Source organism: Strongylocentrotus purpuratus, unplaced genomic scaffold (assembly GCF_000002235.5).
Source record: "Strongylocentrotus purpuratus isolate Spur 01 unplaced genomic scaffold, Spur_5.0 spur5_contig_846, whole genome shotgun sequence".
Taxonomy (NCBI): domain Eukaryota; kingdom Metazoa; phylum Echinodermata; class Echinoidea; order Camarodonta; family Strongylocentrotidae; genus Strongylocentrotus; species Strongylocentrotus purpuratus.
This window is the reverse complement of record NW_022145553.1, coordinates 874,447-1,018,625: the sequence shown is the minus strand read 5'-3', so window position 1 is coordinate 1,018,625 and position 144,179 is coordinate 874,447. Positions and strand designations below refer to the sequence as shown.

The following is a 144,179-nucleotide window of genomic DNA, read 5'->3' as shown; positions in this document are numbered from 1 at the left end:
TTGGATAAAAAACTAACGAAAACGCCTCAAAAAAGCGCCTATATACACTTTTTTGCAGTTCTTAACATGGTTTCGCCATTTTTACACCCCCCTAGAATCGGAAACATTAAGCAAAAAAAATAACGTGTAAATCCCCCCTACAAAATAATGGTATAGTCCTCTTTCTGTTATAACGGACGGACGATACCATTATTGTTTTAGGGGTGTTTTGCCATTTGGATAAAAACTAACGAAAACGCCTCAAAAAAGCGCCTATATACACTTTTTGCAGTTTCTTAACATGGTTTCGCCATTTTACACCCCCCTAGAATCGGAAACATTAAGCAAAAAAAATAACGTGTAAATCCCCCCTACAAAATAATGGTATAGTCCTCTTTCTGTTATAACGGACGATACCATTATTGTTTTAGGGGTGTTTTGCCATTTGGATAAAAACTAACGAAAACGCCTCAAAAAAGCGCCTATATACACTTTTTTGCAGTTCTTAACATGGTTTCGCCATTTTACACCCCCCTAGAATCGGAAACATTAAGCAAAAAAATAACGTGTAAATCCCCCCTACAAAATAATGGTATAGTCCTCTTTCTGTTATAACGGACGATACCATTATTGTTTTAGGGGTGTTTTGCCATTTGGATAAAAACTAACGAAAACGCCTCAAAAAAGCGCCTATATACACTTTTTTGCAGTTCTTAACATGGTTTCGCCATTTTTACACCCCCCTAGAATCGGAAACATTAAGCAAAAAAAATAACGTGTAAATCCCCCCTACAAAATAATGGTATAGTCCTCTTTCTGTTATAACGGACGATACCATTATTGTTTTAGGGGTGTTTTGCCATTTGGATAAAAACTAACGAAAACGCCTCAAAAAAGCGCCTATATACACTTTTTTGCAGTTCTTAACATGGTTTCGCCATTTTTACACCCCCCTAGAATCGGAAACATTAAGCAAAAAAAATAACGTGTAAATCCCCCCTACAAAATAATGGTATAGTCCTCTTTCTGTTATAACGGACGATACCATTATTGTTTTAGGGGTGTTTTGCCATTTGGATAAAAACTAACGAAAACGCCTCAAAAAAGCGCCTATATACACTTTTTTGCAGTTCTTAACATGGTTTCGCCATTTTTACACCCCCTAGAATCGGAAACATTAAGCAAAAAAAATAACGTGTAAATCCCCCCTACAAAATAATGGTATAGTCCTCTTTCTGTTATAACGGACGATACCATTATTGTTTTAGGGGTGTTTTGCCATTTGGATAAAAAACTAACGAAAACGCCTCAAAAAAGCGCCTATATACACTTTTTTGCAGTTCTTAACATGGTTTCGCCATTTTACACCCCCCTAGAATCGGAAACATTAAGCAAAAAAAATAACGTGTAAATCCCCCCTACAAAATAATGGTATAGTCCTCTTTCTGTTATAACGGACGATACCATTATTGTTTTAGGGTGTGTTTGCCATTTGGATAAAAACTAACGAAAACGCCTCAAAAAAGCGCCTATATACACTTTTTTGCAGTTCTTAACATGGTTTCGCCATTTTACACCCCCTAGAATCGGAAACATTAAGCAAAAAAAAATAACGTGTAAATCCCCCCTACAAAATAATGGTATAGTCCTCTTTCTGTTATAACGGACGATACCATTATTGTTTTAGGGGTGTTTTGCCATTTGGATAAAAACTAACGAAAACGCCTCAAAAAAGCGCCTATATACACTTTTTTGCAGTTCTTAACATGGTTTCGCCATTTTTACACCCCCTAGAATCGGAAACATTAAGCAAAAAAAATAACGTGTAAATCCCCCCTACAAAATAATGGTATAGTCCTCTTTCTGTTATAACGGACGATACCATTATTGTTTAGGGGTGTTTTGCCATTTGGATAAAAACTAACGAAAACGCCTCAAAAAAGCGCCTATATACACTTTTTTGCAGTTCTTAACATGGTTTCGCCATTTTTACACCCCCCTAGAATCGGAAACATTAAGCAAAAAAAATAACGTGTAAATCCCCCCTACAAAATAATGGTATAGTCCTCTTTCTGTTATAACGGACGATACCATTATTGTTTTAGGGGTGTTTTGCCATTTGGATAAAAACTAACGAAAACGCCTCAAAAAAGCGCCTATATACACTTTTTTGCAGTTCTTAACATGGTTTCGCCATTTTACACCCCCCTAGAATCGGAAACATTAAGCAAAAAAAATAACGTGTAAATCCCCCTACAAAATAATGGTATAGTCCTCTTTCTGTTATAACGGACGATACCATTATTGTTTTAGGGGTGTTTGCCATTTGGATAAAAACTAACGAAAACGCCTCAAAAAAGCGCCCTATATACACTTTTTTGCAGTTCTTAACATGGTTTCGCCATTTTTACACCCCCCTAGAATCGGAAACATTAAGCAAAAAAAATAACGTGTAAATCCCCCCTACAAAATAATGGTATAGTCCTCTTTCTGTTATAACGGACGATACCATTATTGTTTTAGGGGTGTTTTGCCATTTGGATAAAAACTAACGAAAACGCCTCAAAAAAGCGCCTATATACACTTTTTTGCAGTCTTAACATGGTTTCGCCATTTTTACCCCCCCTAGAATCGGAAACATTAAGCAAAAAAAATAACGTGTAAATCCCCCCTACAAAATAATGGTATAGTCCTCTTTCTGTTATAACGGACGATACCATTATTGTTTTAGGGGTGTTTTGCCATTTGGATAAAAACTAACGAAAACGCCTCAAAAAAGCGCCTATATACACTTTTTTGCAGTTCTTAACATGGTTTCGCCATTTTACACCCCCCTAGAATCGGAAACATTAAGCAAAAAAAATAACGTGTAAATCCCCCTACAAAATAATGGTATAGTCCTCTTTCTGTTATAACGGACGATACCATTATTGTTTTAGGGGTGTTTTGCCATTTGGATAAAAACTAACGAAAACGCCTCAAAAAAGCGCCTATATACACTTTTTTGCAGTTCTTAACATGGTTTCGCCATTTTTACACCCCCTAGAATCGGAAACATTAAGCAAAAAAAATAACGTGTAAATCCCCCCTACAAAATAATGGTATAGTCCTCTTTCTGTTATAACGGACGATACCATTATTGTTTTAGGGGTGTTTTGCCATTTGGATAAAAACTAACGAAAACGCCTCAAAAAAGCGCCTATATACACTTTTTTGCAGTTCTTAACATGGTTTCGCCATTTTACACCCCCCTAGAATCGGAAACATTAAGCAAAAAAAATAACGTGTAAATCCCCCCTACAAAATAATGGTATAGTCCTCTTTCTGTTATAACGGACGATACCATTATTGTTTTAGGGGTGTTTTGCCATTTGGATAAAAACTAACGAAAACGCCTCAAAAAAGCGCCTATATACACTTTTTGCAGTTCTTAACATGGTTTCGCCATTTTTACACCCCCTAGAATCGGAAACATTAAGCAAAAAAAAATAACGTGTAAATCCCCCCTACAAAATAATGGTATAGTCCTCTTTGTTTTAGGGGTGTTTTGCCATTTGGATAAAAACTAACGAAAACGCCTCAAAAAAGCGCCTATATACACTTTTTTTGCAGTTCTTAACATGGTTTCGCCATTTTCACCCCCCTAGAATCGGAAACATTAAGCAAAAAAAATAACGTTAAATCCCCCCTACAAAATAATGGTATAGTCCTCTTTCTGTTATAACGGACGATACCATTATTGTTTTAGGGGTGTTTTGCCATTTGGATAAAAACTAACGAAAACGCCTCAAAAAAGCGCCTATATACACTTTTTTGCAGTTCTTAACATGGTTTCGCCATTTTTACACCCCCCTAGAATCGGAAACATTAAGCAAAAAAAATAACGTGTAAATCCCCCCTACAAAATAATGGTATAGTCCTCTTTCTGTTATAACGGACGATACCATTATTGTTTTAGGGGTGTTTTGCCATTTGGATAAAAACTAACGAAAACGCCTCAAAAAAGCGCCTATATACACTTTTTTGCAGTTCTTAACATGGTTTCGCCATTTTTACACCCCCCTAGAATCGGAAACATTAAGCAAAAAAAATAACGTGTAAATCCCCCCTACAAAATAATGGTATAGTCCTCTTTCTGTTATAACGGACGATACCATTATTGTTTTAGGGGTGTTTTGCCATTTGGATAAAAACTAACGAAAACGCCTCAAAAAAGCGCCTATATACACTTTTTTGCAGTTCTTAACATGGTTTCGCCATTTTTACACCCCCCTAGAATCGGAAACATTAAGCAAAAAAAATAACGTGTAAATCCCCCCTACAAAATAATGGTATAGTCCTCTTTCTGTTATAACGGACGATACCATTATTGTTTTAGGGGTGTTTTGCCATTTGGATAAAAACTAACGAAAACGCCTCAAAAAAGCGCCTATATACACTTTTTTGCAGTTCTTAACATGGTTTCGCCATTTTTACACCCCCCTAGAATCGGAAACATTAAGCAAAAAAAATAACGTGTAAATCCCCCCTACAAAATAATGGTATAGTCCTCTTTCTGTTATAACGGACGATACCATTATTGTTTTAGGGGTGTTTTGCCATTTGGATAAAAACTAACGAAAACGCCTCAAAAAAGCGCCTATATACACTTTTTTGCAGTTCTTAACATGGTTTCGCCATTTTTACACCCCCCTAGAATCGGAAACATTAAGCAAAAAAAATAACGTGTAAATCCCCCCTACAAAATAATGGTATAGTCCTCTTTCTGTTATAACGGACGATACCATTATTGTTTTAGGGGTGTTTTGCCATTTGGATAAAAACTAACGAAAACGCCTCAAAAAAGCGCCTATATACACTTTTTTGCAGTTCTTAACATGGTTTCGCCATTTTTACACCCCCCTAGAATCGGAAACATTAAGCAAAAAAAATAACGTGTAAATCCCCCCTACAAAATAATGGTATAGTCCTCTTTCTGTTATAACGGACGATACCATTATTGTTTTAGGGGTGTTTTGCCATTTGGATAAAAACTAACGAAAACGCCTCAAAAAAGCGCCTATATACACTTTTTTGCAGTTCTTAACATGGTTTCGCCATTTTTACACCCCCCTAGAATCGGAAACATTAAGCAAAAAAAAATAACGTGTAAATCCCCCCTACAAAATAATGGTATAGTCCTCTTTCTGTTATAACGGACGATACCATTATTGTTTTAGGGGTGTTTTGCCATTTGGATAAAAACTAACGAAAACGCCTCAAAAAAGCGCCTATATACACTTTTTTGCAGTTCTTAACATGGTTTCGCCATTTTTACACCCCCCTAGAATCGGAAACATTAAGCAAAAAAAATAACGTGTAAATCCCCCCTACAAAATAATGGTATAGTCCTCTTTCTGTTATAACGGACGATACCATTATTGTTTTAGGGGTGTTTTGCCATTTGGATAAAAACTAACGAAAACGCCTCAAAAAAGCGCCTATATACACTTTTTTGCAGTTCTTAACATGGTTTCGCCATTTTTACACCCCCCTAGAATCGGAAACATTAAGCAAAAAAAATAACGTGTAAATCCCCCCTACAAAATAATGGTATAGTCCTCTTTCTGTTATAACGGACGATACCATTATTGTTTTAGGGGTGTTTTGCCATTTGGATAAAAACTAACGAAAACGCCTCAAAAAAGCGCCTATATACACTTTTTTGCAGTTCTTAACATGGTTTCGCCATTTTTACACCCCCCTAGAATCGGAAACATTAAGCAAAAAAAATAACGTGTAAATCCCCCCTACAAAATAATGGTATAGTCCTCTTTCTGTTATAACGGACGATACCATTATTGTTTTAGGGGTGTTTTGCCATTTGGATAAAAACTAACGAAAACGCCTCAAAAAAGCGCCTATATACACTTTTTTGCAGTTCTTAACATGGTTTCGCCATTTTTACACCCCCCTAGAATCGGAAACATTAAGCAAAAAAAATAACGTGTAAATCCCCCCTACAAAATAATGGTATAGTCCTCTTTCTGTTATAACGGACGATACCATTATTGTTTTAGGGGTGTTTTGCCATTTGGATAAAAACTAACGAAAACGCCTCAAAAAAGCGCCTATATACACTTTTTTGCAGTTCTTAACATGGTTTCGCCATTTTTACACCCCCCTAGAATCGGAAACATTAAGCAAAAAAAATAACGTGTAAATCCCCCCTACAAAATAATGGTATAGTCCTCTTTCTGTTATAACGGACGATACCATTATTGTTTTAGGGGTGTTTTGCCATTTGGATAAAAACTAACGAAAACGCCTCAAAAAAGCGCCTATATACACTTTTTTGCAGTTCTTAACATGGTTTCGCCATTTTTACACCCCCCTAGAATCGGAAACATTAAGCAAAAAAAATAACGTGTAAATCCCCCCTACAAAATAATGGTATAGTCCTCTTTCTGTTATAACGGACGATACCATTATTGTTTTAGGGGTGTTTTGCCATTTGGATAAAAACTAACGAAAACGCCTCAAAAAAGCGCCTATATACACTTTTTTGCAGTTCTTAACATGGTTTCGCCATTTTTACACCCCCCTAGAATCGGAAACATTAAGCAAAAAAAATAACGTGTAAATCCCCCCTACAAAATAATGGTATAGTCCTCTTTCTGTTATAACGGACGATACCATTATTGTTTTAGGGGTGTTTTGCCATTTGGATAAAAACTAACGAAAACGCCTCAAAAAAGCGCCTATATACACTTTTTTGCAGTTCTTAACATGGTTTCGCCATTTTTACACCCCCCTAGAATCGGAAACATTAAGCAAAAAAAATAACGTGTAAATCCCCCCTACAAAATAATGGTATAGTCCTCTTTCTGTTATAACGGACGATACCATTATTGTTTTAGGGGTGTTTTGCCATTTGGATAAAAACTAACGAAAACGCCTCAAAAAAGCGCCTATATACACTTTTTTGCAGTTCTTAACATGGTTTCGCCATTTTTACACCCCCCTAGAATCGGAAACATTAAGCAAAAAAAATAACGTGTAAATCCCCCCTACAAAATAATGGTATAGTCCTCTTTTGTTTTAGGGGTGTTTTGCCATTTGGATAAAAACTAACGAAAACGCCTCAAAAAAGCGCCTATATACACTTTTTTGCAGTTCTTAACATGGTTTCGCCATTTTTACACCCCCCTAGAATCGGAAACATTAAGCAAAAAAAATAACGTGTAAATCCCCCCTACAAAATAATGGTATAGTCCTCTTTCTGTTATAACGGACGATACCATTATTGTTTTAGGGGTGTTTTGCCATTTGGATAAAAACTAACGAAAACGCCTCAAAAAAGCGCCTATATACACTTTTTTGCAGTTCTTAACATGGTTTCGCCATTTTTACACCCCCCTAGAATCGGAAACATTAAGCAAAAAAAAATAACGTGTAAATCCCCCCTACAAAATAATGGTATAGTCCTCTTTCTGTTATAACGGACGATACCATTATTGTTTTAGGGGTGTTTTGCCATTTGGATAAAAACTAACGAAAACGCCTCAAAAAAGCGCCTATATACACTTTTTTGCAGTTCTTAACATGGTTTCGCCATTTTTACACCCCCCTAGAATCGGAAACATTAAGCAAAAAAAATAACGTGTAAATCCCCCCTACAAAATAATGGTATAGTCCTCTTTCTGTTATAACGGACGATACCATTATTGTTTTAGGGGTGTTTTGCCATTTGGATAAAAACTAACGAAAACGCCTCAAAAAAGCGCCTATATACACTTTTTTGCAGTTCTTAACATGGTTTCGCCATTTTTACACCCCCCTAGAATCGGAAACATTAAGCAAAAAAAATAACGTGTAAATCCCCCCTACAAAATAATGGTATAGTCCTCTTTCTGTTATAACGGACGATACCATTATTGTTTTAGGGTGTTTTGCCATTTGGATAAAAACTAACGAAAACGCCTCAAAAAAGCGCCTATATACACTTTTTTGCAGTTCTTAACATGGTTTCGCCATTTTTACACCCCCCTAGAATCGGAAACATTAAGCAAAAAAAATAACGTGTAAATCCCCCCTACAAAATAATGGTATAGTCCTCTTTCTGTTATAACGGACGATACCATTATTGTTTTAGGGGTGTTTTGCCATTTGGATAAAAACTAACGAAAACGCCTCAAAAAAGCGCCTATATACACTTTTTTGCAGTTCTTAACATGGTTTCGCCATTTTTACACCCCCCTAGAATCGGAAACATTAAGCAAAAAAAATAACGTGTAAATCCCCCCTACAAAATAATGGTATAGTCCTCTTTCTGTTATAACGGACGATACCATTATTGTTTTAGGGGTGTTTTGCCATTTGGATAAAAACTAACGAAAACGCCTCAAAAAAGCGCCTATATACACTTTTTTGCAGTTCTTAACATGGTTTCGCCATTTTTACACCCCCCTAGAATCGGAAACATTAAGCAAAAAAAATAACGTGTAAATCCCCCCTACAAAATAATGGTATAGTCCTCTTTCTGTTATAACGGACGATACCATTATTGTTTTAGGGGTGTTTTGCCATTTGGATAAAAACTAACGAAAACGCCTCAAAAAAGCGCCTATATACACTTTTTTGCAGTTCTTAACATGGTTTCGCCATTTTTACACCCCCCTAGAATCGGAAACATTAAGCAAAAAAAAATAACGTGTAAATCCCCCCTACAAAATAATGGTATAGTCCTCTTTCTGTTATAACGGACGATACCATTATTGTTTTAGGGGTGTTTTGCCATTTGGATAAAAACTAACGAAAACGCCTCAAAAAAGCGCCTATATACACTTTTTTGCAGTTCTTAACATGGTTTCGCCATTTTTACACCCCCCTAGAATCGGAAACATTAAGCAAAAAAAATAACGTGTAAATCCCCCCTACAAAATAATGGTATAGTCCTCTTTCTGTTATAACGGACGATACCATTATTGTTTTAGGGGTGTTTTGCCATTTGGATAAAAACTAACGAAAACGCCTCAAAAAAGCGCCTATATACACTTTTTTGCAGTTCTTAACATGGTTTCGCCATTTTTACACCCCCCTAGAATCGGAAACATTAAGCAAAAAAAATAACGTGTAAATCCCCCCTACAAAATAATGGTATAGTCCTCTTTCTGTTATAACGGACGATACCATTATTGTTTTAGGGGTGTTTTGCCATTTGGATAAAAACTAACGAAAACGCCTCAAAAAAGCGCCTATATACACTTTTTTGCAGTTCTTAACATGGTTTCGCCATTTTTACACCCCCCTAGAATCGGAAACATTAAGCAAAAAAAAATAACGTGTAAATCCCCCCTACAAAATAATGGTATAGTCCTCTTTCTGTTATAACGGACGATACCATTATTGTTTTAGGGGTGTTTTGCCATTTGGATAAAAACTAACGAAAACGCCTCAAAAAAGCGCCTATATACACTTTTTTGCAGTTCTTAACATGGTTTCGCCATTTTTACACCCCCCTAGAATCGGAAACATTAAGCAAAAAAAATAACGTGTAAATCCCCCCTACAAAATAATGGTATAGTCCTCTTTCTGTTATAACGGACGATACCATTATTGTTTTAGGGGTGTTTTGCCATTTGGATAAAAACTAACGAAAACGCCTCAAAAAAGCGCCTATATACACTTTTTTGCAGTTCTTAACATGGTTTCGCCATTTTTACACCCCCCTAGAATCGGAAACATTAAGCAAAAAAAATAACGTGTAAATCCCCCCTACAAAATAATGGTATAGTCCTCTTTCTGTTATAACGGACGATACCATTATTGTTTTAGGGGTGTTTTGCCATTTGGATAAAAACTAACGAAAACGCCTCAAAAAAGCGCCTATATACACTTTTTTGCAGTTCTTAACATGGTTTCGCCATTTTTACACCCCCCTAGAATCGGAAACATTAAGCAAAAAAAATAACGTGTAAATCCCCCCTACAAAATAATGGTATAGTCCTCTTTCTGTTATAACGGACGATACCATTATTGTTTTAGGGGTGTTTTGCCATTTGGATAAAAACTAACGAAAACGCCTCAAAAAAGCGCCTATATACACTTTTTTGCAGTTCTTAACATGGTTTCGCCATTTTTACACCCCCCTAGAATCGGAAACATTAAGCAAAAAAAATAACGTGTAAATCCCCCCTACAAAATAATGGTATAGTCCTCTTTCTGTTATAACGGACGATACCATTATTGTTTTAGGGGTGTTTTGCCATTTGGATAAAAACTAACGAAAACGCCTCAAAAAAGCGCCTATATACACTTTTTTGCAGTTCTTAACATGGTTTCGCCATTTTTACACCCCCCTAGAATCGGAAACATTAAGCAAAAAAAATAACGTGTAAATCCCCCCTACAAAATAATGGTATAGTCCTCTTTCTGTTATAACGGACGATACCATTATTGTTTTAGGGGTGTTTTGCCATTTGGATAAAAACTAACGAAAACGCCTCAAAAAAGCGCCTATATACACTTTTTTGCAGTTCTTAACATGGTTTCGCCATTTTTACACCCCCCTAGAATCGGAAACATTAAGCAAAAAAAATAACGTGTAAATCCCCCCTACAAAATAATGGTATAGTCCTCTTTCTGTTATAACGGACGATACCATTATTGTTTTAGGGGTGTTTTGCCATTTGGATAAAAACTAACGAAAACGCCTCAAAAAAGCGCCTATATACACTTTTTTGCAGTTCTTAACATGGTTTCGCCATTTTTACACCCCCCTAGAATCGGAAACATTAAGCAAAAAAAATAACGTGTAAATCCCCCCTACAAAATAATGGTATAGTCCTCTTTCTGTTATAACGGACGATACCATTATTGTTTTAGGGGTGTTTTGCCATTTGGATAAAAACTAACGAAAACGCCTCAAAAAAGCGCCTATATACACTTTTTTGCAGTTCTTAACATGGTTTCGCCATTTTTACACCCCCCTAGAATCGGAAACATTAAGCAAAAAAAATAACGTGTAAATCCCCCCTACAAAATAATGGTATAGTCCTCTTTCTGTTATAACGGACGATACCATTATTGTTTTAGGGGTGTTTTGCCATTTGGATAAAAACTAACGAAAACGCCTCAAAAAAGCGCCTATATACACTTTTTTGCAGTTCTTAACATGGTTTCGCCATTTTTACACCCCCCTAGAATCGGAAACATTAAGCAAAAAAAATAACGTGTAAATCCCCCCTACAAAATAATGGTATAGTCCTCTTTCTGTTATAACGGACGATACCATTATTGTTTTAGGGGTGTTTTGCCATTTGGATAAAAACTAACGAAAACGCCTCAAAAAAGCGCCTATATACACTTTTTTGCAGTTCTTAACATGGTTTCGCCATTTTTACACCCCCCTAGAATCGGAAACATTAAGCAAAAAAAATAACGTGTAAATCCCCCCTACAAAATAATGGTATAGTCCTCTTTCTGTTATAACGGACGATACCATTATTGTTTTAGGGGTGTTTTGCCATTTGGATAAAAACTAACGAAAACGCCTCAAAAAAGCGCCTATATACACTTTTTTGCAGTTCTTAACATGGTTTCGCCATTTTTACACCCCCCTAGAATCGGAAACATTAAGCAAAAAAAATAACGTGTAAATCCCCCCTACAAAATAATGGTATAGTCCTCTTTCTGTTATAACGGACGATACCATTATTGTTTTAGGGGTGTTTTGCCATTTGGATAAAAACTAACGAAAACGCCTCAAAAAAGCGCCTATATACACTTTTTTGCAGTTCTTAACATGGTTTCGCCATTTTTACACCCCCCTAGAATCGGAAACATTAAGCAAAAAAAATAACGTGTAAATCCCCCCTACAAAATAATGGTATAGTCCTCTTTGTTTTAGGGGTGTGTTTTGCCATTTGGATAAAAACTAACGAAAACGCCTCAAAAAAGCGCCTATATACACTTTTTTGCAGTTCTTAACATGGTTTCGCCATTTTTACACCCCCCTAGAATCGGAAACATTAAGCAAAAAAAATAACGTGTAAATCCCCCCTACAAAATAATGGTATAGTCCTCTTTCTGTTATAACGGACGATACCATTATTGTTTTAGGGGTGTTTTGCCATTTGGATAAAAACTAACGAAAACGCCTCAAAAAAGCGCCTATATACACTTTTTTGCAGTTCTTAACATGGTTTCGCCATTTTTACACCCCCCTAGAATCGGAAACATTAAGCAAAAAAAATAACGTGTAAATCCCCCCTACAAAATAATGGTATAGTCCTCTTTCTGTTATAACGGACGATACCATTATTGTTTTAGGGGTGTTTTGCCATTTGGATAAAAACTAACGAAAACGCCTCAAAAAAGCGCCTATATACACTTTTTTGCAGTTCTTAACATGGTTTCGCCATTTTCACACCCCCCTAGAATCGGAAACATTAAGCAAAAAAAATAACGTGTAAATCCCCCCTACAAAATAATGGTATAGTCCTCTTTCTGTTATAACGGACGATACCATTATTGTTTTAGGGGTGTTTTGCCATTTGGATAAAAACTAACGAAAACGCCTCAAAAAAGCGCCTATATACACTTTTTTGCAGTTCTTAACATGGTTTCGCCATTTTTACACCCCCCTAGAATCGGAAACATTAAGCAAAAAAAATAACGTGTAAATCCCCCCTACAAAATAATGGTATAGTCCTCTTTCTGTTATAACGGACGATACCATTATTGTTTTAGGGGTGTTTTGCCATTTGGATAAAAACTAACGAAAACGCCTCAAAAAAGCGCCTATATACACTTTTTTGCAGTTCTTAACATGGTTTCGCCATTTTTACACCCCCCTAGAATCGGAAACATTAAGCAAAAAAAATAACGTGTAAATCCCCCCTACAAAATAATGGTATAGTCCTCTTTCTGTTATAACGGACGATACCATTATTGTTTTAGGGGTGTTTTGCCATTTGGATAAAAACTAACGAAAACGCCTCAAAAAAGCGCCTATATACACTTTTTTGCAGTTCTTAACATGGTTTCGCCATTTTTACACCCCCCTAGAATCGGAAACATTAAGCAAAAAAAATAACGTGTAAATCCCCCCTACAAAATAATGGTATAGTCCTCTTTCTGTTATAACGGACGATACCATTATTGTTTTAGGGGTGTTTTGCCATTTGGATAAAAACTAACGAAAACGCCTCAAAAAAGCGCCTATATACACTTTTTTGCAGTTCTTAACATGGTTTCGCCATTTTTACACCCCCCTAGAATCGGAAACATTAAGCAAAAAAAATAACGTGTAAATCCCCCCTACAAAATAATGGTATAGTCCTCTTTCTGTTATAACGGACGATACCATTATTGTTTTAGGGGTGTTTTGCCATTTGGATAAAAACTAACGAAAACGCCTCAAAAAAGCGCCTATATACACTTTTTTGCAGTTCTTAACATGGTTTCGCCATTTTTACACCCCCCTAGAATCGGAAACATTAAGCAAAAAAAATAACGTGTAAATCCCCCCTACAAAATAATGGTATAGTCCTCTTTCTGTTATAACGGACGATACCATTATTGTTTTAGGGGTGTTTTGCCATTTGGATAAAAACTAACGAAAACGCCTCAAAAAAGCGCCTATATACACTTTTTTGCAGTTCTTAACATGGTTTCGCCATTTTTACACCCCCCTAGAATCGGAAACATTAAGCAAAAAAAATAACGTGTAAATCCCCCCTACAAAATAATGGTATAGTCCTCTTTCTGTTATAACGGACGATACCATTATTGTTTTAGGGGTGTTTTGCCATTTGGATAAAAACTAACGAAAACGCCTCAAAAAAGCGCCTATATACACTTTTTTGCAGTTCTTAACATGGTTTCGCCATTTTTACACCCCCCTAGAATCGGAAACATTAAGCAAAAAAAATAACGTGTAAATCCCCCCTACAAAATAATGGTATAGTCCTCTTTCTGTTATAACGGACGATACCATTATTGTTTTAGGGGTGTTTTGCCATTTGGATAAAAACTAACGAAAACGCCTCAAAAAAGCGCCTATATACACTTTTTTGCAGTTCTTAACATGGTTTCGCCATTTTTACACCCCCCTAGAATCGGAAACATTAAGCAAAAAAAATAACGTGTAAATCCCCCCTACAAAATAATGGTATAGTCCTCTTTCTGTTATAACGGACGATACCATTATTGTTTTAGGGGTGTTTTGCCATTTGGATAAAAACTAACGAAAACGCCTCAAAAAAGCGCCTATATACACTTTTTTGCAGTTCTTAACATGGTTTCGCCATTTTTACACCCCCCTAGAATCGGAAACATTAAGCAAAAAAAATAACGTGTAAATCCCCCCTACAAAATAATGGTATAGTCCTCTTTCTGTTATAACGGACGATACCATTATTGTTTTAGGGGTGTTTTGCCATTTGGATAAAAACTAACGAAAACGCCTCAAAAAAGCGCCTATATACACTTTTTTGCAGTTCTTAACATGGTTTCGCCATTTTTACACCCCCCTAGAATCGGAAACATTAAGCAAAAAAAATAACGTGTAAATCCCCCCTACAAAATAATGGTATAGTCCTCTTTCTGTTATAACGGACGATACCATTATTGTTTTAGGGGTGTTTTGCCATTTGGATAAAAACTAACGAAAACGCCTCAAAAAAGCGCCTATATACACTTTTTTGCAGTTCTTAACATGGTTTCGCCATTTTTACACCCCCCTAGAATCGGAAACATTAAGCAAAAAAAATAACGTGTAAATCCCCCCTACAAAATAATGGTATAGTCCTCTTTCTGTTATAACGGACGATACCATTATTGTTTTAGGGGTGTTTTGCCATTTGGATAAAAACTAACGAAAACGCCTCAAAAAAGCGCCTATATACACTTTTTTGCAGTTCTTAACATGGTTTCGCCATTTTTACACCCCCCTAGAATCGGAAACATTAAGCAAAAAAAATAACGTGTAAATCCCCCCTACAAAATAATGGTATAGTCCTCTTTCTGTTATAACGGACGATACCATTATTGTTTTAGGGGTGTTTTGCCATTTGGATAAAAACTAACGAAAACGCCTCAAAAAAGCGCCTATATACACTTTTTTGCAGTTCTTAACATGGTTTCGCCATTTTTACACCCCCCTAGAATCGGAAACATTAAGCAAAAAAAATAACGTGTAAATCCCCCCTACAAAATAATGGTATAGTCCTCTTTCTGTTATAACGGACGATACCATTATTGTTTTAGGGGTGTTTTGCCATTTGGATAAAAACTAACGAAAACGCCTCAAAAAAGCGCCTATATACACTTTTTTGCAGTTCTTAACATGGTTTCGCCATTTTTACACCCCCCTAGAATCGGAAACATTAAGCAAAAAAAATAACGTGTAAATCCCCCCTACAAAATAATGGTATAGTCCTCTTTCTGTTATAACGGACGATACCATTATTGTTTTAGGGGTGTTTTGCCATTTGGATAAAAACTAACGAAAACGCCTCAAAAAAGCGCCTATATACACTTTTTTGCAGTTCTTAACATGGTTTCGCCATTTTTACACCCCCCTAGAATCGGAAACATTAAGCAAAAAAAATAACGTGTAAATCCCCCCTACAAAATAATGGTATAGTCCTCTTTCTGTTATAACGGACGATACCATTATTGTTTTAGGGGTGTTTTGCCATTTGGATAAAAACTAACGAAAACGCCTCAAAAAAGCGCCTATATACACTTTTTTGCAGTTCTTAACATGGTTTCGCCATTTTTACACCCCCCTAGAATCGGAAACATTAAGCAAAAAAAATAACGTGTAAATCCCCCCTACAAAATAATGGTATAGTCCTCTTTCTGTTATAACGGACGATACCATTATTGTTTTAGGGGTGTTTTGCCATTTGGATAAAAACTAACGAAAACGCCTCAAAAAAGCGCCTATATACACTTTTTTGCAGTTCTTAACATGGTTTCGCCATTTTTACACCCCCCTAGAATCGGAAACATTAAGCAAAAAAAATAACGTGTAAATCCCCCCTACAAAATAATGGTATAGTCCTCTTTGTTTTAGGGGTGTTTTGCCATTTGGATAAAAACTAACGAAAACGCCTCAAAAAAGCGCCTATATACACTTTTTTGCAGTTCTTAACATGGTTTCGCCATTTTACACCCCCCTAGAATCGGAAACATTAAGCAAAAAAAATAACGTGTAAATCCCCCCTACAAAATAATGGTATAGTCCTCTTTCTGTTATAACGGACGATACCATTATTGTTTTAGGGGTGTTTTGCCATTTGGATAAAAACTAACGAAAACGCCTCAAAAAAGCGCCTATATACACTTTTTTGCAGTTCTTAACATGGTTTCGCCATTTTTACACCCCCCTAGAATCGGAAACATTAAGCAAAAAAAATAACGTGTAAATCCCCCCTACAAAATAATGGTATAGTCCTCTTTCTGTTATAACGGACGATACCATTATTGTTTTAGGGGTGTTTTGCCATTTGGATAAAAACTAACGAAAACGCCTCAAAAAAGCGCCTATATACACTTTTTTGCAGTTCTTAACATGGTTTCGCCATTTTCACACCCCCCTAGAATCGGAAACATTAAGCAAAAAAAAATAACGTGTAAATCCCCCCTACAAAATAATGGTATAGTCCTCTTTCTGTTATAACGGACGATACCATTATTGTTTTAGGGGTGTTTTGCCATTTGGATAAAAACTAACGAAAACGCCTCAAAAAAGCGCCTATATACACTTTTTTGCAGTTCTTAACATGGTTTCGCCATTTTTACACCCCCCTAGAATCGGAAACATTAAGCAAAAAAAATAACGTGTAAATCCCCCCTACAAAATAATGGTATAGTCCTCTTTCTGTTATAACGGACGATACCATTATTGTTTTAGGGGTGTTTTGCCATTTGGATAAAAACTAACGAAAACGCCTCAAAAAAGCGCCTATATACACTTTTTTGCAGTTCTTAACATGGTTTCGCCATTTTTACACCCCCCTAGAATCGGAAACATTAAGCAAAAAAAATAACGTGTAAATCCCCCCTACAAAATAATGGTATAGTCCTCTTTCTGTTATAACGGACGATACCATTATTGTTTTAGGGGTGTTTTGCCATTTGGATAAAAACTAACGAAAACGCCTCAAAAAAGCGCCTATATACACTTTTTTGCAGTTCTTAACATGGTTTCGCCATTTTCACACCCCCCTAGAATCGGAAACATTAAGCAAAAAAAATAACGTGTAAATCCCCCCTACAAAATAATGGTATAGTCCTCTTTCTGTTATAACGGACGATACCATTATTGTTTTAGGGGTGTTTTGCCATTTGGATAAAAACTAACGAAAACGCCTCAAAAAAGCGCCTATATACACTTTTTTGCAGTTCTTAACATGGTTTCGCCATTTTTACACCCCCCTAGAATCGGAAACATTAAGCAAAAAAAATAACGTGTAAATCCCCCCTACAAAATAATGGTATAGTCCTCTTTCTGTTATAACGGACGATACCATTATTGTTTTAGGGGTGTTTTGCCATTTGGATAAAAACTAACGAAAACGCCTCAAAAAAGCGCCTATATACACTTTTTTGCAGTTCTTAACATGGTTTCGCCATTTTTACACCCCCCTAGAATCGGAAACATTAAGCAAAAAAAATAACGTGTAAATCCCCCCTACAAAATAATGGTATAGTCCTCTTTCTGTTATAACGGACGATACCATTATTGTTTTAGGGGTGTTTTGCCATTTGGATAAAAACTAACGAAAACGCCTCAAAAAAGCGCCTATATACACTTTTTTGCAGTTCTTAACATGGTTTCGCCATTTTTACACCCCCCTAGAATCGGAAACATTAAGCAAAAAAAATAACGTGTAAATCCCCCCTACAAAATAATGGTATAGTCCTCTTTCTGTTATAACGGACGATACCATTATTGTTTTAGGGGTGTTTTGCCATTTGGATAAAAACTAACGAAAACGCCTCAAAAAAGCGCCTATATACACTTTTTTGCAGTTCTTAACATGGTTTCGCCATTTTTACACCCCCCTAGAATCGGAAACATTAAGCAAAAAAAATAACGTGTAAATCCCCCCTACAAAATAATGGTATAGTCCTCTTTCTGTTATAACGGACGATACCATTATTGTTTTAGGGGTGTTTTGCCATTTGGATAAAAACTAACGAAAACGCCTCAAAAAAGCGCCTATATACACTTTTTTGCAGTTCTTAACATGGTTTCGCCATTTTTACACCCCCCTAGAATCGGAAACATTAAGCAAAAAAAATAACGTGTAAATCCCCCCTACAAAATAATGGTATAGTCCTCTTTCTGTTATAACGGACGATACCATTATTGTTTTAGGGGTGTTTTGCCATTTGGATAAAAACTAACGAAAACGCCTCAAAAAAGCGCCTATATACACTTTTTTGCAGTTCTTAACATGGTTTCGCCATTTTTACACCCCCCTAGAATCGGAAACATTAAGCAAAAAAAATAACGTGTAAATCCCCCCTACAAAATAATGGTATAGTCCTCTTTCTGTTATAACGGACGATACCATTATTGTTTTAGGGGTGTTTTGCCATTTGGATAAAAACTAACGAAAACGCCTCAAAAAAGCGCCTATATACACTTTTTTGCAGTTCTTAACATGGTTTCGCCATTTTTACACCCCCCTAGAATCGGAAACATTAAGCAAAAAAAATAACGTGTAAATCCCCCCTACAAAATAATGGTATAGTCCTCTTTCTGTTATAACGGACGATACCATTATTGTTTTAGGGGTGTTTTGCCATTTGGATAAAAACTAACGAAAACGCCTCAAAAAAGCGCCTATATACACTTTTTTGCAGTTCTTAACATGGTTTCGCCATTTTTACACCCCCCTAGAATCGGAAACATTAAGCAAAAAAAATAACGTGTAAATCCCCCCTACAAAATAATGGTATAGTCCTCTTTCTGTTATAACGGACGATACCATTATTGTTTTAGGGGTGTTTTGCCATTTGGATAAAAACTAACGAAAACGCCTCAAAAAAGCGCCTATATACACTTTTTTGCAGTTCTTAACATGGTTTCGCCATTTTTACACCCCCCTAGAATCGGAAACATTAAGCAAAAAAAATAACGTGTAAATCCCCCCTACAAAATAATGGTATAGTCCTCTTTCTGTTATAACGGACGATACCATTATTGTTTTAGGGGTGTTTTGCCATTTGGATAAAAACTAACGAAAACGCCTCAAAAAAGCGCCTATATACACTTTTTTGCAGTTCTTAACATGGTTTCGCCATTTTCACACCCCCCTAGAATCGGAAACATTAAGCAAAAAAAATAACGTGTAAATCCCCCCTACAAAATAATGGTATAGTCCTCTTTCTGTTATAACGGACGATACCATTATTGTTTTAGGGGTGTTTTGCCATTTGGATAAAAACTAACGAAAACGCCTCAAAAAAGCGCCTATATACACTTTTTTGCAGTTCTTAACATGGTTTCGCCATTTTTACACCCCCCTAGAATCGGAAACATTAAGCAAAAAAAATAACGTGTAAATCCCCCCTACAAAATAATGGTATAGTCCTCTTTCTGTTATAACGGACGATACCATTATTGTTTTAGGGGTGTTTTGCCATTTGGATAAAAACTAACGAAAACGCCTCAAAAAAGCGCCTATATACACTTTTTTGCAGTTCTTAACATGGTTTCGCCATTTTCACACCCCCCTAGAATCGGAAACATTAAGCAAAAAAAATAACGTGTAAATCCCCCCTACAAAATAATGGTATAGTCCTCTTTCTGTTATAACGGACGATACCATTATTGTTTTAGGGGTGTTTTGCCATTTGGATAAAAACTAACGAAAACGCCTCAAAAAAGCGCCTATATACACTTTTTTGCAGTTCTTAACATGGTTTCGCCATTTTTACACCCCCCTAGAATCGGAAACATTAAGCAAAAAAAATAACGTGTAAATCCCCCCTACAAAATAATGGTATAGTCCTCTTTCTGTTATAACGGACGATACCATTATTGTTTTAGGGGTGTTTTGCCATTTGGATAAAAACTAACGAAAACGCCTCAAAAAAGCGCCTATATACACTTTTTTGCAGTTCTTAACATGGTTTCGCCATTTTTACACCCCCCTAGAATCGGAAACATTAAGCAAAAAAAATAACGTGTAAATCCCCCCTACAAAATAATGGTATAGTCCTCTTTCTGTTATAACGGACGATACCATTATTGTTTTAGGGGTGTTTTGCCATTTGGATAAAAACTAACGAAAACGCCTCAAAAAAGCGCCTATATACACTTTTTTGCAGTTCTTAACATGGTTTCGCCATTTTTACACCCCCCTAGAATCGGAAACATTAAGCAAAAAAAATAACGTGTAAATCCCCCCTACAAAATAATGGTATAGTCCTCTTTCTGTTATAACGGACGATACCATTATTGTTTTAGGGGTGTTTTGCCATTTGGATAAAAACTAACGAAAACGCCTCAAAAAAGCGCCTATATACACTTTTTTGCAGTTCTTAACATGGTTTCGCCATTTTTACACCCCCCTAGAATCGGAAACATTAAGCAAAAAAAATAACGTGTAAATCCCCCCTACAAAATAATGGTATAGTCCTCTTTCTGTTATAACGGACGATACCATTATTGTTTTAGGGGTGTTTTGCCATTTGGATAAAAACTAACGAAAACGCCTCAAAAAAGCGCCTATATACACTTTTTTGCAGTTCTTAACATGGTTTCGCCATTTTTACACCCCCCTAGAATCGGAAACATTAAGCAAAAAAAATAACGTGTAAATCCCCCCTACAAAATAATGGTATAGTCCTCTTTCTGTTATAACGGACGATACCATTATTGTTTTAGGGGTGTTTTGCCATTTGGATAAAAACTAACGAAAACGCCTCAAAAAAGCGCCTATATACACTTTTTTGCAGTTCTTAACATGGTTTCGCCATTTTACACCCCCCTAGAATCGGAAACATTAAGCAAAAAAAATAACGTGTAAATCCCCCCTACAAAATAATGGTATAGTCCTCTTTCTGTTATAACGGACGATACCATTATTGTTTTAGGGGTGTTTTGCCATTTGGATAAAAACTAACGAAAACGCCTCAAAAAAGCGCCTATATACACTTTTTTGCAGTTCTTAACATGGTTTCGCCATTTTTACACCCCCCTAGAATCGGAAACATTAAGCAAAAAAAATAACGTGTAAATCCCCCCTACAAAATAATGGTATAGTCCTCTTTCTGTTATAACGGACGATACCATTATTGTTTTAGGGGTGTTTTGCCATTTGGATAAAAACTAACAAAAACGCCTCAAAAAAGCGCCTATATACACTTTTTTGCAGTTCTTAACATGGTTTCGCCATTTTTACACCCCCCTAGAATCGGAAACATTAAGCAAAAAAAATAACGTGTAAATCCCCCCTACAAAATAATGGTATAGTCCTCTTTCTGTTATAACGGACGATACCATTATTGTTTTAGGGGTGTTTTGCCATTTGGATAAAAACTAACGAAAACGCCTCAAAAAAGCGCCTATATACACTTTTTTGCAGTTCTTAACATGGTTTCGCCATTTTTACACCCCCCTAGAATCGGAAACATTAAGCAAAAAAAATAACGTGTAAATCCCCCCTACAAAATAATGGTATAGTCCTCTTTCTGTTATAACGGACGATACCATTATTGTTTTAGGGGTGTTTTGCCATTTGGATAAAAACTAACGAAAACGCCTCAAAAAAGCGCCTATATACACTTTTTTGCAGTTCTTAACATGGTTTCGCCATTTTTACACCCCCCTAGAATCGGAAACATTAAGCAAAAAAAATAACGTGTAAATCCCCCCTACAAAATAATGGTATAGTCCTCTTTCTGTTATAACGGACGATACCATTATTGTTTTAGGGGTGTTTTGCCATTTGGATAAAAACTAACGAAAACGCCTCAAAAAAGCGCCTATATACACTTTTTTGCAGTTCTTAACATGGTTTCGCCATTTTTACACCCCCCTAGAATCGGAAACATTAAGCAAAAAAAATAACGTGTAAATCCCCCCTACAAAATAATGGTATAGTCCTCTTTCTGTTATAACGGACGATACCATTATTGTTTTAGGGGTGTTTTGCCATTTGGATAAAAACTAACGAAAACGCCTCAAAAAAGCGCCTATATACACTTTTTTGCAGTTCTTAACATGGTTTCGCCATTTTTACACCCCCCTAGAATCGGAAACATTAAGCAAAAAAAATAACGTGTAAATCCCCCCTACAAAATAATGGTATAGTCCTCTTTCTGTTATAACGGACGATACCATTATTGTTTTAGGGGTGTTTTGCCATTTGGATAAAAACTAACGAAAACGCCTCAAAAAAGCGCCTATATACACTTTTTTGCAGTTCTTAACATGGTTTCGCCATTTTTACACCCCCCTAGAATCGGAAACATTAAGCAAAAAAAATAACGTGTAAATCCCCCCTACAAAATAATGGTATAGTCCTCTTTCTGTTATAACGGACGATACCATTATTGTTTTAGGGGTGTTTTGCCATTTGGATAAAAACTAACAAAAACGCCTCAAAAAAGCGCCTATATACACTTTTTTGCAGTTCTTAACATGGTTTCGCCATTTTTACACCCCCCTAGAATCGGAAACATTAAGCAAAAAAAATAACGTGTAAATCCCCCCTACAAAATAATGGTATAGTCCTCTTTCTGTTATAACGGACGATACCATTATTGTTTTAGGGGTGTTTTGCCATTTGGATAAAAACTAACGAAAACGCCTCAAAAAAGCGCCTATATACACTTTTTTGCAGTTCTTAACATGGTTTCGCCATTTTTCACACCCCCCTAGAATCGGAAACATTAAGCAAAAAAAATAACGTGTAAATCCCCCCTACAAAATAATGGTATAGTCCTCTTTCTGTTATAACGGACGATACCATTATTGTTTTAGGGGTGTTTTGCCATTTGGATAAAAACTAACGAAAACGCCTCAAAAAAGCGCCTATATACACTTTTTTGCAGTTCTTAACATGGTTTCGCCATTTTTACACCCCCCTAGAATCGGAAACATTAAGCAAAAAAAATAACGTGTAAATCCCCCCTACAAAATAATGGTATAGTCCTCTTTCTGTTATAACGGACGATACCATTATTGTTTTAGGGGTGTTTTGCCATTTGGATAAAAACTAACGAAAACGCCTCAAAAAAGCGCCTATATACACTTTTTTGCAGTTCTTAACATGGTTTCGCCATTTTTACACCCCCCTAGAATCGGAAACATTAAGCAAAAAAAATAACGTGTAAATCCCCCCTACAAAATAATGGTATAGTCCTCTTTCTGTTATAACGGACGATACCATTATTGTTTTAGGGGTGTTTTGCCATTTGGATAAAAACTAACGAAAACGCCTCAAAAAAGCGCCTATATACACTTTTTTGCAGTTCTTAACATGGTTTCGCCATTTTTACACCCCCCTAGAATCGGAAACATTAAGCAAAAAAAATAACGTGTAAATCCCCCCTACAAAATAATGGTATAGTCCTCTTTCTGTTATAACGGACGATACCATTATTGTTTTAGGGGTGTTTTGCCATTTGGATAAAAACTAACGAAAACGCCTCAAAAAAGCGCCTATATACACTTTTTTGCAGTTCTTAACATGGTTTCGCCATTTTTACACCCCCCTAGAATCGGAAACATTAAGCAAAAAAAATAACGTGTAAATCCCCCCTACAAAATAATGGTATAGTCCTCTTTCTGTTATAACGGACGATACCATTATTGTTTTAGGGGTGTTTTGCCATTTGGATAAAAACTAACGAAAACGCCTCAAAAAAGCGCCTATATACACTTTTTTGCAGTTCTTAACATGGTTTCGCCATTTTTACACCCCCCTAGAATCGGAAACATTAAGCAAAAAAAATAACGTGTAAATCCCCCCTACAAAATAATGGTATAGTCCTCTTTCTGTTATAACGGACGATACCATTATTGTTTTAGGGGTGTTTTGCCATTTGGATAAAAACTAACGAAAACGCCTCAAAAAAGCGCCTATATACACTTTTTTGCAGTTCTTAACATGGTTTCGCCATTTTACACCCCCCTAGAATCGGAAACATTAAGCAAAAAAAATAACGTGTAAATCCCCCCTACAAAATAATGGTATAGTCCTCTTTCTGTTATAACGGACGATACCATTATTGTTTTAGGGGTGTTTTGCCATTTGGATAAAAACTAACGAAAACGCCTCAAAAAAGCGCCTATATACACTTTTTTGCAGTTCTTAACATGGTTTCGCCATTTTTACACCCCCCTAGAATCGGAAACATTAAGCAAAAAAAATAACGTGTAAATCCCCCCTACAAAATAATGGTATAGTCCTCTTTCTGTTATAACGGACGATACCATTATTGTTTTAGGGGTGTTTTGCCATTTGGATAAAAACTAACGAAAACGCCTCAAAAAAGCGCCTATATACACTTTTTTGCAGTTCTTAACATGGTTTCGCCATTTTTACACCCCCCTAGAATCGGAAACATTAAGCAAAAAAAATAACGTGTAAATCCCCCCTACAAAATAATGGTATAGTCCTCTTTCTGTTATAACGGACGATACCATTATTGTTTTAGGGGTGTTTTGCCATTTGGATAAAAACTAACGAAAACGCCTCAAAAAAGCGCCTATATACACTTTTTTGCAGTTCTTAACATGGTTTCGCCATTTTTACACCCCCCTAGAATCGGAAACATTAAGCAAAAAAAATAACGTGTAAATCCCCCCTACAAAATAATGGTATAGTCCTCTTTCTGTTATAACGGACGATACCATTATTGTTTTAGGGGTGTTTTGCCATTTGGATAAAAACTAACGAAAACGCCTCAAAAAAGCGCCTATATACACTTTTTTGCAGTTCTTAACATGGTTTCGCCATTTTTACACCCCCCTAGAATCGGAAACATTAAGCAAAAAAAATAACGTGTAAATCCCCCCTACAAAATAATGGTATAGTCCTCTTTCTGTTATAACGGACGATACCATTATTGTTTTAGGGGTGTTTTGCCATTTGGATAAAAACTAACGAAAACGCCTCAAAAAAGCGCCTATATACACTTTTTTGCAGTTCTTAACATGGTTTCGCCATTTTCACACCCCCCTAGAATCGGAAACATTAAGCAAAAAAAATAACGTGTAAATCCCCCCTACAAAATAATGGTATAGTCCTCTTTCTGTTATAACGGACGATACCATTATTGTTTTAGGGGTGTTTTGCCATTTGGATAAAAACTAACGAAAACGCCTCAAAAAAGCGCCTATATACACTTTTTTGCAGTTCTTAACATGGTTTCGCCATTTTTACACCCCCCTAGAATCGGAAACATTAAGCAAAAAAAATAACGTGTAAATCCCCCCTACAAAATAATGGTATAGTCCTCTTTCTGTTATAACGGACGATACCATTATTGTTTTAGGGGTGTTTTGCCATTTGGATAAAAACTAACGAAAACGCCTCAAAAAAGCGCCTATATACACTTTTTTGCAGTTCTTAACATGGTTTCGCCATTTTTACACCCCCCTAGAATCGGAAACATTAAGCAAAAAAAATAACGTGTAAATCCCCCCTACAAAATAATGGTATAGTCCTCTTTCTGTTATAACGGACGATACCATTATTGTTTTAGGGGTGTTTTGCCATTTGGATAAAAACTAACGAAAACGCCTCAAAAAAGCGCCTATATACACTTTTTTGCAGTTCTTAACATGGTTTCGCCATTTTTACACCCCCCTAGAATCGGAAACATTAAGCAAAAAAAATAACGTGTAAATCCCCCCTACAAAATAATGGTATAGTCCTCTTTCTGTTATAACGGACGATACCATTATTGTTTTAGGGGTGTTTTGCCATTTGGATAAAAACTAACGAAAACGCCTCAAAAAAGCGCCTATATACACTTTTTTGCAGTTCTTAACATGGTTTCGCCATTTTTACACCCCCCTAGAATCGGAAACATTAAGCAAAAAAAATAACGTGTAAATCCCCCCTACAAAATAATGGTATAGTCCTCTTTCTGTTATAACGGACGATACCATTATTGTTTTAGGGGTGTTTTGCCATTTGGATAAAAACTAACGAAAACGCCTCAAAAAAGCGCCTATATACACTTTTTTGCAGTTCTTAACATGGTTTCGCCATTTTTACACCCCCCTAGAATCGGAAACATTAAGCAAAAAAAATAACGTGTAAATCCCCCCTACAAAATAATGGTATAGTCCTCTTTCTGTTATAACGGACGATACCATTATTGTTTTAGGGGTGTTTTGCCATTTGGATAAAAACTAACGAAAACGCCTCAAAAAAGCGCCTATATACACTTTTTTGCAGTTCTTAACATGGTTTCGCCATTTTGACACCCCCCTAGAATCGGAAACATTAAGCAAAAAAAATAACGTGTAAATCCCCCCTACAAAATAATGGTATAGTCCTCTTTCTGTTATAACGGACGATACCATTATTGTTTTAGGGGTGTTTTGCCATTTGGATAAAAACTAACGAAAACGCCTCAAAAAAGCGCCTATATACACTTTTTTGCAGTTCTTAACATGGTTTCGCCATTTTTACACCCCCCTAGAATCGGAAACATTAAGCAAAAAAAATAACGTGTAAATCCCCCCTACAAAATAATGGTATAGTCCTCTTTCTGTTATAACGGACGATACCATTATTGTTTTAGGGGTGTTTTGCCATTTGGATAAAAACTAACGAAAACGCCTCAAAAAAGCGCCTATATACACTTTTTTGCAGTTCTTAACATGGTTTCGCCATTTTTACACCCCCCTAGAATCGGAAACATTAAGCAAAAAAAATAACGTGTAAATCCCCCCTACAAAATAATGGTATAGTCCTCTTTCTGTTATAACGGACGATACCATTATTGTTTTAGGGGTGTTTTGCCATTTGGATAAAAACTAACAAAAACGCCTCAAAAAAGCGCCTATATACACTTTTTTGCAGTTCTTAACATGGTTTCGCCATTTTTACACCCCCCTAGAATCGGAAACATTAAGCAAAAAAAATAACGTGTAAATCCTCCCTACAAAATATTAAGAAAGATATTTGCAAATGTAAAACATGCTTCAAATGGCTCTTTTATAGCGCAAAATGAAAGTATATACGCGATTAAATCGTTTTCTTTTGATTGCGCAAGAAATAAAGATGAGAGAGATAAACCGATGTCAAGAACAGATAGAGAAGCTCAAGCGCAACATAATGATACCTCTTAGAAGTCCATGGCTTTCTTTTTAAGAAAGATATTTGCAAATGAAAAACATGCTTTAAATGGCTCTTTTATAGCTCAAAATGAAAGTATATACGCGATTAAATCGTTTTCATTTGATTGCGCAAGAAATAAAGATGAGAGAGATAAACCGATGTCAAGAACAGATAGAGAAGCTCAAGCGCAACATAATGATACCTCTTAGAAGTCCGTGTCTTTCTTTTTAAGAAAGATATTTGCAAATGTAAAACATGCTTCAAATGGCTCTTTTATAGCGCAAAATGAAAGTATATACGCGATTAAATCGTTTTCTTTTGATTGCGCAAGAAATAAAGATGAGAGAGATAAACCGATGTCAAGAACAGATAGAGAAGCTCAAGCGCAACATAATAAAACTCTTAGAAGTCCATGGCTTTCTTTTTAAGAAAGATATTTGCAAATGTAAAACATGCTTCAAATGGCTCTTTTATAGCGCTAAATGAAAGTATATACGCGAATAAATCGTTTTCTTTTGATTGCGCAAGAAATAAAGATGAGAGAGATAAACCGATGTCAAGAACAGATAGAGGAGCTCAAGCGCAACATAATGATACCTCTAAGAAGTCCATGGCTTTCTTTTTAAGAAAGATATTTGCAAATGTAAAACATGCTTCAAATGGCGCTTTTATAGCGCAAAATGAAAGTATATACGCGATTAAATCGTTTTCTTTTGATTGCGCAAGAAATAAATATGAGATAAACCGATGTCAAGAACAGATAGAGGAGCTCAAGCGCAACATAATGATACCTCTTAGAAGTCCATGGCTTTCTTTTTAAGAAAGATATTTGCAAATGTAAAACATGCTTCAAATGGCGCTTTTATAGCGCAAAATGAAAGTATATACGCGATTAAATCGTTTTCTTTTGATTGCGCAAGAAATAAAGATGAGAGAGATAAACCGATGTCAAGAACAGATAGAGAAGCTCAAGCGCAACATAATGATACCTCTTAGAAGTCCATGGCTTTCTTTTTAAGAAAGATATTTGCAAATGTAAAACATGCTTCAAATGGCTCTTTTATAGCGCAAACTGAAAGTATATACGCGATTAAATCGTTTTCTTTTGATTGCGCAAGAAATAAAGATGAGAGAGATAAACCGATGTCAAGAACAGATAGACAAGCTCAAGCGCAACATAATGATACCTTTTAGAAGTCCATGGCTTTCTTTTTAAGAAAGATATTTGCAAATGAAAAACATGCTTCAAATGGCTCTTTTATAGCGCAAAATGAAAGTATATACGCGATTAAATCGTTTTCTTTTGATTGCGCAAGAAATAAAGATGAGAGAGATAAACCGATGTCAAGAACAGATAAGAGAAGCTCAAGCGCAACATAATGATACCTCTTACAAGTCCGTGTCTTTCTTTTTAAGAAAGATATTTGCAAATGTAAAACATGCTTCAAATGGCTCTTTTATAGCGCAAAATGAAAGTATATACGCGATTAAATCGTTTTCTTTTGATTGCGCAAGAAATAAAGATGAGAGAGATAAACCGATGTCAAGAACAGATAGAGAAGCTCAAGCGCAACATAATGATACCTCTTAGAAGTCCGTGTCTTTCTTTTTAAGAAAGATATTTGCAAATGTAAAACATGCTTCAAATGGCTCTTTTATAGCGCAAAATGAAAGTATATACGCGATTAAATCGTTTTCTTTTGATTGCGCAAGAAATAAAGATGAGAGATATAAACCGATGTCAAGAACAGATAGAGAAGCTCAAGCGCAACATAATGATACCTCTTAGAAGTCCATGGCTTTCTTTTTAAGAAAGATATTTGCAAATGTAAAACATGCTTCAAATGGCTCTTTTATAGCGCAAAATGAAAGTATATACGCGATTAAATCGTTTTCTTTTGATCGCGCAAGAAATAAAGATGAGAGAGATAAACCGATGTCAAGAACAGATAGAGGAGCTCAAGCGCAACATAATGATACCTCTTAGAAGTCCATGGCTTTCTTTTTAAGAAAGATATTTGCAAATGTAAAACATGCTTCAAATGGCTCTTTTATAGCGCAAAATGAAAGTATATACGCGATTAAATCGTTTTCTTTTGATTGCGCAAGAAATAAAGATGAGAGAGATAAACCGATGTCAAGAACAGATAGAGAAGCTCAAGCGCAACATAATGATACCTCTTAGAAGTCCGAGTCTTTCTTTTTAAGAAAGATATTTGCAAATGTAAAACATGCTTCAAATGGCTCTTTTATAGCGCAAAATGAAAGTATATACGCGATTAAATCGTTTTCTTTTGATTGCGCAAGAAATAAAGATGAGAGAGATAAACCGATGTCAAGAACAGATAGAGAAGCTCAAGCGCAACATAATGATACCTCTTAGAAGTCCATGGCTTTCTTTTTAAGAAAGATATTTGCAAATGTAAAACATGCTTCAAATGGCTCTTTTATAGCGCAAAATGAAAGTATATACGCGATTAAATCGTTTTCTTTTGATTGCGCAAGAAATAGAAATGAGAGAGATAAACCGATGTCAAGAACAGATAGAGAAGCTCAAGCGCAACATAATGATACCTCTTAGAAGTCCGTGTCTTTCTTTTTAAGAAAGATATTTGCAAATGTAAAACATGCTTCAAATGGCTCTTTTATAGCGCAAAATGAAAGTATATACGTGATTAAATCGTTTTCTTTTGATTGCGCAAGAAATAAAGATGAGAGAGATAAACCGATGTCAAGAACAGATAGAGAAGCTCAAGCGCAACATAATGATACCTCTTAGAAGTCCGTGTCTTTCTTTTTAAGAAAGATATTTGCAAATGTAAAACATGCTTCAAATGGCTCTTTTATAGCGCAAAATGAAAGTATATACGCGATTAAATCGTTTTCTTTTGATCGCGCAAGAAATAAAGATGAGAGAGATAAACCGATGTCAAGAACAGATAGAGAAGCTCAAGCGCAACATAATGATACCTCTTAGAAGTCCATGGCTTTCTTTTTAAGAAAGATATTTGCAAATGTAAAACATGCTTCAAATGGCTCTTTTATAGCGCAAAATGAAAGTATATACGCGATTAAATCGTTTTCTTTTGATCGCGCAAGAAATAAAGATGAGAGAGATAAACCGATGTCAAGAACAGATAGAGAAGCTCAAGCGCAACATAATGATACCTCTTAGAAGTCCATGGCTTTCTTTTTAAGAAAGATATTTGCAAATGTAAAACATGCTTCAAATGGCTCTTTTATAGCGCAAAATGAAAGTATATACGCGATTAAATCGTTTTCTTTTGATTGCGCAAGAAATAAAAATGAGATAAACCGATGTCAAGAACAGATAGAGGAGCTCAAGCGCAACATAATGATACCTCTTAGAAGTCCGAGTCTTTCTTTTTAAGAAAGATATTTGCAAATGTAAAACATGCTTCAAATGGCTCTTTTATAGCGCAAAATGAAAGTATATACGCGATTAAATCGTTTTCTTTTGATTGCGCAAGAAATAAAGATGAGAGAGATAAACCGATGTCAAGAACAGATAGAGAAGCTCAAGCGCAACATAATGATACCTCTTAGAAGTCCATGGCTTTCTTTTTAAGAAAGATATTTGCAAATGTAAAACATGCTTCAAATGGCTCTTTTATAGCGCAAACTGAAAGTATATACGCGATTAAATCGTTTTCTTTTGATTGCGCAAGAAATAAAGATGAGAGAGATAAACCGATGTCAAGAACAGATAGACAAGCTCAAGCGCAACATAATGATACCTTTTAGAAGTCCATGGCTTTCTTTTTAAGAAAGATATTTGCAAATGAAAAACATGCTTCAAATGGCTCTTTTATAGCGCAAAATGAAAGTATATACGCGATTAAATCGTTTTCTTTTGATTGCGCAAGAAATAAAGATGAGAGAGATAAACCGATGTCAAGAACAGATAAGAGAAGCTCAAGCGCAACATAATGATACCTCTTACAAGTCCGTGTCTTTCTTTTTAAGAAAGATATTTGCAAATGTAAAACATGCTTCAAATGGCTCTTTTATAGCGCAAAATGAAAGTATATACGCGATTAAATCGTTTTCTTTTGATTGCGCAAGAAATAAAGATGAGAGAGATAAACCGATGTCAAGAACAGATAGAGAAGCTCAAGCGCAACATAATGATACCTCTTAGAAGTCCGTGTCTTTCTTTTTAAGAAAGATATTTGCAAATGTAAAACATGCTTCAAATGGCTCTTTTATAGCGCAAAATGAAAGTATATACGCGATTAAATCGTTTTCTTTTGATTGCGCAAGAAATAAAGATGAGAGATATAAACCGATGTCAAGAACAGATAGAGAAGCTCAAGCGCAACATAATGATACCTCTTAGAAGTCCATGGCTTTCTTTTTAAGAAAGATATTTGCAAATGTAAAACATGCTTCAAATGGCTCTTTTATAGCGCAAAATGAAAGTATATACGCGATTAAATCGTTTTCTTTTGATCGCGCAAGAAATAAAGATGAGAGAGATAAACCGATGTCAAGAACAGATAGAGGAGCTCAAGCGCAACATAATGATACCTCTTAGAAGTCCATGGCTTTCTTTTTAAGAAAGATATTTGCAAATGTAAAACATGCTTCAAATGGCTCTTTTATAGCGCAAAATGAAAGTATATACGCGATTAAATCGTTTTCTTTTGATTGCGCAAGAAATAAAGATGAGAGAGATAAACCGATGTCAAGAACAGATAGAGAAGCTCAAGCGCAACATAATGATACCTCTTAGAAGTCCGAGTCTTTCTTTTTAAGAAAGATATTTGCAAATGTAAAACATGCTTCAAATGGCTCTTTTATAGCGCAAAATGAAAGTATATACGCGATTAAATCGTTTTCTTTTGATTGCGCAAGAAATAAAGATGAGAGAGATAAACCGATGTCAAGAACAGATAGAGAAGCTCAAGCGCAACATAATGATACCTCTTAGAAGTCCATGGCTTTCTTTTTAAGAAAGATATTTGCAAATGTAAAACATGCTTCAAATGGCTCTTTTATAGCGCAAAATGAAAGTATATACGCGATTAAATCGTTTTCTTTTGATTGCGCAAGAAATAGAAATGAGAGAGATAAACCGATGTCAAGAACAGATAGAGAAGCTCAAGCGCAACATAATGATACCTCTTAGAAGTCCGTGTCTTTCTTTTTAAGAAAGATATTTGCAAATGTAAAACATGCTTCAAATGGCTCTTTTATAGCGCAAAATGAAAGTATATACGTGATTAAATCGTTTTCTTTTGATTGCGCAAGAAATAAAGATGAGAGAGATAAACCGATGTCAAGAACAGATAGAGAAGCTCAAGCGCAACATAATGATACCTCTTAGAAGTCCGTGTCTTTCTTTTTAAGAAAGATATTTGCAAATGTAAAACATGCTTCAAATGGCTCTTTTATAGCGCAAAATGAAAGTATATACGCGATTAAATCGTTTTCTTTTGATCGCGCAAGAAATAAAGATGAGAGAGATAAACCGATGTCAAGAACAGATAGAGAAGCTCAAGCGCAACATAATGATACCTCTTAGAAGTCCATGGCTTTCTTTTTAAGAAAGATATTTGCAAATGTAAAACATGCTTCAAATGGCTCTTTTATAGCGCAAAATGAAAGTATATACGCGATTAAATCGTTTTCTTTTGATCGCGCAAGAAATAAAGATGAGAGAGATAAACCGATGTCAAGAACAGATAGAGAAGCTCAAGCGCAACATAATGATACCTCTTAGAAGTCCATGGCTTTCTTTTTAAGAAAGATATTTGCAAATGTAAAACATGCTTCAAATGGCTCTTTTATAGCGCAAAATGAAAGTATATACGCGATTAAATCGTTTTCTTTTGATTGCGCAAGAAATAAAAATGAGATAAACCGATGTCAAGAACAGATAGAGGAGCTCAAGCGCAACATAATGATACCTCTTAGAAGTCCATGGCTTTCTTTTTAAGAAAGATATTTGCAAATGTAAAACATGCTTCAAATGGCGCTTTTATAGCTCAAAATGAAAGTATATACGCGATTAAATCGTTTTCTTTTGATTGCGCAAGAAATAAAGATGAGAGAGATAAACCGATGTCAAGAACAGATAGAGGAGCTCAAGCGCAACATAATGATACCTCTTAGAAGTCCATGGCTTTCTTTTTAAGAAAGATATTTGCAAATGTAAAACATGCTTCAAATGGCGCTTTTATAGCGCAAAATGAAAGTATATACGCGATTAAATCGTTTTCTTTTGATTGCGCAAGAAATAAAGATGAGAGAGATAAACCGATGTCAAGAACAGATAGAGAAGCTCAAGCGCAACATAATGATACCTCTTAGAAGTCCATGGCTTTCTTTTTAAGAAAGATATTTGCAAATGTAAAACATGCTTCAAATGGCGCTTTTATAGCGCAAAATGAAAGTATATACGCGATTAAATCGTTTTCTTTTGATTGCGCAAGAAATAAAGATGAGAGATATAAACCGATGTCAAGAACAGATAGAGAAGCTCAAGCGCAACATAATGATACCTCTTAGAAGTCCATGGCTTTCTTTTTAAGAAAGATATTTGCAAATGTAAAACATGCTTCAAATGGCTCTTTTATAGCGCAAAATGAAAGTATATACGCGATTAAATCGTTTTCTTTTGATCGCGCAAGAAATAAAGATGAGAGAGATAAACCGATGTCAAGAACAGATAGAGGAGCTCAAGCGCAACATAATGATACCTCTTAGAAGTCCATGGCTTTCTTTTTAAGAAAGATATTTGCAAATGTAAAACATGCTTCAAATGGCTCTTTTATAGCGCAAAATGAAAGTATATACGCGATTAAATCGTTTTCTTTTGATTGCGCAAGAAATAAAGATGAGAGAGATAAACCGATGTCAAGAACAGATAGAGAAGCTCAAGCGCAACATAATGATACCTCTTAGAAGTCCGAGTCTTTCTTTTTAAGAAAGATATTTGCAAATGTAAAACATGCTTCAAATGGCTCTTTTATAGCGCAAAATGAAAGTATATACGCGATTAAATCGTTTTCTTTTGATTGCGCAAGAAATAAAGATGAGAGAGATAAACCGATGTCAAGAACAGATAGAGAAGCTCAAGCGCAACATAATGATACCTCTTAGAAGTCCATGGCTTTCTTTTTAAGAAAGATATTTGCAAATGTAAAACATGCTTCAAATGGCTCTTTTATATCGCAAAATGAAAGTATATACGCGATTAAATCGTTTTCTTTTGATTGCGCAAGAAATAGAAATGAGAGAGATAAACCGATGTCAAGAACAGATAGAGAAGCTCAAGCGCAACATAATGATACCTCTTAGAAGTCCGTGTCTTTCTTTTTAAGAAAGATATTTGCAAATGTAAAACATGCTTCAAATGGCTCTTTTATAGCGCAAAATGAAAGTATATACGTGATTAAATCGTTTTCTTTTGATTGCGCAAGAAATAAAGATGAGAGAGATAAACCGATGTCAAGAACAGATAGAGAAGCTCAAGCGCAACATAATGATACCTCTTAGAAGTCCGTGTCTTTCTTTTTAAGAAAGATATTTGCAAATGTAAAACATGCTTCAAATGGCTCTTTTATAGCGCAAAATGAAAGTATATACGCGATTAAATCGTTTTCTTTTGATCGCGCAAGAAATAAAGATGAGAGAGATAAACCGATGTCAAGAACAGATAGAGAAGCTCAAGCGCAACATAATGATACCTCTTAGAAGTCCATGGCTTTCTTTTTAAGAAAGATATTTGCAAATGTAAAACATGCTTCAAATGGCTCTTTTATAGCGCAAAATGAAAGTATATACGCGATTAAATCGTTTTCTTTTGATCGCGCAAGAAATAAAGATGAGAGAGATAAACCGATGTCAAGAACAGATAGAGAAGCTCAAGCGCAACATAATGATACCTCTTAGAAGTCCATGGCTTTCTTTTTAAGAAAGATATTTGCAAATGTAAAACATGCTTCAAATGGCTCTTTTATAGCGCAAAATGAAAGTATATACGCGATTAAATCGTTTTCTTTTGATTGCGCAAGAAATAAAAATGAGATAAACCGATGTCAAGAACAGATAGAGGAGCTCAAGCGCAACATAATGATACCTCTTAGAAGTCCATGGCTTTCTTTTTAAGAAAGATATTTGCAAATGTAAAACATGCTTCAAATGGCGCTTTTATAGCTCAAAATGAAAGTATATACGCGATTAAATCGTTTTCTTTTGATTGCGCAAGAAATAAAGATGAGAGAGATAAACCGATGTCAAGAACAGATAGAGAAGCTCAAGCGCAACATAATGATACCTCTTAGAAGTCCATGGCTTTCTTTTTAAGAAAGATATTTGCAAATGTAAAACATGCTTCAAATGGCTCTTTTATAGCGCAAAATGAAAGTATATACGCGATTAAATCGTTTTCTTTTGATCGCGCAAGAAATAAAGATGAGAGAGATAAACCGATGTCAAGAACAGATAGAGAAGCTCAAGCGCAACATAATGATACCTCTTAGAAGTCCATGGCTTTCTTTTTAAGAAAGATATTTGCAAATGTAAAACATGCTTCAAATGGCTCTTTTATAGCGCAAAATGAAAGTATATACGCGATTAAATCGTTTTCTTTTGATTGCGCAAGAAATAAAAATGAGATAAACCGATGTCAAGAACAGATAGAGGAGCTCAAGCGCAACATAATGATACCTCTTAGAAGTCCATGGCTTTCTTTTTAAGAAAGATATTTGCAAATGTAAAACATGCTTCAAATGGCGCTTTTATAGCTCAAAATGAAAGTATATACGCGATTAAATCGTTTTCTTTTGATTGCGCAAGAAATAAAGATGAGAGAGATAAACCGATGTCAAGAACAGATAGAGGAGCTCAAGCGCAACATAATGATACCTCTTAGAAGTCCATGGCTTTCTTTTTAAGAAAGATATTTGCAAATGTAAAACATGCTTCAAATGGCGCTTTTATAGCGCAAAATGAAAGTATATACGCGATTAAATCGTTTTCTTTTGATTGCGCAAGAAATAAAGATGAGAGAGATAAACCGATGTCAAGAACAGATAGAGAAGCTCAAGCGCAACATAATGATACCTCTTAGAAGTCCATGGCTTTCTTTTTAAGAAAGATATTTGCAAATGTAAAACATGCTTCAAATGGCGCTTTTATAGCGCAAAATGAAAGTATATACGCGATTAAATCGTTTTCTTTTGATTGCGCAAGAAATAAAGATGAGAGAGATAAACCGATGTCAAGAACAGATAGAGAAGCTCAAGCGCAACATAATGATACCTCTTAGAAGTCCATGGCTTTCTTTTTAAGAAAGATATTTGCAAATGTAAAACATGCTTCAAATGGCTCTTTTATAGCGCAAAATGAAAGTATATACGCGATTAAATCGTTTTCTTTTGATTGCGCAAAAAATAAAGATGAGAGAGATAAACCGATGTCAAGAACAGATAGAGAAGCTCAAGCGCAACATAATGATACCTCTTAGAAGTCCGAGTCTTTCTTTTTAAGAAAGATATTTGCAAATGTAAAACATGCTTCAAATGGCTCTTTTATAGCCCAAAATGAAAGTATATACGCGATTAAATCGTTTTCTTTTGATTGCGCAAGAAATAAAGATGAGAGAGATAAACCGATGTCAAGAACAGATAGAGAAGCTCAAGCGCAACATAATGATACCTCTTAGAAGTCCGTGTCTTTCTTTTTAAGAAAGATATTTGCAAATGAAAAACATGCTTCAAATGGCTCTTTTATAGCGCAAAATGAAAGTATATACGCGATTAAATCGTTTTCTTTTGATTGCGCAAGAAATAAAGATGAGAGAGATAAACCGATGTCAAGAACAGATAGAGAAGCTCAAGCGCAACATAATGATACCTCTTAGAAGTCCATGGCTTTCTTTTTAAGAAAGATATTTGCAAATGTAAAACATGCTTCAAATGGCTCTTTTATAGCGCAAAATGAAAGTATATACGCGATTAAATCGTTTTCTTTTGATTGCGCAAGAAATAAAAATGAGATAAACCGATGTCAAGAACAGATAGAGGAGCTCAAGCGCAACATAATGATACCTCTTAGAAGTCCGAGTCTTTCTTTTTAAGAAAGATATTTGCAAATGTAAAACATGCTTCAAATGGCTCTTTTATAGCGCAAAATGAAAGTATATACGCGATTAAATCGTTTTCTTTTGATTGCGCAAGAAATAAAGATGAGAGAGATAAACCGATGTCAAGAACAGATAGAGAAGCTCAAGCGCAACATAATGATACCTCTTAGAAGTCCATGGCTTTCTTTTTAAGAAAGATATTTGCAAATGTAAAACATGCTTCAAATGGCTCTTTTATAGCGCAAAATGAAAGTATATACGCGATTAAATCGTTTTCTTTTGATTGCGCAAGAAATAAAGATGAGAGAGATAAACCGATGTCAAGAACAGATAGAGAAGCTCAAGCGCAACATAATGATACCTCTTAGAAGTCCGTGTCTTTCTTTTTAAGAAAGATATTTGCAAATGTAAAACATGCTTCAAATGGCTCTTTTATAGCGCAAAATGAAAGTATATACGCGATTAAATCGTTTTCTTTTGATCGCGCAAGAAATAAAGATGAGAGAGATAAACCGATGTCAAGAACAGATAGAGAAGCTCAAGCGCAACATAATGATACCTCTTAGAAGTCCATGGCTTTCTTTTTAAGAAAGATATTTGCAAATGTAAAACATGCTTCAAATGGCTCTTTTATAGCGCAAAATGAAAGTATATACGCGATTAAATCGTTTTCTTTTGATCGCGCAAGAAATAAAGATGAGAGAGATAAACCGATGTCAAGAACAGATAGAGAAGCTCAAGCGCAACATAATGATACCTCTTAGAAGTCCATGGCTTTCTTTTTAAGAAAGATATTTGCAAATGTAAAACATGCTTCAAATGGCTCTTTTATAGCGCAAAATGAAAGTATATACGCGATTAAATCGTTTTCTTTTGATTGCGCAAGAAATAAAAATGAGATAAACCGATGTCAAGAACAGATAGAGGAGCTCAAGCGCAACATAATGATACCTCTTAGAAGTCCATGGCTTTCTTTTTAAGAAAGATATTTGCAAATGTAAAACATGCTTCAAATGGCGCTTTTATAGCTCAAAATGAAAGTATATACGCGATTAAATCGTTTTCTTTTGATTGCGCAAGAAATAAAGATGAGAGAGATAAACCGATGTCAAGAACAGATAGAGGAGCTCAAGCGCAACATAATGATACCTCTTAGAAGTCCATGGCTTTCTTTTTAAGAAAGATATTTGCAAATGTAAAACATGCTTCAAATGGCGCTTTTATAGCTCAAAATGAAAGTATATACGCGATTAAATCGTTTTCTTTTGATTGCGCAAGAAATAAAGATGAGAGAGATAAACCGATGTCAAGAACAGATAGAGGAGCTCAAGCGCAACATAATGATACCTCTTAGAAGTCCATGGCTTTCTTTTTAAGAAAGATATTTGCAAATGTATAAAACATGCTTCAAATGGCTCTTTTATAGCGCTAAATGAAAGTATATACGCGAATAAATCGTTTTCTTTTGATTGCGCAAGAAATAAAGATGAGAGAGATAAACCGATGTCAAGAACAGATAGAGGAGCTCAAGCGCAACATAATGATACCTCTTAGAAGTCCATGGCTTTCTTTTTAAGAAAGATATTTGCAAATGTAAAACATGCTTCAAATGGCGCTTTTATAGCTCAAAATGAAAGTATATACGCGATTAAATCGTTTTCTTTTGATTGCGCAAGAAATAAAGATGAGAGAGATAAACCGATGTCAAGAACAGATAGAGGAGCTCAAGCGCAACATAATGATACCTCTTAGAAGTCCATGGCTTTCTTTTTAAGAAAGATATTTGCAAATGTAAAACATGCTTCAAATGGCGCTTTTATAGCGCAAAATGAAAGTATATACGCGATTAAATCGTTTTCTTTTGATTGCGCAAGAAATAAAGATGAGAGAGATAAACCGATGTCAAGAACAGATAGAGAAGCTCAAGCGCAACATAATGATACCTCTTAGAAGTCCATGGCTTTCTTTTTAAGAAAGATATTTGCAAATGTAAAACATGCTTCAAATGGCTCTTTTATAGCGCAAAATGAAAGTATATACGCGATTAAATCGTTTTCTTTTGATTGCGCAAGAAATAAAGATGAGAGAGATAAACCGATGTCAAGAACAGATAGAGAAGCTCAAGCGCAACATAATAAAACTCTTAGAAGTCCATGGCTTTCTTTTTAAGAAAGATATTTGCAAATGTATAAAACATGCTTCAAATGGCTCTTTTATAGCGCTAAATGAAAGTATATACGCGAATAAATCGTTTTCTTTTGATTGCGCAAGAAATAAAGATGAGAGAGATAAACCGATGTCAAGAACAGATAGAGGAGCTCAAGCGCAACATAATGATACCTCTTAGAAGTCCATGGCTTTCTTTTTAAGAAAGATATTTGGAAATGTAAAACATGCTTCAAATGGCTCTTTTATAGCGCAAAATGAAAGTATATACGCGATTAAATCGTTTTCTTTTGATTGCGCAAGAAATAAAGATGAGAGAGATAAACCGATGTCAAGAACAGATAGAGAAGCTCAAGCGCAACATAATGATACCTCTTAGAAGTCCATGGCTTTCTTTTTAAGAAAGATATTTGCAAATGTAAAACATGCTTCAAATGGCTCTTTTATAGCGCAAAATGAAAGTATATACGCGATTAAATCGTTTTCTTTTGATTGCGCAAGAAATAAAGATGAGAGAGATAAACCGATGTCAAGAACAGATAGAGAAGCTCAAGCGCAACATAATGATACCTCTTAGAAGTCCACGGCTTTCTTTTTAAGAAAGATATTTGCAAATGAAAAACATTCTTCAAATGGCTCTTTTATAGCGCAAAATGAAAGTATATACGCGATTAAATCGTTTTCTTTTGATTGCGCAAGAAATAAAGATGAGAGAGATAAACCGATGTCAAGAACAGATAGAGAAGCTCAAGCGCAACATAATGATAGCTCTTAGAAGTCCGTCTCTTTCTTTTTAAGAAAGATATTTGCAAATGTAAAACATGCTTTAAATGGCTCTTTTATAGCGCAACATAATGATACCTCTTAGAAGTCCGAGTCTTTCTTTTTAAGAAAGATATTTGCAAATGTAAAACATGCTTCAAATGGCTCTTTTATAGCCCAAAATGAAAGTATATACGCGATTAAATCGTTTTCTTTTGATTGCGCAAGAAATAAAGATGAGAGAGATAAACCGATGTCAAGAACAGATAGAGAAGCTCAAGCGCAACATAATGATACCTCTTAGAAGTCCGTGTCTTTCTTTTTAAGAAAGATATTTGCAAATGAAAAACATGCTTCAAATGGCTCTTTTATAGCGCAAAATGAAAGTATATACGCGATTAAATCGTTTTCTTTTGATTGCGCAAGAAATAAAGATGAGAGAGATAAACCGATGTCAAGAACAGATAGAGAAGCTCAAGCGCAACATAATAAAACTCTTAGAAGTCCATGGCTTTCTTTTTAAGAAAGATATTTGCAAATGTAAAACATGCTTCAAATGGCTCTTTTATAGCGCTAAATGAAAGTATATACGCGAATAAATCGTTTTCTTTTGATTGCGCAAGAAATAAAGATGAGAGAGATAAACCGATGTCAAGAACAGATAGAGGAGCTCAAGCGCAACATAATGATACCTCTTAGAAGTCCATGGCTTTCTTTTTAAGAAAGATATTTGCAAATGTAAAACATGCTTCAAATGGCGTTTTTATAGCGCAAAATGAAAGTATATACGCGATTAAATCGTTTTCTTTTGATTGCGCAAGAAATAAAGATGAGAGAGATAAACCGATGTCAAGAACAGATAGAGAAGCTCAAGCGCAACATAATGATACCTCTTAGAAGTCCATGGCTTTCTTTTTAAGAAAGATATTTGCAAATGTAAAACATGCTTCAAATGGCTCTTTTATAGCGCAAAATGAAAGTATATACGCGATTAAATCGTTTTCTTTTGATTGCGCAAGAAATAAAGATGAGAGAGATAAACCGATGTCAAGAACAGATAGAGAAGCTCAAGCGCAACATAATGATACCTCTTAGAAGTCCGAGTCTTTCTTTTTAAGAAAGATATTTGCAAATGTAAAACATGCTTCAAATGGCTCTTTTATAGCCCAAAATGAAAGTATATACGCGATTAAATCGTTTTCTTTTGATTGCGCAAGAAATAAAGATGAGAGAGATAAACCGATGTCAAGAACAGATAGAGAAGCTCAAGCGCAACATAATGATACCTCTTAGAAGTCCGTGTCTTTCTTTTTAAGAAAGATATTTGCAAATGAAAAACATGCTTCAAATGGCTCTTTTATAGCGCAAAATGAAAGTATATACGCGATTAAATCGTTTTCTTTTGATTGCGCAAGAAATAAAGATGAGAGAGATAAACCGATGTCAAGAACAGATAGAGAAGCTCAAGCGCAACATAATAAAACTCTTAGAAGTCCATGGCTTTCTTTTTAAGAAAGATATTTGCAAATGTAAAACATGCTTCAAATGGCTCTTTTATAGCGCTAAATGAAAGTATATACGCGAATAAATCGTTTTCTTTTGATTGCGCAAGAAATAAAGATGAGAGAGATAAACCGATGTCAAGAACAGATAGAGGAGCTCAAGCGCAACATAATGATACCTCTTAGAAGTCCATGGCTTTCTTTTTAAGAAAGATATTTGCAAATGTAAAACATGCTTCAAATGGCGCTTTTATAGCTCAAAATGAAAGTATATACGCGATTAAATCGTTTTCTTTTGATTGCGCAAGAAATAAAGATGAGAGAGATAAACCGATGTCAAGAACAGATAGAGGAGCTCAAGCGCAACATAATGATACCTCTTAGAAGTCCATGGCTTTCTTTTTAAGAAAGATATTTGCAAATGTAAAACATGCTTCAAATGGCGCTTTTATAGCGCAAAATGAAAGTATATACGCGATTAAATCGTTTTCTTTTGATTGCGCAAGAAATAAAGATGAGAGAGATAAACCGATGTCAAGAACAGATAGAGAAGCTCAAGCGCAACATAATGATACCTCTTAGAAGTCCATGGCTTTCTTTTTAAGAAAGATATTTGCAAATGTAAAACATGCTTCAAATGGCGCTTTTATAGCGCAAAATGAAAGTATATACGCGATTAAATCGTTTTCTTTTGATTGCGCAAGAAATAAAGATGAGAGAGATAAACCGATGTCAAGAACAGATAGAGAAGCTCAAGCGCAACATAATGATACCTCTTAGAAGTCCGAGTCTTTCTTTTTAAGAAAGATATTTGCAAATGTAAAACATGCTTCAAATGGCTCTTTTATAGCCCAAAATGAAAGTACATACGCGATTAAATCGTTTTCTTTTGATTGCGCAAGAAATAAAGATGAGAGAGATAAACCGATGTCAAGAACAGATAGAGAAGCTCAAGCGCAACATAATGATACCTCTTACAAGTCCGTGTCTTTCTTTTTAAGAAAGATATTTGCAAATGAAAAACATGCTTCAAATGGCTCTTTTATAGCGCAAAATGAAAGTATATACGCGATTAAATCGTTTTCTTTTGATTGCGCAAGAAATAAAGATGAGAGAGATAAACCGATGTCAAGAACAGATAGAGAAGCTCAAGCGCAACATAATAAAACTCTTAGAAGTCCATGGCTTTCTTTTTAAGAAAGATATTTGCAAATGTATAAAACATGCTTCAAATGGCTCTTTTATAGCGCTAAATGAAAGTATATACGCGAATAAATCGTTTTCTTTTGATTGCGCAAGAAATAAAGATGAGAGAGATAAACCGATGTCAAGAACAGATAGAGGAGCTCAAGCGCAACATAATGATACCTCTTAGAAGTCCATGGCTTTCTTTTTAAGAAAGATATTTGCAAATGTAAAACATGCTTCAAATGGCGCTTTTATAGCGCAAAATGAAAGTATATACGCGATTAAATCGTTTTCTTTTGATTGCGCAAGAAATAAAGATGAGAGAGATAAACCGATGTCAAGAACAGATAGAGAAGCTCATGCGCAACATAATGATACCTCTTAGAAGTCCGAGTCTTTCTTTTTAAGAAAGATATTTGCAAATGTAAAACATGCTTCAAATGGCTCTTTTATAGCCCAAAATGAAAGTATATACGCGATTAAATCGTTTTCTTTTGATTGCGCAAGAAATAAAGATGAGAGAGATAAACCGATGTCAAGAACAGATAGAGAAGCTCAAGCGCAACATAATGATACCTCTTAGAAGTCCGTGTCTTTCTTTTTAAGAAAGATATTTGCAAATGAAAAACATGCTTCAAATGGCTCTTTTATAGCGCAAAATGAAAGTATATACGCGATTAAATCGTTTTCTTTTGATTGCGCAAGAAATAAAGATGAGAGAGATAAACCGATGTCAAGAACAGATAGAGAAGCTCAAGCGCAACATAATAAAACTCTTAGAAGTCCATGGCTTTCTTTTTAAGAAAGATATTTGCAAATGTATAAAACATGCTTCAAATGGCTCTTTTATAGCGCTAAATGAAAGTATATACGCGAATAAATCGTTTTCTTTTGATTGCGCAAGAAATAAAGATGAGAGAGATAAACCGATGTCAAGAACAGATAGAGAAGCTCAAGCGCAACATAATAAAACTCTTAGAAGTCCATGGCTTTCTTTTTAAGAAAGATATTTGCAAATGTATAAAACATGCTTCAAATGGCTCTTTTATAGCGCTAAATGAAAGTATATACGCGAATAAATCGTTTTCTTTTGATTGCGCAAGAAATAAAGATGAGAGAGATAAACCGATGTCAAGAACAGATAGAGGAGCTCAAGCGCAACATAATGATACCTCTTAGAAGTCCATGGCTTTCTTTTTAAGAAAGATATTTGCAAATGTAAAACATGCTTCAAATGGCGCTTTTATAGCTCAAAATGAAAGTATATACGCGATTAAATCGTTTTCTTTTGATTGCGCAAGAAATAAAGATGAGAGAGATAAACCGATGTCAAGAACAGATAGAGGAGCTCAAGCGCAACATAATGATACCTCTTAGAAGTCCATGGCTTTCTTTTTAAGAAAGATATTTGCAAATGTAAAACATGCTTCAAATGGCGCTTTTATAGCGCAAAATGAAAGTATATACGCGATTAAATCGTTTTCTTTTGATTGCGCAAGAAATAAAGATGAGAGAGATAAACCGATGTCAAGAACAGATAGAGAAGCTCAAGCGCAACATAATGATACCTCTTAGAAGTCCATGGCTTTCTTTTTAAGAAAGATATTTGCAAATGTAAAACATGCTTCAAATGGCGCTTTTATAGCGCAAAATGAAAGTATATACGCGATTAAATCGTTTTCTTTTGATTGCGCAAGAAATAAAGATGAGAGAGATAAACCGATGTCAAGAACAGATAGAGAAGCTCAAGCGCAACATAATGATACCTCTTAGAAGTCCGAGTCTTTCTTTTTAAGAAAGATATTTGCAAATGTAAAACATGCTTCAAATGGCTCTTTTATAGCCCAAAATGAAAGTATATACGCGATTAAATCGTTTTCTTTTGATTGCGCAAGAAATAAAGATGAGAGAGATAAACCGATGTCAAGAACAGATAGAGAAGCTCAAGCGCAACATAATGATACCTCTTAGAAGTCCGTGTCTTTCTTTTTAAGAAAGATATTTGCAAATGAAAAACATGCTTCAAATGGCTCTTTTATAGCGCAAAATGAAAGTATATACGCGATTAAATCGTTTTCTTTTGATTGCGCAAGAAATAAAGATGAGAGAGATAAACCGATGTCAAGAACAGATAGAGAAGCTCAAGCGCAACATAATAAAACTCTTAGAAGTCCATGGCTTTCTTTTTAAGAAAGATATTTGCAAATGTATAAAACATGCTTCAAATGGCTCTTTTATAGCGCTAAATGAAAGTATATACGCGAATAAATCGTTTTCTTTTGATTGCGCAAGAAATAAAGATGAGAGAGATAAACCGATGTCAAGAACAGATAGAGGAGCTCAAGCGCAACATAATGATACCTCTTAGAAGTCCATGGCTTTCTTTTTAAGAAAGATATTTGCAAATGTAAAACATGCTTCAAATGGCGCTTTTATAGCTCAAAATGAAAGTATATACGCGATTAAATCGTTTTCTTTTGATTGCGCAAGAAATAAAGATGAGAGAGATAAACCGATGTCAAGAACAGATAGAGGAGCTCAAGCGCAACATAATGATACCTCTTAGAAGTCCATGGCTTTCTTTTTAAGAAAGATATTTGCAAATGTAAAACATGCTTCAAATGGCGCTTTTATAGCGCAAAATGAAAGTATATACGCGATTAAATCGTTTTCTTTTGATTGCGCAAGAAATAAAGATGAGAGAGATAAACCGATGTCAAGAACAGATAGAGAAGCTCAAGCGCAACATAATGATACCTCTTAGAAGTCCATGGCTTTCTTTTTAAGAAAGATATTTGCAAATGTAAAACATGCTTCAAATGGCTCTTTTATAGCGCAAAATGAAAGTATATACGCGATTAAATCGTTTTCTTTTGATTGCGCAAGAAATAAAAATGAGAGAGATAAACCGATGTCAAGAACAGATAGAGGAGCTCAAGCGCAACATAATGATACCTCTTAGAAGTCCATGGCTTTCTTTTTAAGAAAGATATTTGGAAATGTAAAACATGCTTCAAATGGCTCTTTTATAGCGCAAAATGAAAGTATATACGCGATTAAATCGTTTTCTTTTGATTGCGCAAGAAATAAAGATGAGAGAGATAAACCGATGTCAAGAACAGATAGAGAAGCTCAAGCGCAACATAATGATACCTCTTAGAAGTCCATGGCTTTCTTTTTAAGAAAGATATTTGCAAATGTAAAACATGCTTCAAATGGCTCTTTTATAGCGCAAAATGAAAGTATATACGCGATTAAATCGTTTTCTTTTGATTGCGCAAGAAATAAAGATGAGAGAGATAAACCGATGTCAAGAACAGATAGAGAAGCTCAAGCGCAACATAATGATACCTCTTAGAAGTCCATGGCTTTCTTTTTAAGAAAGATATTTGCAAATGAAAAACATTCTTCAAATGGCTCTTTTATAGCGCAAAATGAAAGTATATACGCGATTAAATCGTTTTCTTTTGATTGCGCAAGAAATAAAGATGAGAGAGATAAACCGATGTCAAGAACAGATAGAGAAGCTCAAGCGCAACATAATGATAGCTCTTAGAAGTCCGTCTCTTTCTTTTTAAGAAAGATATTTGCAAATGTAAAACATGCTTTAAATGGCTCTTTTATAGCGCAACATAATGATACCTCTTAGAAGTCCGAGTCTTTCTTTTTAAGAAAGATATTTGCAAATGTAAAACATGCTTCAAATGGCTCTTTTATAGCCCAAAATGAAAGTATATACGCGATTAAATCGTTTTCTTTTGATTGCGCAAGAAATAAAGATGAGAGAGATAAACCGATGTCAAGAACAGATAGAGAAGCTCAAGCGCAACATAATGATACCTCTTAGAAGTCCGTGTCTTTCTTTTTAAGAAAGATATTTGCAAATGAAAAACATGCTTCAAATGGCTCTTTTATAGCGCAAAATGAAAGTATATACGCGATTAAATCGTTTTCTTTTGATTGCGCAAGAAATAAAGATGAGAGAGATAAACCGATGTCAAGAACAGATAGAGAAGCTCAAGCGCAACATAATAAAACTCTTAGAAGTCCATGGCTTTCTTTTTAAGAAAGATATTTGCAAATGTAAAACATGCTTCAAATGGCTCTTTTATAGCGCTAAATGAAAGTATATACGCGAATAAATCGTTTTCTTTTGATTGCGCAAGAAATAAAGATGAGAGAGATAAACCGATGTCAAGAACAGATAGAGGAGCTCAAGCGCAACATAATGATACCTCTTAGAAGTCCATGGCTTTCTTTTTAAGAAAGATATTTGCAAATGTAAAACATGCTTCAAATGGCGTTTTTATAGCGCAAAATGAAAGTATATACGCGATTAAATCGTTTTCTTTTGATTGCGCAAGAAATAAAGATGAGAGAGATAAACCGATGTCAAGAACAGATAGAGAAGCTCAAGCGCAACATAATGATACCTCTTAGAAGTCCATGGCTTTCTTTTTAAGAAAGATATTTGCAAATGTAAAACATGCTTCAAATGGCTCTTTTATAGCGCAAAATGAAAGTATATACGCGATTAAATCGTTTTCTTTTGATTGCGCAAGAAATAAAGATGAGAGAGATAAACCGATGTCAAGAACAGATAGAGAAGCTCAAGCGCAACATAATGATACCTCTTAGAAGTCCGAGTCTTTCTTTTTAAGAAAGATATTTGCAAATGTAAAACATGCTTCAAATGGCTCTTTTATAGCCCAAAATGAAAGTATATACGCGATTAAATCGTTTTCTTTTGATTGCGCAAGAAATAAAGATGAGAGAGATAAACCGATGTCAAGAACAGATAGAGAAGCTCAAGCGCAACATAATGATACCTCTTAGAAGTCCGTGTCTTTCTTTTTAAGAAAGATATTTGCAAATGAAAAACATGCTTCAAATGGCTCTTTTATAGCGCAAAATGAAAGTATATACGCGATTAAATCGTTTTCTTTTGATTGCGCAAGAAATAAAGATGAGAGAGATAAACCGATGTCAAGAACAGATAGAGAAGCTCAAGCGCAACATAATAAAACTCTTAGAAGTCCATGGCTTTCTTTTTAAGAAAGATATTTGCAAATGTAAAACATGCTTCAAATGGCTCTTTTATAGCGCTAAATGAAAGTATATACGCGAATAAATCGTTTTCTTTTGATTGCGCAAGAAATAAAGATGAGAGAGATAAACCGATGTCAAGAACAGATAGAGGAGCTCAAGCGCAACATAATGATACCTCTTAGAAGTCCATGGCTTTCTTTTTAAGAAAGATATTTGCAAATGTAAAACATGCTTCAAATGGCGCTTTTATAGCTCAAAATGAAAGTATATACGCGATTAAATCGTTTTCTTTTGATTGCGCAAGAAATAAAGATGAGAGAGATAAACCGATGTCAAGAACAGATAGAGGAGCTCAAGCGCAACATAATGATACCTCTTAGAAGTCCATGGCTTTCTTTTTAAGAAAGATATTTGCAAATGTAAAACATGCTTCAAATGGCGCTTTTATAGCGCAAAATGAAAGTATATACGCGATTAAATCGTTTTCTTTTGATTGCGCAAGAAATAAAGATGAGAGAGATAAACCGATGTCAAGAACAGATAGAGAAGCTCAAGCGCAACATAATGATACCTCTTAGAAGTCCATGGCTTTCTTTTTAAGAAAGATATTTGCAAATGTAAAACATGCTTCAAATGGCGCTTTTATAGCGCAAAATGAAAGTATATACGCGATTAAATCGTTTTCTTTTGATTGCGCAAGAAATAAAGATGAGAGAGATAAACCGATGTCAAGAACAGATAGAGAAGCTCAAGCGCAACATAATGATACCTCTTAGAAGTCCGAGTCTTTCTTTTTAAGAAAGATATTTGCAAATGTAAAACATGCTTCAAATGGCTCTTTTATAGCCCAAAATGAAAGTACATACGCGATTAAATCGTTTTCTTTTGATTGCGCAAGAAATAAAGATGAGAGAGATAAACCGATGTCAAGAACAGATAGAGAAGCTCAAGCGCAACATAATGATACCTCTTAGAAGTCCGTGTCTTTCTTTTTAAGAAAGATATTTGCAAATGAAAAACATGCTTCAAATGGCTCTTTTATAGCGCAAAATGAAAGTATATACGCGATTAAATCGTTTTCTTTTGATTGCGCAAGAAATAAAGATGAGAGAGATAAACCGATGTCAAGAACAGATAGAGAAGCTCAAGCGCAACATAATAAAACTCTTAGAAGTCCATGGCTTTCTTTTTAAGAAAGATATTTGCAAATGTATAAAACATGCTTCAAATGGCTCTTTTATAGCGCTAAATGAAAGTATATACGCGAATAAATCGTTTTCTTTTGATTGCGCAAGAAATAAAGATGAGAGAGATAAACCGATGTCAAGAACAGATAGAGGAGCTCAAGCGCAACATAATGATACCTCTTAGAAGTCCATGGCTTTCTTTTTAAGAAAGATATTTGCAAATGTAAAACATGCTTCAAATGGCGCTTTTATAGCTCAAAATGAAAGTATATACGCGATTAAATCGTTTTCTTTTGATTGCGCAAGAAATAAAGATGAGAGAGATAAACCGATGTCAAGAACAGATAGAGGAGCTCAAGCGCAACATAATGATACCTCTTAGAAGTCCATGGCTTTCTTTTTAAGAAAGATATTTGCAAATGTAAAACATGCTTCAAATGGCGCTTTTATAGCGCAAAATGAAAGTATATACGCGATTAAATCGTTTTCTTTTGATTGCGCAAGAAATAAAGATGAGAGAGATAAACCGATGTCAAGAACAGATAGAGAAGCTCAAGCGCAACATAATGATACCTCTTAGAAGTCCATGGCTTTCTTTTTAAGAAAGATATTTGCAAATGTAAAACATGCTTCAAATGGCTCTTTTATAGCGCAAAATGAAAGTATATACGCGATTAAATCGTTTTCTTTTGATTGCGCAAGAAATAAAAATGAGAGAGATAAACCGATGTCAAGAACAGATAGAGGAGCTCAAGCGCAACATAATGATACCTCTTAGAAGTCCATGGCTTTCTTTTTAAGAAAGATATTTGGAAATGTAAAACATGCTTCAAATGGCTCTTTTATAGCGCAAAATGAAAGTATATACGCGATTAAATCGTTTTCTTTTGATTGCGCAAGAAATAAAGATGAGAGAGATAAACCGATGTCAAGAACAGATAGAGAAGCTCAAGCGCAACATAATGATACCTCTTAGAAGTCCATGGCTTTCTTTTTAAGAAAGATATTTGCAAATGTAAAACATGCTTCAAATGGCTCTTTTATAGCGCAAAATGAAAGTATATACGCGATTAAATCGTTTTCTTTTGATTGCGCAAGAAATAAAGATGAGAGAGATAAACCGATGTCAAGAACAGATAGAGAAGCTCAAGCGCAACATAATGATACCTCTTAGAAGTCCATGGCTTTCTTTTTAAGAAAGATATTTGCAAATGAAAAACATTCTTCAAATGGCTCTTTTATAGCCCAAAATGAAAGTATATACGCGATTAAATCGTTTTCTTTTGATTGCGCAAGAAATAAAGATGAGAGAGATAAACCGATGTCAAGAACAGATAGAGAAGCTCAAGCGCAACATAATGATAGCTCTTAGAAGTCCGTCTCTTTCTTTTTAAGAAAGATATTTGCAAATGTAAAACATGCTTTAAATGGCTCTTTTATAGCGCAACATAATGATACCTCTTAGAAGTCCATGGCTTTCTTTTTAAGAAAGATATTTGCAAATGTAAAACATGCTTCAAATGGCTCTTTTATAGCCCAAAATGAAAGTATATACGCGATTAAATCGTTTTCTTTTGATTGCGCAAGAAATAAAGATGAGAGAGATAAACCGATGTCAAGAACAGATAGAGAAGCTCAAGCGCAACATAATGATACCTCTTAGAAGTCCGTGTCTTTCTTTTTAAGAAAGATATTTGCAAATGAAAAACATGCTTCAAATGGCTCTTTTATAGCGCAAAATGAAAGTATATACGCGATTAAATCGTTTTCTTTTGATTGCGCAAGAAATAAAGATGAGAGAGATAAACCGATGTCAAGAACAGATAGAGAAGCTCAAGCGCAACATAATAAAACTCTTAGAAGTCCATGGCTTTCTTTTTAAGAAAGATATTTGCAAATGTAAAACATGCTTCAAATGGCTCTTTTATAGCGCTAAATGAAAGTATATACGCGAATAAATCGTTTTCTTTTGATTGCGCAAGAAATAAAGATGAGAGAGATAAACCGATGTCAAGAACAGATAGAGGAGCTCAAGCGCAACATAATGATACCTCTTAGAAGTCCATGGCTTTCTTTTTAAGAAAGATATTTGCAAATGTAAAACATGCTTCAAATGGCTCTTTTATAGCGCAAAATGAAAGTATATACGCGATTAAATCGTTTTCTTTTGATCGCGCAAGAAATAAAGATGAGAGAGATAAACCGATGTCAAGAACAGATAGAGAAGCTCAAGCGCAACATAATGATACCTCTTAGAAGTCCATGGCTTTCTTTTTAAGAAAGATATTTGCAAATGTAAAACATGCTTCAAATGGCTCTTTTATAGCGCAAAATGAAAGTATATACGCGATTAAATCGTTTTCTTTTGATTGCGCAAGAAATAAAAATGAGATAAACCGATGTCAAGAACAGATAGAGGAGCTCAAGCGCAACATAATGATACCTCTTAGAAGTCCATGGCTTTCTTTTTAAGAAAGATATTTGCAAATGTAAAACATGCTTCAAATGGCGCTTTTATAGCTCAAAATGAAAGTATATACGCGATTAAATCGTTTTCTTTTGATTGCGCAAGAAATAAAGATGAGAGAGATAAACCGATGTCAAGAACAGATAGAGGAGCTCAAGCGCAACATAATGATACCTCTTAGAAGTCCATGGCTTTCTTTTTAAGAAAGATATTTGCAAATGTAAAACATGCTTCAAATGGCTCTTTTATAGCGCAAAATGAAAGTATATACGCGATTAAATCGTTTTCTTTTGATTGCGCAAGAAATAAAAATGAGATAAACCGATGTCAAGAACAGATAGAGGAGCTCAAGCGCAACATAATGATACCTCTTAGAAGTCCATGGCTTTCTTTTTAAGAAAGATATTTGCAAATGTAAAACATGCTTCAAATGGCGTTTTTATAGCGCAAAATGAAAGTATATACGCGATTAAATCGTTTTCTTTTAATTGCGCAAGAAATAAAGATGAGAGAGATAAACCGATGTCAAGAACAGATAGAGAAGCTCAAGCGCAACATAATGATACCTCTTAGAAGTCCATGGCTTTCTTTTTCAGAAAGATATTTGCAAATGTAAAACATGCTTCAAATGGCTCTTTTATAGCGCAAAATGAAAGTATATACGCGATTAAATCGTTTTCTTTTGATTGCGCAAGAAATAAAGATGAGAGAGATAAACCGATGTCAAGAACAGATAGAGAAGCTCAAGCGCAACATAATGATACCTCTTAGAAGTCCGAGTCTTTCTTTTTAAGAAAGATATTTGCAAATGTAAAACATGCTTCAAATGGCTCTTTTATAGCCCAAAATGAAAGTATATACGCGATTAAATCGTTTTCTTTTGATTGCGCAAGAAATAAAGATGAGAGAGATAAACCGATGTCAAGAACAGATAGAGAAGCTCAAGCGCAACATAATGATACCTCTTAGAAGTCCGAGTCTTTCTTTTTAAGAAAGATATTTGCAAATGTAAAACATGCTTCAAATGGCTCTTTTATAGCGCAAAATGAAAGTATATACGCGATTAAATCGTTTTCTTTTGATTGCGCAAGAAATAAAGATGAGAGAGATAAACCGATGTCAAGAACAGATAGAGAAGCTCAAGCGCAACATAATGATACCTCTTAGAAGTCCATGGCTTTCTTTTTAAGAAAGATATTTGCAAATGTAAAACATGCTTCAAATGGCTCTTTTATAGCGCAAAATGAAAGTATATACGCGATTAAATCGTTTTCTTTTGATTGCGCAAGAAATAGAAATGAGAGAGATAAACCGATGTCAAGAACAGATAGAGAAGCTCAAGCGCAACATAATGATACCTCTTAGAAGTCCGTGTCTTTCTTTTTAAGAAAGATATTTGCAAATGTAAAACATGCTTCAAATGGCTCTTTTATAGCGCAAAATGAAAGTATATACGCGATTAAATCGTTTTCTTTTGATTGCGCAAGAAATAAAGATGAGAGAGATAAACCGATGTCAAGAACAGATAGAGAAGCTCAAGCGCAACATAATGATACCTCTTAGAAGTCCGTGTCTTTCTTTTTAAGAAAGATATTTGCAAATGTAAAACATGCTTCAAATGGCTCTTTTATAGCGCAAAATGAAAGTATATACGCGATTAAATCGTTTTCTTTTGATTGCGCAAGAAATAAAGATGAGAGAGATAAACCGATGTCAAGAACAGATAGAGAAGCTCAAGCGCAACATAATGATACCTCTTAGAAGTCCATGGCTTTCTTTTTAAGAAAGATATTTGCAAATGTAAAACATGCTTCAAATGGCTCTTTTATAGCGCAAAATGAAAGTATATACGCGATTAAATCGTTTTCTTTTGATTGCGCAAGAAATAAAAATGAGAGAGATAAACCGATGTCAAGAACAGATAGAGGAGCTCAAGCGCAACATAATGATACCTCTTAGAAGTCCATGGCTTTCTTTTTAAGAAAGATATTTGGAAATGTAAAACATGCTTCAAATGGCTCTTTTATAGCGCAAAATGAAAGTATATACGCGATTAAATCGTTTTCTTTTGATTGCGCAAGAAATAAAGATGAGAGAGATAAACCGATGTCAAGAACAGATAGAGAAGCTCAAGCGCAACATAATGATACCTCTTAGAAGTCCATGGCTTTCTTTTTAAGAAAGATATTTGCAAATGTAAAACATGCTTCAAATGGCTCTTTTATAGCGCAAAATGAAAGTATATACGCGATTAAATCGTTTTCTTTTGATTGCGCAAGAAATAAAGATGAGAGAGATAAACCGATGTCAAGAACAGATAGAGAAGCTCAAGCGCAACATAATGATACCTCTTAGAAGTCCATGGCTTTCTTTTTAAGAAAGATATTTGCAAATGTAAAACATGCTTCAAATGGCTCTTTTATAGCGCAAAATGAAAGTATATACGCGATTAAATCGTTTTCTTTTGATTGCGCAAGAAATAAAGATGAGAGAGATAAACCGATGTCAAGAACAGATAGAGAAGCTCAAGCGCAACATAATGATACCTCTTAGAAGTCCGAGTCTTTCTTTTTAAGAAAGATATTTGCAAATGTAAAACATGCTTCAAATGGCTCTTTTATAGCCCAAAATGAAAGTATATACGCGATTAAATCGTTTTCTTTTGATTGCGCAAGAAATAAAGATGAGAGAGATAAACCGATGTCAAGGACAGATAGAGAAGCTCAAGCGCAACATAATGATACCTCTTAGAAGTCCGTGTCTTTCTTTTTAAGAAAGATATTTGCAAATGTAAAACATGCTTCAAATGGCTCTTTTATAGCGCAAAATGAAAGTATATACGCGATTAAATCGTTTTCTTTTGATTGCGCAAGAAATAAAGATGAGAGAGATAAACCGATGTCAAGAACAGATAGAGAAGCTCAAGCGCAACATAATGATACCTCTTAGAAGTCCATGGCTTTCTTTTTAAGAAAGATATTTGCAAATGAAAAACATTCTTCAAATGGCTCTTTTATAGCGCAAAATGAAAGTATATACGCGATTAAATCGTTTTCTTTTGATTGCGCAAGAAATAAAGATGAGAGAGATAAACCGATGTCAAGAACAGATAGAGAAGCTCAAGCGCAACATAATGATAGCTCTTAGAAGTCCGTCTCTTTCTTTTTAAGAAAGATATTTGCAAATGTAAAACATGCTTTAAATGGCTCTTTTATAGCGCAACATAATGATACCTCTTAGAAGTCCATGGCTTTCTTTTTAAGAAAGATATTTGCAAATGTAAAACATGCTTCAAATGGCTCTTTTATAGTGCAAAATGAAAGTATATACGCGATTAAATCGTTTTCTTTTGATTGCGCAAGAAATAAAGATGAGAGAGATAAACCGATGTCAAGAACAGATAGAGAAGCTCAAGCGCAACATAATGATACCTCTTAGAAGTCCATGGCTTTCTTTTTAAGAAAAATATTTGCAAATGAAAAACATGCTTCAAATGGCTCTTTTATAGCGCAAAATGAAAGTATATACGCGATTAAATCGTTTTCTTTTGATTGCGCAAGAAATAAAGATGAGAGAGATAAACCGATGTCAAGAACAGATAGAGAAGCTCAAGCGCAACATAATGATACCTCTTAGAAGTCCGTGTCTTTCTTTTTAAGAAAGATATTTGCAAATGTAAAACATGCTTCAAATGGCTCTTTTATAGCGCAAAATGAAAGTATATACGCGATTAAATCGTTTTCTTTTAATTGCGCAAGAAATAAAGATGAGAGAGATAAACCGATGTCAAGAACAGATAGAGAAGCTCAAGCGCAACATAATGATACCTCTTAGAAGTCCATGGCTTTCTTTTTAAGAAAGATATTTGCAAATGTAAAACATGCTTCAAATGGCTCTTTTATAGCGCAAAATGAAAGTATATACGCGATTAAATCGTTTTCTTTTGATTGCGCAAGAAATAAAGATGAGAGAGATAAACCGATGTCAAGAACAGATAGACAAGCTCAAGCGCAACATAATGATACCTCTTAGAAGTCCGAGTCTTTCTTTTTAAGAAAGATATTTGCAAATGTAAAACATGCTTCAAATGGCTCTTTTATAGCGCAAAATGACAATATATACGTGACAGTGTATTATTGTAAATAATTTGATTTCTTTTTGAAATTTCGTTCTTAGGCAAAAAGGCTTTTGTCCCCAGCCAAGCCTCCAGCATGCTACGGTAAAAATCTGGTAATGACAGTGCAAGTAAATCTGGCGATACATTACTGAAAAAATCAAGAGGCCGCCATATTTTCTATAGTCAGGTATTTAAAATAACGTTTCCAAATCATATTTGAATCTCCTGTTATAAGTCTTTTAATCCACATGATTCTTTGTGTTCGAATAAATAATTGAAAATCTGTCAATTTAAGACCTCCCTTATCGTAATCTAAAAACATAGTACTCCTTTTGATTTTATCTTTTCCATTCCATAAAAAAATCAAATAATAACACTTCAATTTCACGGAATGCCCACGGCTGTACAGGTGTGAGTGATGATACATACTAATTTTGATAGAACAAAAGTCTTAATTAGTTGAATTTTCCCCATCAAAGTCAAATCTCTTTGTTTCCACCACATAAGCAGCTTTTTAATTTTACTTAAGATTTATTTTTAATTTATTTTTCCTGGCTTTCCACGTCTAACGTAAACTGTATACCTACTATCTTTACAATGTTTACTATCTTACCAAATGGAACTATTACATCTTTATCCGCGTTAGGACCCAACAATAATACAAAGGTTTTGTCTCTATTCATCTTCAATCCAGACATATCTGCAAATCTAGTAAACAATGGGTTTAGTCTATTAAAAGATTCAATATCTTGAACAAACGACGACATGTCATCTGCATAAAGAATTTGTTTAACGTGAATATCATCAAAGGGAATCCCATGAATAGCCGAGTCGCTGCGGATTGTGCGAGCAAGAATCTCAATGCAAAGTAAAAATAAATATGCAGACAAAGGATCACCTTGTCTTACACCTTTCTGAATAGAAAAATATCCAGTTGATACGTACGTGTCCATTGAAAACACAACTTTGAGCCTTATTATAAATTATTTTCACCCATTTACAAAATATCGGTCCAAAACCAAATGCTACTAAGACCTTTTGTAAAAACATGTGTGAAACCGAGTCAAACGCTTTTTCAAAATCTATCGCTAACAAATAAGCAGGTATTTTATTTTGAGTTGTATGATCGAAAGATCATGTCGTCAATTAACCGAATAGCTTCACCTATATTTCTTCCCTTTAGATGGTGTCTTCAAACCGGTATACAGTAAAGGAAGTTCTAAGAGGTACTCATCAGATGGAAAAGGACACTGATACACGCATATCCTGTCGACGGTGGGGTGTGCGGGGCGTGAAGTTAGCGACCGTAATGATGATTTTAATGAGGATATAGCTGATATTACGGTCGCTAACTTCAAACACGTGCACGCCCGCATTCCACCGTCGGTATTGTGTAATGGGTTGTCCTGAAACCTATGAGAAAGTTTTTATTATAATGTCTTCCATTTAAGTAGTAAACAACAAATATAAGAAAAATTGACACGAAAGCGGTGAGAAAGATAACGACTTTTAAATCATGACCATTTTTTGAACAATAAATTGTTGAAGAATAATCCCGAATTGTTAGTCAGTATACCTCTTTCTCTCTCTCCCAGTCATTCTTAATTTCATTTTCTCTCACCCCCCCCCCCTCTTATTCTCTTTCTCTCTCATTTTACTATCCTAATTTCCTCAGCGTATATCCCTTCCATTCATTCCTTGTTTATCCTCCTTGGTTCCTCTATTTTTCTATCTATCCAGATAATATCCTTTTCTATCTACAACATAATCCTTCTCTCGCGCGCTCCATATAGTAGGCCTATCAGCAGCCTCTGCCATTTACATTACCCCTACCCATTCTGTCTCTCTGTGTCTCCCCCCCCCCCCACCCTCTCCCGCTCTCTCTGTGTCTATCTCTCTCCCTCTCTCTTTCTCCTTAATCTCTATTTCTTCTATCCATAATATATATATTTTTCTAAAAAACGGATAAAAAAAAATATAAACAAATGCCGACCGTAGATTTTCAGATTTTTGGGTCGGTCGCAAAGGGCAATACAACAAGTTTTTATTTTAGGCCTTATAATAGACATCCCATCCTCTTTTACGTTTTCTTATTTTCGTGGTTAAAGTTAATACTAGAGTTCGTGTTGACGAAAACATATCACTTAGCGTAGGGAAAAGCGTATCCAACTACAATCTTACTGCAGTTAAGACACCACGGGGGTTTCGCAAACTTGGGGCATTACACAGCAAAAGTCAATTGTCAAAATCGTTATTTCGCTATTGATGACGAGGCCGTCGGTTTGAATGACCGGAATAGAAATAGTGAAGAAAATTCGGATAGAGCTGCTAATTATAGCTATCTATCATAAAACGTTTGAAATGACTGCAACTTCGTGCACCAATCGGCGAGGGAACATCAATGAATTAATTTCGTCTGTCGAGAGAGGTGAAGGAAACAAAAATAATAAAACAGACCATTTCATTTCCATGAAATCGCAATTAAAAACTGATTTCTTGAATGCACAGGAATTAGGTAATGCAGGCAAACTAATGAAGGTTCTGTGTTCTGAAAGATGCATGGACTGCAGTCATTTGGTGTATTATGTAGAAGTCATTCCATTGTTAGATCTTCCAAATACTTTAGAAAAATATATAGAGGAGCACCTTCAAGCATATTCTTTTGATAAATTGCAATGCGCTTGTTCAACTAACGATAAGGTCAGGAAGTGTAGGCTTGTATCTCCTGCAAAGCTTTTAATAGGGATTGTAGAGAAAGATGTTACTTTAACAATAGCAGAATCAATGCTTATATGCTCAAAGGAGTTTGGGAACCTGGGTACCTACAAGCTGCTCAATGTAGTAATTGTAGGTAGTAATGGTGTAGATACATATCAGCGGGAAGGAGAAACTTACAAACTTGTTAAGGGTGGTAAAAAAACAAGTCACGAGTTTAACTCAACGCAAATCCAGAGCAAACCTAGTGACCAAGATTATTTCCTCGTATATATAATTAAACACGACATAGATTACACTAGAAAACTATCGGTTAAGTCAGGGTTAAAGATAAACTTGAGTTCTGGTAATGCGATTGCATTGTGAAAGAAAAGGTGTGGAATGGATCAGAAAAGTTGATCATAATAGAATAAAGAATAACCAAATACACAAATACTCTACTAGGCAGGCTGCCTTATACCATGTATCATCAGCTAGAACTCAGCTTAGGATTAATACACTTGCACATACTGGACCAAAGTATTGGAACTCTTTAGACTGTTCTATTAGGCAGTCTGTAAGCTCTTCTGTCTTCAAACGTAAGCTGAAATTTCATCTACGGTACACCTACAGTGAATAGATCTGATATTTATTAGTATTCAATATAGGTAACTGGATTAGCATTGTCCCCCCCCCCCCCGTGTTGTACATTATCCTCCTTCCCCTATACTTTTCCATTATCTTTATTGTTTTCTTTTTTAGTCTACCATATTTTGTAAATTAGTGGTAGATCTGATATTTATTTATAGTCTGTATAGGTAACTAGATTAGTATTAGCCCCCCTCCCCCTGTAATATAACCTACTTCTTTAAAAAAAAAAGTTGTTTCTGTAAAGGTGATCTGTGTTTTAACAAGCTGTGCATTTTTAACAGACCACCTCTTTTTCCACATTTGATAAAGTCTTTATAACTGTTTCATTGTTAATGTATTTATGCTAGTTGACGATGAACTTGTTACTACTGTTCCTGAACGAAATGTTTTTTTTTTATGCAAGTGGAAAGAAATAAATAAATCTTGAATCTTGAATCTTAAAGGTACTCCATTTTGAATTGCTTGAACGGGATATGAATCTATATTGTGCGGAATGACCAAACATTTTCAGAAAACAGAGCCGGTATTAAAGTTAAACAGTAAAGTCCAGACATCTTCCCCCGGCAAGTGACCTATACCACCAGAAAACTGGAAATCCCCTCTTTAAGAATATATAATCAGCTAAGAATAAAAAAATGTCGGCCAAAGATTAAGGCGCCTTGAGAGTTAAGCATGTTATTTTGGATTGCGTACACTCTTAATGTCAGCGAGTAAATTGTGCCGAGTAAAACAAGTTGAGTAACAAAATGAGCAATTCAGTACTCAAGCTGGAGTAAGACCTTAATTTTAGTGGTACTCGTCACCCGAGTAATGTGTTACCTTCGATAAAGAGTAAATCAATGACTCAACATTGAGTAAGAACTTCGTTTGTGTCAATTTTGAATAAACTACGGTTGTGTATTAGCTGTCTCGTGCATGAATGTGCGCGTGCAGAGAGATGACTGACAAAGAAAGCGGACAAAATATACAGTTCCCCAGGTAGACAAAGGAACATCCCTTCACTGCTATTATGTAAAAATGTGTAGAACAGGTGTCACATGCATATTCACCTTTCTACATAATAGCAGTGAAGGTATGTTCCTCTGTCTACCTGAGGAACTGTATATTTTGTCCGCTTTTTTTGTCACTCTGTCATGTTCATAGTGGATGCAAAAGAACTGAGATAGATGTGACACAAAATCTGAGCTCATGGATCGAGCTTGGAACAGCTCCAACCGACATTTCTAGGTAAGAAATCCTCATGATAATATTAAAAGAGCTACTGTGTGATATTTAGTCAAGTTTCAAGGACACTGTGTTGATCAACATTGTGAAATTATTGTTGTCACTGTCGATGTCATTAATTTGATTGTGAACTTGGGAAATTCTCTTAGGGCAAGCGTGCATGCATTAATTTAGTGACCGGTAATAGCTAGCCTACTTTATTGTATTTGTATTAAACACGTATTGGCCTGGGGTAGGCCTATTGATGCAGATGGTTGTAGGACAATTACCACTGGGCAATCGGCCAATTACCAGCGGAACAATTACGCCCCCCCCCCAGAAAATAACCCCCTGAAGACAACCACCCCAGAGGACAATAACCCCTCCCCCCTAGAACTCGGAGTAGGACAACTTCCCCCCGATTTTATCAAAACCAATTAGTTGTTTTCATCCTATCGAAACTTAATGCACATAAATTAACCTCTACCTTGTTAATTCCTATCATGTTAACTATATATCGAAATTTTATCATTTTAGGAAGGAACTGGCTTGGACTTTTTTTCTGGCCTCCTTCAGAGGAAGGAGCCAACTGCTTTTGATGGTACTTTGAGGGACACCAATGAATCCAGGACAGTGTTACGTAGTCATCGAGAGAAGCGCCTATTCATGCTCTTCATTGAAAGCAGCAGTTGACTACTGCTACAAGATGTTTCAAATACTACAGCTGGATTACCCTGCCCAGGCAGCTGTCATATGGGACTTCTTTGTCGTCTCATTTATGGAATTCGTACCAAGGATTTTATTAAACCATGGACCCTAGTACAGATGGACTTTTAGGGAATTTAATCACCTAAATAAAAGAAATAGAAATAGATATCTTTCCTACCTTGTCTCGTAGAAACACCTGTTGAGTACAGATACTTGGAACATATATTATATCACAAGTAGTAGTTCAAATATTGCACAGCACCCGTAGAAAGAATATGTAAGACCATGTACAAAGTAATGACGCTTCTTCGCGAATTAAGTAAAGAAGAAGAAACTTATAATCTCTATAAAGTAATAAGGCCTCAGAACCGAGTAGAGAAACAAGCGAAGAAATAGGACAAGAATTAAGATGAAGCTGAATTAGCTTTGCTGTTGATCGATCGACTCTCTAGAATAGGTGTGCTCTATATGAACAGCTCAGGAGAAGTGATGAAAATAGGTGTGGCAAATAAAGCAAGCAAGTGTAATGTCCCTGTACAGTATAAGCTATACCAGTACATTAGGTGGTTGCACATCCCAACCCATAGGGTATGGAATGTGCTTGCCAGAGTAAGTATTTGTGGCACTCTAGTAATGCAACAGGTGTCACTAAAGAAATGAGTGACAATGGAATAAAAGGCTAGACTTCAAGCCACACAATAAAGACAAGACAATAATATTTACAAATGCAAAGTTCTCCAAAGGTCAAGTCACTACAGACTAATAATGAGAGTCTTTCTTTGATCACATCATTCCTACCGCCACCTGATAATATGTATGTTGATGAGGACATTTATTTGACGCGACAATGTTTATTATGTAATCACGCATCATCACAGACAAAAGAACTTTTACATTTCTTCAGATTCTTTTCGCTAGGCCAGGGCCCAGAGTGTAGTTTCAGGATAAGTATCGTGATTAAAGACCAGTTGGAGGAGCAGTGAACCCCAAATTATGACAATTTGTGCGATATTAGATTGATTATTAAAGAAGTGGACACTGCATGGTGGACATACATCTGGACTTGCAAAACTTTGAAAAATACTTATTCTTTACTGTCATATTACCTTCTATTCCTTGGAAATAGATAGGATAAGTTTTAAATTGAAGTTTAAAATCATTGTGTTACAGCCAAATTTACAGGTTTCTCGTTTATACTACTTCTAATTTTCTATTGAAGACTTCATATACGTTAATATTCATATGTACGCCACAACTGCACATACATTTCCGTGATTTTAAGCGATTCAGCTTCTTTTGCGCAGGCATTTTTTTTAGAGTTCCAGGCATAGTTCTGTTTTTTTTAATGGCTGACTGGCGGCGGTCGTGATGAGATCAAAGCCTGGAAGCATGTTTGGAATGTCATTATGATACTTTTGACAGAGTCAGGTGCATGCATGTATTATGGTACCGATCAGTGTCCATTTGTAGTAGGTCCACGATTAAATGACCTCGCTTTCACTGGCTGCCTGCCGTAGCAACAAACACAATTGACAACTCTGTTTCGTTGAATATCAGCCATAGAAAAAAAGACCTCATGCATGGCTGATTGTCAACGAAAAGGTGTTAAGCCTTTTGTCAATTATGTTTGTTGGTATGGCAGGCAGCCAGGGGAAAAGAGTTCGTTTAATGAAATTATGGAAATGCAAGCATTACTTTAAACAAACATAACTTTTTATTCCTAGCTCATTTTTCCTGATTGAGGTGTCATACTAAAGGGCATAAAATGAACTTTATATAAATGTGATTTTATCTTTGAAATTTAGATAACGTCCGCCTTATGACTTTTTAGTATCCTTTCTTCAAATTTATTTTGATCACTCAAGCGTGAAACATGCATCATGCTAGTTGCATTAAATAAAAGAGGATGATCTAAGCTTTACAAATATGTGTTATTTATTAATTGTGATTAAGTTATGATAAAATATCTATAATTCTCGGTTTCGTTTTTTCTGGGACGCACTGTAAAAATATAAATCAGGAGATTCCTATACTGAATTAATTTTTTTTTTTTACTTGATTTTCATTGAAGGCGTTAATCCTTGTCAATATGTGTCAAATATTTAACTTACAGAATTGATGCCAACAACTTGAAAGCTCATTACGATGATTCGATGTAAAGTAACATTGTTTTAAAATTGAAATTTTTAAACTACATACTTTTTAATATCATGATTGATGAGAAAACTCTGAGTTTTCACTGTGATTCAAACTGATTTTGGAAATTAAGTTCCACAAATTATGTTTAATACTGATATTTAACGTTCAGAATTGATGCCAAAAACTTGGATGATGATGCGATGTAAAGTAACATTGTTAAACTACATACTTGATAATATCATGTATGATGAGAGAACTCTGAGTTTTCACTGTGGTTCAAACTGATTTTGGAAATTAAAGTCCACAAATTATGTTACTGGTATTTAACACATAGAATTGATGCCAAAAACTTGAATGATGTGGCGATATAAAGTAACATTTTTTTTAATTGAAATTTTTAAACTACATACTTTTGGTATGGTATGGTATGGTATTTTTATTGAATCATGCATCGCAGTTACATATTACTGAATTGCACATTGATATAAGTTGCATTCCAAAAACGAGAGTACAATTTAGAACAGTATCGTTTACATAATTATAAGTACACGTATTATGTCACATGTTTATCCTAAATTTTGTATATACCAAATGTAAAACAAAAGCAAAAATACGAAGGAAAAGGGGAACATCTACCTCAAAAAATTATGAATTCAAAGTGAGGAAGAGAGAAAGAAAAGATGTAGACAAAAGAGGTTTTTAATATCATGTATGTTTACACTGTGATTCAAACTGATTTGGGAAATTAAAGTCCACAAATTATGTTACTGAATTTAAAATGTCGTTGACTTTATGTTATTTGCATAGTGTGTGTGAGTGAAGAACTTCAAATCATTGCTAAATTTAGAAATCAGGCAAAATTATGGTTTATATTCGCTATTGACAAATAATGATTACTTAACAGCTGTTAAAAAAAGAACAATATTAATCAGCGGTTTAGTTAAACCCTTAGTGAAAAGGTTAAAACCCTAGTTGAATCCACCTTTGTTTTAATCAGTATTGAGTAAAAACATGTACTTAACTTAGTATATGTTTTTTACTCAATATTGATTGAGCAACTAAGCGTTACCCAGATAACATCATACTCAATATTTGAGCAAAAAATTGCTCAAACAATTTGAGTCAAAACATGTACTCGTTAATTGAGTAAAATTTGGCTCAACTCATGAGCAGTTTCTTACTCGACATGAGTTGATTACGTTTCTACCCAGTACTGAGTAAAAAAGGGAACCGCTCAACAAAGGAGTAAATATTGAGTAAAGGTTGACTCATTCGAACTGAGTAGAGATTTAGTCTTTTATTGGGTAATATTTTTACTCAACAGATGAGTAGATTTGTTACTCAACACATGCTGAGTAAAGTTTACTCAAAAGTCGGGTGGTTCCCTTTTGACTACTCAAAAGAGTAACATTTTTACTCAAATTGAGCAGTTTTTTTTAGAGTGTACTCGGGATTTGAAGCTATTGTGCGAATTGACCAAACATTTTCAGAATACAGAGCCGACTATAAAGTTAAACAGTAAGGTCCAGACATCTTCCCCCGGCAGGTGACTTATACCACCAGAAAGCTGGAAATTTCTTTCATTTGAATATGTTATCAGCTAAGAATAAAAAATGTCGGCCAAAGATTAAAGCGTCTTGAGATTTAGGCATGTTAGTTTGGATTGCGTACTCGGGATTTCAAGCTATTGTGCGAATTGACCGAACATTTTCAGAATACAGAGCCAACTATAAAGTTAACAGTAAGGTACAGACATCTTCCCCTGGCAGGTGACATATACCAACAGAAAGCTGGAAATCTCGTCTATTTGAATATGTTATCAGCTAAGAATTACAAAAATGTCGAACAGAGATTTAGGCGCCTTGACATTTAGGCACCTCATTTTGAAAGGGATATCAGGCCATTGTCCGGCCGATATTAAAGTTAAACAGTAAGGTCAAGACATGTTCCTCCGACAAGTGACATGTACCACCAAAAAGCCGGAAGTTATTACTCATTACTCATTACATTTTCTAGCGAGAAGCACATAGGCGCCGGAAGTGGTGGAGGGGGGGGGGCAGGGGGGCAGTTGCCCCCCCAGTCAAAAAAGTGGGGGGGCAAAACGCATTTTTGCCCCCCCCCCAAAAAAAAAAACGCCCCCCCCCTCCAAAAAAAAAAAAAACAGTAAAGGAGTAAACATGGTTTGTATTTTTAATCCAAAAGAACGTAACAATAATACAAACCTGAATTAAATCACATATACAATTCCATTCAAAGAAAAAGGAAAGTTCACAGGAATTAAATTTCATAGACATTGCGCATGCGGTAGTTATCAATGGAGGTCTCTATAATAGCGATACGCGCATATCGTGGACAATATTGTGCGAGAATGGGAAAGCGTGTCCGTTTTTTTTGTTGTTATAAAGAGGGGTGAGAAGACATGAGCCCCTGGACGCTGGCGTGTGGGTGGCTGGGGGGTGATGTATTTCTTATTCGAAACAAGTGATTTAGAAATGTTGATGTTGTGACATGATTTTCTGGCATTTTTTCTCCATTTTTTTTGTAAGTCATACCTTTTTATGCGTTTGTTGGAAAATAAGAAATTCCCAAATTACAGTCAGGCGAAATACGCTTATTTAGAAGCCTTTATGTCATGGTCTGCAAAGTGGCTGGGTTCGAGCCCCCCCCCCCCCCCTCCTTTTTGAAAGAGTATGTTAAAGAGAAAAAGAAAGAAAGACGGAAAAAAAAAAAAATGACCTGCCAATGTCACAAATAAGGTATATAAAATGCTCATCTGACCGTAATTAAATGCTTAAAACCCCAGAGCTTACGGGGGCTCCGCCCCCGAACCACTCCCAAGGGACCTAAGGCGGGCCCCTGGATGCTCATCTGACCGTAATTAAATACCTAAAACCCCTGAGCTTCCGGGGCTCTGCCCCCTGGACCCAAACAAGGGCCCTAAGGCGGCCCCTGGATGCTCATCTGACCTTAATTAAATACCTAAAAACACTTAGCTTCTGGGGACTCTGCCCCCTGGACCCAACCAAGGGCCCTAAGGCGGGCCCCTGGATGCTCATCTGGCCGTTATTAAATACCTAAAACCCCTGAACTTCCGGGGGCTGTGCCCCCTGGACCACACCAAGGGCCCTAAGACGGTCCCTGGATGCTCATCTGACCGTAGTTAAATATTAAAACCTCTTAACTTCTGGGGGCTCTCCCCCTTGGAACACGTCAATTGCCTTGCACAGGGCCCCTGGATGCTCATCTAACCGTAATTAAATAGCTAAAACCCCTGAGCTTCCGGGGGCTCAGCCCCTTGATCCCCTGCCGAGGCTCATGCCCTGGACCCCACGCCAATTTACGCTCTACCTGATCGATAATACTCCACTTTTGAAAACGTTCCGCGGGACCTGCATGTAACGTGTAAGACTGGTGGTGATGCAGATTTTCCGTCTGCCCCCCCCCCCCCTTTCCAACTTTTTTTCTCATTACGTCACTGCCCCTGGAATGTGAGCCCCCTGGAATGTTTGCCCCCCCCCCCCCCCCCCCCCCCCAATCCCAAACTGCTTCCGGCGCGCCTGGAGAAGCATCTAAAGAAAATGAGCGGGAAAAAATATTTTTTCTATTTTCCTTTTACCCTTTTGAAGACACCGTAATTGGTCGCCAGATCAGATTCAAGGAGCGTAATTTCTACGCTAATGCGCTGCTACACTGTAGCTGCTGCATACAGTACGCACGTACTGCACTGTATTGCTCATTAATGCATAGAACTTTTACTTTAGAAGGATGACTGTATTCCAGGCCGAATATTCATCTTATCTACTAAGCCTGTTGTATACAACATGACGGTTTTATTTTTTTGATAGTATGAAACAGTCGGGGAACAGTCATTTTCTGACTCGGACACATATCCAAAGCTAAAATCATGGTAAGAGTAAGACCACTTGTCTAGACCTAGATCTAAAGTTAGATCTAGTAACGGTAGACCCTCTAAGAGTCTAAGTCTAACTTCTCTAACTCTAAGGCTAAGCTCATAGTAATAGAGTCTAGAATCTAGATCTACTCATTCATAGTTTACTAGACCTAGATCTAGATCTATTTTGACGTTGTGTTGTTTCTGCAAGTAAACACCGACCTCTGCCATTCATTGACTCGCCGTTTGACAAAAGGCTGTGTGCTCTCTTGAGCTGAGCTGAGCTGAGCTGATCTGATCTTGCTTGATCAGCCCATTCCTTACATGTTGACAGTTACTAGTCATGCTAGTTGGACCTATGACATAGGCCTAGATCTAGGCCTACATGTAGGTGTACATGCATTGCATTGAGACTAGACCAAAAGCTTCAGTCTTTGATATCGAGAGTTGTTCCGCTGAGCTGAGATTGCATCTGGCTCCTCTGACCGCCTCTAGTGCCCAGTATTCAGTCACGTCTTAAGGGGAAATCGCTAATAGTCTAGGTCTAGTCTAGACTAGAGTCTATTTTGAATTAGACTATTAGTAGACCGAATTTTCCGTCTCTTTCGTACGTTAGCCTCTTATTGGGGTAGGGTCGGCTCTCTCTTTAGAGACGGAAGCCGACTAGACCTAGATTCTAGACTAGTCTATACGCATTCCCTTGCTAACACCATGGCCATTTATGGCCATATTCTTATGCCCCGAAAATCCCACCAAATGTCATTTTACCTCGTGCATGTTATATTGTAAATTAGGCCTAGAAATCTAGGCTATAATAAATCAGTTCCACTTACCAACTTGACTGAAATAATCAGTTAGCCTAAATCATATGGTCCCTTTTTAGGAAATTATGGGTTAAAATCGAAATCCATGTTGAAAAAGATTTTCAACATGGATTTCGATTTTGACCCATTATTTCAGTCAAGTTGGTAAGTGGAACTGATTTATTATAGCCTAGATCCCTCTAGGCCTAATTTACAATATAACATGCAGTCTAGACTATTAGGGCCTAGACCCTACCTCTTTTATTTGGCAATCTACCCATCAAATTCAAAAGAAAAGGAATTTATTCCTCTAGAAGTCTAACAGGATTTTATATAGTCACTTAAAATATAGAAAAATGATAAGAAAAATACTTGCGAAAGAAGACGGAGCATTTTTCTGCCCAGAATTTGGTCGCGCCGAATAGAATTCGGTCACGCGCTTTGTGCGTGGTATTTCCGTTGCCAAGGAGCGAATCGAGCGAAGCGTATTTGCGCACTATTTTCACACAATTGCGCGATAAAGCACTGAATGTCACATGTCAATGCGTTGACCGAATACTGGCCAAGCGATACCGCATGGCAAGGGTATCTTATAAATACCTCTTGCACATCGGCAAGTGCATCATTTGCAAATTCGCTGTGATGGAGTGAACACGGAAGTGATTCTCTTCACACACTAAATTCATTGCGACAGCACACGTAGTTGTTTCGCAATATACTTCTACATATTGATGGCTATGCATGTTAGCGCATGTGCTAAGAGAACGTGGAAGAGTTGTGTGACACTCAAGGCCCTCGCGTACACAGATAACTTTCTTGATTGACCCGATCTAGCGCAATTTTGAAAAATCTGAATATTCCAGATTTTCAGGTCCTAGAAATCCCCCAAAACAGAATATTCTGAATTATTTGTAAGAGTTGGCAGGTATGGTATTATGTGCACTTAGCTTAGCGCAGCAGCGTAGTCTGTGTGTGGGTTGCAAAGCAGTTCGCTGTTCGCGGCACGGGGCTGTTGTTGCCAGCCCAGCTAGCTACTGTACTGGCCGGGTCTCGGCAGGATGAATAAATCAGGTTAAAAAGCATTAATGTTACAATAATAAAACGGTTTTCTAAAAAATTCTTTTTTACAACATACCAATCAAATAATTTTGAAAAGACAAAATAAATATTTTTCTCTTATTTTAGATACTGCATGCTTCTTTTAAAAGCTGAAAATTACTTGGTAATCACAACAGTTTCGATACTGATAGCTGTTGCTACGCAAGTTCGGACTAGTCACGAAAGGAATGTGCAATGCACATCATTAGCTGTTTATAGAGGCAAGTGACAGATCCTGCTAGCTGATTTCGGGACACCGGTTCCCGAACAGTGCTGTCGGCCGTCGGGACCCGTTTTTATAAAAGTCCTGACATGACTCGGACCTAAAAAGAATGTGTGCTTAAAACGTCTCCTGTAGATATTCTATTGATTGTTTGATGTTTTTTGAGTGACATTTCATGATTCCTGTAGCCGGAAGCGACCGCTAGTGGATGGCCTTGTTTGTGTTAATTGTGTATGCGTTTCTGTGTAACAACTGCGGTTTTGTCCTTCACACAGTGGCTGAGAGCCAGCGATTGACTGCTGACAGCCCTGTAGCTGGTGCAGGCAGTCGTTGTGGCAACACAACATCTTCCTTGCGGCGTCAGAATGGGCGGTCGCTGGTTGTGTTAGGCAAATGGTCGTTATACTGTAGGTGGGCTTGTTAGTACATGAATGTTCTGCGAGGGATTTATTAGTGGTCGTTATGGACAGGTTGGCGCTAAGGGAGGTTTGACTGTAGTTCATTTTTATTGCATTTAATGATTATACAATGTATTTCTTTGCTTTGTAAACAAAAGAGCACATTTAATTGGAGAATAAGTAATACTCTCTTGAAATATTGTATCATGGGTTCACTCATTCAGTTAATTTGTTATGGATGATATTACAATATAGGGCCTTCATCGTTTCATTGTATCATTTATTAATCAAAATTTTCCTTCAACATGTACATTTTGTTATTACAAATATCACACATGTGCATGTTTATGCATGTGATTCAACCAGGGCCTATTATTTGATTTTTAATTATTTTTTTCTTCTTCTTTTCTACTCACAGGGGGGCAAGGTGGGCATTGGCTGGTTAGGGTTGGGCCTTGCCCTCTTCCTGGCAACGTTTGGTCTGAGCTACCCGGTAGTGCTCATCTCATCCTTTCTAGCTTTTGCAGTTGGGTGAGTATACTACATGTATTTTGTAAGCCTGCGACGTGTACATGGATGTTTTGGTACTCGTCCGTTCGACAACTACACATGTTCTATTTCTCGTATCCGTGTGCACGCAGTGACTTATGTATGAGTTGAAGGAATATGAATCATAGACTTTACTTCATGGTTTACAAACGTACTCGAAGTAAGACGCACAAAGCTTTCTTAAAATCATTTCAACAACTTATAAACCTTGCTAGCGATGTTCACCTCAAACATTATTCATCAATCAACAGAGACCGAGACCTACTACCGCTCAGAATTGGTTGTGCATGCCCGCCTTCTAGTTGAAAAAGTACATGCCCTGTCAAATTAACTGGAGGTCACATGTTGTGCTTCATGCATGACCCCTATCACGGTTTAATACACACACTACTTGTAGTACATAGACTGTAGTAAAGCCCCAATTTCTTGGTGCATGCTTGCTCGCCGTTCGCACAGTGCAAGGCTGTGCCGCACGTGTGATCATAAGATCATTACCGTATTTGCCTGCGATAAGGCCTCAACCCCAACTTTGACATTTCGCAGAGGAAAAAAAACAAAAAAAAAACGGACCAAACAAACAAATCATCGTAATTTTCTTGTATCTAGAACACTATCGTTTCTACATAATGATACCAAATTCATCAATATTCTTATAAAATTAACAGGAAAAAACTAATGTTTACCTAAAAAATTATCGTAATTTAGCAAATCTTCATCAATTTTGAAGCTAGTACTTACTGTATCGCAGGCAGATTTGGTTTATCCGATTTACATTGTATACCCCTACCACTAAGGCTGTGCATTTATAACCGTGTACTGTGGTACTCGAGTACACTCTCAGGCTTACAGGCGAATACTTGATTACTCGGTGGCCATCTTTTTAGAATCGCCATTTTTGTTACTCCCATGATAATCCCCATTTTTTCCAAACATTTTGATACCATGTCTATCTTTTTATGACCTATAATAACGGAATGAGCGTCCCTTCCAGATAAATGACGAAAGTACGAGCTCTTGTAATAGGGCTGTTAGGGCTACATTTGTATATAGGGGTTGTTTGGTGCAGATACTTCTAAAAGCACCAAATTTGGCCCAGAGGTAGCTTATACTGTACTATTACGATTTCTGCCAGGCACCAAAAAGGGCACCATCTGGGACCACCATATTGGGCAAATCCAAAATGGCCGCCATCTGAGTTAAAGGTCAAGCGTAGTTCCAAAAGGAAAAGGGCTTGTATGATAAAAGTGAATATATTGTGGGGGTTTTGGGGGTCAGAGAATCTGATTTAATGTTCTTTCATCGATTTGAGATCTCCGCTGGGCTGTCATACTGGTTATATTGGTCAAATCCAAAATGGCCGCCATTTGAGTTACAGAAAGGAAAGGGGCTAGTTTGATAAAAGTTGATACATTTATGGGGTTTTCGGGGTCAAAGAATCTGATCAAGATGTTCTTTCATAGATAATCGATATGAGGTCTCCTTGGGGCTGCCATACTAGTTATATTGGTCAACTCCAAAATGGCCGCTAAGGCTGTGCACAACAGTGTAATGAGGTACCCGAGTACACTCCTATGTTTACAAGCGAATACTCGAGTATTCGGACGCCATGTTTTTTGTTTTTTTTTAAAAAAATTTTTGTTTTTTTTGCCACCACCATACATACCACTGGAGCAGTATCCCAGTTCTGTGGCCGAAAACGCATGCAATTTTACTTTGAGTTGCAGTTGAAGGCGCCGATTTAATAATAATAATAACAGTGAACAATGCTGTTTTAAAAACCAAGGATGGCATAATAATCTATTTTCCTCCAAGTCCAAGCAGAAATCCAGACATTTGGTCCCAGTTTCTGAGTGGTGAGTTTGACAGTGCTTGAGTTGGGAAACATTTTTACCGACGGCACCATGCCAGCGGCCGCCGCTCACCCAGGCACGGGTAAGCGAATATTCGGGTACGAGAAATCGTACCCGAGTACATGTAGTTGTCAACCGTGCGGGTACTCGAGCATTCGACTACCCTTCACAGCCTTAATGGCCACCATCTGATAGTTACAGGTCAAGTGTAGTTACGAAAGGAAATAGGCTAGTATGATAACAGTCTATAAATTTATGGGGTTTTCGGGGTCAGAGAAACTGATTATGATGTTCTTTCATCGATTTGAGATCTCCTTGGGGCTGTCAAACTGGTCATATTGGTCAATCCAAAATAGCTGCCACCTCTGAGTAAAAGGTCAAGTGTAGTTCTAAAAGGAAAAGAGTTGGTATGTTACAAGTTGATAAATTCATGGGGTTTCCGGTGTCGGATAATCTGATTATGATGTTCTTTTATCGATTTTATGTCACCAATCCTGCCCTAAGGCTACAATGAAGTCCATTTCCTGGTTGAAGAGGATGAGGGAAGATGCGCCAAATTCACACTTGAGTGGGTATAATCTTGGTCTGCGCCCATATATCGTTTCATCATTATGTTCTACTAGTCGTTGCTGTCAATGTTGTTGCTACATCCGCCCTCGCATTTGCAGAGCATCGTTTCACTGGTGACTCCGACGTGATCTAAACCCGACCAATCTGCTGAGTCGCAGACATCCTTCATCAAAACTGTTTCAATTATTGTCTCCCTTTCCTTTATTTCTTTGAACTGTCATCATGCCTACTGACGATCACACCCATTCTTTAACTTCTGAAACATCTGCTTACCCTTAACCTGTCTCCAATGTTCAACTCAATCTTCCTCCTGTCTGGCACAATGATCCTACTATTTGGCTGCCCAAGTCCAGGCACGATTCATGACCCGACTCTGAGGCATCACCCAACAGAAAACAAAGTTTGTCTACGTCGTCGCTTTTTTGCAGCCGGAATATGCCCAGGAAATTGGGACTTACTGATATCTCTTCCTCAAGAACAGCCCTACGTTAAACTGAAAGCTGAAGCGATACAGAGGAACTCCGCCTCTGAGCAAAAACACCTTCATCGGGTGCTGATTTATGAGGACTTTGAGAGATCGCAAACCCTCGCAGTTACTTCGCAAGATAAAAAAAACTGCTGGGGTGAACAATTTGGAGGAGAACATTCTGAAACAGCTATTTCTCCAGAGGCTGCCCACAAAATTATGTTCAGCTCATTTTAGCATCAACTGGGGACTCGATAGGGATTGAGAAACTCACTGATTTAGCCGATTAAATCGTTGTGACAACTTCTCCATCTTACTTTTATCCTATCTGTCTTCTTCCTCTTCTTCTTTTTCTTCTTCACACCATACTCCTTTCCTGGAAATGCAGAAAAATGAAAGCGCAAATATCACATCAGAAGCAAGACCATCAAGCGCGAAGCTCCAGTTCACAATGCCATGCTGGAGGGGATTGCAAATATCACTTTCGTTTTGTTAGCGAGCCAAGAAATGTATTCCTCCCTGCACTTTCAAATCAACTTGTTCACACCAGGGAAATGACCCAGCCAGCGATTAGCAGCGACAAGTCCCACTGGCACCAGCCAAAAAGTTCGCCTTTTCTACATTACGGATGGGAAACAGGGATTAGATTTCTTGTGGAACTGAAGTTACTTTCTTCCTCCATCCATGGACCTACTAGGTCCATGCTCCATCCAAATCTGAGAAACATGTGCACCCTTCTTCAAAATTTTCCCTGCAAGTAGTCAATCGCTCAAGTATCACTACTTAAGGAGACCGAAGCCTGACTCTCAACGTCAGCCTAGAGTTTTCTCCAAACTCAATGTCATCAGAGCGTACCACCAAATTCCAGTCGATCCAGTAGACGTACACAAAACAGCCATCACCACACCCCAAGGGTTATTTTAATTTGTGCGCATGCCTTTTGAGCTACGAAATGCCGCACATATATACTTTTTAAAGGTTTTTTGATGATCGAGGTAACCCGTAGTCTACCAGTTGTGTACGCCTACATGTACATCGACGACCTCCTCATCGGGAGTAAGACAGGACATAAGAGGAACATATTCAACACCTCCAACTAACTACTGTTTTCACGACTCTCAAAATACGGTGAAGTCATTAACCCACTCAAAATGTGAATTTGGCGCGTCTTCTTTCATCTTCTTCAACCAGGAAATGGACTTCATTGTAGCCTTAGGACAGGATGGTGACATAAAATCGATAAAAGAACATCATAATCAGATTCTCAGACCCCGAAAACCCCCATATATTTAAACTTTTATCATACTAGCCCTTTTCCTTTTAGAACTACGCTTGACCTTTTGCTCTGAGGTGGCAGCCATTTTGGATTTGACCAATATAACTAGCATGACAGCAGAGATGCCAACCGTTATGGTTTCGCCGTATTTGTTACAGTTTTTATGCTCTTGTTACAGCGTTACGGTAAACAATCAAAGGTTACGGGGAAACGATAAATAAAAGTACATTATAGCGAATGCTGCCTTTATCACATAGCCTCCGTACACAACGCTGCATGTCGCACGCAATTACTCATAAGTTCACAGAATTTGACTACACTGGATAGGCACTTTCGCGCACATGGTCCGTCCGCCGCCATCTTGTTTAATTCCGAAACAACACAGCCGTCATTACTGTTTTGATACTAGTATACTACGTGTGGTCGTGCATTTTGGGAAGCATGGTGGTGGATGATCGTGCGCGCGGCGCCCGCAATACCCATTCAAAGTATAGTAGCGAAGACTTCGGTAATTCAGCGGGCGCATTGCAAGTGTGGTATACGGTGTGTTGTTGTTCATGAACGCTGGGCCTAGCGGCCTGGGCTGGTGTGTCTGTGGTACTGCTGACTGTACTTGTGCGTGTGTAGGATACGAGTTCTGCCATTCGACTGTGGATTTGAATTTGCCGTTCAACGCTTGAACGAGGTGTTTTCTTCCTGAATATTATCATGGATTCATCCAAAAGAGCGGGTACCCAAGGAGGAGATCCTTTGACTGCAAACAGATTAAAAAAAACGTTTTTATGCACATCTTTATTTTGGACTTAAAAACGGTAGGTTCGAAATGCAGTAAGAGTGATTGGGTGTTTGTGTACGTTTTCCGCCAAATTTTGCTGCGGTGTCTTGCGTTACGGAAAGACCCCCATTTGTTACAGACAAATGTGGTAAATGTTACTGACAGCCATCCGATAGGGTTGGCATCTCTGTGACAGCCCCAAGGAGACCCCAAGGAGACCTCAAATTGGTAAAAGAACATGAATATCAGATTCTCTGACCCCGGAAACCCTATAAATATATAAACTGTTATCATTCTAGCCTATTTCCTTTCGTAACTACACTTGACTTGTAACTATCAGATGGCAGCCATTTTGGATTTGACCAGTATAATCAGTATGGCAGCCCCAAGGAGACCTCAAATCGATGAAAGAACATCTTAATCAGATTCTTTGACCTCGAAAACCCCATAAATGTATCAACTTTTATCAAACTACCGTAGCCTATTTCCTTTCATAACTACACTTGACCTGTAACTCAAATGGCGGCCATTTTGGATTTGACCAATATGGCCAGTATGAAAGCCCCAAGGAGACCTCAAATCGATGAAATAACGTTATATCCAAATTCTCTGACCCCCAAACCCCATAAATATATAATTTTTATGCCTCCGCCACCGAAGGTGGTGCCGGAGGCATCATGTTTTCGGGTTGTCCGTCCGTACGTCCGTCCGTAGGTCCCGTTCGACCGTTATCACAATATCTCAAGAACCATTTAAGATTTAAACTTAAGACTCGGGAATAGTATTTATCACCATAGGAAGACGATCTGATTAGATTTTGGAGTACGTAGGTCAAAGGTCACAGGTCACAGAGGTCAACTTATGAAATTCCTTGTATTGAGTTTGTTAGCGCGATATCTCAAGAACCATTCGAGATTTAAACTTCAAACTTAAGGATAGTATGTATCACCATAGGAAGACGATCTGATTAGATTTTGGAGCACATATGTCAAAGGTCAAGGGTCACAGAGGTCAACTTATGAAATTCCATACATTGAGATTGTTATCATGATATCTCAAGAACCACTGGAGATTTAAACTTCAAACTTAGTGATAGTGTGTATCACTATAGGAAAACAATCTGATTACATTTTGGGTCACGAGGTCAAAGGTCAAAGGTCACAGGGCTCATTATGTATGCAAAAACAGCTTGTGATCGCGTTATCTGAAGAACCGATTGATGGATTCCTGCCAAACTTTGGTCATGTATGTATCTTGCAAAGCCAATGAGCTGATTAGATTTTGGGGTCACGAGGTCAAAGGTCACAGCGCACATTGTGTATGCAAAAACAGCTCGTGATCGCCTTATCTCAAGAACCGATTGATGGATTCCTGCCAAACTTAGGTCATGTATGTTACTTGCAGAGCTGATGAACTGATTAGATTTTGGGGTCATGAGGTAAAGGTCAAGGTCATGCGGCTCATTATGTATGCAAAAATAGCTTGTGATCGTATTATCATTAGAACAGATTGATGGATTCCTGCCAAACTTAGATCATTTATGTATCTTGCAGAGCCAATGAATGGTTCATAAGATCAAAGGTCATGGGCTCATTATGTATGCAAAAATAGCTTGTGGACGCATTCTCATTAGAACTGACAGATGGATTACTATTTAACTCAGGAAATCTTGCAGAGCCAATGAACTGAGTAGATTTTAGGGTCATGAGGTCAAAGATCAAAGGGTCATATATGTATATGAGAAATTGCTTGTAATCACGATATTCTGAGAACATGTTAATGGATTACAATTGAACTTGAATTTGAAAAATTTCTTCCGTTTCGGTTTGTAAAATTGCTCTATGACGGAGGCATCATTTTCGACTGCGCGCAGTCGAATTCCATCTAGTTTTTATCATACTAGCCCTTTTCCTTTTGGAACTACATGTACGCTTGACCTTTAACTTAGATGGCGGCCATTTTGGATTTACACAATATGGCCGTCCTGGAGGGCCCCCTTCTCGGCGCCCAGCAGAAATTGCAATAGTATGGTATACTCGTAAGCTACCTCTGGGCCAAATTTGGTGCTTTTAGAAGAATTTGCACCAAAATATCCCTACTAACAGCCCCCACTACATGTATATTGAATTCTTGGATTCCCATAATTTAAGACCCACTCTGCTCCTGTATTCAGTGGGTTATTGTGTGCAGCTTATTCCGAAATTTATCGTATATCTACATGTAGGAAGGAAAATTTAATTACGATCACCAATTTGTCTTAACTTTTTTTTCTTCTTCCTGCAATGACAGGGCCTTATGGGTTGTGTACAGCGGACCTGGGGCCTCGGATTCGGTGACCATCTTGGATTTAATCACCTCAGCGACCCAGCTACGGGAAGAGAGTATTGGAGGGAGACAGGTACTAATAAATAATAAACGAGCATTAAAAGACCATCCAAATACATGTACCCATCTCTGTAAAAAAAAAAAAAAAATTCAGTAAGTAAAAATAAATGAATTTAGAATATAAATAAAAATACTTGGGAGATTATTGTGGCAAAGTCTATTAAAAACCATATTAAATTAAAGATTAACAATACGGAGGAAACTTGTTATGAAGAACTCTGACATTGCGAGATACCTGATAATTATAACAAGCTCATTTTGCTTGTCTCAGCTCTTTTTATTCTTTGGGGTTTTTAACCTAATATAACAGGTAATTTCCATGCTCCCATTGTCCTCATTATGATGAGTTTTGTTTGCATTAATTTGTTTTATTTTTTGTATAAACCAGATTGTTGAAAAGATGCAAGTTGAGCCAAGGTCGTATAAAATTGACAAGAGACTAACTGGAGCTAGTATCATAGATGATCAACTCCAAGAGGTACAGTTTTTTTCTCTCATCCATCCATTCTTGTATCAAATTATTTTTGTTGTTGTAATTCATTAATTTGACAGTGCATGTACATGTATCTCCTACATTGTTATGCCTCCACCCACCAAAGGTAGTGCTGGAGGCATTATTTAAAAATTTGTCCTGTGCCCATTGAATTGATGAAACAATTTTCCTATATATATATATATATATATATATATATATTTTCAAGAGTCGTAGTTTGAGTTTTAATTCTTTGTTTCATTAGTAAATTTATGTGAGTACAAAATATCTTTCATAATTGTACATTTGTACATTGCACATGTATGAACAAACTTAAAAGGAAGTTTTTTTTTGCAATTTTTGTCTTAATTTGTTGTCATTTTAAACAATTAAATAACTCAATGATCACAGTTTAAGAAAAAGACATATTATCTCGAAATGAAGTTTCCCCCAGTAATATTTTGATTAACTCTTTGAGTATACACTTAGTGATTAAACATAATGCATATGACCCCCGAGTTTGAATAGATTAGTAATAAGTTTATCAAATCCTACATGCCCATTTTATAGGTATTAATAAAATAACACTTCCTTTCTGTGTATTGTATTACTGACTCTATGTGGCAATGTACGTCCTTGGTATCAGAAGCTGAGCAATGATGAGCAGTTCACACATGAAATGAAATATAACTATTAGTCCCTGCATGCTCATACATTACGTTCATTGGCAAATGTGAACACATCCAATATCTATTTATCATGCTATCCTAGGTTGTGTTGCTCACACTGCGTGACTATGTGCACCCCTGGTATCATAAACTAAGCAACGATGAGCAGTTCACACATGAAATACGACAGGTCATCCAGAATGCCATCATATCCGTTGCCACAAAGTAAGTCTGAAAGCTATCAGAAAACATATGCTTCTTTCTTCTTCCTTTGTTACTGGTAAAGAACCTGAAACAGATTTAAATTGTGTATAATTATGACTTTGCTTCATTTTGTCATTCAGATGTTCATTTCTTTACTAAACAACAACAGCGGCAACATTAACTATTTAAAAATCTATACAGTGCATCCCCCCAAAAAACTATACACTTTTGAAATGGCTGCCAAATAAAAAAATATATGATTCTGGGAGATTTTTTTGATATGTATGGAAAGCTCATAAACTCAACTTTCATGTGACACCAAAAAGTCTGAAAATAATTCATGCTTGGGTGAGCACTGCTCACTTTTGTAAAGGGTATGAAAATTAGGTTGCGCAGGAATTAGCCTTCCAATTTGTGAGAGGTAAATCCTTTGGAGCTTACAAAATTGAGGGTGATATGATACATTCATGATTTGCTGAGTTAATTTCATGGTTTATTAAACCAAACTGTTATGCATGAGTGAACAGGAATTGCATTTTTTTATTGTAACATTGTAACTTTCCCTGGTAGACTCAGTGGCGTGTTCATGGGAGTCAGGATGGAGTGATGGTACATGTTGCAATTTCCATGTAATTAGGTGGTCTGTCGATGACAGATCACCTATTGATTTCGTTAGAATTTTCTTTCTTTATTCTTTATTCTTTATTCTTTATTCTTTATTTATTTTTATTTATTCTGTACACTTTTTTTGTGTATACGTTTACTCGAACTCGACCTGGTCAATTTCCTTCAAATTTCTGCTAGTCATCAGGCCCTATGATATGAAGTTCCCGAAACCTTTTTCAAGTTCATGGGGTCATGGTGACGTCATCCAGGCGCCATTTTGTAAAAATCAGGTCATTATCATATCTCGATAACGAGTTATCAAAAATCAACCATATTTGGTATACATCAACTTCAGGTCAAAGGTCAACGAAAAATGTCAAAAAATTTTGAGCGCGCACCTCGACGCGCACGTACGCGCGCATTAAAATTTAAAAATGGTCAAATTCGTTCCAAATTAATTTTGCATACGTTTCAGGCCATTTTAAGCATTTTCAAAATTTGCGCGCGCGTAATTATGCGCGCGCGTTTCCGCGCGTATCCGCGCGTCCTGGCATTTTGCAACATAGAATCGCCAATTTTTTTCTGTTATCATATTTATTACATTTTTCCAAGCATTTTGATACCTTGTTTACCTGTTTCCGACCAGTAATACCGCAATTAGCGGCTGTCAAAGTTGAACGCACGCGCCGACCTGCGCTATCTGTATCCACAATACATGGGCAAAAACATGCCTATACAAAATTCATTTTAACTCTTCAGAATTGATAGATAACCCCCAATTTCTTTCATATTTAAATAGATTATGAGTTGGAGGTATGATTTCATGTCTCATTTGACCCTCAATTAACTCATGACGTCATCATAATGGCCTCCGAACTCAAAATTTCAATTTGCATATTATGACGTCAGCAGATTTTTGGAAAATTGATTGTATCTCTGTAAAAATTAATCAATTTTGTTTCAAATTTTGATATGTTCTACCTGAGAATATTCTCTACAAATACAGTCACCACGAATTTTCATTTTGACAATGGTATCATGGCGTATTTTTGCGATTAAAGGAGGCATGTCAATTTTTTACATTTTGCGTGTATTCTCTATGGGACATGACTTTTTCTCAAAACTGGATTCTACATTCTCGTCTTTTGCGAGCAATATCTCCGTCGTTGTATCTTTGTTTACGCTGAGCTTTGAGTATGTTGTAGCTGAGACAATAAGCTATCACAAATGTGCCCTTTATTTTGAGATCAGATGCCGGGATCATGCTCATATTTCACTTACAAAGTGGGATTTGAGAATTCAGTTTTCAGTTTACGTGTAATCTCTATTGGAAATGTTTTGGTATATCGGTAACGCACTTGACTTCCGACCTCGAGGTCCCTGGTTCGAGTCCGGGCGTTTCCAACAATTTTTTTTCTTCACTTTTTTTTCTTTTTGACCTTTCACTGTACCATCTCCTTTGAATATTAAAACACGTACAATCGCAAATAATGTAATAAACAACCATATTTACTTTAATATTACCCTATTATCACTTGATCCATTACTTTTGGCGTGTAATCCTTATGGGAGATGACTTTTTCTCAAATCTGGATTCTACATTCTTGTCTTTTGCGAGCAATATCGCCGTTATTTCGGCTTGATTTTTGTTGATTTTGGAGTATGTTGTAGCTGAGACTATATACTATCTAAATGTTCTCTCATTTTTTTCAGTCTGATGTCATCGTGGTCTGTTGATGATAATCATCAACATCATCATGATCATCATCATCATCATCGTCATCCCCATTACTATCAAGATCATCATCATCATGATCATCATGATGATCATCATTGTTTACATGTCTATATAACTTCTCCCTTTCTCAATATAGTAAATATTATAATCTATCATAAGACTTGAAGACAGACCACCTTAATCGTCCTCGTGACGATTTAAATTCTAGTTCTTTATTCTTTCTTTATTTATTTTTATTTATTCCGTACACTTTTTTTGTGTATACGTTTACTCGAACTCGACCTGGTCAATTTCCTTCAAATTTCTGCTAGTCATCAGGCCCTATGATATGAAGTTCCCGAAACCTTTTTCAAGTTCATGGGGTCATCGTGACGTCATCCAGGCGCCATTTTGTAAAAATCAGGTCATTATCATATCTCGATAACGAGTTATCAAAAATCAACCATATTTGGTATACATCAACTTCAGGTCAAAGGTCAACGAAAAATGTCAAAAAATTCTGAGCGCGCACCTCGACGCGCACGTACGCGCGCATTAAAATTTAAAAATGGTCAAATTCGTTCCATATTAATTTTGCATACGTTTCAGGCCATTTTAAGCATTTTCAAAATTTGCGCGCGCGTAATTATGCGCGCGCGTTTCCGCGCGTATCCGCGCGTCCTGGCATTTTGCAACATAGAATCGCCAAATTTTTTCTGTGATCATATTTATTACATTTTTCCAAGCATTTTGATACCTTGTTTACCTGTTTCCGACCAGTAATACCGCAATTAGCGGCTGTCAAAGTTGAACGCACGCGCCGACCTGCGCTATCTGTATCCACAATACATGGGCAAAAACATGCCTATACAAAATTCATTTTAACTCTTCAGAATTGATAGATAACCCCCAATTTCTTTCATATTTAAATAGATTATGAGTTGGAGGTATGATTTCATGTCTCATTTGACCCTCAATTAACTCATGACGTCATCATAATGGCCTCCGAACTCAAAATTTCAATTTGCATATTATGACGTCAGCAGATTTTTGGAAAATTGATTGTATCTCTGTAAATATTAATCAATTTTGTTTCAAATTTTGATATGTTCTACCTGAGAATATTCTCTACAAATACAGTCACCACGAATTTTCATTTTGACAATGGTATCATGGCGTATTTTTGCGATTAAAGGAGGCATGTCAATTTTTTACATTTTGCGTGTATTCTCTATGGGACATGACTTTTTCTCAAAACTGGATTCTACATTCTCGTCTTTTGCGAGCAATATCTCCGTCGTTGTATCTTTGTTTACGCTGAGCTTTGAGTATGTTGTAGCTGAGACAATAAGCTATCACAAATGTGCCCTTTATTTTTAGATCAGATGCCGGGATCATGCTCATATTTCACTTAAAAAGTGGGATTTGAGAATTCAGTTTTCAGTTTACGTGTAATCTCTATTGGAAATGTTTTGGTATATCGGTAACGCACTTGACTTCCGACCTCGAGGTCCCTGGTTCGAGTCCGGGCGTTTCCAACAATTTTTTTTCTTCACTTTTTTTTCTTTTTGACCTTTCACTGTACCATCTCCTTTGAATATTAAAACACGTACAATCGCAAATAATGTAATAAACAACCATATTTACTTTAATATTACCCTATTATCACTTGATCCATTACTTTTGGCGTGTAATCCTTATGGGAGATGACTTTTTCTCAAATCTGGATTCTACATTCTTGTCTTTTGCGAGCAATATCGCCGTTATTTCGGCTTGATTTTTGTTGATTTTGGAGTATGTTGTAGCTGAGACTATATACTATCTAAATGTTCTCTCATTTTTTTCAGTCTGATGTCATCGTGGTCTGTTGATGATAATCATCAACATCATCATGATCATCATCATCATCATCGTCATCCCCATTACTATCAAGATCATCATCATCATAATCATCATGATGATCATCATTGTTTACATGTCTATATAACTTCTCCCTTTCTCAATATAGTAAATATTATAATCTATCATAAGACTTGAAGACAGACCACCTTAATCGTCCTCGTGACGATTTAAATTCTAGTTCTTTATTCTTTCTTTATTTATTTTTATTTCTTCCGTACACTTTTTTTGTGTATACGTTTACTCGAAATCGACTTGGTCAAATTCCTTCAAATTTCTGATAGTCATTAGGCCCTATAATATCAAGTTCCCGAAACCTTTTTCAAGTTCATGGGGTCATCGTGACGTCATCCAGGCGCCATTTTGTAAAAATCAAGTCATTATCATATCTCGATAACGAGTCTTCAAAAATAAACCATATTTGGTATACATCAACTTCAGGTCAAAGTTCAACTAAAAATGTCAACAAAATTTGCGCGCGCACCTCGACGCGCACGTACGCGCGCATTAAAATTTTAAAATGCTCAAATTCGTTCCAAATTTTTTTTGCACACGTTTCAGGCAATTGTAAGCATTTTCAAGATTTTGCGCGAGAGCACTTTTTTGCGCGCGTTTCCGCGCGTAAGTGCGCGTACTGACATTTTACAACATGGAAACGCCAAATTTTCTCTATCATATCAACCACATTTTTCCAAGCATTTTGATACCTTGTTCACCTTTTTCTGACCAGTGATAACGCAATGAGCGTCCGTCAAAGTTTACAGCACACGCGGATCTGCATTATCCCTATCCACATTACATGTGCAAAAACAAGCCTATACAAAATTCATTTTAACTCTTCAGAATGGATAGATACCCCCAATTTTTTTCATATTTAGATAGATCATGAGTCGGAGATATGATTTCATGTCTCATTTGACCCTCAATTAACTCATGACGTCATCATAATGGCCTCCGAACTTAAAATTTCAATTTGCATATTATGACGTTAGCAGATTTTTGGAAAATTGATTGTATCTCTGTAAATGTTGATCAATTTTCTTTCAAATTTTGATATGTTTTAGCTGAGAATATTTTCTACGAATGTATTTCACACGATATTTCATTTGAACAATGGCATCATGGCGTATTTTTGCGATTAAAGGAGGCATGTCAATTTTTCACATTTTGCGTGTATTCTCTATGGGACATGACTTTTTCTCAAAACTGGTTTCTACATTCTTGTCTTTCGCGAGCAATATCTCCGTCGTTTTATCTTCGTTTACGCTGAGCTTTGAGTATGTTGTAGCTGAGTCAATATGCTATCGTAAGTGTGCCCTTTAATTTTCGATCAGATGCCGGGATCATGCTCATATTTCACTTACAAAGTGGGATTTGATAATTCCATTTTCCGTTTACGTGTAATCTCTATGGGAAATATTTTGGTACATCGGTAACGCACTTGACTTCCGACCTCGAAGTCCCTGGTTCGAGTCCGGGCGTCTCCAACAATTTTTTTCTTCACTTTTTTTTTCTTTTTGACCTTTCACTGTACCTTTTCCTTTGCTTATTAAAACACGTAGAATCACAAATAATGTTATAAACAACCATGTTTACTTTATTATTCCCCTATTATCACTTGATCCATTACTTTTTGAGTGTAGTCCCTATGGGAGATGACTTTTTCTCAAATCTGGATTCTACATTCCTGTCTTTTGCGAGCAATATCGCCGTTATTTCCGTTTGGTTTTTGTTGATTTTGGAGTATGTTGTAGCTGAGACTATATGCTATCTAAATGTTCCCTCATTTTTTTCAATCAGATGTCATCATGGTCTGTTGATGATCATCATCAACATCATCATGATGATCATCATCATCATCAACATCGTCATCACCATTACTATCAGGATCATCATCATCATGATCATCATGATGATCATCATTGTTTACATGTCTATATAACTTCTCCCTTTCTCAATATAGTAAGTATTATAATCTATCATAAGACTTGAAGACAGACCACCTTAATCGTCCTCGTGACGATTTAAATTCTAGTTTTTTATTTATTTTTATTTATATTTTTAATATTTTTTTTTACATCTGTGACTTTGAATAAAAACCTTCACCCCACATTTAAGTTATTGTAAGATTAGTTGAACATCTCATTGATTTACTTAATAACCATATGGGGATTGTGTAAATTGATTTTATTCAAATACGGTTTGTTGAAAAAAGAAATGTCACAGATGTTGGCTACTTATTCTTCAGGTTACCCATTTCTTGTGCGAAACTCAAGTGCTAAAACGACTGGTTGGTTGGTTGATAGATTGAGTGATTGACTGAGTCATTGATTAATTATGATTGATTTATTGAATGGTTAAATTGATTGAAATACTGAATGGTGATTGAATGCTTGATTGATTAATTGATTGACCAATTGACTGATACATTGTTGATTAAGTGATTGATAGCTGAATGTTAATTGTCTAATGAATTGTTAAGATATGCACAAGCAAACCCAGGCAGAAAGAGAGACAGAGAGAGAGAAAGAGAGAGGGGAGGGCATACATGTCCTCTTGACCCTTATCCCATCTACCCAACAAAGTCCTACCCTACATTTCACCTCCCCTGCACCATGGCCTGACTCCCATGAACAAACCACTGAGTCTACCATGGACAGTTACATTGCTATACGGTGATAACAAATGCAATTCCTGTTCACTCATGCATACAATGTTATTCCCATAAACCACACATTTCACTCAGCAAACCCACACTCATCACAATTGATCATAAATTGGTCATATCATCCTCAATTTTGTAAGCTCCAAAGGATTTACCTCTCACAAATTGGAAGGCTAATTCCTGCGCAACCTAATTTTCATACCCTTTACAAAAGTGAGCAGTGCTCAGTAAAGTAATGGATCAAGTGATAATAGGGTAATAATAAAGTAAATATACATGTAGTTGTTTATTACATTATTTGCGATTCTACATGTTTTAATATTCAATGGAGATGGTAGAGTGAAAGGTCAAAAAGAAAAAAAAAGTGAAGAAAAAAAATTGTTGGAGACGCCCGGACTCGAACCAGGGACCTCGAGGTCGGAAGTCAAGTGCGTTACCGATATACCAAAACATTTCCCATAGAGATTACACGTAAACGGAAAATGGAATTTTCAAATCCCACTTTGTAAGTGAAATATGAGCATGATCCCGGCATCTGATCGAAAAATAAAGGGCACACTTGTGATAGCTTATTGTCTCAGCTACAACATACTCAAAGCTCAGCGTAAACAAAGATAAAACGACGGAGATATGGCTCGCGAAAGACGAGAATGTAGAATCCAGTTTTGAGAAAAAGTCATGTCCCTTAGAGAATACACGCAAAATGTGAAAAATTGACATGCCTCCTTTAATCGCAAAAATACGCCATGATACCATTGTCAAAATGAAATATCGTGGTGACTGCATTTGTAGAGAATATTCGCAGGTAGAATATATCAAAATTTGAAAGAAAATTGATCAATATTTACAGAGATACAATCAATTTTCCAAAAATCTGCTGACGTCATAATATGCAAATTGAAATTTTGAGTTCGGAGGCCATTATGATGACGTCATGAGTTAATTGAGGGTCAAATGACACATGAAATCATATCTCCAACTCATGCCTTTTCTAATCATGATATAAAAGTTGGGGGTCAATTGACTATCTGAAGAGCTATTTCAATTTTTAAAATTTCATGTTTTTGATCAAATTTGCATTATATTTCCCATAGCAGCACGCGCGGATTTTGAACTTTTGACGCGCGCTCACGGCTTTATGAAAGGTCAAGAGTGACTGAAAAAAATGTAAATTGTCATTTACGGTAAGAGGAATCTAAATCATGTAAAAAATTTGAATTTGATCTTTTCCGCGCGTTGTGAGCGTACTCTCGTTTAATAGTTAAGTGATTTTGAGCATTTTAAAATTTTGACGCGCGCGTACGTGCGCGTCATGACCTTTATGTAACCTTTGATGACATGACTTGTTGACCCTTGACCTGAAGTATATGTGATATGAATATGAATGACCTTTGCTTATGCATCATGAAGATATGATGGATAATGGGATTTCACAAAATGGTGCTTGGATGACGTCACAATGACCTGATGACCTTGAAAATGTTCCCGTCACGTCTCATGACAATGACCTATGACTGTGCCAAAATTGAATGAAATTGACGAAACCGAATATCCTAGGCACAAAAAAGTGTAGGAAATAAATAAAAATAAAGAATAATAATAAATAATAAAGAAAATTCTGACGAAAACAATAGGTGATCTGTCATTGACAGACTACCTCATAATTGAGCATCCCATTTGGCTTTTCATATACAAGTCGTTCGTAAAGTCATGCGGAACTTTACGAACAGCTTTATGAAACACCCCCCAGACTTGATTAACTATGTGATATTTGACAGCATAAGTTTCTGAAAATTTGTCAAATGTCAATATGTAATTAACCACATTTTACAAATTTACAGATACAGAAAATGTCATTTTAGGTCTCCCAAAAATCAAAATATTGCTCTATAGAAGTCACGCCAGGTGTATTCTACTGACATAAAAGCAAGAGGTCAAAATAACAATGGGAGGGAGGGAGGGAGGGAGGGAGGGAGGGAGGGAGGGAGGGAGGGAGGGAGGGAGGGGGAGGATGAGGTAAAGATGTTATACCACAGAAAAGACCAGATGAGAGGGGGAGAGAGGGGAAGACAGAATGAAACATACATGTGCACCTGTATCATAGAAAGATCTTGTGTGTGAATGTACAGCATCTAGAGTGAAGGAGGGGAGGAAACCTTGTCACTATTCAGTGTTCATGTACAGCATAGAGTGAAGGAGGGGAGGAAACCTTGTCACTATTCAGCGTTCATGTACAGCATAGAGTGAAGGAGGGAAGGAAACCTTGTCACTATTCAGTGTTCATATACAGCATCTAGAGTGAAGGAGGGGAGGAAACCTTGTCACTATTCAGCGTTCATGTACAGCATCTAGAGTGAAGGAGGGGAGGAAACCTTGTCACTATTCAGTGTTCATGTACAGCATAGAGTGAAGGAGGGGAGGAAACCTTGTCACTATTCAGCGTTCATGTACAGCATAGAGTGAAGGAGGGGAGGAAACCTTGTCACTATTCAGCGTTCATGTACAGCATAGAGTGAAGGAGGGAAGGAAACCTTGTCACTATTCAGCGTTCATGTACAGCATAGAGTGAAGGAGGGGAGGAAACCTTGTCACTATTCAGCGTTCATGTACAGCATAGAGTGAAGGAGGGAAGGAAACCTTGTCACTATTCAGTGTTCATATACAGCATCTAGAGTGAAGGAGGGGAGGAAACCTTGTCACTATTCAGCATTCATGTACAGCATAGAGTGAAGGAGGGGAGGAAACCTTGTCACTATTCAGTGTTCATATACAGCATCTAGAGTGAAGGAGGGAAGGAAACCTTGTCACTATTCAGTGTTCATATACAGCATAGAGTGAAGGAGGGGAGGAAACCTTGTCACTATTCAGTGTTCATATACAGCATAGAGTGAAGGAGGGGAGGAAACCTTGTCACTATTCAGCGTTCATGTACAGCATAGAGTGAAGGAGGGGAGGAAACCTTGTCACTATTCAGCATTCATGTACAGCATAGAGTGAAGGAGGGGAGGAAACCTTGTCACTATTCAGTGTTCATATACAGCATCTAGAGTGAAGGAGGGGAGGAAACCTTGTCACTATTCAGCGTTCATATACAGCATAGAGTGAAGGAGGGGAGGAAACCTTGTCACTATTCAGTGTTCATGTACAGCATCTAGAGTGAAGGAGGGGAGGAAACCTTGTCACTATTCAGCGTTCATGTACAGCATAGAGTGAAGGAGGGGAGGAAACCTTGTCACTATTCAGTGTTCATGTAAAGCATAGAGTGAAGGAGGGGAGGAAACCTTGTCACTATTCAGTGTTCATGTACAGCATCTAGAGTGAAGGAGGGGAGGAAACCTTGTCACTATTCAGCGTTCATTTACAGCATACAATACCGCCCAGAAGTTATTGGGCATGCGGGATCGTGTTTCACGATAGGAGGTTAGCGTGATTGTAGGCGGGTTTTATCGTGTTTTTATCGTGAGAAACATCGTGATTTGTATTCATCTCTATCATGATTTTTTTCCTCAACTTGATCAACTCGCTAAATCCCCGATGCATATCGTGATATTTCCTTTAATACCCTTTTCACATCTACCAAATATTGCTTAACCCCGGGAAATAGGTGGGGCTAAGGGGCTCTTAGCCCCACCAATTCCTTCCTTAGCCCCACCAATTACCCGGGGTAATTTTAGCCGGCTTTCTGTTCACATTACGTTTTGCCAAAGTGGGCTAACCCCACAAATAGTACGGGACTATCTGGCCCTGCAAAATAGCAGGGTTAGCCGGGCAATTGCGGGGTTAGCCGGGCAATTGTGGTGCTAAGCTGCGTAGTGTGAATCCGAACCGGGCTAAGGAGAAGCGGGGCTAAGCAACAGCCAATCACAGACAGCGTGGTCGTGTGGTCGTGAATTTGCATTTATCGCGCGCTATGCATGCAGTTCACGTTACGCATGCATGCTCTCTGTATTGACGTTTAGTCTTTTACGAGGCAGAGGTCATTATGAAAAAATCTTTATTATAAAATTGATTTTAAAAAATAGTGAAAGAACATGTAGCTCATAATTTTTTATTGCATTTATCATTATCAGTCATATTTACGTAGGTAAATTTATCAAGTGAATTGGATGAAAAATGGGTAATTGATTTGTATCGGTAAAATAATAAAGGGAAAACGCTTTGCGCAAGGCTGGATAACACAACACGAGCGAGCTAAAATTATTACGTACCGTACTGTATATTGTTGGTCTTTTTACCACAAGCAAAGAGTTCGTTGACCGATATTGATTATAGTTCAATTGAATTTATATTTATATTGAATTTAGCGCGCGGGTTTTTCCCCTTCATTTAGTCGAAAGGCGCATGCGCGGTAGCAAAAGCATTAATATTCATGAGCTATCGAATAGTCCGGGGCTAAGGCGAACGTAGTGTGAATCGCGTGAAATTTCTTAACCCCGGCTAAGCACATAGTCCGGGGTTAAGAAAATAGATGTGAACAGCAAAAAAAATAGTATGGGGTTAAGGATAGTATGGGGTTAAGGATAGTCCGGGGTTAAGAAAAATAGATGTGAAAAGGGTATTAGTTTGTTATTATCACGATAGAACTGCGCACAGCATGCTGTATTTATACGCTTGCTGAGCCTGCGCATCCTCAAACATACCGATGCGCGCTTGCCACTGACGTCACAATCACTTGATTATTACATCACAAAAGCGTGAATGAATGCTCTTTTCATTCCATGCATAAATACACGAGACAATGTGCTACGGGGAATGTTTGGGATTGCGCATGCGGAGAGAAAAGTTATCCGATGAGAGAAGTGCAGAAACCAAGAACCAGGTGTCTAATTGGCCTTTCTCACGATACGACATCTTTTTTTTATTTGAGGGGGGGGGGGGGGGGATGAATGTTTGGGATAGCTCATATCATTGCAGAGGAGATCCGAGAGTATATCGAGAGTTAGACCGAAAGCTTCAGTCTCTAATATCGACGGCTATTCCGCTTATGTTTAATCCGAGAAAGACTTGTCGTTAACATTATTTGTTGTGCAGCCATCTTGATTTGAGTTAATGAATGCTCCTTTTTTCCGGACGTCCGATACCTACATGTGCGTACGAGTCAGCACGGCTTGACCCGGTGATATTTTGATATTCATAAACGCGTGATCTAATTCGCCTAAATTTCGCCATTGCAATTACTTGATTAAAATTGTAAGAATTTTAAGAAATATACATACTTTCTTATGTCCGATTTATTGATCGGAAAATTAGATCTAAATAAGGAAAAACGAGAAGAAAAGAAAGGCTCACCCCCCCCCCCCCCCCGTCGTGCGAGCCGTAAGGGTCACCGTCTGTGTATGAGGAATGTTGACAAATGTAAGATTTATCAAAGAGTAATGACCCATATCAGACGGTTATTTCTGTCTAATCGAGAGTATTCATCATTACATGTACATATCAGATCTAATATGTTGGTAGAATCTGAGAATTTATGGATAAATGCGGCTGTTATTTCTAGAAGAATTATGTGCATGTTGTGAGATTTTCAGGAAGGCGTGAATAATTAAGGGAAGAGGAGAGAAGAGGCGGAGGGGTACCGTTACCGTTAGCGTGACAGGGACAGAAAAGAAAGAGGGAAGGGAGTGAAGAGTGAAATATATCAGACAAAGATAATTAAGAGAGATAGGGAATTGAAAATTAACAGAATAAATAAAGGATCCGTAACTCCAAATAATAAAAAAATATTATTATTTTATTCATTCATAATACCAATCGGTTGACCCTGTCCCTACACATTACAAATTTTGCCACAGACCGCAAACGGCATTTTCATAAACCAGTATTATCAAAAACAAAAGCAACGCGATCTCGATCAGCCAATGTACCTCGTGGTCCACAAAGTAGTTGAAATTTGATATGTAGTGCGCGCGCTCAGGGATTCCCGGAATTGGAAAACCCCTCGATCTCGATCTCCATTTTATGACATTCAGTTTGCATGCAAGCTAAATACATGTACACATACCTGGGTTGGCAAGCTCCCGTAATCAAAATTGGAGTAATACATAAGGAAATAACAAAGAAATACACGAGGATTGAGGACAAAATATAAAATGATAGAAAGAAATCTAAGAAAAACATTAAGTATTAAAACACATTTACGAAGGAATAAACCAGAAGAATGATTAATAATGATAATAATAATAATAAATAATAACGGCTTAACAAAGATCTACATATGGTAAGAAATAAGGATAAACAACAAAAAAATGATTGATCGAATTGATAGCAAGAAAAACAAGGAATTAAACAAAGGGGGGTGATTGTGCAAGGGGGTAATTCTTCTTGAACCTTAAGGAACAAGCGAAGGGAATACATACACATATTTATATTTCGAGAAAAGGTAAAACAAAGAAATAAAAAAAAACCAGAAAAGATGATGAGGTAAAGATTAAAAAAAATGCACGCGCTTATATTATAGTTTTCTCTCGAAGGTTCAATCATCACTACTATGATCACGTGATCTTACGGCGCGAACATGATCTGTTTATACTAACTTCTGAGATAACCACATGCTGCCAGACACCTTGACTCCAAACCCATTGTTTAGAAACACTTGAAACACAATATGAAATGTACGCAAGCTCTCTTGTCATTTAAACATTCAATTCATTGGCGAAAAAATTAGAATTTCCGATTGATGAAGTTCTCTGCTTGTTTCGTCTGTCTATTTGATTTTATTTTTAGATTTACTCTTCTTCCTTTTCCCCTCCTTCCTTTCCTTTTCTTCTCCCCTCCACCCCCCCCCCCCTGCGTCGAGTTTGCTTTTAAAATTATCATTTATTTTATATCCGATTGCGAAGCAGCAAACCATAAATGAATTGAAGGCAACATCAGGCACATTAATTATAAATATTATTAGCGCGAATAAACGTTAGAGGGACTAGAACAGGAGCTATTATTGTAAAAATGTCCACAAAAATAAAACACAACTTCGCGAATGATAGTGATACGGGTCTGCTTTTAAAAATAAAATCTATATCATATTCTAATGCGAAGCAGCAAACCATGAATGAATCTAAAAGGTTTAAAGGTTTGTTTTAATTCTTAATCTTAAATTGACTAACTATCTCTTAAAATAATTGCGAATGTTAATCAAAGCCAAAGGCTGGACATACGAGAACATAATGAAATGCATCATCTTGTACTTTGAGATCACATATGGAACACAATTCTACAATTTCTAGAGGCTGACTTTAGTGACGGTCAGGTGCAGACGGCAGGGCAGCTTACTATTACCACATCGATATTTATAAAGAGATGTTCTATCACTGAAATCCAACTTTAACATATATTCTTCCAAACCGATTACCTGTTTAAAAATTCTGTAATTGAAACATGAACTTCATGAACTTCATCGTTCCAGTTTTGCAAATCATGTCATTTAATCTACGATCCAACTTTTTTTCTTCCTTTCCAACATCCTATTTTTTAACATCGCCATCGTACAAAGTAATTATAAATGATAAAAAGAAAAAGAGGTGTGAATGACCTAGTTTTCAATCTTCGGTTAAAAATGTCATTGAATGTTATCTTTGTTATTTACGATGTGTCAGCCGAGGGGAGCCAGATCTCAACGCATGTGGCAGACATAATCCTACTGTTTATTTCTCAAAAGTAAATGTACGTAAATGTCTCCCTTAGTATGATTTCGCTAGCCTGCGCTCCCATCAGACATTTTTCTTTCTCTCTCTCTCTCTCTATTACGTGTAGTCCCCCCCCCCCCCCCCCCCCCCCCTCGTGAAGATACTAGTGGGATTTCCTCTCGTCTCTCTTGCTCTCCAAATACGTAGGTCCATGCTCTCACCCTCTTCTTTGTCACATTTCTCCACCCATGAACGTTTTCGTCTAGTGTCGATGAATAAGGAGTGGAAGTAGAAAGGTGTACGGAAAATAGACTAACGTATTGGTGTCTTGCCTACTTATATTTAGTCAACCCTGTTAAGTAGATAATTATCCATTTTTTTTTTCCCATCCTGACCTCGATCATAACTCCTTTCCTTCTCGAATAATATCTTCATCTATCTCCAGCTCAACACTACCTCCCTCTCAATTATCTCTCTCTCTCTCCTACATGTTTTCCTGTTAATTCAACTCTGGTCTAATCCACACTCCGAAGACAGTTACAGTAATTGATCCATGCCATTTTTACAGATTTTATTATTTATCAATCATCCAATGCCGTCGACTAAAAATGTTTATTTACGCGTGTTTTGGTTACCTTGGTTACTAGTCCACCTGGCAACTTTTACGCGTGACTAGTAGGCAAGAATGTCCATGATTGGACGTTTTCTTTTTTAGGGGTGGAGACCCTTCTTACGGCAGTCTTGTCAGTGATACTGATAGGGCAAATGAAAGAATCTGATCGCGTGCGTGTTTTCTGAAGCGACGATCTTGGGAATATTTTTATTTTATTTGGTGGAGGTTGAATTGAATTGAATTGAATTTATTCACCACTTTCATGGTTGTGGAATGAGATACGCATATCTGGAGTAGGCGAACAGAAAATATGGCAGTGAAAATGAAAGGTATTGTGCTCACAATTATAATTTCAATGAATGCAAATCATGCAAGTTTTTGCAACTTGAATATAGTTAGATCTACTCGTTGCTTCACCGCATCAGTACCCGATGCTTATTCGCGCCCAGTGTCAGTGATTTAGCGACGGCTTTTACTAGTATTTAACTGTGTGTAATGTTTACTCGTGAATACTTTCTATTGTGACGTAAACAAAGACACATACGGAACTGCGCGTACAAATCATACATATCAAGACTTAGCGCGCGATGAGCAAGACATGCGCTTGCAGAGGACATGACTTGACTAGTTGCAAATACGCGCACCATGAAACACGATAGACTGTCGGGGATTAGGCGGGTTACACGCATCCCCCGATAGAGGAAATCATTCACTAGTGTGCAAATTATCGTGATTTTTATCGTGATTCTATCAGTATTTCATCGATATTTTATCGTGATTTTATCGTGAAATACCCATCGGGGAAAACCCGCCCCGCAAAAACATGCCCAATAACTTCTGGGCGGTATTGTAGAGTGAACGAGGGGAGGAAACCTTGTCACTATTCAGCGTTAATGTACAGCATCTAGAGTGAAGGAGGGGAGGAAACCTTGTCACTATTCAGCATTCATGTACAGCATAGAGTGAAGGAGGGGAGGAAACCTTGTCACTATTCAGTGTTCATATACAGCATCTAGAGTGAAGGAGGGGAGGAAACCTTGTCACTATTCAGCGTTCATGTACAGCATCTAGAGTGAAGGAGGGGAGGAAACCTTGTCACTATTCAGCATTAATGTACAGCATAGAGTGAAGGAGGGGAGGAAACCTTGTCACTATTCAGCGTTAATGTACAGCATAGAGTGAAGGAGGGGAGGAAACCTTGTCACTATTCAGTGTTCATGTACAGCATAGAGTGAAGGAGGGAAGGAAACCTTGTCACTATTCAGTGTTCATGTACAGCATAGAGTGAAGGAGGGGAGGAAACCTTGTCACTATTCAGCGTTCATGTACAGCATAGAGTGAAGGAGGGGAGGAAACCTTGTCACTTTTCAGCATTCATGTACAGCATAGAGTGAAGGAGGGGAGGAAACCTTGTCACTATTCAGCGTTCATGTACAGCATAGAGTGAAGGAGGGGAGGAAACCTTGTCACTATTCAGCGTTCATGTACAGCATAGAGTGAAGGAGGGGAGGAAACCTTGTCACTATTCAGCATTCATGTACAGCATAGAGTGAAGGAGGGGAGGAAACCTTGTCACTATTCAGCGTTCATGTACAGCATAGAGTGAAGGAGGGGAGGAAACCTTGTCACTATTCAGTGTTCATGTACAGCATAGAGTGAAGGAGGGGAGGAAACCTTGTCACTATTCAGCGTTCATGTACAGCATAGAGTGAAGGAGGGGAGGAAACCTTGTCACTATTCAGTGTTCATATACAGCATAGAGTGAAGGAGGGGAGGAAACCTTGTCACTATTCAGTGTTCATATACAGCATAGAGTGAAGGAGGGGAGGAAACCTTGTCACTATTCAGTGTTCATATACAGCATAGAGTGAAGGAGGGGAGGAAACCTTGTCACTATTCAGTGTTCATACAGCATAGAGTGAAGGAGGGGAGGAAACCTTGTCACTATTCAGCATTCATGTACAGCATAGAGTGAAGGAGGGGAGGAAACCTTGTCACTATTCAGCCTTCATGTACAGCATCTAGAGTGAAGGAGGGGAGGAAACCTTGTCACTATTCATTGTTCATGTACAGCATAGAGTGAAGGAGGGGAGGAAACCTTGTCACTATTCATTGTTCATGTACAGCATAGAGTGCAGGAGGGGAGGAAACCTTGTCACTATTCAGTGTTCATGTACAGCATAGAGTGAAGGTGGGGAGGAAACCTTGTCACTATTCAGCCTTCATGTACAGCATCTAGAGTGAAGGAGGGGAGGAAACCTTGTCACTATTCATTGTTCATGTACAGCATAGAGTGAAGGAGGGGAGGAAACCTTGTCACTATTCAGTGTTCATGTACAGCACGGGTGGCCAACATGCGGCCTACGAGCTCTTCTGGTGCGGCCCGCGGAGCATTGAAAAAGTAATTATAAATATGGCTCATCAATGAAACGCGGCCCGCATAGCAACGATGAAATAGGCTAAAATCATTATTCACAACATATTGACTCGTTACTTGGTTGATACAAAACTCCTCAAATTCCCTCTCATTACATGTACATTACATACGACATTAACATCACTCGCCGTGTTAATTTCAGTTTGTAATTTCCGCACGCAGTATAATGTTTGTAAATATACAAATGTTGTGAATCAAGAAATATTTTTGAAATGCCGTACTTGTCTTGAAACAATTACCGGTACAACCCTTTTCTCTCGCCGTTGAATTTTCTCATGAATCTTAATCATAAACTGGATAGTCATCTTCCCTTTACACTGCGTTCAATGAGATGTTAAGTATACGACTAATAAAGTTAGGATATATTCTTTCTGCTGTGTCCTTGATTTTGTTTGAAATAACAACCAAGATAGCACCGACTTTGAGACCTGCGAAGAAAAGGTATTTCTTCATAGAAGAGAAAGATGAACCACTTTGCCTCATTTGTCTGAGTATGTCATGAAGGTTAACAACATAGCAGAAAAGTGCAAGCCCCAGAAATCACACTAAAAATGTAAGCCTGATTTTTTTTCCCACTGATTTTGTTGTTTGCTTGTTGAATTGTTTTTGCAAATTGCAGGTGTGTACACGTATTGCATGTAGGTGTGGGGGGGGGGGGCGGAGAAGACTAACGGCCCGCCAAGTTATGTCAATCGTTAGCTGTGGCCCGCGAGCTTTAAAAGGTTTTACAGCATAGAGTGAAGGAGGGGAGGAAACCTTGTCACTTTTCAGTGTTCATGTACAGCATAGAGTGAAGGAAACCTTGTCACTGTTCAGTGTTCATGTACTTGTGGTCCTGCTTGATGACATTTTTTTTTCTGATTCTTGTATACATGTACCTTCAAGTTCAATCCCAAAATTGAATCTAGAGGTTTTATTGTGCCTATAAACAAAGTCAATATTCAAAGTATTCTTTACCATGGTTTTTCTTTTTTTCACCCATGTCATACATGTGCAGTACACTGTACCTAAAAAGTGTGCAGTTAAGTAGTGGGTTTGTGTGGAGATGTGAATGGCATAAACAGCGCTCAAAATGCACGGGGGCGATGGGCAATTCGCCCCCGTGAGCTACACAATTGCCCCCGTCAGGTTGCTCACGGGGGCGATTGCAAAATTAAAAATCGCCCCCGTGGAATTATAAAATAAAGATTATCTTTTCTGTAATAACTTTAACACAATATTGAGTTTTAATTTTCAAACCTTAAACCAATGAAATGGAACTTAGATTAGCGTGCAAGATTTCTCGTTCTATGAGTATTATTACTGATTCAAACAACGGAAGCTCGCAGTGCAGCTGGTGCTGCAGTCAGCAGTGGCTATAGGCCTACTAATGGTACGTGTGCATGCTGCCGCCCCATATCTGCTGCAGCTGGAGGCGATCGCGCAAGGGCTGAAACAAAGTTTTTTGTTGTGAAAAGCATGAATCCACTGAAATCTATTGATTTCAAATGACCAGCAAATGATGAACCTCGACCAGTAAATCAATATTAGGAACTTTTAGATTTGCACAACGAGAACCTGGATTGCAACGTGTGATCTCCTTTTAAGTTACTGCCAGTGCTTAAAAGGACGTAACACGTCCACGCAAATCTAAAAGTCCCTATTGAGAAGAAGAGGAAGACCAAGATGTCGTGGAATGATATGGTAACATGGGCAGATCTATAGGGTGGGGGGGGGGGGGGGTGGTTAGGGGGTTTACCCCCCCCCCTGAAAATGTGATGTGCATAGAAAAACGCCATCCAGACCCACACAGTATTAGTAGATGTTAGTAGATGCCAGGAAACCATCACTTACAACTTACGGGCGTTCAAAATAGCAACAACAACAACAAATCGCCTCGCTGCTATGCAGCTCGTGGACGATGCTTCGCATGTAAAGTAGATGCCAGGAAACATCACTTACGGGGGGTCCAAAATAGCCCCCCCCCCCCCCCCCCCCCCAAAAAAAAAAAAAAAAAAATCGCCTCGCCGCCATGCAGCTCAGTAAAGATGTAAAGGTTGCTCCGAATAATGAGGAGGAAATAATTTGCAGAGCAGGAAGAAATCGAGAGAATTTCATCACGGGGTGAAAGTCAGTAACAGTAATGTAGCTTGTTAATTTGTAAGAGGGAAAATGCGATGACTTAAATAAATGATAATGATGAAATAGCAAAGAATTGAGGAGTATCATAGGTACCAATTCAATGGAAATTTGTATAAAAAAGAGCCCTCGTCAGTACTAAGAAAGCCCCCGTGAGAAGGCTCACAGGGGCTCTTTTTTTTGGGAAGAGCCCCCGTGGACAAAAAATTTATTTGAGCCCTGGGCATAAACTGAGTATACATGTACAGTATGCTACAGGATAAAGGTTGTACCCTACTCTCCATTCAACAGCTATAATTAATTTTGTGCTACCAACTTGATTGCCATACAGATTCAATAACTTAGATTTCAACTACCTAAGTGCTTTGTTTATTGATAATTATTTAACTGACAAATACCTCTTTCAAGCTGGCCTGATTTTCATCGTATGCATCCGATGAAACGGCCACTATGAATGCTACAGAGGAAAAAAGCAGATTAAATAGCAGATGAAAAGAAGAGAAATAGGCGATTAAATTCTCCTGCTCAAGAGCAGGAGAAATTCTCATTCTATCAGTGAATTCAATGCTAGATGTACAATTAAAGATAATCTGAAAGTTTGAGTGAAAACGGAATTGAGGAAAACTGATTTGATTGATTCCTTAATTCTCTGAACTATATTATTACAATTTAATTATGTGAATGTAAATCGTCACAAAGAAATGAATTGGCTCTATATACCATCCCAGATATTTAAGTGTGGAAAGATTTTTAAAAGCCTGTCTTTTGGGAGAATTTACTGTTAGAGGGTGTTGCACAGTGACGCCTTCAAAGAAAACCATAAATATATTTGTGGTTTTAGAATTTTTTCAGGATTTGTTGCATGTTAGAGAGTTATACAGCAGAAGGCATATCAAAAATAACATTTCATACAAAAATTACGCAGTTTCTTCATCAACCTTCAATAATGTTACTGAGTCACTTTAAGGCATAACACATATTGTATTAGAAACCTTACACAGTACCTTCTTTGTGTTTTAGGGAGAAAAAAAAAACATGATTGCGCACCACTGTGAGGGGGGAAATCCTACCCAAGTCATGAAAAGGGTAAAACTAGGGAAACTTGTAAAAATGACCTTTAAAAAAAAAATCCTTAATGCTTTTTTTACAGTAGGGTACAGATATATTCAGATATCCGTGCTAAAGTTACATACAAACATGTAATAACCTGCCCAGGATATATTTATCCATCAAATTATGCCTAAATTGGAAAATTGTGATTGATGATTTCTTCATTGCAGCTTGATTAAATTGCCAAACGGTCAACTCGATCTCCCAAAATGATATATCATGAGTGCATGTGGAATTAAAATGCAAAACAGATCAAAAGATGAGATTAATTGACCCAGTAAAACTTGATACCCCAATTCCATAGTGGCTTTTACGCTCCAAGCAAAAACCATTGGTTTTTCTCACATTCTGGAATTTTATCAGAAGTTGCTTGGCAGCTAACCATATAATCAACAGAAAACCCAAATAAAAAGACACACCTGTGGGAGTGATTTTAGCTCACCTGAACTAAAGTCTCAAGTCACTTGTTTTCTGTCGTCCATCGTCCATAACCTTTTTACATGTTCAACTTCTTCTCAAAACGTAGCCATTCTTAGGCAAGGGTGATCTAAAGTTTTTCAAATGGGGAACGTACACCGGGGGGGGGGGGAGGGGGGTTGAGGGCAGTGCCCCTAAAGTTCCTAAGGTGTAGTAATTGCACGTATTAAAGTAGGAATCACCTGCAGGATGGGGGAAATTTAAAGTTGCCATATACATGTAGGGTATGTATATACCCTTATGTCAATAATTAGAATTCTTCTTTTTTTTACCTATTTTTTAAAAAAACCATGAATAGATTTTGACTTTATTTAAATCAAGCAGGGGGGAAAGAAATCAGGGGGGAGGTGGCTTAGACTACCCCCCCCCCCCCCCCTCAAAACAAAAAATGCTGTCTGGCTTACATTTTGGAATTCTTCTAAAAAGTGCAAGGCAAGATTTTAACCAAACTTAGTAGGGATTATACTTAAGCAAGGGTGATGTTAAGTTGTTCTATTGGGGTACGTTTCCTTTAGGGGGACTGGGGCAGCACCCCCCCCCCCAAAAAAAAGCATGCGCACAGCTCACCCAAACAAGTATCGCGCTGGATGTTCCAGTAGTGGAAATGGTAGTTAAAAAACAATAGTTTTTCGAAATGGTTTTCTGGAACGTAAATAGACCTCATATTTAGAGCAGTATTTATGTACCTACATTAAATAACATGGGTATTTTGTTAAAAGTCATTTAGTAGCCATAGCAAATTGCAAACTCAATTATGTATTGAGTGTTTTGTAATTTGACCTACATGTTCATGTTAATGTTCATGGAGAAATACGTGGAAATATTTTAATGTAGACTTTGATTTCTAGATAAATTTATTATAACCACTTCATTGTATATTCCATGCTTGTCACTAATATTGCTCATATTGCATGTATGTAGGTTAATATGTTGATATGATTAACAGATTCTGATGATAATGTAGAATGTATGGTATCCATTAAAAGGGAAGGAGCAACAATCTTGTGCAGAGGGGATTTCTGTCTTTTAAAAACAAGATACTACATGTACATGTCTTTTGCACCCAACATCAAATTCTGTAGAACTTTGCAGGAATTATGAATATGTCATGTATGTCATATCTGTGAAATCTGTGACTTCACTGTCAGACATTATTGAGTGACTGACTGACATCGTTTTTTCTTTGGTAATATCATACATAAAATGCTGTAATTCAATGTAGGTACATGAGCATTTGTCTACATCAATGACCCACTACTTGGGCCAAATGGCCAAAATTAAAGTGATTGAATCAAAATCAAAAACTTAACCTTAGGTTATTTTTAGTATAATTTTGAAAGTATAAGTTCTCATTCAAGGAAACTTAGACTAAAGGGTTATCAAGTATTTCCAATCATGTGAGTAGAATTTCAGGTCACAAAATCAAGGTCAAAGGTCATTTCAGGTCAACAAACTTAGACTTTTTTGTGGCATCAACATCAAGATTTTGAATTTTTAGCATAATTTCAAAAGTGTTTGTTCAAATTCCATAAAAGTTGTACACAATGGTTTTCAAGTATCACAAATCTTATGACACAAATTCCAGGTCACAAAGTCAAGGTCAAAAGTCAGTGTGTGAGGATTAATAAATACATTTATGCTATTTTTTCATATATGATATTCCATTAAAGTTATTAATCTTGGTACAAATTATAGTAAATAATTCTTCAGATGACTCTTGGTCAATATTCACTTCAAAATGCTGATTATATTTTGAGGATTTCATTGGGGAGGGGGGGGGGGGGCTGCTAATGGGCCACCCTGCCTATGAATAATGTTCCAACCTCAATTTTTCGTCATATTAAATTGTGTAATGCAGGCGAGAGCGTTTCCCTTGTTTCTATTTTTTTGGCCTGCAAATGGGACATAGTACCTTTAAGGGATGGTCATGATGATTAGAACAAATTATGTACAATTTGAGGCCGAGCTATTATGATCATCCTCTTATGTTGGATGTTGGTTCAGTTGATTTGAATTGAACTGGTTAATATATAATTCTAAATTATATCCATTGTTGTTTTACGTTAAAGCATTTAGAAGTATATAATTTCTCTCTGTATCATAGATTGAATAAACACTGAACAGCAACTTGTATTATTGAAATTGTGTAAGACCCCATTCTCACTCTATGCTAGACTGGTCTACATTAGAGCAATTTAAAATTGAGTGTCAGGAATACTTCTAGACCGGTCAAGAAGACCACATTGAGTATGTTGTCTTCTAGAACGGTTTGTTTCCTAGACCACTCCAGACTGCTCTAACGTGCAGTGTGAAGACAAACAGTGCCAGGAAGTGTACTTTATTAAAACCAGAAGTGTACCTTAACCGGAAGTGTACTTCAACCGGAAGTGAGCATGTTTTTGCGGTAAAGTAAAGAGTCTTGGAGGAAAGAGAAAGAAATATGGGAAGAGGTAGAAATGGAAGATGACAGTCGAGAAATAAGGAGATACATACTGGAAGATAAACATTTGAAAAGAAGAGATGAGAGGGGGAAAATAGACAACATAAGAAAAGATAGAAAGAGAAAAATGATAGAATTACAAAAACAAAGAATAACATAAGGAAAGAAGGAAAGAGAAAATGACAGAATTACACACACACAAAAAATGATAAAGGGAATGAAAGAAATAAAAGATGATGGATAAAAACAAGGAATAGCATAAGGAAACGCACTAGGGAAGATGATAGAAAGAAAAACAAAAAATAACTTACGGAAAGGTAAAAAGAAAAGAGGATTGGAGAATACGGTAACAAAGAAGACAAAAATAGAAAAATAGAAAGATCAGATTGTAGGAGGTTAAAAAGAAAGAATAGCATAAGGAAAGATAGAAAAGGAAGACTAAACCGTGATCAAAGTAAAGAGTAACATAATGAAAGGAGGAGGAGGTAAAAGGAAGCAATGGATAACAAAAAAAGATAGAGAGAGAGAGAAGATATAAATGATACCATGACTTGTGCTACTATTATAGCAACAGGAAAAGTGTGTAGACAAACAAATCTTAGATCTTGTTGGATCATGGACCAGTCTAGCGTAGACCGGTCCAAAACGTGAGTGAAAATGGGGTCTTTGTTTCCTGTGATTAACTTCTATTAAACAGTAGTGCTGTACATGTAAGTCAGGCGCCATGTTCGGGTTCGGCAGAGTTCAGTTTGGGGTTCGGTAATATAATAGCAAGCAGCGTTATAGCTATGGTGGTCGGCACTGGGCGGCACCGATCAGCACGGAGGACTTCTTGTTTATAGCTTGCGATCGCGATGTTGCAGATGTCAGTATTTGGGATTTAAATGGCACCAGTGAAGTTGCGCCCACCACTGGAGAGGCATAAATCACAAAGGAAGAAAATTGGAAAAAAGTAAATATAGAAGGAGCAATTATTACATGAAAATTAGGTACAAAATGACATGTTAATTGGCTTGCGAAAACGTTTACATTTTTCTGACAAACATCCAAACCAGGCCTTTGCGTTCAGCTACAGCACTTTCTAACAGTAGCACACATTTCCTGCAGAGTAATAGATTTGTGAATGAAATTTCTCTTCATTGCATTGCATTGCATTGCATTGCTGCAAGCTATTAAAAGAAAGGTTAATTTTGTCATGAGAATACATGCTTGGTGCATCAACAAACTGTGTTACCATGGTAACCAATTTTTTGGCCACTTTCTCAGATAAAAAAAAAGTGTTGACAGATGATAAAATTATAAGACTCATCACTTCTTGTAGGAAAAACATATTTTGCCAAGGTAACCTCCAAATGTTATGATTTCCACTTTCTCAGATCAAAAGACGTGGATTGGTTGACCTATTTCACGAGGAAGTTAGTGGACGATGTAGCCTCTCACGTCAGGCTCTTCAGGAATTCTCAGGATAAACTCAAGGCTATCATCAGATCGGAAGGTCGGTGATACCACTTTCATATTCATGACCAGAGAGTGTTTAAACATGTCGCTTTTCTTCAGGGCCCTAATGCATAGCTTAGCAATTGATTTAATGTACATGTACAATCAATTTATCGATCATACAATCATTTATATTGTGGGAAATTGCAAAAAATACAATAAATTGAAAAATTATCCTTATGTTACTGGGCCCGGATGACACAAAGGGTTGCTATTGTTTAAGTGTTGATGTAGAAATTGGTTATTTTTTGTATCTTTGTTTATGTGAAATATCAGGTTCTCTAAATCCTAGACAGATTTGCAGTGTAGAAGAAGAAAGTCCTGAGTTATTAAATCAGAATCTTGGCATGAAACTTTGCGAGTAGTCTAGATTACATGCTCCATTAAATTAAGTTTGCAATCACAAAAGTTTTTTGCAAAGGAAATGTCCGTCTGTAACATTTTGGTAGAAGAGGAAAGGGAAAAGTCATAATACATGTAGTATCATTTTACTTTGTATAGTGTTGCCATTCTGCAGATCAATCCAAGTTTTCCTTTACCTTTTATTTTCAGAAACAATTGCACCTCCACCTGACCTTGAATCTGTCTTCTTTGATCTGGAGATCGAGATGGAGAACGGAATCTGCCGAGACCTGGTGTGCACATCAGAAGAAAAAGAAGCGGGTATGAAATGCTTTTCTTCATTACTTTGTTAATTATTGTATCCCCCGACAGTATGCCGGTGGGGTACTTTGGATTCAGCAGCGTTATGCCGCGGCGTCATATTCTTGTGTGCGCTCTAACTGCCACATTCCTTGATGGATTTCTTTCAAATTTTGTATGGAGGTGTATCGTAGTATAATCTCAACACCTATAACTTTTGGTGATGCTGACCCCAGTGTTCCGTCTTCTATCTAGGGTAAAAGGCCATATTTTTTTGGATGGTTTGTGTGTGCTCTATAGGCCACATTTTTCAAGGGATTTTTTTCAAATTTTTAACAAAGGTGTATCTTGGTATAATCTACGCACCTACAACTTTTGGTGATGCTGCCCCCAGTGTTCCATCTTTTATGTGGTCAAAGGTCATATTTTGGTGGCTGTCTTTTATGCGCTCTAACTGCCACATTTCTTGACAGTTTTCTTTCAAATTTTGTTTAGAGAATTAGAAATGTATCTTGGTACAATCTACACTTTTGGGCGATGCTGCCCTCATCGTTCCGTCTTTTATGTGGTTAAAGTTCATATTTTGGTGGCTGTCTTTTATGCGCTCTAACTGCCACATTTCTTGACAGATCTTTCAAATTTTCTACAGAGATGCATTATACTCTAATCTACACACATATTGTTTTGGTGATGCTGCTACTAGTCTTGATCAAAAATCTGAGCCACTAGTGGTGATCTCTACGTTTCAGGGAGGTGAGAGGGGATCTTTGTTCCTCCTTCGAACATAAGGATGACACAAAATCGCTGCCACTGCTGGGGGATACATTCGCATTGCACGGCAATACAGATTGCAATATTTCTAGTTCTTCTCCCTCCTTGCGCACGTGCATGTGTTATCACAGGCAGATTGTGTATGGAATGTAGAAATGGCATTTACTTCAATGGATCAGATTTTTTATTCTTCCCTAATCAAATTTCCCAAATTTCACTCCTTTCTGACCTTAAATAATAATACTAATAATAATTCTACATTTATATTGCACACAATTCTGCCAACATAATGGCACTCTTGGCGCACAATAATGTCATATGTGCGCGTTAAAAATAGAATCTACGCTCGCCTACATTTACCAAATCTACCACATTTTCGAAAATATGCTTCTGGTTAATTCATGATAGCACTTAAACAAGTCCATGAACCCTCAAATTCATTTCATTATTCGGATAGAGTACGAGCTAGAGATAGGCCCTACAATTTCATGTCTCATTTGACCATACTTTGCTTAGTGACGTCATTTATGGCCTTTCAAAGTCAGAATTCTAAATTCCATCATTTTCATGATATTCAGCTCTGTTTTTGATATCATTGTTGATGTTCATCAAACTGTATCGCCGTTGTTCATCGCCTATTTCCCCCTAATGTTAGTATGTACCGTATTTGCCGGCGTAAAGGCCGCAGTATTTTTGGAAGAGAAAATATCAAAAAGTCGGGGTGCTGCCTTTGCGGCGGAAGAGTAAAAAAAAAAAAAAAAAACGCAAGTCAAAACTATGAAAAAACAGCACAAATTAGTACATATGGGACTACAATAACTATAAATAAAAAATAAATAATATGGTTATCTACATAGCGCCGGTATCCGTCAGGTGACGCTCATGGCGCTTTACACATATTACCCTGGTCATAGCCGAGCTGCCAAAGTAACTACCACTATGGTACAGGACATTTCCACAAATCTTACCGACAATTTTAACTTGCATTGTTGACACAAAGATGAAAATAAACTTCCTAAAACAACATCTGCCGATAGATCTTGATCTAATTTTTTGCCAATGCATTGCAAAAGTAAAAGAAGGGACCGTTTAACGGAGCTGCCGCGAACGCAATTGCATCCAGCCGAAGTCGCCACTTTGAATCCATTTCATGCGATTTCGCATTACACCGTACATTGTGGTAGGGGTATATATTGGACACCAAAACTTCCGGTAATTTATAAGAATATTGATGAATTTGGTATCAGTTTGTAAAAAAAAATAGTGTTTTACTAGAAAATTACGATTATTTTGTTTTGTCCGTTTTTTTTTCCCTTTGTTTTTGTTTTTTTTCTTTTTTTTCCCCCTCTTTGAAATTTCAAAGTTGGGGGTGCGGCCTATGCGGCGCTGCGGCCTTATCACCGGGAAAAATATGGGTAGTAGTGTAGCTGAGAGTATGTGGAATTTTATTAATGAGAAAATCCATATTACAACCTGTTGGGTTCAACTCACAGGTACTACAATATGAAATTGTCCAGTTTCTGTGATGCTAGTATCCTTCTTGGATGTCATTGTTTCATATAAATATTGAGCTTGGTATGTTGTGTACAAAGGCCAAAGGAAGTTCTGATTGTTGATTATACCTCAGATGCTGTCTGATGATTGTTTCTTCGTCTTTTCAGAGCTGTTGCAGATCACAAATTCATCAGCAATCACCAATTCTAGTCTAGTTTTGTTTTTCTACTAGGTTTTACGGTCATGAGGTCAAAGATCAAAGGGTCATACATGTATTTATGAAAAATAGCTTGTAATCACGTTATTCTAAGAACCTGTTAATGGATTACAATCAAACTTGAATTTTAAAAATGCTTCTGTTTTGGCATGCAGTCAAAGATCTATTTTTTTATGCTTCGTTCTTTTTTTTTCTCCATTGTATGTGGAACATTTTTCAAACAAACAAAATTCATTCTTATTATCATTTATTAGGCAATTTAGCCTTTAAATTATTAATATGCATGAGGCCATCATGATCTTCCCTAAACTTATTACTGCAGGTCTAAACATTGTGGAAATTGTGCCCAAATCAACAATCTCAATCTCATATGAAGACTATTTTTAACCTTTTGCTACTTCTTTTCTCCTTTTTCCTTCTTCTTTTGTTTGTTTATTATATCGAATTGCCACCTTCTTCCTTTTAGTGATAGATTTGAATCTCTTTGATTAAAAAAAAAAAATGATTGAAATTTTAGAAAAATCTGATGAAAAAAAAAATCTGGTTTCAATTTGAAAACAAAATCTGATGTAAATATTTATAAATTCTGATTCAACTATCTTTTTCCAACCCTGAATGCATTCGTGCGAAGCTAACCAATTTTTCCTATTTGCAAAATTATTAAATTTGGTTGACATGGTTATCGTTATATCATATGCATACATGTAATGTATCCATTTTTCAGCTATCTTGTAAACAATTTAAGTGTATTTGAGTGTAAATATGTATACCGTACCAACAATTTTGGTATCCTGTGTGTTAAACTATATCAGATTACAAAATGAACGTTTTCAATCAATTTTTTTTCTTTCTTTTAAATACGTGGTTATCATCTGTTCTTTATTTTATTATCCCCTCGCCGACGAAGTTGGAGGGGATATAGAAACGCTGCCGTCCGTTCGTAACAAATTTGGTTTCCGATCGATAACTTCAGTAATGTTTGACGGATTTTAATGAAATTGGATATGAAGATACATGATATCAAAATACAGGCTAAGTTCCATTTTGGAGTACGTAGGTCAAAGGTCAAAGGTCATAGCTCATTAAATATGCGAATCTGGTTTCCGATCCATAACTTTAGTATTGTTTGACGGATTTTAATGAAATTTGATATGAAGGTTTATGGTATAAAAACACAATGCGAATCTGGTTTCCGATCCATAACTTCAGTATTGTTTGACAGATTTTAATGAATTTTGATGTGAAAGATCATGGTATCAAAACACAGCCCAAGTTTGATTTCAGAGTATGTAGGTCAAAGGTCATAGCTCATTAAATATGCGGATCTGGTTTCAGATCCATAACTTTAGTATTGTTTGACAGATTTTAATAAAATTTGATGTGAAGGATCATGGTATCAAAACACAGCCGAAGTTCGATTTCGAAGTATGTAGGTCAAAAGTCATAGCTCATTAAATATGTGAATCTGGTTTCCATTCGATAACTTGAGTAATGTTTGACAAATTTTAATGAAATTTAATATGAAGGTACATGGTATCAAAATACATGTACAGCCTAAGTTCGATTTCTGAGAATGTAGGTCAAAGGTGAAAGTCATAGCCCATTAAATATGCAAAAAGAATTATGTGAAAATGTGGTTAACTTCCTTGCCTAGTAATATAATAGTATAGTCCACTGGAGGTAACTTGTTCTGACGTATATAGGTCATTTGTACCGTGCGAGGGGATGCTACGCTTTGCGTTGACTTGTTTTCATTAAAAAAAGAAAGCATTTTCTATTTAAATTGAAAATTCCATTCACATATTTCTTGTAATGATCAAGGATAATTCTTGAATAATCAGTTATTTCATGGGGATACCAATGAATTTGTATTTTACCTGTTTATATGCTTGTATATTATCTATTTTGTTTTTGCTGCTGTTATTTGTTTTATTCTTACTAAACAGGGCCTCATGGAAGACCACCAAATTGGTGATATGTGCCACCCTGTATAAATATCAGAACTGAATAAATAAATAAATAAACAAGTTAAGCAAAGTAGCGATTTTGATATGCTTGAGGCCTACATGATCTTTCCTTATCCACTATAGTACATAGTCCTATGCAATTAATTCTGGAAATTATGGCCAATTATATAGATTATTTCAATAAAAAAATCAATACAATTTTAAACCAAGTTATTTTATTATACCCAAATTATTACTGGTTTCTTACTTTCAATGATTGTTTACTTTACAGTTGGAGCTACGCGAACAAGTTTTAATAGCATGTGTCCTTGATTTTTAAACGATTAAAAAATGATTTTTAGAAAAAGGTGGTAATTTCAATCTTTTAAAATCTTTTCTTTATATAAAAAAAAGAGAATTCACATTTTTTTTTCTCCATCCCTGGTAACTCGCTATTTAATTTTGTCACAGTCAAATAGTTTTAAAATTTGCCTTAAAATAGAGAGTCATGGGTTTAAGCCATCAATATTCTTAGGCTAGACATTCATCTACATTTGTCACTTTCCACCCATTTGTAAGTGCTACCTGGAAAGAAGGATTTTGTTGAATAATGTGAGGTTAGCTAAAGCCATGGTATATTTTTAGCAGTAGACAAGAAAACAATATTATTGATTATAATTATCTTGCTTCAAAGGCACTATGTCCCTTTTGCAGCCAACCTCATATTCTGTAGAACTTTGCAGGAATTATGAATACGTCATGTATGTCCTATCTGTGAAATTTAAACGTTAGCAGTGTCCTCATATTCAAATTATGCAAGGAAACCCATTTACTTGCTAGACTTCACTGTCAGACACTATTGAGTGACTGACTGGCTTTTTTTCTTCTTTGGTAATAACATACATGAAAAGAGTTGTAAAGGGTACATGAGCATTTGTCTACATCAATAACCCACTGATGGCCAAGATTAAACTGATTGAATCTTTTCGCAGCATAAAACGTACATGTATGACCATTCGGTACAATTGTCTGAAAATCAAGACTATTACTTTTGGGCTCTATAGCCCTAAAGTCGATTTGACAACTAATAGTCATTATTTTCCCACTTGAAGACATTTTCAAGCCCCACCTTTTTTAGGGAAGTTCTAAATTAGTATTATCTTTCAAATGCAGTTGGAATTTAACCTTTTCATTTTTTTGCCTGCAAATGGGACATAGTACCTTTAAATATTGTTATTGTAATAGTGTGGTAACTGGTCAGTCACATTTTCCGTTTAAGCTCTTTTAGACATAATTGAAAAAGAGTTCTGGATTGAATTGTTGTTTTCGAATCTTACTAACTTCCCATCTTTAAGTTGTACTTAGGAATGGATACAAAAAGAATGCCATAAATGGGGTGCTATGCTATTTATTTAGAAATATCTTCTGATCTACCTGGGCAATTCCACGGTAACGGAAGGACACTCAGACAAGATTTTTTAACTTCAGGTTCATACTAAAAGAACTGTTTTATTAGTATAAGATGTGAAACAGTACAGATATAATACCTATATAAGTGCCTTTAATTCTCCCCCCAAAAATTGTCATTATAGTTAAGTAGTTTAAGAATGTGCATATTAATTATCTCGGTAACGGAAGGACATAAAAATGGACATGGTTTTTCCAGTTAATTAGTGTTTATCCAAACTTTGTGAAGTTGATGAAGCTTTCCACTTGACTGAAACACATTTTGTTCCCCATAGTTTAATACATACTAATAAAACATTTCTTTTAGTATGAACCTGAAGTTCAAAAATCTTGTCTGAGTGTCCTTCCGTTACCGTGGAATTGCCCACCTGTATAAATGATACATCCATCTCTCAAATTTAATGGTTTCAATATCGCCTTCTCACAGAATATCTTCGAGCCATTTCTGAAATCTTATTATTTCTGCTGATTCCGGATCACGAGTTCCATAGTAAGCCGTTCTGCTTCGTGCTACGGGAAGTGATAGCCAATGGGATGATCAAATCGATGATTGAACAGCTCACAGATCCTGATTATATTAACCAAACCATCATATGGATTGTAAGTAATGCTGCATTTCTTAGCTATAAAAGAAGTTGACAAAGTGTGTGAATTTCAGATCATCATTATCACTATCATTTATCATCACCATCACTCATCATCATCGTTATCAGCAGCATCATCATCATAATAATCATTATATTGTCATTATCATTATCGTTATCATTGCCGTTGTTATTGTTGTTACCATATCATTATCATCATCATCATAACTATCATCATAACCATCATCATTTATATTATCACCATTATCATCATCATCATAATCAATAGGGCTGGGACTAAAATGTGAACTATTCAAATAACTTATCGGCACTCGGATAACACTTTTTCCACTATTTGAATATTCACCCAACAGCGAATGTTGATTTTGATATTTGAATATATAAAATTTCATGATGACATTTGGATTTAAAACGTCAAGAAAGTACTGCAAAATGGGGCCTAACCAGGCAAACGTTCTGTAAAGTGGTATCCTAAGTGCAGAAATAATCACAAAGAGTTGTTATCACCTGGATTGTCTTTGATATTTTTCATCATTGTTCTCATCCTATAGTCTATATTTTCTTGCATGTTGTGGCTTGTTTATTTGTGTGTGCCCATGTCTAATGTGGCATGCAAGTTCAAATCCCCATATTGAAGCAATTACCATTGTATATTTCTATGATTCTGAATTTGTATAGCAATTTTATTGACACATTAGATGGTTGATCAAATTTAAGAATCATTACTTCATGATTATCATGTTTCTTCATTGTTTTGGTAGTCCTTTTTCTCCTATTTCGTCAGGTACTTCTGTGTCTTGTTTAATAGTGTGTGCGCATGCATAATGTGGCTTGCCAGTTCAATTCCAAAATTTGAAGTAATGACGAAAGTAATTATTTGATTTTAAACAGTATGGCAATTATAATGACACTCAGAGCATTTAGTAAATTGTAAGAATTATTAATGCATGGTAATCCTGTTCAAATATTTGTCTCTGATGGGTGTTTCACTTGTGTGTGCGCATGCAGCTTTAGCCTGATCGATTGTTGCGTTTGAGGTCAAGAATGAGGTCAAGAATGAAAGTATGAATGACCGTTTACCCTTGAATTTTTTACCATTGCAACACCTTAGTATTGTTTGGCTAAATAAGTTATATCACCTTACAGTAATCCTATCTCGTAATTGTCTTTTGGACAGTCTAATTGTTTGGTAATCATTTTGATATCATTATATCAGGCATTTTGGACCAAGCTTGAGTGAGTTAGATCAATAGACTCTACCGTGAGCCAGAACTCAAGTCGACTTCTTGCCTTTCTTAAACATTTCCGTAACAATTGACTTTTAAGATATTTCTTTAAAGTGTGAGAAAACAATATACATGTGGCATATCAATCAGTGCCATACCACCGGCCACTGCATCGGACACTGCACCAGCACTGCATCGGACACAGCACCAGCCACTGCATCGGACACAGCACCAGCCACTGCATCGGACACAGCACCAGCCACTGCATCGGACACAGCACCAGCCACTGCATCGGACACTGCACCAGCCACTGCATCGGACACTGCACCAGCCACTGCATCGGACACTGCACCAGCCACTGCATCGGACACAGCACCAGCCACTGCATCGGACACAGCACCAGCCACTGCATCAGACACTGCACCAGCACTGCATCGGACACAGCACCAGCCACTGCATCGGACACAGCACCAGCCACTGCATTGGCATGTTCTTGTGCTTCTGGCACGATTGAATTTGAAACTTGTTATTCAAAATATTTGAATACCTGTTTGCACGAATATTCAAATAGTAAATTTAGTATTTGTCCCAGGCCTAATCATCATCAGCATCATCATCATCATCATCATCTGTCCATTTATCATCAAGTTTCCATGCGTAATAGAGATTGAAAGAATTACATGTATAGTACATGAAAATTGGCAGTGACTGCACCAATTCTAGCTTTCGCAGGGAATTTTCAGCATCACATTCTGTTCTCTATTCTGATGAAGTCTATTTCCCATGGGATATGATTTGTATCAATTGTGGACTAATCATTTGTATACTAGCAGTAAATTATAATTGTAATTTTGTTTTCCCACAGTGTAAAGACAGTACTTTCACAACAGAAGCCTTTCTACTTACAATAAAGACAGCGGCAAACATCGACGAACTGGAGGCCATGATCGAAATTGTCGACCATGAGATATACAAGCAACGGTCACGAGATACAAATAGACTGATGAAAGATGGTAAGAAAATAGTGTGATGTCTTTGTGTTATGCAGTTATGTCTATTTGTAGTTTATTTCTTTGTGATCTTGAATATTATTGAAGTAACCAGTTTTATTTCACAATATTTTAATGGAATATGTGCTTTTATCATGTAGCCAAACAGTCGATAGAGACAATTATACTTATGCTATTCTGCGTTGCTTTCAAAGGAATCCGACATTGGCTCAGGGAATATTTGCCATTGCTATATTTCCCAAAAGTTGTAGGGTAAGAATTTGGTCCAGGGTACACATCAGGACCTTGAGTATTGTTAGAAAGTGACCATAGAGAAATTAATGCTGGAGCATTGATTTACTGGTGTCAATCTATGTAACAACAAATGAAGTAGTGGACAAGCTGTTTTGCCAAGATTAAACACTCTTGTGTGCTCACAATTTGAAATAGAACAAAAGAACAGCATTGTTTACAGGTCAGCTATCAAGTTCAGTATTATTCTATGAGCAATAATCCACATCAATCATAATTCTTTAATTTCAATTGATTTTGTTTTCAAATGGTAAAGTAGACAATGTGGATATTTCATGAGCACTTTGAAAATTGTATGAAATTCATAAACCAATGTATTTAAAATTTAATTTCAATAAAAATGAAATGAATTGTATAAACAGAAGGTGTAGATGCCAAGACGCAGCTGAAGAGTCTACAGTTCTTGAGACAGATGTGTTCAGATACCATCAACAGAATACTGTCTGGTGAAGACTTGGATGCAGCAGAAGAGGTGGTAAGTCTCATCAGTAAACTTTGAATTGCAATTATTCCCCTCTTTTCAAATCAATTTCAATTCAATTTCATTTCAATTCTAATTTATTTTCACTGAGATTTCATACAATTTAAAGTATTGTATACATCAATTTCAATTCTGTTGGATTACATTTGTTTTTCAATTTCAGTATGAATACATTTTAATTTAATTTTTATCAGGACAATTGTAATTTGATTCATTTTCATATCATTACAACACTCAATGCAGTTTTAATTCATTTTAAAGTCAGTTTACCCTAAAATGAGGTCAATATATTACACACTTTATTTTAAAATTATATCAGGTAGCAGTGTCGTGGTCGAGTGGTTAATAAGCACTTGACTTGAAATTCGAAGGTCGTTGTTCGATCCCAACACGGCACTAATGTCCTTTGGCAAGGCATTAATCTTCATTTGCCAAACTCGACCCAAGTGAGGTAAATGGGTACCTGGCAGGAATTAATTGCTTGAAATGCTGCTAGGCTATTACAGCCGGGGTAATAATTAGTGAGCTTTGGAATAGAATTTCTAGATAGACGACGCCATAGAAATGCCTATTATTATTATTATTATTATTATTATCAGTAATATTCCAATTCAATTTCAGTTTGGATTCACTTAACATGTATCTTTATTGTGATTCAGTTCTATTGCAGTATGAATGAAATTTAAAGTAAACCTAAATTCGATTTCAATTTACTTTAGATCAATTAAATTCAATGACATCTTAAATGTGTCTGTTATTACATGAGTTCTGTTACCATGTTGTTTGTCAGGTTACACGTGATTAAGAATTTGTGTATTTGTTTTGCTCTTTTTTTTTCTTCCATCCTGTGTCTTTCTCCAAATAATTTCACAGCCAATGCAATTTGTTTAATCAATTAATTAAGGGGAAAAAGAAGGAAGGGTAGGGAATAGACAACATACACATTATTAAAAATAGCTCTTGTGCCTAGATAAAAGCAAACAAGCAAGTGATTATTAGATTTTACTGATGAACCTATAACTTTCATATAATATGAACAGAAAGGTGGCTCGCACATCAATTTGAAAAAAGAAGATATGATGCAAAATAACCCTCGGTTTTTTGGACAGCAATAGATAAATGGAGAACATACTGCACTATAAACTTTTACCAACTTAATGTACTTTTTATTCTAAAAATTGTTCAGAGGTAAATTTCATGCAATTTCCATGGTAGTCAAATGATTGTATAAGAGTGCTGAAGCAATAAAAAGCCACCATTTCATGCCTTCAACTATCCATCCATCGCTTATTCTATCCATATATCCGTCCTATCTGTCATTCTCTCTATCCGTCCATCAACCCTTCCCTCCATTCTTCCATCCATCCATTCATCCATCTATCCATCCATACATTTCTCCATCCTTCTGTCACTCCAGGATGATGAAGATCAGTCGTTTGATCCTAAGACGCTCTACTCCTTGCCTCTCAACATCGTCCTCGTCAACAGCATAGCACTTGCGTATTTCATTGGTGAGTCATGTGACATTTGAAACTAAGCATTTACAAGGACTTTGCGTATTGTCAAGAAATACTAGATTGACTAAGAACTAGATGGATCTTTGACTGTATGCAGTCGAAAATGATACCTCCGCCATAGAGCGATTTTACAAACCAAAACAGAAGCAATTTTACAAATTCAAGTTTGATTTTAATCCATTAACAGGTTCTCAGAATATCGTGTTTACAAGCTATTTTTCATATACCGTAAATCCCCGTGTATAAAACGCACTTTTTCCCGCCGAAAAAAAAATAAAATCAAAAGTCGGGTGCCAAAAAAAAAAAATCTTTTTTAAAATTAAAAAATATATATTTTAAGTTTCGATTTATGCCCCTCCACCTGGCACCATGCTCAGTAATCTGTGTGTTGACTCACCACTCTGAAACAAGAACAACACTACCTCTATGCCTGGATTTCTGTTTGGACTTCTAAAGAGGAAAATTTGTCTGTCTTGGCCCCCAAAATAGGTATGCGTCTTATAGACAGGTGCGTCTTATACACAGAGATTTACGGTACATGACCAGACCCCATGACGGGACGGACATACAGTACGGACAGGCGAACAACCCAAAAACATAATGCCTCTGGCTACTTCTAAACGGAGGCATACAAATTGTCATTTCTCACTGTTAAGCTTAACAATTTGGAACTCGGATCAGACTGTTACCACATTGTAAAGTTATAGGATGTCAAATGTAAAGATTAAATATTATTGATGATCATAAAGGCCAAATGCTTTTTTTCCCCACCAAACAGAAGTTCTGTGTGAACTCTTGTGGTAGTGAAAATCTGTGTGCCCTGATCCTACTTTGTTTAGAATAATTGTTGGTGGAACTGTAGAAGTTACTTACCGGTACTATGTATGTTAATCTAACCTTTGCTCTAGCCTTGAAAAAGAATAAGAAGAGTTAGGGTCATGATTAGGATTGCGATTGGGTACTTTTATAGATCAATTTCAACTGTACATGTGAGTTTGGGGTTAGATGTACATGTAGTGCCAAGTCCAGGGTTGAAATCAAGAATTTCTCTTGTGTGTGAAATTCACCAAAGAGCTATTTTCATCAGATAAATTGCTTGTTGAGATCCAAAAAGGGTCTTGACTTTATATGAGTAACCATTATGTCATCCAATCAATCTTCTCAAACTTTTGATGGAAACAGACTTCATGAGGAAAGAGAACTGCCAGTCCTATGTTTTCTTCTGGCACACGGTGGAGGGGTACCGAGTGATGGCTGAACAACAGCTCTCCGCCGTCCAACTGGCTAAAGTCCAACCAGGCGATGGCGCCCCTCACAAGGAATCTGTCGTCATGGAGATGCTTCGTTCAGCAGCCCTTAACATCTTTACAGAGTATCTTGCAGAAGATGTAAGTTTTTCAAAAATTTCACTTTTGAAGTAGTCTGATGCTCAACCTTTGAGAGAGTATTTGAACTTGAAATATCTTCACAGAATAATATTTGAATGTAGTATATTAGGCCAAAAAAAAAAATCATTTGGTTGTCCTCGACCGCCCGCTCGTCATTTTCGGGCCGCTCGTATTTTTTTTTTGTAATTCAATTTTTTTAATTTTTTTTTTTTGAGGAAGCAATCTTTAATGCCAAACATACCATTTTATGCATTTGCAAGGATCAAAATGCGTCCGTTGCCAGTTTGGTCTTTTCAGTACGCATTTGATTGATTGATTGATTTTTATTCGACAAGCTTCCAACATACAACAATATACAATAATAACAGATCAACTGGGGTCCAGTATTTATTAAACTTGCCATTTTTATTTTTCTATGTCAAAATGCCGTTCATTCAAATCAGGTTCTGAGCATTCTTAAACTCATTTTAAAGCCCATCTGTACTAGTTTACAGGAGGGATTAGACCACCCTGCAAGGTCACTGGACAGATCAAATCAGCTCTCAGTTAATATAAGATAAAGAGGATCATGGGGGACCAATGGTCACCGATTAGGAATTGTTTGCTACATAAAGGGCACAAGTAGCTATAATTAGTACAATGGAGATTTAAAAGGTGCTGTATTTCAAAGCCCAAAATACTTTCTGTGTTGGTCTTGATATTCATTGTGCATTAAACTAGTCTTTTACCATATTTAAGTGTTTTATAAACTTTGTTTGTTTAAATGCTTGACAATCCCAATTATTTTTTTTTATGGAATAAAAATTATTAAAAAAATAAAATGGGGGGAAAAAAAAAAAAAAAAAAAAATGGGGAAAAAAAAAATCAAAAAAAGACACACAAAAAATGAATTAAAAAAAAAAAAAAAAATCCGCCCGCCCGCCCCTACTCCAAAAAAAGCAATCGAGGACAACCAAACAAATTTTTTTTTTTGGCCTTAGCATAGAACTCCAAACCTTAAGATCAAAATGTTTTTGTTTCTTTTTGTTTCGCTTTTTTTGGTGACATGGCCCTTCAATGTTGTATAAATTTTCAGGCCTTTAAATTGGTGATACAATTAAACATTATCAGCTGATGGATTGTAGGTTAAATTGCAGAAAAGTTTGCTTGCATAATCTTAAGTATTCAATTGTTGTGACATGTTATTTCAAAAGTTACATGAATGAAATAATTAAAAATAAAACATTACGTATGGCCAAGCCGACATGCAGTGAAAATGTTAATGAAAGGGATGATTTTTATTTGTCTGAATGATTCAGATGACAACCTTTCTATACGTTCATATTCCTCAGGCAATCACCAGAGTGAAGTTAGTTGACTGGTCAAAAGAAAGAAAGATTCTGCTGATTCTGCTACAAATTTGGGGAAATTATGAATCCCACAGGCTTTCATTCATATATTGCATTACACAGTGATTCCATGAGTGAATTCTGTTATCAAATTTTGATATTTCTCAGGCCATAAATAGGGTAAAGACAATAGCTGGTGAAAGCATTTTATCAGTGGCAAAGTCAAAGCTTTGGCAAGTGAATGCTGCATGCTTTCATCTATTGTCCTATGCTGTAATGAATAAGACCTACACTGTTCACTTCCTCAGATGATATTTATTTATCTTGATATTTTACAGGCAACCAACGGAGTGAAATTGGACGTATTTACTATTGTGATACTTCATAGGCAACAAACAGAGTGAAGCTAGATATTTAGCCTGTGAAAAAAAAGAATACTTCAGTGGTAATTTCAAAGTTTGACATGTTTTCATATATTATCCTGTGCCATAACAAAAGAGAGTTGAACACTTCATTTATTTATCTTGATATTTCCCAGGCAACCAATAGGGTGAAGTTAGACAGTCAACTGGTCAAGAGAACTCATCAGAGAATCAAAAATCAAACTTCACTTGACACTGTCTTCGATGAAGCTCAAAAGAAGGTATGAACTCCATCTCCTGGTAAAATTAGAAGAATATTTTCTTATATTGCACATTTAAAGAGAAGATTGAGTTCTGGGAAGAGGTGAACAAATAATTTGTGAGCATTATTATTGTATTATGCAAGTGTGGAAGAGAGTCAGATAAAAAATGTTCCCTGAAAATCATGGCTCTTCAAATGCCTTAATATTCTAATTGTGGCATGTAATATCATAAAAATCGGCCACATGTTTGTGTAGTCCCAAATACATCTTTCTGTGTACAGTGCTTGTATAAACTACCAAGACTGGCCAAATTTCTTATCATTTTGATGATTTCAGAACCTTGCAGTACACACCAATACTTGTATGCTAGATGATCGAACTTTTCTGATCGATTCCACAACATTTCTTTCACAATGCAATCGCATGACCAGAACTCAACTTTATCTTTAAGGATCATAGGCCCTTGTAATTTGCATAACATGGTTTCCCTTTCATTCTTTAATCCGTTCCATGATATCATAATTCAGAAATCTTGACCCAACATGTACATTGAAATGCATGAAGAAAGAAAATGCTAATATGATGTAAGATGTGGGAAAGTCCTTTACAGAAACCGTTCTATTAAGCCTTTAAGCTGTATAATGGTCAAACATTATTTAAATTTCTTTTGGTATGTCATTTCAGGAGGCAAGCTGCTAGCGCTCCATGTAGTTATCCTGTGGTATACGTTTGACAAATTGATTATATGTATGTGCACAAACATAATCAATACATTTTTAGATAAGCCTGTTCTTTGTGTAATGAACAGGGTTAAACTCGGGTCCTGTTGTAGTAAAGTTATGTTAGATATGGGTTGTACCAGGGACGTGATAGAGAAGGACAGGAATCAAGCCGCTCTCCTTTGACCCCATGCTCCAAGCCGCCAAAAAGTTATGCGCTAATCTGCAACTGTTGACCAGGTGGTGAGATAAAAGAGCGCATGAAATTTCAGGATTTAGAATTCCTACATCAGAAAATGGTATCACTGCAACTGTTCGCTGTCCCTTCCAATGATTTCTCATCCATTGTTGAATGTGTAAAGAGTAGAACAAGCGAACACAAACTTGTGTACTTTCATCCTTTTTTAAACTTGGAAAAATACAAAAAACACGCGAAAACACGCATTAGCAAACTTAATGTTATTGAAGATTGTAAATCATGGATCAAATAACGGGACATTAAAGCATGCACAAATTAGCGCATCATCCTAAAATATTGAGTTTTTGACAGGATGTAATTTTTCTTTTACCAACTCTGGCATACAAATTAAAGGAAGGACGGAGTTCTAAATTTGAAAATTTGTTTGATGCACTATTCCTAATAAAATCCCCATATAAAGTTTTTGATTTACACTGAAATTTTGCCGGTAATTTAATATTTTGTAATAAATGTAAAACTGGTGCCTGGCTTCCGAAATTCCCCGCAGTGGAAGCGCGGTTCGGAGCATGGAACTTCAAAGCCAAGTGGAATGTTACACATCCCATTGTTACGCTTTAGAACTCAAGAATGCGTTTGAATAAATTACAAGAGTTTCGCCTCCTTTTCTTTCACCTCCCTGGTTGTACCAAACACCTGGAGACAAAAAAGTATCTTTCAAAACTATATTTGTATTTTGTCTTATCTCCTTAGGAATTTTTTCACATTTTTCACATTTATGTTACAAAAAGATGGACTCTTCTTCATACTTCATTCAACAGCTGCTGCATCGTATTTTAATGTGTGTTTTCACTCTCCTAAAACATTTGTCAAAGAATATCCTACAACCTCGGCTTGATAACTTAAAACTATCATATGGGGTTATTATGAAGCCTCATTCAGATATGCCACTGTGAACCTTTTTTAACCACCACCCACTGAGAGTGGTGCCAAAGGCATTATGTTTTCGGGTTGTCCGTCTGTCCGTCCATCCATCCATAGTGAAAGAAATTGATCAGATTTGGGGTAAAATAAGGTAAAATCTCAAAGGTCAACAAGTTAATTTACATGAAATTAAAGGTTTCTTTATCCTTTTTATGACCAAATTTATGACCATTTAAAGCTTTTTTAGCAGTGAACTTTAAACGTGTAACTATTGTGCAGATTTTGGAATTGTCAAGTCAAATGTCGTAAAGATCAATTGACATGTAAGTAGCCTAGAGGCTTTTGATTGTCATTGTGATATTCCAAGAATAATTCAACATCAACAGTATACAGAAGAAAAGGTAGTCCTGTCGGTCTTCCGGTCGCTTCTTTTTAATGGTTGTTTAAAAACAAACAGACAAAACAACTTGAGGGCACACTAGAGAGATGGATCACGCGCAACATACTGAAATTTTGACCGATAGTTGTCAATTAATCTTTTGAAGATGTTCAAACTTGGTGCTGTGACCACAGACTGAGGCAGATTGTTCCATTCGTTGATAACTCTTTGGCTGAAGAAGTGCCCTCTGAGGTTGAGTCTGTATTGTTGCTTGAAAATTTTCAATGAGGGACCTCTGGTTTCACAGGATGGGTGCATCGTGAAGAACTTGTCTAATTGGCAAAAGTTAATACCATGCAGAAATTCATAAGCTTGAATCATGTCACTAGTTTTCGTATATATACAAATAAGTGTAATTTCAGATGCTTGAGTCTGTGTTCATATGATTTGTTCGCTAAGTTTGGCAGTAGCTTAGTGGCACGTGTCTGCACCCTTTCAAGTTTGTTGATATCCATAAAGAATTTAGGATGCCAGGCACTATTCCCATACTCCAGACGGGGTCTGATGAGAGATTTATATAAGATGGGAAGTGTCTCTTCATTCAGATGTGAACAAGTTTGTTTGACTATGCCAAGCATTTTATTTGCTTTGTTGACTGCAAGAGATACATGCTTATGAAATTTCAATTCTGGATCAATAAGAATGCCAAGATCCTTCTCTTCTGTAGAGTATTACCATCCATGCTATAAGTTTCATGACTATTTCCATGCCCAAGATGAAAGGTTTTATATTTAGTGTTGTTGAACTTTAACTGCAAGTCATTAGACCACTGGGCCCCGTCTTACAAAGAGTTACGATTGATCTAAATCAATCACAAGTCCTCCAAACAATCGCAAGTTTGCAGTCTCCTATCTCTAATTTGTACATAGTTGCGATTGATATCAACTTATTGTAAGACGGGGCCCTGAACTGCAGAATCCAAATCCTCTCGGAGGTCAAGCACATTTGACACTTTTTCAAGTCGTGATCTAAACTGAATTTAGGTGAAGGCATATTGCAGAGCTGCCAACCCTCCCGGATTTGTTGGGAGACTCCTGGAAAATCCACCAATCTCCCAATATCCCGACAACACATAACAAATCTCCCAGATTCTTAGGATTAAAAAAAAAAAAATCCCTATGGTTATCATTTCATGTGAGTTTCATATGTTATCTAAGTGTAACCTTGCACATGTGTGAGCGACTTCATGTTGAATTTCTTTGATCTACCATAGTCTAGTAGATATCATATTTTCATGATCTTTGCAAACATCTAAATGTGAATGCATTAGTACAAACCTTTTGGAAGTGTACTTGATAAGCTAAAAATATGGTTTTAGTTAGAGTCCATTTGATGCTTGTTTTTATGCGAAAAGGCGTCATATTTTGTTGACAATTTTTCAATTACAATTACAATAAAAACACTAATTCCTTATGAATCATACCCTAAATTACTGTCAAAATATCCAAATATCATTAAAAATTTGTACCAAAATAGGTGTCAGAATAGCTAAAAACCTGGAGCTCCAAGAGGGCCTCTGGACCCTACCCAGAATGGCTTACTCACTTCCCCCAAATCTCCCTGATTACAAAAACCAAATATTGTCAGCTCTGATATTGAAGGCACATTCACATCTGTCTTGTTGTTTTTCTTTGTTATGATGTAAGTGTAATACACTACACAATTCTGTATCTTAAAACACAGAGCTCAGTGAATATGCATAGGACCTTTGTGGGGTGCAAATTCCATTTATTTAGTAATACCTTTAAAGACAAAAAATGCCCCAATTTACTACACCATTTCTGAATGAGTCTTTAATGTCACTCATCTTTATGATATGCATATCTTGTCTGTAGGTGTTCAGCATTTTAGAAGAGGATCGTTTCTTACCGGCCTTCAAGCTTAGTCCTAGCTATGTGAAATGCCTGGCAGAACTGGATCTACTCAAAGATGATGATTCAGCCCGTCTAGGAGACGATGCTTCCGTCCAGCTTGATTCATCGCCTGACAACAGTACTGTGGCTGTGAGTACCCTCCCCCTCCCTCCCACAGTCTGCCTAACCCAATCACCCAGGTTGAGAGAGGCAACTAAAGTCCATGTTTTAAGTTTTTTTTCTTTCTTGGGTATTACTACAGTATTAGTCGGTTTTTCTTCTCTGTAAAAGAAACAAAAAGAAAGTTAATATATTTACTTCAGGTATACATGTAAATAGCAATGAATTAATTGAGAAGTTCTGTCAATGTTCTTCACAAGGTTCAAACTTTGAAGTTTAACTCTTCTAGGTTCCATGTTTTCAGTGTGAACACTGTATGTACATATCCTGTTTCACAAAGAAATTCAGTGCTGGATATTTTTGGCAAAACTAGTCAAAGGAGGGATTTGCCATCTCCTGCAAAAACAGGAAGGAGATTATAGAATGGTTAAACAAAATTATAATGCAAATGAAATAAAGCTTGAAAACATGATGCCCCATGGAAATGAGCTTTGCTTTTAGGATTTTATTCCACGAGAATGAAAATAAATGACAAAGACATGTACCATAATTAACGTTGTATTAACCGAACTTTTTTGCCGCGAAAAAAAATTCAAAGTCGGGGGTGCGTCTTTTTAAAGTTTCGATTTATGCCCCTCCATCTGGCGCTACGCCTGGCAATGTCTCCCAGCTCAGGAATTGGGTGTGTTGACTCACCACTCGGAAACTAGAACAACACTCAAATTTGTTTGTCTTCTTGGTTTGAAAGTAATCTTTCTGATAGATCTCAATATGTAGTTTATAATAATAATTCCTCCAATTTTTCTTCTATTTCACGGCGTACCACAAGGTTCTATCCTAGGTCCTCTACTCTTTTTTAATTTACATTAATGATCTTACATATTCAACTGCACCTCGCAGTTAAATGAAAGCCTTCCCGCATGGGCTTTTTAACACGGACCTGGCTTGCTGCCGACAGCAAAAAAAGAGGGGTGCGGTTAATACACGAGGGCGGTTTATACAACGTTAATTAAGGTATATTCATTTGCTGTGATTTCTGATATTTCCATTTTCCTCTCGTATCACTGCCACGACCTATCATCTCTGGGAAGCAAGAGACCAATAGACATCCTGTCTAGAAAGAATACATTTTTCTGTTGCCGCTAAACAGCATTTCTCAATGAAACCTGTACTAAAGAACCTATTCTTAAGACCACCTGCCTTATGAAGACCACTTTTCTTGTCTCCCTTGAGTTATCTTTATATGCAGGTTCCACGGTATGAGCATCAAGGTCAATATTGCACTACTCTAGTGAGAACCATGTGTCTACCTATATGTTGTGCTCTTTACTGTAACATTTCTCAATTTTTCTCCCGCTCTACTATGATCTAGTCATCAGAAGACCTATCGTCTTTGGGTAGCCAGGGATCTATAGAGCAGCTGAATGATCTTGAGACCCCTGGTCACATTGACAACAACAAACCACACATCATGGCGTACATCACACATGCAAGTAAGTCATTCATGGGTGTTTATGGAAGTAAAAGGAATATAGTAGGCAGTTTCCTTGTGCAGGAGGTCATAATTCACTGACATCGGATTTGGTGGAAATACCATTAATGGGTGTTCAAGTCTTGCACACAACAAATTGGATGTCCCAGCAAGAAAGACCTCCAGTCTTTCGGAGAGTCTTTGGGTGAGGGAAATGTGCAGTGAGGATACCTTTACCATCCTGGATGAATGGAGGAGGGAGCAGTATTTACATAAGACCTGTGGGTTGTAAAAAGTAAAGACTGCTCCTGGTGATTAATAACATCTGTCAACCGGGTAAATACCGAAATTGTGTCAAATTCCCCATGAGAGAACCCATGCTTATGTGATTTTAATTTGTTGACAACTTAATTGCCCTAGAGTTTATAGAGGAACCACCCAAATCCTATAAAAATGTAGTTGTGCGATAAATTTCGTTCATGTAAGTCAATGGTTCCAATGTCTTGTGGTTAAATTGTTGAAGAAACTGTCTAAAAGTTCCCATGAATTGGTCTCTATGAAGTAAATACATGTATATCAAACTGAGTATTCTGGGGTTTGGAATCATTGTATTTGTAACAACTCAAATTAATCTTCCTGAAAATCCCAACATATTCACAATTCCTTTCACTCTCTGGTATTGTGAAAGAGAAAGCCAAGTCCTACGCTGCCTACGCTATTCATGTTAAGATAACAGAGAGCCAGAGCGAGACAGAGCTCTTGGACATTTTCATCTTCATCAAATATTCTAATTTAAGCCACCTGTACTACTTCAGAAAGTATTTTCTTATTTAGAACTACCTAATCTTATTTCTGTTGTGTCTTCAGGTATTGTCGAAAGAGAAAGGCCAGTCTTATGCTTTCTATGCAATCCATGTCATGAGAACGGACAGTCAGGGCATGACCGAGATCTGGAATGTCTAAAATATTTATGTTTATTTGCACCATTAAATTGCTGCTTTTTTGTTGATTAATGTAACTTAAAGCATCTGTACTTCTTCCTAATATTTTTTCTTGTTTAATCATGCTTTCTTATTTCCATTTCTCTTGGGCCTGTAGGTATTGTTAAAGAGAAAGGCAAGTCCTATGCTGTCTACGCAATCCACGTTACAAGAACAGACAGTCAGGGTGTGACAGAGATCTGGGACGTCTTCAGGCGATACAGCGACTTCCATGACCTTCATATGTGCCTGGCGGAAAAATACGAGTCGCTTCGAACTCTACTCCTGCCGGCGAAACGTGCTTTCAAGAACACCAATAAGAGCTTCTTAGAGAAGAGGGCAAAGTCACTCACGCAATATATTCAGGTCTGAATCCCATTTTTGCAATTACAAGCATACTGGAGCAGGAAAATAGGTTATGGTGATTGCAAGTAATTTATAATTATAACTAATCTGTAATTCATATCATCAAGACAACTCAAATATAATGCAGTTTATGATTGGGTTTCAATAATTTTTTGAGAGAGCTTTACCAATCAGATATGATTATTTACACTTGAATTTGAATGTCGCCATTCGAAAGCCAATTAACAGGAGACTGTGTTCATTATCCAATCCAATCCAAAAGGTATTTGATATAGCACCTTTTCCTTGCAGTTACAAAGCGCTGCACACACGCTCGACAATGTTCATTATCTCCTTTACTATATCTATAATAATAATACGCTAAGGCTCCGCGGGGGGCGCGACGTCTCGGCGAGCCTTTGTATTCTATTGTTTTTTAATGAGATCGCCGACCCAAGTTGGTGCAGCTATCTCCTCCTGAACCCTCCCCTCGGGATACCCGTGCCCGGTGCCATCGTCTGCGGGAGAGTTTACTCTGTGGAATTGGCTATACTCCGCCCGAGGTCCTCCTCCGTGTCGACGTCCAGGGTGAAAAAAGACACGATATGCATAATGCAGGATATGCGTGACGACAGAGATACCTCATGGATATTCAACATTGACACACGACCGATGACTATCCGTATAAAATTGTATACACAAAAATCGGTCGTAAAAAAAACTCGAACCATATTCCATACCTTACCTGGCTTACCATGTCGCACGCAAGTACGCCAAAACACGTACATTTTCGCAGTTGCGAGATCGAGACGGAGCGTAGGGCTCGAGTTTTTGGCGGTCGATTTTGTTTCGGTAGAAGCTGAATCTAGACCATGGCATGAACCACTGAACATCGCGAAACTGCAATCAATTTCCATCACGAATTCACGATTGCTGCGATATTATAAAGTTTCCATAAATAGAGGTATGAAATTAAAGCCTATTTTGTGATGTTCTCGCCATGTTTACGTAATTTTGATAATCATTTCTTCAAAGTAAAGAAAATCAGACAAAATCACCGTAACTGACAGTGCATTGCCACTGTGTAGTGTGTGTGAGATGAGCTGAGTTGCAGTTGAAAGTGTGTGAGTTGAATTCGAGTCGAAGAGATTTGACACTTTGAAATTGTTATCTGTTGGTTTGCATCATTATTGCCGCGATTTCAATATAGTTTCGTGAATAGATTTACGAAACCTGAGCTTAGAATTAGTACAAGTATTACTAGACTCTAATGTCTACGTTTTTAAAAGACTGTTTGATTTTCCTGTGAAAATTTTACTTTGAAAAATGATTATCGAAATTCATGGTCAGAAATAATCACAATCTAGGGTCTATTATGTTACAGTTCTTGCATCAAATCAATGCATGAAAACTTAGTTACTGAACTAGAAAAATGTTTTTTTTTTTAAATAGGCAATTATGAAGTAGGAAGCTTGAAACCTAATAGCCTACTAAACAAATCTCAACAAAGTGCAGGCCTATCCTTATATGAATTAATGAAAAAGTAGCCCCAGAAAAAAGAGCCCCCGAAAATTTCCCAAAAATTTGAAATGGAGCCCCCGAAATGAAAAACTTAATTTTTTGCCTGCGCCCCCCTCTAGAATCCCGCAGATTTCCACAGGTCCTGAGTTGCATGTATATATAATATAGGCGTGGGGTCCACGGGTTTCAAGGGGCCATAAACCCCCAAAAGCTCGGAGGTTACGTTCTTCAAAGTTGGGGGGGGGGGGGAGAGATCAGATCGCAGTGAGTTGAGTGTATATATAATATAGGCGTGGGGTCCACGGGTTTCAAGGGGCCATTAACCCCCGAAAGCTCGGGGGTTTTAGGCGTTTAATTAGGGTCAGATGAGCATATTTTTAATACTTTATTTGTGACACTTGCGGGTCACTAATTGGCGTGGGGTCAATACGTAGAGTTGCGTAGTGTTGCGTACCAACTACGCTGGCCTACGTTACTATATGCTGAGGGACGGAAAGGGGTACGCAAGGTGAACGAAAACAATTCAACATGTTTAATTTTTTTTGCGTACTTTTGGCGTAGAAACTTGACGCAGAAATTACGCCTTTTTACGCAGAAAGTCCGCCTTTTTACGCAACAGTACGCTACCCTACGCCAGATTGACTAAGCAGTAAAAGCTTTCCACACAGTAAGCAACCATAAGCAAACCTGTACGCCAGCCTACGCATAACCTGCGCAGGGACTATTTTCCCATTAATACGCAGCCTAATTTCTGCGTAGTCGGTACGCCACACTACGGAACTCTACGCAGTTCCAGTGGCTTAAAGAATAACTACCGGTACAGTTGGATTGTTTTTTAAAATTTAATATAAGGCCAAATTAAAAAAAAACATGCTTATAGCGTCCTGTTTTTTTGAAAAATGGGAAGGAGGAGGCGCTTTTTTTTTTTTCTTTCTTTCAAAATGGCCGCTCCGTACATTTTCCCTGACATTCGGGCTATTTTTCAAGATGGCGGCCGACAATTTTTTTTTTTTTCTTTTTTAAAATCAGAAATACATTTTAGCAGTGCTTTTCATGTTTTTTTTCTTTCAAAAAAAAAAAATAAATAAATAAATAAAAAAAATAAAAAAAATAGGAGGTGGCCCCCAAAAAGGAAGCAGGCGGGGAAGATGTTTTTTTTCTTTAAAAAAAAAAAAAAAAAAAAAAAAAAAAAAAAAAAAATCAAATCAAAAATCAAAAAAAAAAAAATAGGAGGCGGCCCCCAAAAAGGAAGCGGGCGGGGACGCTAAACATGTATATTTTTTAATGGCCTAAATGGCAAATAACGTTCTTGGTGGTTTTAATTTCGACATTCTCTATATATCTATTTACACCCCCCGCCCCCTCTAGAATCCCGCGGATTTCCGCGGGTCCTGCTAGTATATATATAATACATGAAAATCATATTATATTAAAATTATACAGCATAATCAATTGTATTTTCCATATTTAGTCTTGTAATTGCTAATCACTTGTGGTTGTTTTCTTAATTTTCATACAACCTATTGAGGTTGCATTCGATCACCTGTCAGTCACCATTACATTTGTTATGCCAATTTTGTTTGTTCCAGACTCTTCTAAATCAAGATGTGCTGACCACTAATCCTGGTCTACAGAGCATTATCTGTAATTTCCTGGAGCCGGGAGTCTATCATAGGGGCAAAGGTCTATTGGCAAGACGGGTAAGGTTAACAGAATTCATTGAGACTATATCATTCATTTGACTATTGCAGGCTGTTTCTGTTGACTCCATTACCTTGCAACATGACAATCTAGATTACTTGTAAAAATTAGTGAATATATTTGGTTTGACAATATATTGTCCTTTTTAGTCATCAGGACTACAATAATTGTCTAATACTACTGTTATCATTTTCCCCTGTTCTCATTGACACCTGTATGTTGATGGAGCATTTTTTACCCCTTTGACTTAGCAATGTTTTTCTCAACCTTTGGACAACTGAATAATTTTGTAATTGTTAACCAATTCCACCCATTTTCATTTGTCATCCATGTAGATGGACCATTTTGTTAACCCTTTGAAGACTGGCGTTCGCAACGTGGCCCACACAGTCAAAGTCCTCCCAGGGAATCTTGCTGATGGCGTTACCATGGTATCAGATAAGATGTCCGACACCATGAATAAAGTCTTCAAGGTAAGCTGATGATTTCCAAGCAAGACATTCTATTCAGGAATGCTCCCCTCAGTCTCAATCCATTGTCTTCTTAATCCCAATTCCGGCGGCGTGTACAATGCGGTACTTTCGGCCATGTATCAAGTGTTATTTCCAGAATGGTGTCAGAATAGGTAGTATTCCGGAATGTCCCTTTGCGGTGAGTCGGCACCCAAATGCCCACAGTATGGATATGGCAAGGTTGAAAAAAAAAATCTCTTTTTGATAGTGTTATGCAGTCTTGCCCCCAACCATCCTACAATCTAAAAATAGTATGCGAGTTTAAGAAGAGAAATACCAGGTCCATTACCAATTTCAAAACATGAGCTAAAAATGACAATCAAACAAAATAATTGTGATTTGTTCCTGCAAATCTACCAAGTTTCTGGAGTATAATTTACCTTGGCAAATTTTGGCATGTATCAAAATATGAAAATTCAGGTGCACTTGCATAAATTCTTTCAGGTATATCTGGGCAGATTTTCTTCACTTGCATGCTACAAAATCACCCTTTATTTCGTATTGGCAGCAAATTTGATATCTTTAGTACGAAGTCTGTGAGTGCCTCCCATTCATTACATGTTGAAACTTGCGTAATCTACATTGATTGCACTAACTTGCGTGTGAAGAAATGGCTAGAAGGATTGATTAAACAGTGATGTCGAATGGAGAAATAAACCCCCAATAGCATAGTCATTAGAAGTCTACCAAGGTTGGTTTGGTGGTATAATTTATTATATCGTCTTAAATTGATTTAGAATTCTCCCATTGACAATCTAAAAACACTAAGATGATGTTCTCAATCACAGTTGCTTTCATTCTGCTAGCGGCCAATCAACTAAATCATAAATGTTTTCCTTCCTCTCGTAGCCACCCAAGCAATTGCAAGATATTGGTAGAGTGTCTTCTGTAATCAGCTCTGCAGTAAGTACATCTCATTCTTCAACTTGAACAAATCCTAGAAATGCTTCATTACTTTGAAATTCATTTCAATTAAATACCCAAGAGGAGCAGGACAAAGTTTTGGGTGCCATGTTTGCCACAGGTTTTGAATGATTATGGCTGTTCTTTTTGATAGTTTTGTCCTTGTCATGTGAATAACTGTGTAGTAAAGATATAAATGACATCCTTAAAGCCCATTGCACATTAGATAATCTCATCCAATTTTAGAAGAAACTTAGAAGAAACACCCAAAGGGACAACAACAGGAATAGAAATGGAATTTTCCTGATAAAGGACCCCTAAAGTATCATGAATGATTAAGTTGTATTGTTATTGTAGTGTTGTGAGGCCTTCATGATGAAGATAATGTTGGTATTAATTACCAATTTAAATGATGAGTTTTTATTTAGAAGTCAGTGATTAGAGCGAATTTCAATCAATTTATGTGAATAATTTGATTGGTAAAATGAGAAAAGTCACCAACTGTGAAAGATATCTTTTCCAGGATGATGACAACATTCCATTGCGGGTCATGCTGCTGCTAGTGGATGAAGTCTTTGACCTGAAGAATCGTGATCAGTGGCTACGTCGTCAGGTGGAAACCCTCCTGCGACAGATCATCAAGGCAGCGTTTGGCACCAAGATCAACTCCAGGATAATCGAGGGAGTGGAGACAATCACATCACCAGCTCATGTGGCAGAACTTGTAAAAAGATTCAAGTAAGGAATTCAGTGATCCTACTCATGCTCTAGCAACATTTGTTCCAAGCTTGATTTCATAAAATATATATGGTTAGGGTTATTGTTTTGGTTATTGTTAGGGTTAGGTACAGTGTTTCGTCTAGGGTTTAAAGTTTGAATTATGTTGGTGTAGGATATTGACTGTGGAGTTAGTTGTCACAGGAGCATGTGTTGTAGAACCAGTAATGCAACTTGAAGCTGAGTGGGTAAGCTTAAATGGGGCAATTATGTGCCTTCGCAAAGTTGAAACTCTGACCTTCACAAAAAGATAAATAATGACAATTGAAAGAGAAAGTACATTTCATTGGTTAATGTCTTGCAGGAATGCCTCTACAATTTATATTAATTTTTTATTTTTACTCTTTTGTTCCCTCTTTTTATTTGCATGTGATTTTACCTCTTTCTTCTCAATCTCTTCTCTCTCTCTCTCTTTTTTCTGTCTGTTTTTATCTCTTTGTCTCACTACATGTTTTGATTTCGATCTCTTAATCTTTCTGTTCTCCCCTATCTCTGTCTGTCTCTCTGCCTCTCCCCCTCCCACCAACTTCCCCCTTCTCTCTCTATCTCCCTCCCCCTCTCTCCTCCTTTTCTCTTATTCTTTCTGTCTCTCTCTCTCTGTCTCTTGCTGTCACTCTATGTCTATCTTTGTTTCTATCCTGATACCAGAGAGTCTTTCTGGCCTGGTGGTGTGCTAGCAGAAGTCCCTGAACCCAGAGATGAGGCTACAAAGCTCAGGACCAGAGTTGCTGCTAAGGCTGAATTATTTGGCAGTGTGCCAGGTAACATTCCTTGCTATACCTATGGAATGCTTTACTGAGAATATATATACATGTATGTACTCTACTGTCAGGGCTGGATTCAAGGTTGTCAGGAAGGGGAAGCCAATGCTTTGCTCATAGACATGAATTTTGTAATCCCACAGAAGAAGGAAAGGGGGAGGAGGAACCACTTTTATTTTCCCCTCTTAAAGATACTATGTCCCATTTGCAGCCAACATCAAATTATGTAGAACTTTGCAGGAATTATGAATATGTCATGTATGTCCTATTTGTGAAATTTAAACGTTAGCAGTGTCATATTATTCAAATTATGCAAGGAAACCCATTTACTTGCTAGACTTTACTGTCAGACACTATTGAGTGACTGACTTGCCTTTTTTCTTTCTTTGGTAATAGCATACATAAAATGAGCTGTAAAGGGTACATGAACATTTGTCTACATCAATAACCCACTTCTTGTAATGGCCAAAATTAAACTGATTGAATCTTTGCACAGCATAAAACTTACGACCATTCGGTACAATATGGTCTGAAAATCAGACTATCACTTAATGGCTCTATAGCTCTTAAGTCAATCCGACAACTAATAGTCGTTATTTTTCCACTTTAAAACATTTTCAAGCCCCCCCCCCCCCTTTTTTTTTTTAAGGAAGTTCTAAATTAGTATTATCTTTCAAATGCAGTTGGAATTTAATTTTTTCATTTTTTTGGCCTGCAAATGGGACATAGTACCTTTAATGCTGATTTTAGCACCCCCCCCCCCCCCCCACCCCCATAAGCAAGGAAGGCACTAGAAATTGAGAGGGAGAATCCTGATCCAGTGATTACCTTATAAAAAAGCCATATCGTCTATGATTGTCTTTTTCAATATGGGTGTAGTAAATGGGTATTGTGCTTGAGGACATACTTTAAGTTAACTGCTTATCTTGCTATGTATGGCAGCTTGGCTAAAGCCAGGATGATGATATCAGGAGCACCTAGAAAAGAAGGAAATGTAAGAACCCATTATGTTAACTATCGTTCTTCGGATCTAAACCAAGAAAACCTTTTCTGTCTCCTTTGTAATTCAGATGACCTGAAGAATTTCATCGGCTCGGAGACGACGCGGCGGGGGATGCTGAGAACCTTTAACATGCTTCAGAACCACACGCTGAACAAACGACTCTTCTACGTGTTCCTCGAGAATCTCCTCCTGACCCTCTACCCAGAAAACAAGTTTGGCGAAATCTTCCGCAAACTCCACTCCCAGTCACCGCGAATACGAGCCCGCAAGGAGAAGCTCCTAGAACAAGAGGGGGCGACACAGCACCAGCATCAGGAGCTGCGTAGGCGAAGAGACGTCAGGTGACATACAGTGAACGCTGCGAGAATCAAACATCCAATTTCTGTAGCTTAAGTCCTGTTCCGCGATGTCAAGTTGGAAGGTGTAAGATGCAACCAAGGTCCAGTTTCTCAAAACTGCCACAGTTCGTAGACATCCCATATTAAAGTGTTCAAATCACCTAAAACAATGTACCGGTAATGCGTGTTTAGCCAAAATATATACAGTGCGTCCAAGAAAAAACGAAACCGAGAATTATCAATGTTTTATCATAACTGTATAGTCAACCAACAATAATTTTGACTCGCATTTTATAGGTTAACGGTTTAGGAGTATGATGAAAATGAAGGGTAACACAAAACGCTTTGTATGGAGCCCTGGTTCTGTGCGCACCTTATTCTATGCGAGCACGAAATAGTGTACTCAACGGCATTTTACTACTTACTTAGAGTTTATCGAAAATGCAAAACCTCTTTGTAGAAGTAATATTTGAAGATCATGCACTGTCCTTTGAATATTGCATAGCAATATGGAACCCCTGTAATACATCAAGAGGAAAACATGTTTTGGTGATTGGTTCACTTTAAGTCTGGATGTTTCAATTGCATGTCCAAGAAGTAAGACTTATGCCGGTTTGAGAAACAGCCCCCATGTTGTTCTTTGGTTGCTCTCTGGCTTCATGTGATGCAGATGCAGTTTGCTACTGTCGCCCTACTGATTGAACCTAATATTTGATTCTAGGACCGCTCTGACAATCAATCATTAATATTTTGAATGTTACAAGACATTCTTCATTTCTGCTTGTAAAATAGAATAACATACAGGTGTATACAGTTGAAGGAATGTAAAACAGATCTCTAAATAAATACATATCTTGGAGGTAATTTAAAATTTCATCTTGATTTCGTCACCATAGGTGTCATTTAAAAGCTTAATATACAATATAGGACAAATAATATTGTAAATTCTAAATACCTGTATTTGATATGGTATGGGATACACTTTTTATTCATAAATTTAAAAAAAAAAAAATTCTGAATTGCACCCATTTTATCATGAATTACATGTACTTTTTATCATTCTAATTTCTATCATGAGATATCAAAACTAACTTATCCTCATAATGTCCTTCATTATTAAAAAAAGTCTAGAAAATGGTCTTAAATTTTTACAGCACCAGAAATCACAGTAGCAACTGCAGTCTACACATACTGCATCTGTGGCAAGACAGTAATGGCAATTTGTATCTAGATTTCAAGAATTCAAATTCCAAGATTCTTTGCAAATTGATCCTTTTGGGGGAATTATCCATCATTTGTTTTTCATGCCAAAGACTACATTGTAAAGTACCCTTCCTCTTCACCAAATGTTGCAATGATTTGTTTTTGAAGGATTCTGTCATATTGGAAATACTAATTGTGTATACTCTTTTATTTAATACATTATTTTATTGACAACGAGACAACAGCAAAACCTCAGTCACACCAATGAGACTGACACCAGATCAAACTTAGAGCATAATGAGGGAACTATTTCAGTGCTCCGTCAATATGACATCTGAACGAGTGTAATTTTTGTTGATGTAACTATCTCTACTCTAGTTACATACTCCTATAATGGCCAAGTTGCTTTAGAGTCAATTTCAGTTTGACAGTGTGACCAAGGTGAGAACACTTGATGCTTGTTCAGATACAGTCAATCCACAACGTTTGATGATTATATTGGTGAGTGCATACATACACACCAGCGCAGAATTATTTAAGTGTTTAATTCCGGTTTAAATTTAAATAATTTGCGTTTTTAGGCTAAATTTGTACTTCAAAAATTCCAAGACTACCGGTACCTACTTTGCGTCAATTTCAATTTGACATTTTTGTTCACTGGAATAATTTCTCTGGTGTACCATTCAAATTATACAATTTGCTTTTTTAGCTGGGTCAGGAACCACAAACACCAATTACGATGCAAAATCACTGATGAAAAAAAGTTGCAAAATTACGGTCAATTAATATTGTGGAAATAATACTTTGAACTTCATGTATTATGTTAAATTTGGTATAGGAATGAAGAATCAGATGGTGTGGCACTCTGCCATGACAAATGAAGATAACACTCTCTATCGTCATCAAAGCACCATGCTGCAATATCACCCTGAAAATTATACTCAGTTCAGCCCTCGCAAATTAGTGAAGTTCGTGGATGAGAATGCTAAATGAATATTAATTGTAAGCCTCATTGGCTTATATGCACCACGGTCTGACTGGATATGATGCAGCAAAACTACTACAGGTTCTTTTATTATGATGATGTTATGTGTAATATGGCATCACATTGCTGGATCTTCTATAAACCTGTGTATGATCAAATCTCTTTGCTTATAACACAGAGTTAAAGGGCAATCCAACACTTGGTTTAAATTAATTTGTATGAAAGCAGGAAAATAATAGAAACAGAATGGTGAAAGTGCGAAATAAATGTATGTAATATGAGACTACTATACCATTGCAAATCTCAAATTGGCAGTTTGCTAAGTGGATTGTGACATAGCCAATTTCTGTTTTTTTCCTAAGCGCCTTCTCCCTTCGGGCACTACTTGAAATATATTATGGACAGCATACTAGTAACAGTCCTCCAAAGAATATAGACCTTCCCGAGTCACACAATTTTGATTTTTTTTTTTTTTTTTTTGGTGTGTTGGAACAAGTGGGAAAGTTTTGCGCCAATACAAAAATGCAGCCGTTTACGTTGTCTATCTGAATGAGCCTTTATTTAGTGTCTCCATAGAAAAGAATCTTACACCAATTCAATCATACTTGTATATCTTATCTTCAGAAGTTAAATTTGGTTTGTACGCTCTGGGACATGCCTCAGTTCTCATAGAGCTTTGCCTTATCAGGATTATTTTTCTGCCATAGCTGGTGTCTATGAGGGTGCGTGAGTGTGTATATGTTTGCGTGTGTCAGTAACAGTCTGGTTCTATACTTTTACAATTGTCTCCATTCAACCTCCCTACTATTGAAACAAATTCTGTTAGGAGCCACAAGGGTGTAAACTCATGTGTTAATATCTATGAGTTAATGCCCTTCTTGCTCCAAACAGTGGAAATCGTGATATTGTCTGTTTAGAGGAAAAAGGATTATAACTCATATACATGTACTTAAACACAGAGTTAAGTTCTCCTGTCTCTGAACAAGTAATAATAGGGAGAGAATTTCTTTCTTTCTTTTTTTGTTTTTGTCAAAGTGATTCAAGTTTTAACCGGAATATCAAAATAATGATAATTATAAATGTTGTACACTGTAAAATATATTGTGCCATAAAAACAAAAGAGTTCAGAGGTACATGTAGGCATATGTACATATACCTTAAATGTTTGATCTTTTCATATTTTCCTAGATGGAATTGAATGTAAATTTCTCTCCTTATTTGTACAACAATTGATCAGAATTTTAATGACATTGAGCGCGACACAAGGTTGAAATGTTACGTTTTTTAAAATCTTGTTCGCATATGGCATGCTGAACCACCTTACAAACAAAAGTATGTGGCATAAATAACTAATTGTGTGCTTTACATTTATGCCTCACCATGCAAAGATACTTTGGGGAGAACATTCACCAGGCAGCTACTCTTTGCTGTGATGTTTAGTTTTTCTTTTATATTGGATTTATCATGTCACGTGTAAAGGAGGCCATTTGGAGTGTCTCATATTGGATGGATGTGCAATCAATGAAGATAATTTTGCGATGATTTCTTTCATTTTTCTGGGCTGCTCTTAATATCAGTTCAAGTTCATTTTTTCCCTGTTTGATATATTATTCTTTTAAGACTTTGAAATGTGCAAATGTTTGCAGTGATTGATGTAGAAAATACTTAAATGTGCAAGTAGCACAAAAATGACCGATAGCTTGTTTGGTTTAAATTTATTCTTGAAACATGATACTACTAAAAATGTGAAAGTTAAGCGCATAGAGGATAAATGCAAGTTATTTTATTTCATCAATAAAATCTATATATGTGTATTTCACAAGAGTGCTTGATATAAATCATTCACAATGTGCATTTAGTATATGCAAGCACTCTTATGAAATACACATATATATTTTATTGGTGTGATGCTTCTATTGTAAAATGAAAGCATCATTGCTTGTATACTAATTGCTCTATCCATATATATGTGTATTGTGTCGCGGGGTAAAACAATTTTGTTGGTGACGGGGGGGGGGGTATATTGTGAAGTTACATTATACTTTGTAGTTTCGTAATATGTGACATTCAGAGCAAGGATTTTTCCAAATTATTACATGGACCAATTGGATAACACACAAAAATAAATCAAGATAGTTTATACTGCATTTTAAAAATCTAGGAATGGAAAAAGGCACATTCCATTAATTTTGCTTTCATTTTTTTCTTCAGTTTGCTATCAGTACTCTTTTAATATTGACCAATACCTAGCCGAATGTATCAATGCAGAGAGGAATATATGTAATTTCCCCGAAAAGAAAACAGAAGCAAAGCAAGGGGGCGTGGGAAAGGGGTGAGTAAGATCTTTGATAATTAGTACATAATACTTGCTATACCAATGTATGATATTGTACTTCAGCTTCTCTGTACTGTTTAATATATTTCTTTTGAGTGTAGCCAAGACAAAATTCAAGAACTCAGGATGACCTTCAGAGACTTTAGTAGAGTTCTATCATGTACATCACAAATGCTTTTTACTGCCAGTGTATTTCACATGTACTATGATTTAATCTAGAGCCTTTTTTGGGGAACCCTTGTGCAATAGATCATTAATTAGAAAGGATTATTTGGGATCTAGATCTTGTGTTTAAATGATAGAGTTACAAAAGGCCAGTTGATCTCTCTCTCTCTCTCTCTCTCTCTCTTTCTCTCTCTCTCTCTCTATCTCTCTCTACCATATCTACTGACTATGTCAATCATGCTATTCTACAGCTCTTTGTTTCTAGCCTTTGCCAGGAGCTCCATTCCTTGGTCTTTCACTCCTCTCTCCGGCCTCAAGCCATGACTGCAGACTAGCTTAAAGTACTCTTCTTCTTCCTCTAATTCTTTCCCCCGATCATTCCAGCTGGTAAAGTAGGTGTAATAAAGTCCAACAAAGGTTGCTCAAAACAATTGTATTGGAAAACTCAAAATAAAAGCTTCTAACAAATACACATGATTTGAGTGTCTTACAGTAACCATTTTGTGAAGCAATATTAGCTTGCACCTCAGAAATTTCAATTACGGTAAGTGGTTAGTTTGTGCTTTTAACATGTCTAACTAATTATATACAAGCCAGGATGGCTAATTATTGTGGGACTAACCTTAATTTATGGCCAATTTTCAAGGCATACTAATGTAGATCTTTTAACTGCCTCTAACATTGCAAGCCATGATAAATGTATTTCTGTATTTTGAAAATGTTGACATTCTTGATTCCACTCATCAGTTTCTACTACGCATTGGTACAAATTAAATCAGTCATCTTTATAATGAGGTTCATCTAATGAAATTCTATCTTTTTTATAAATCCTTTAGAAATTTTGGTTTTGTGATTTATAATGTATATACCCGGTAGATTGAAGTGTTTCCAAAATATATCCTCTCCAGAAAATTAATGTTTGTGTCATTTTGCGACCTTTGTGCACCTGTTGTGTAATGAATTCAAACCTATGGATTTGATACCCCGATCCATTTTGATATTAAGTGTTTCTTTTATAAATTAATTGAATGAAATCAGGTCAGTATGTACTATATGTGTATTGTCATTGTAAAGGCTCATTTAGACAGGGCAAAAGACTGCATCATAAGACAGCTGCACCAAATGAAAAAACAGATAAGTCTAATGCACTATATCTTTCTGTATCATGTATAATATGAGTTCAGGGAGTCCTCTTAGGGGCAATTAATTAGCACAACTATTTATGTTTACCCCTACAGCATTGCCTCTGGTACATGTAACCTGGCATGAAAAGACACAACCAGAATGCTAAAGGCACGTTAGTAAGCTATGCTGGTGCATCTAAAATTATAATCTTACTTTAATACATGTATCTGGTCAACAGTTTGGGTATTATTTAGCCTAATCGGGTCTATGTTCTTACATCATCTGTTTGGATCCAGGAGATTGTTATATTAAAGCCCTTCTGGCTCAAAACACACAATAATGGTTCTGTCTCTAAGAAATTAAAATTGATGATTTTCCACTATCTTCCATTGGGCGTTTGGGACATGCCTTTATGTGCCACTTCATTTTGCTAACTTACATACCTTACCAATCATTTACACTTTCATGTCTGCATTACAGCGACTCCATGTACCATACAACATATGTCATGTATCCATATATTTCATTCATAAATCATTTGATATGACCATTACTAATAGTGATACTAGAAAGCACTAAATCCAATTTACATATCAAGACGTTCTTGGATGATATACATGTATGTGGGGGAAAAGACATACGGTATGTCGTGCAGGACACATTCCACTAAATGTCCCATTTGCTTTTGAGGCGGTTTACTGCGCCCAAGTCTGAATGGGGCTCCAGGTAACGCCTGTCTTGGTAATGCTTGTCTCTCTATTTTCATGACATGAAGTTTATTTTGTTATAAATTGGTGCTGATTGTATCTTTTCTGTCTTTTTTAACAAAACGATATGAAATGGAAAACAAAAATATTATGGACATAAAGGTTAAATCCAGAAGTTTGTACTCTTGTTTTTATTACTAGCTTTAAGAGGTTGATCATCAGATTGTAGGCTGTACACTTTGTTTAGTTTTTATTTGTCGGAATTATTTCAGCTTGGATATTGCTTTCATACATCCATGTATCTAAATACTTTATATTCAAATTTAAGAATGGAGAAACGGAAAGTATTATAAGTGAAATTCTTATTTTAGTATTAAAGCCAATTAATACACAGGAAATTGCATGACCGACCTCTTGAAATCTGTAAGGGGGGGGGGGGGGGGGGGGGGAATGACTGAAATTAGGAAGGATTTTCTTTTCTCACATTCTTAAGTCTAGACTTTGCAAATTTTTGAAATTTTTAAATGTTATGTTTCAGAAAACTACTACTAAACCTGTCATTCACTCAATGATTTATTGTTATCATGATAACAAATTATGTGAAAAGATTGTATCCAACTTTTCCAATGCAATTTAAAGCATCAGTAGGAATTAAACTGTGTTTGTGTGAGTGTGTGTTTAAAGTTAAGACAAAGCGGTAAGTTAGTATCCCAGAAATACTGTTTTTCAGTTGTAAGAGAAGCGCTAGCTGCTAGAAAACACATTTATATTACCCCCTTTACTAACATCTTGCATATATTGTTATTGTATTGTAAAACACATTTCAGCTGTTGACACAAGTTACATCTGAAAATGTGTTTTTTTGTATAAAATGTAGTTCATATAAATAGCTACATGTTATTTTTCAGATACATCATTTTAATCCATATCAGATACAGAGATGCCAACCCTCCCGATTTCATCGGGAGGCTCCCGATAATACACCCCAACTCCCGACCTTACGATCTCCATCCTTATCCTCCCGATTTAAAAATTAAAAAAAAAAAAAAAAAAAAAAAATCATTTTTTTTTTTTTTTTTTTTTTTTTTTAATTATGTTTTTTTTTTGGCGCTTATCAGTATATATATCTGTGAATTGAATGAGAAATATTGTTTGCTAACTTGAGCATGTAGTAATTTCACTATGTTAAAAGACAAATTAAGCGTAGCGAAAGATTGTTTCAGCATATGGATCGCCGTAACCAATGCATGGATATTGATACAGAATCCAAATGGCGGAAAATCAGCAAAAGTAAACCAAGAAATGGTCTCGGAAGTATAAGACCGAAAACAGTTTCAAGTACCCGTGTATTCTGAAGTCTGAATTCTGAAAGGAATTCATCATGCATTTTGTGCAATTTGTATGTTATTTTTAAAAAAAAGTGGGAATTATTTAACTAAATACACATGTAAAATGTTCCAAAATAAGGCTCAGAATGCACCAGAGAGCATCTAGAACCCCAGAGCTTCCAGGGCCCTAAGGCGGGCCCTGGACCCCGGCTGCATGGGTCGGGCGCTACGCGCTCGAGATGTATTTGGTGTCGGTTACAAATCCTCCCTATTTCTGTTTTCCAAAAGTTGGCATCTCTGCAGATATATTGCAAAAGAGAGAGCTCACACATGCAATTTTATTTTTATTGTCATCTTTCAGGAAAACAACAAACATTTATTTCACCGTTTCATTTGCTTATTATCTGTGTGAAACTGGATATTAATGCCCTTAATGTAAATATGATACGAAATGAATATTATATGTGGAACAATATTTTTTGTCAAAGAATTTGTTAAGTAATAATGTGGATAACTATTTTGTGTGTGTGTGTGTATATTGTGTTTATACTTGTACATATATTGAACAGAGAGATATCCTCTATTAAAAAAACTGCAATCTAAATAATTTTGTGTGTATTGTTTTTTTCTATTTTTGGTTATGAACTTCCCTTTATACCTCAGTCACACCGGACCGACACTTGGGCATCTTTTCACGAGCTTTCGATTTTAGGCACCCGACGTGGGCTACTACGCGTGACGTCATATTTATCCCCTGCGCATGCGTGAGCTTCTGGGCCCATGTTCCCTCCCAAATCACCCGACGGGAGTCGGGGGCAAATTCCGTGAATCGCTTTAGCCGTGAAAACGTCAACGTGAGTGTAGTTTCATCACCTTCTCTTATGTTATTCTTTGTTTTTATCATTCTATCACTTTCTGTCTCTCCTTATGTTATTCTTTGTTTTCATCATTCTATCACTTCCTCTTTTTATCTTTCCTTATGTTATTCTTTGTTTCTTCCTTCTATCACCTTTTCTTATGTTATGCTTTGTTTTATCATTTCAACTTTCCATTTCTGTCATCATGTTATTCTAATTCGTATCAGATTTTGGCGCACTGTGATTTTATTACCTGATTTAATCACATGATCTAAAAAATTGGTCACATGACTGACGAAAGCACCGACGTGAACAAATCGAAAGCACTGCCAACGTCTCCAGTACCTTGTAGTAGCTGACGTCGGGTGCTTAAATCGAAAGCTCGCTAGTAAAAGTGCGCCAACATCACATTAAACCCCTCACCAATTTTAATATGTTTGCAAAAAAAACTCCCTAGTAAAAAATGACCTCAATGATAATGAGAACCATGAACTTGATATCTAATGTTACAATAATTACAATAAAATTTGTCACACCCAAATTATTAAAAAAAAATTACAGAGCAATCAACCACACACTATGGATGCAGCCCTTATGAGTGCAATAAATGTATCAGATATTGTCACTGGGCCTTGTCCTAACAAACAACGCTTGCCGAGCAATATTAATGAGACCATAAGTTACAGGTAAGCTCCGACTTAAATTTCTTCAAGGTCAACAAATTTAAACGTCTCTTCGCAGTATACACTAGGGAGTGATTTGGGATATACATGTATTGTTCATTACAATTATCACGGTCTTACCAGGCCTTATTTCACATGCATCTGACACAATTTTTTGTCTCGCCTACATAGCAAAAGCGAGACATAGTAGGCGACACTTTTCCTGTGATGGCGTCAACAGAATTTGTAATATAATTTCCTATTGGGTTATCAAGTATCCCCAATCATGTTAGTAGAATTTCAGTCAAGGTCAAAGATCATTTAAGGTCAACAAACTTGGACTATGTTGTGGCATCATCATCAAAACCTTAACCAGAGGTTAAGCTTTTAATTTTTAATGTCATTTTGAAAGTATAAGTTCTTATTCAATGAAACTTGGCCTAAAGGGTTATCAAATACCCCCAATCATGTGAGTAGAATTTCAGGTCATTACTTAAGGTCAAACGTCATTTCAGTCAGTCAACACACTTAGACTATTTTGTGGCATCAACGTCAAGATTTTGAATTTTTGGCATAATCTCAGAGTGTTTGTTCAAATTTCATGAAACTTGTACCCAAGGGTTATCAAGTATCACAAATCATGCGACACAAATTCATTTTAGGTCAGTAGACTGGAATATGTTTTCATGGCTTAATATGAGAATTAACAAATCAATTTTTGATATTTGTTCATATTTCATGAAAGTTACCAATCTTGGTACAAATAATAGTAAATAATTTTTCTGGTGATTCTTATAATCAATATTTACTTCAAAATGCTGATTATGTTCAAAGGATTTTATTTTGGGGGGTCTGCTATGGGCCATCCTGTTTTTTTTGTGCTCGAATAACTCTCCTGATTAAAGACATAGCCATTTGAACCAGCAAAAAGCAACTAAGGAAATCGTGAATTAGAGCGAATGTAAGGTTCACGTCATGATTTTCTAATCTAATTATTTTGTTATATGCTTGCGCATTTGTTGGATGAGGGTTAGAAGTTCTCAGTTCATCACCACTTTTCACCCCGAGTACAGGCCAGCAACCAACAACGCATACAATCCATACTGGCTGCGCTGGGCTGTGGGTGGAAAGGGAGGACTTAGTGCTACCAGGGAGCTGTGCGGTCTCGGAG

The 144,179-nt window shown here is 36.5% G+C and overlaps 1 protein-coding gene across 3 annotated transcripts; it reads left to right on the top strand.

Moving 5' to 3' along the window:
• The first annotated feature begins 66,889 nt into the window (after positions 1 to 66,889).
• Positions 66,890 to 136,076, top strand: LOC587593 (sorting nexin-13). 3 transcript variants are annotated; one of them, XM_011684702.2, is made up of 22 exons: positions 66,890 to 67,147; positions 70,073 to 70,185; positions 77,430 to 77,538; positions 77,914 to 78,003; positions 78,769 to 78,890; positions 103,950 to 104,068; positions 104,623 to 104,733; positions 111,035 to 111,207; positions 113,304 to 113,451; positions 114,102 to 114,214; positions 115,638 to 115,731; positions 116,920 to 117,125; positions 118,992 to 119,096; positions 123,192 to 123,359; positions 124,702 to 124,822; positions 125,899 to 126,146; positions 129,236 to 129,346; positions 129,683 to 129,820; positions 130,709 to 130,762; positions 131,286 to 131,500; positions 132,188 to 132,300; positions 133,371 to 136,076. In XM_011684702.2, the coding sequence occupies exons 1-22, from the start codon at positions 67,145 to 67,147 to the stop codon at positions 133,646 to 133,648; spliced, it is 2,952 nt and encodes a 983-aa protein (XP_011683004.1). In that variant the 5' UTR covers positions 66,890 to 67,144; the 3' UTR covers positions 133,649 to 136,076. The 3 variants fall into 3 exon arrangements, with proteins under 3 accessions (XP_011683004.1, XP_030848222.1, XP_011683007.2); XM_030992362.1 differs by lacking the exon at positions 66,890 to 67,147 and having other exon boundaries at positions 69,266 to 70,185; positions 114,102 to 114,211; XM_011684705.2 differs by lacking the exon at positions 66,890 to 67,147 and having other exon boundaries at positions 69,268 to 70,185.
• Positions 136,077 to 144,179: the final 8,103 nt, after the last annotated feature.

Excerpts from the sequence above, each read along its gene's own strand:
- LOC587593 (XM_011684705.2), top strand. The coding sequence starts at position 69,893 with ATGATATTACAATATAGGGCCTTCATCGTTTCATTGTATCATTTATTA. Across the intron at positions 104,734-111,034 it reads ATCAGAAGAAAAAGAAGCGG|AATATCTTCGAGCCATTTCT; the intron begins GTATGAAATGCT and ends GCCTTCTCACAG. Across the intron at positions 129,347-129,682 it reads AAGGTCTATTGGCAAGACGG|ATGGACCATTTTGTTAACCC; the intron begins GTAAGGTTAACA and ends TCATCCATGTAG.